Below are 138,644 nucleotides of genomic sequence, written 5' to 3' on the forward strand. Positions count from 1 at the left end.
TCCCCGGAGCTCTTCCTCCCGACTGCTGCAGGCCCTGCTGCAGGCCCAGGCTGGGGTCGGGGTGCAAGGCTGGCTTGGGGTGTGAGCCAGCCCAGGGATGCAGGCCTCTGCCCCTCCGTCGTCCGGGCCGCGGGGGCCTCGGGGTGGGTATCCAGGGCCAGTCCACTCAGGAGGATGGAGGCAGACCAGGGGGCCAAGGAGAATACCAGACACTGGTCGGTGGGAGGAAGGCCCCTGCAGAGCATCTTGGGGCCCTGGCCTACCGTGCCCCCATCCTCTCCTGGCTCACGTGAAAGCAGAGAGTCCCACGTTTGCCAGCAAGAGGCAGTTCTCGCCTTGGGTGCTCAGCCGACGGAAGCGCTGGGCCAAACCCCGCTAAACCAAATAGAATTCTAGAGCCAGAAAAAGGAAGTTCTGCGCTTGGGCACAAAAACTCGCAGGCCAGGGGGGTGGGCACGGGAGCGGGGACCGCGCGGCCGCTCCCATGCACGCTCACCAGCGCAGCCGTGCGGCAGCCAGCTTGCACGCCTCCCTCGCTCATGCACCCACTGCCGCTCGCTCAGGGACGTTCTGAGCCGCTCGTTCAACACGGGCATCCCAGAGGTCCCGGCCTTCCCGGGCCCGGCAGAGGCGGGCGGCCTGTGATGGGGGCTGCCGGTGAGGCCGGGGGCTAGCAGGCTCTCCCGCTCGCTCTCTGTGCAAACTCGACAGGCCTCTTCCCTCGTTTCCCTCCTTGGGCCTCAGTTTCTCCATCTGTAAAATGGCCGTGGTTTCCGTGACACAGGGGAACTTTGAGGATTCAGCGAGATGATGGATGTAAGGACGACTCCTTTTGTGGGGAGTCAGCCGTGCTCAGAGTTCTGGATCGGGCACCGCAGAGGCCCCCCGAGAACACTGCACTGCGTAGATGGTGAAGCAGAGGGCCCCAAGCTCACGTGGCTGACCTAGAACTCAGACCCCAGTCGCCGAAATTCCCCATCCAGCATCGTCGTCCCACCCAGGCCCTGGGGAGAAAACCAGCAAATTCGTTTGCACCTGCGTCCAGACGGGGCGCATCCAGACCAGCTTCAGGTGCCTGGGAGGAAGCCCTGCCGTGTGTGGACAGGGTGGAGCACAGGGTTCGGTGCTCCTGCCGTGGCCTGTGTGGCCCGTGGAGGGTCGGCGGCGGCTAGGCCATATTCCCGGGCTCTCCCAGGAGGGAGGGAAAGGTCCGCCTGCCCCCCGGGAAGCAGCTGGTTCCGCTTGCCGCGGGCTGGCCGTGCACTTTGTGGACACAGGCCGGGGTGGGGTGTTGGGGGAGCGGACGAGCCTTTGGCCGTGAGGCTGGAGCTCTGGCCCGGTCAGGGCCCCGGCCAACGGAGACGGTGGGACTCTGGGGTACCTCCTGCCCTGGGACTGGGGGGCCTCTTCCTCATGGGATGGGGGAGCTCGTTGCCTCGTCTTGTCTGGTCTTCACGATCGCCCGGGGGCCTACCGATGAGGAGGCTGAGCTCAGCGAGGTAGGACGCGTCCGGGTAGGACTTGCGGGTGGCTCTGGGCCTCGCCAACCCCTGAGACCTGGGTCCGCGCGGCCGTCGTGGGTGCTGTGTGCACCTGCGTGTGCGGGTGAGGGGTGCCTGGACGGGGCGGGCGGACGCCTGGGGCCACGGGCGAGGGGAGGCCCCGTTGCCTCGCAGGCCCTGCTCCGGGGGGCAGGGTAGGAGCAGGCCGGCGCAGGGTCCGTGCCCACTATATATAGCCGCTCAGACGCGCACGCCCAGCTATTTCTGTGTCCCTCCTCCTACTGAGGCAGGGGGAGGGGAGAGAAAGTAGTCCATCTAAAAATATAACCCGGGGAAAATATCACAGCTCCTGAGCCCGAGCCGCGGAGATCTGTCTCGTTCTCTCGCCTTCCACCCCCGCGCCCCAACTTTACCTCACAGCCGCCTCGGCTCCGCTTGGAACCTTCGGAACGTCGCCTCCTCCGCGGCCCGTGCCACCTTCCTCCGGGCCCGCGGCTGGGTCGCTGCCCCGTGTCGCGCGGAGGAGCCGAGGCCCGCGGAGGGCTTGCTGCGGGGCCCTGCGGGGCGTCGGGCCGGCTCTGACCTCCGCCTGCTCGGCCAGCAGGTGCAAGTGCAGGTGCAGGTGCAGGTGCAGGCCGGGCCGCGCTTACGGGTGTGGCAAAGGGCACGGCCATCCAGCGGTCCTTGTCGGCATCACCACACCTGCAGCAGGCACGCGTGTCCCCCCCTCCCCGTCCGCAGGGGCCCGGGTCTGCTGGGCCGGGTTTCCTGTGGCCTCACAGGGGCCGTGCCACTTAGAGGATGTCCCGGGGGCTCCCGGGGGTGGGGGGCTCCCAGGGCCGAGGGAGGCGTGTGCCCAGGTGTGATGAGGCACCTGCCACGGGCCTGCCGGGTGGGAGGCCCTTCGGAGAGGAAGCCCTGGCCCCGGGCGCCCCTGCCTGGCCCCGCGTGGAGTCTGCAGCAGGCTTCCCCGGGGGGCTCGGCCCGACGCTTCCTGCTGGTGCTTCTTGCCCCGCGGGGCCGGCTCCGAGCGCCCCCCCCAGAGGCTTCTGCAGCCCGGGCCTCACGCGGGCCGCGTGGTGCTTCCGTGTGGAGACGGCAGCCCACGCGGGAGTGGGGACAGGCTGCCGGACCTCATGCTCCCACCAGCAGGCGTCGGCTCGTGACCAGACTTGTTTCTTCTGTGCCCGCCCACTCCCCACCACCACTGGGCTATTTTGACATCGTAAAATTTTATCCATTAACGTTTCGGTGTTGTACGGCCCTAAAAGGAAAGGACCCTTTAAAAGATGTGACCGTGATGCCATCGCCACACCATAAAACCCAAATGTTACCTGGCATGGGTGTCTGTTACCCGACTCATCCCTCCCAGTAGCCCTGGGGGAAGTCGCATTTGCTGTTTTATAGATGAGGAAAGTGGGGGCGCAGACAGGCGTGGGCACTTGGCCTGGGGTCGCACGGCCGATAAATGGCTAAGGAGGGATTTGCACTCGAGGCGCTTGGCTACAAGACCCGCGCTCGTTCCCCTTTCCCCCGTCACCCCCAAGGTTGCTGAGTCTCGGGGCGCCCGGGGGGCTCCAGGCACGTCTCGCCGGGCAGTGTCTAGCTGCTGGGCCCAGGCTGTGGGGCTGTCCGGCCGCGGCGGGGCCAGGAGCGAGCTGTCTCCGGCCAGCGCTGAGCTTTACGGGGCATTAACGAGCCATTTAAAAAGCGCTGACAACACACTTTGTGGCTCCTATTTAAGATGTACTAAAAAATAAGCACCTTTTCAGGGAGGAAGCTGCAGGATGTCGGGCTAAAATATGTCCGTGGTGTCACCTACGCACATGTCACCCTGCAGGTGCCTGTGGGGGAGCATCCAGCACTCAGCTTCACCCCTCGGTGGGTTTGCAGGGTGGCGGTTTCTTGATGAGCGGGTTCATTTGTCAGCAACTCCAGCTCTGCAGGGGGAAGGGGAGGGAGGTCTGAAGCGTTGGGGGTGTTAGGTGGAGTGGGGGTGGGAGGGGAGGGCAGACGAAATTACCTGCTCCAGGCAGCCCACTTTGCAGATGGAAACGCTGAGGCCCAGAGCAGAGAAGGAAAGGTCCAAGGTCACCCGCCCTGAGAGTTGCCCCCAGCAGCTCTCAGCACCCCCAGACCCGGGGAGGGGGGCACCGCACCCAGAGAGCATCCTCCAATATCTCCCTCCTCATTGCATGTCGAAGAGACATTCTCAGGACGTGGGGCGGGCCTGGGCTCTGCGTGGGGTCTCTGTGACCTCCGGTGCACCCTGCCTCTCTCTGGGGCCGTATCTGTAAAATGGGTAGCGCGGTGATGCCCAGATGGGACGAGGGACGAGGGGCGTGGGGAGCTTCCCAGCTTGGCGGGGCCCCCTCACGGGGCTTAGGACAGTCTCCTGGAGAGCTCCCTGGAGTGGGGGGGGGGCTCCTGCTCCTCCCTCCTCCCTCCTCCTCCTCCCTGCTCTTCCTTCTTCTTTTCCACGAGTATTTCTTAAGTGCTTGTCACGAGCCAGGCACTGTGACGGGCGCCGGGGTACAGCAGCGACCGGACAGTGTCATCAAACACACGCACACACACAAGGACGGAGTCTCCAGCCACTTCACGGAGCTAGTAGTTGTGCGGACGAGGCCAAAGCTGGGTGTAAAACCACAGCAATGTCGTAAGGCTGCCACGTACCTCCTCCCATGGGGCGGACGTGCGGTGCCATGAGAGGGTTTAAGAGGGGTTGACCGGGCCGGGGAGGTTGAGGAGGGCTTCCCTGAGGAGGTGATGCCCGAGCCAAGTGCTGTGGGATGAGCGGAGAAGCCAAGAGGGGCAGGGGGCAGCAGGCAGAGGGAGTAGCATGTGCAAAGGCCCTGTGGTGGAAGCTCAAGAGGACGAGGAAGGGCCAGTGTGGCTGCTGTGGGGCGGGCTCTGGGCAGCGACCGACGGGGCTGGGCCAGGCCTCCTTGAGGCCCGGGATGGGGACAGCGATACACTTAGGATTGGGGCGTGGACGGATTTCTGGCTGTAGAGGAGTGGCCTGAACATGAGTCGAGGGTGGAGTGGGGAGGTGGATGGGGGTGAATGTGTGCATCCGGGCGTGGACCAGGGTGGTGGCCTCAGGGTGCCCGCTGTCACCCAGTACTCCCCGGAGGCAGGCTGACCCAGTGAAGTCCCGTGGGTGTTTGGGAGGGAGGCCCGGGGCCCTGGGACTGGCTATTCAGCAGGTGGGCGGTGGTCTGAGGACGCCCCTTCCTCCGCTGGGGGCCGGGGGGCCGTGCTGAGGCCAGGCACACGAGGCGCTGAAATGCAGCTCCAGGGGCCGCGGGGGTGTGCCCTGGGTTCCCGGACCCGGGGAGCACCGGGTGCCCCAGAGGGGAGGGGAGCGCGAAGGAACGAGTGGCTTGCCCTCCCTAGTTCTGACTGATGGTGACAGCTTGCATCTTTAGTCTGGGAAGTATCTATGGGATAAGGACCGCTTTCCTCAATCGGGATAATTATGTTAATTAAAATGCTTTCTTTATAGCGGTTCTGATTAATAAAAACAGTTCCACTGCTCTCTTTAAACACTCTAACCTTCTGTTGCACGGGGAAGGAGGTCCTTTCTCAGCAATTTACGGCTCTTCACGCAGATTCCAGGAGGCGACCGCCGCTGGGGTGGCCTGGTGGCGGGCACTTGGCTCACACACGTGTGGGGACGGATGCACACGCAGTGGCCGTCGCGGGCGGGGATGGCGCGGAGTCTGCTGGAGAGTAAAAAGACCACTAATTTCTCTAATTGCTGTTTATTTGCCTCGGAAAAGCACGGGGATAATTAACGAGCTCCCGGTTAAGAAAAAATCACGTGTGGGGTAAAGAGGGTGCCGGGGCTGGAAGTGGTTCTGGAGTTGAAGGGTGATGGTGGGGGAGCTCGGGGGGGGGGGGGCTGGGAGGAAGCAGAGGGGTGCCCTGGTGGTGGATGCTCTGGGCTGGGGGGTCGGGGAGGGGGTGCTGGAGGCAGGGAGGGCAGGTGGGAAGGGGGACGACGGGGTGTCTCCTGCCCCCGGAGAAGGTGGACACTGGGTTCCAGGGCCGGCCTCCTCTGACTCCCAGTCCCCCAGCTCTGACCCTTGATGCCGCCGCTCCACCCACGTCAGAGGGCCCGAACGGGGGCCCGGAGGTGGATCTGGCCCACAGACGTGTGTGAGCGCGAGCTCGGGGGAGAGCACGTGCGTGTGTGCAGGTGTGAGCACAGGTGCGGGTCTCGGTACGTGTATGTGGCCCAGCGTGTCCGTGTGAGAGCGTGAGAGGCGCCCGTGTGCCTGTGGGCTCAGTGTGCACGTGTGCGTGAGAATATGAGCGTACGTGTACGATAGGAGCGTCCGGGTGCGTGCGTGTGTCCATTCGCGGCAGGATTCGTAGTCCTTAGATTTCGGAAAGGTTGGGAGGCGTGCCACGAAAACCAGGCGCCGTGCACCTCTTGGAAAGTCAGAAGCCCGGACCCCGCGCCCCGCGAGGAGCTCCGGGTGGACACGGGCAGCGGCAGCTCCCGCTGGTCTCGCCTTCACGCCCCCTCCCCGTTTATATTACAGTCTGACTCGGGATGGGGGGCAGAGGGAGTAGCATGTGCAAAGGCCCTGTGGTGAGTTTTCAACCCCTGGTCTCGGGGAGGCACCCCGTGACTCCGTCAGGGCTGGCAGGATGGTCTTGTATGGAGAAGGGGGTTTAGGCCCCAGAGAAGGCGGGGGATGTCTCAGGTGACCACTGTCCCCTTCTCCTGAAAGGACTGAGCACACGTGGGGTCACGGAGGCCCCGAGTCGGGGTGCCCTAGGTGCTGGAAGGAGACTGTGGGGTTCCCCAGTATGTTCGCAGCCCCGAGGGGCTCAGACAAGGCGGCGGGGGTGGGGCGCGACTCTCCCAACAAGGCAGAGAGGAGGGGCCGTAGGAGACGCTGCAGCAACCCATCCCTGTACCCGAAGCCCCGGCTCTCTGCTGGACGCCCGTCCCCAGGTCTTTGTCGCTGCCGCCCTCTTGGCCATGCTCCTCGTGATGAGGGTGGCTAAGGCCCCGGGGCTGAAACTGGAGGGTCCCCACCACCCACCAGAGGAAGCCACGCTGCTGGCTCCCTAGACCCCTGGCCCTTCCTCATGGGAACGCCGCGGACCAGCCCCTGGCTTGCCTGAAGCCCGATGTCGGGGCCCAGAGGCTCCCGTTGCATACGTGGGTGGGCGCTCACACATGTGCATCCCACGTCTACGTGTGTGCAGGCGTCGACAGGACCTGTGTGTCTGCACGTGTGGGTGCTCCTGCGTGCACGCGGCCCTGCTCACGGCAGGTGCGTGTGTGCGCCTCGGGTGCAGCTCCCGGCAGCCCCGCTCCTACATCGTCGCACGGGGGTGTCTCCCCACGTGGGTCTGTGTGTGCAGCTGGCGGATGTGGCAAGGCCCATCCTTCGGCCCCGGAAGAGGGTGGCTCTCTAAGCAGGTGCTGACCAGGTGGAGGCTTGAGCTCTGGCGCACGTGGGGACCATCTCTGGGTGCCGGGAGTGTCCCGTTGGCTTCTGGGTGGGCCTGGATCCCCGCCCCGGGCTCCTGGGCCCCAAGCCCTGGCAGGCAGAGAGTGTGAGCTGCACAGACCTCAAGACCCCACTGCCCAGGTGTGCTGGCACAGGTCTCCGCACCGCCTCCGGCCGTGGCCAGGGGCAAGCCCTTCCCTGCGTGGCCGAAGCAAACCCAGGTGTGCTCTGGGGACGGGGCTGTGTTGACAAGGACCTGCCCCCCCCCGCCCCCCCGTCCGTGCCTCCAGCAGCCCGGGTCCTCGCCCCCGCCCAGGCACACTGACGAAGGTGGAAGTCACCTAAGCTCTCCGGGCGCCTGCCTCCCGTCCCCATCCCTCCGCCCGCCGTTGTCTGACCGGCCCAGGGCTGGGCTGTGGCCGTCTCCCAGGAGGGCCAGACAGGGCCAGTCTGACCCCTCAGACGCCGTGACCTACTGGGAGTGACGCTGGGGGCACCCCCCTCGCCTCGGGAGGGGACCTGCCTGCCACTCCCACCTCGGCCCGCCCAGGGTCCCCCCCTCCCGCCTCCACTGTATTTACGTGTCTGTTTTATGATTTCAATTTTTAATGCCTCTGCTCTTTGAAGACGCTTAATGCTTTCGAGTGGAACATTTCCTTCCAGGACCCGAGCGCAGATTGAGGACAGAGCAATAAATCAACTAATAACTGGAACCTCATTTTCTGCTCCGCGGCGGAGAGTTAACCCCCGCCTCCCTGCACTCCTCTCCAGGCGGCTGCGCGGCCACAGGGGGGAGCGGGGGTGCCGGGCGTCCCTGCACCCGCTCCTCCTGGGCCTCTCCCCTCCTTGCCTTTCTTGCTACTCTGTCTCTTCGTCTCTGTTTGCTTCTGTCCTGCTCCAAGCAGGTCGGAAGAGAGGGGGTGTCTGCAATTGGGGATCATGGGGGGGCCCCCAGGTGGCGTGAGAAGGCGTTTGTCAGGACCTGGACTTGCTGCACGAGCTCAGGGGTGTCCAGCCCTTCCCGTGCCACCGGGTTAACAGCTGTGCAAGGGGATCTGAGCACCCGGACGGGCCCGCGGAGGACGGCAGCGCTCGAGAGCCTTCCAGGCCCTGCCCAGGGGACACGCTCAGGCCGCAGGACCAGGAGACATGGCTCTTGGCTCCTCTTATGCGCACAGTCTGCATGTGTCCTGCCTGCCTGGGCGTGCACGTGTGTGTGTCTCACGTGCTCATGCGTTTGGGCCTCCAGGGCCAGGAAGCATCAGCGCCGTCCTCCTAGGGTGACTCCTGACCCCCCGTGGGACGTGCGGAAGGGCCCACGGTGCACAGCCGTGTCCGAGTCGACAGCCCGGGTGCGCGGGTCCAGATTAGGAGCCCTGACTCTGAGACTGCGCTGCCTCGGTGCACATCCGGCTTCGCCACTTACAGCTGCGTGTCCCTGGGTAAGCCACTTAACCTCTCTGGGCCTCAGTTTCCCCATCTGCAAACCAGAGATATCAATAGAGCCTCCCTGGGGTTCCTGGAGGGCACAGTTGGTTAAGCATCCGACCCTCGGCTTCCACTCAGGTGGTGATCTCAGGGTCGTGAGTTCGAGCCCACGTCGGGCTCTGTGCTCAGGGTGGAGTCCTGAAGACTCTCTCTTCCTCTCCCCCGGCCGCCCCCCACCCCGTAAAATAAATAAATAAATCTTAAAAAAAATTGTGCCTCTCTCATTACTTTTTGGTGTAGGTTAAATGAGTTAGTTCCTTGTAAGGCGCTGGGTATGCATAAGTGCTTGCGGTCATTTTTGTAAGACGCGCACACAGAGCACGCCCCCCCCCCCGAGCTACTGACCACAGGAGACCAGAGGTGCAGTAGTCACAGGTGCCCACACCCACTAGGCTCCCTCGCCTCGTGTGCACCACAGCCTGCGATGAAGAAGAGGACGGTGTTTAGCAGAGCAGCCGGGGTGGCTTCCTGGAGGAGGTGGCACCGGCACCAGGCCTCGGGTAAATAGAGGGGAGCACCTCCGTAAATTGCCCCCGGCACCTGTTGGGGAAGGGCAGGAAGGGTATCTGGAGAGCGCCAAGGCCCAGAGGGAGGCGTCTGGCTGGCTCTGGGGGGAGGCAGGAAGGGGACAGGCCACGTTCACTGGGCGCCCGTGTATATTTTGCGACGCGTACAAGATGCAGACTCTGTGGCACGTTGACGCCGTGGAGCCGAGGAAGCTGCATCTGAGCCCCAGCACGCGGCTTGCCCAGGGTCCCCCCCGCCGCCAGGGGCAGCGGCGAGAGCTAGACGTGTGCCTGGCTCCGCGCAAACCCCTGCTCGTCCTGCCCGTGGATGATGGGGGGCCTGGTGATGGGGGCTCTCTACCTTTCAGGACGGCTCAGGCCGTGTTCCTGCGGCTCCACTCCTCCCGGGGCCGTGCCCTGCGGGTCCCGGCGCCGCCAATGGGCCGCCCCCCACGCGTGGCGGGAATGGAGGGCGCCCCGTGCTGAGCTCCTGCCGTGTGCCGGCACGACGCGTGGCCCTGCTGCATCCACACGAGCCTCGCTCTCCGCGCGGAGGAGGTGAGCCAAGCTCCGGTGCCCGCCCGGGGGGTCGCGCATCCCGCATCCCGGACGGCCAGGCCCCCCAGCGGCGCCCGGGCAATCGAGAAACACGCTCGGCCCCGGGAACTCGGTCTCCAGAGTATGAAGCAGAGGACTCCGCTGGGTTATAATTCTAGCACATCACGGCTGACGTCTTCTTGGGGCCATAAAACGGCAGACCCTCACGGCGGGAAGCCGCCCCATCATGTCGTCGAGCCATCCGGGGATCGGTCACTGCCTGGGGAGCGTGGGGCGTGCCGGCCTTTACAGACGTGTGCGCCCTCCCCTGTGCACAGGCGAACCAGCCTCCACCAGCTGCCGGGGAGGCCGGGGAGCTCGCGTCCGTGCGGGCGACACCTCTCGTGCGAGCACCTACCGGGTGCCACGTGCGGACTGTTCAGGCTCCCTCGGGCTGGTGGGTAAAGCAGACGCCAGTAAAGGCAAACGGGGAATTTGAGATTAATGGTGCAGTGGCGGGATGGACGGGGTCGCCTGCGAGATGAGGCCCAGGCCTCCGAGGTGACGGGGAGCCCGAGGGAGGGTGCTGAGTGAGGACGAGGAGCCTGCATGGTGGGGGAGGGGGCAAGTGAGGGCACCCGCAGGGCACTCGGGCTGTGGGGGGAGCAGAGGTGTTTCCAAGGGGCGGCGACCAACTGCTGAGGGGTTCCAGGTGGTGGACCTGGAATGCCGGGGTGGCCGCCCGCATTCATGCCTTTAAAAGACCCCTGTGGCTGCTGCAGGAGGGGCCGAGGGGGGAAGCAGGGTAAGGTAGCCGTGATGGAGGCCGGGGCCGAAATGGTGACCCTGGTGATACAGGCACGTCGGAGCGGGGTGCCCGAGCCCCCGGCGTAGCTTCGGGTGACCACGCGGCGGCCCCGTGCTGCACACACCCCTCTGCCCCACCCCGCCCCTCCCCGAGCACCTGCTCCTTGCTCCTCCATCTCCGGGGCTCCGCTGCCTCCTGGGTGGTGCAGGAACGGGATCGCGCGGCGTGGAGCCTTCTGAGACGCAAGTTCCTAAAACTCAGCACAATGAGTGAGGGGGTTTTTAAAGGATGGGAGACTCCGAACCATGATGCTGATGGGGAGGATGATGGATCCACCAGGGGAGGCGAGGCGGATGGCGCCTAAGGAAATCATAGTGACGGGAGCCACCTTCCTGGGACCAGAGGCGACGGGTTCAGAGCCCCAGGGGACAACTCAGCTTTGAGGGGCAGCACGGCCCGTCCCCAGGCAGGGACAGGGCATGTGGGCCAGAGCAGGTGGGCTTCCGGAGCCTGCAGTGGGCCGATGAGCGAGTTCACATCCGCTGGCTCCTGCTTTCTCAGTGAGGACGGGTGGACGTGTCCATTGGGAGTGGCCAGTCGGGTGGAGACGGGAGAGGTGAGGCCAGTGTTGCAGGGGTGACAGCGCCACCTCGGAGAGCAGGGACGCGAGTGGCCCAGGGCTCGAGGTCTGAGATCCCAGCTCGTGAAGGGCACAGCTCCGTGGTGGGCTCATTCTAGCCGCAGGTGCCAAGAGGGTGCCAGTTGGGTCCATCCAGATCAGGATGGGAGCACTGCTGGGGGGCAGAGAGGACGGTGCGTTTGGAGGGTGCAGTGGCACACGGGAGCCCAAGCGAGGCAGGGGGAGCGGGGACGGAAGAGCAGGGATGAGACGCGGGAGGCGTGGTGGTCCCAGTGCCCTGAAGGAGGTGGGGGGAGAGGGCCGGCGGGGGGCAGTGGTGGCCCGGGGGGTGAGGTGCCTGACCAAGAGCCATGGTGGACACGAGGCCCAGGCTGTGGCCCAGGGTGACGGCTGCAGGGGACGGAGGCCAGAGGTCCCTGGAGACCAGAGGACCAGAGGTTGGGAACTGTGAGCCCCGGCGCCGGCCATCCCTGGTGTGGATCGCAAGGCTTGGAGCTCAGAGGGAGACGGGACCTTGCTGTGGGTGAGGAGCAGGGGCCAGAAGGTTGGAGGGAAGAGATTGGGGGTGCGGGCCCCATAGTCTGATGGGGCAGGCATCGAAGGGACAGGAAAGTTTGGAGCTGGGGTCTGGAAGGGGCCTAGCAGAGGTCGCCTACAAAGCCTTGCTCGGCGCCCAGTCCTCAGATGGGGAAACAGAGGCCCAGGGAGGTTACACACGCTTCAGAGGTGGCGGGAGCCTAGCCAGGGCCTGCTTGGAGGTCAGCGGAGTGGGGAAGAAGGCGGATTCTGGACTGGCGTGTCGCCCGGGCTTAAGTCCTGCTGCTTCCACCCGTAGCTGTTTTTAAGGTCTTTCCAGGCCTTTCTGAAATGAGGCTCTGACCAGTCTGTCCTGCAGAGGTGGCCTCGAGGATCGAATGAGTTCATGCATCCCGCTTGTGCACCGCGGGGCCAGCCTCTTACACGTAGGGAACTGGAGCCCCCGAGAGAGGAATTGGCTTGTCCAAGCCCCGGTGGCCCCCAGCCTCCCTGCTGGGGCCATGCCCTGCCCCAGGGTCACCCCCCCCCCACTGCATGGACCCCGTTCCCCCCAGAACATGTGGTCTGTTCAGGTCATCCTGGGTGCTCCAACAGCCCCACGCAGGAAGCAGGACGAGGGCCTCACTCCCATTTGACAGATGGGGAAACTGAGGGCGAGACGGCGTCTTCACCCCCGTGTCTCCCAGCGGAGGCTGGAGTCTTTATTAGCAGCCAGTCCTCACTGCGGGGAACACAGACGCGACACACATGCTGTTCTTGTCCCTGTGCCACCGTCACACAGGGGAGACGGGACGAAATAGCGAGTAGAGGTAGAGCCATTAGACAGTGGAAGGAGCCGGAGTTGAGGCCCGGAGGATCGCGGAGAGGGGAAGGGAAGGCTGTGGCGGCCGTGGAGGAGCTGGGATGTGCAGGGTAGGGAGCTGGCGGGAGCGGAGGGCGCGGGGCGGGGAGGGAGCTGTGTGAGCAAAGGCCCCGCGCGGGGCTGGGGGCGGGACAAGGGGTCCTGCTTGAGCACAGAGGCGGGCGGGTGGGCCCTGGGGGCTGGCGCCTCCCTGCGGCCTCAGTCTTCTCCAGGGACGCGTGAGCCAGATGCCCCAGGGCTCGCGGACCGATGCCAGGGGTGGGAAAGGGGCCATCAGATCACCCGTGGCCCCCCACGCGTGCAGCCGCCAAGCAGGGGACGCAGGGGGACCGGCGCCAGGGTGCCACTGGCCAGGTGCCCGGGACCCCGAGCCAGCCGCTCTGCACACAGGTGGTCGTGGCGCCCGGCTCCGTCGCGGGGGCTGGACGCAGCTGCGGGCTTGGGGCTCCCTGCCAGGGCCACCCGACAGAAAGCAGGGCTCCGGGGGAACCTTTGACTTTGGGGGGTTTTGGCGTCAAGCGGGGAGGGAGCAGAGGCAGCCCCGCGCACTGACACCGGGCTGGCGCCTCGTGCATCGGCTGCCTCGGCGTTCAAAGCCGCACCTAATTAGAAGGGGCCCGACTCTGTGCCGGCCGGTGGCCCATCGTCCGCTGGACAGGTCGCAGCAGGTGGCTTCAGAGCTCCCATGCGTCCCCGCCGGGCAGTGCCCATCACAGCGTTGGGAGCTGCGCTGCCCTGGCCGGCGAGTGTGCCTGCGCCAGGGCCTCCACTCGCCTCCCAGCTCCGGCCAGACACGGGTGGGGGCGCGGGGCCCAGAGGCCTGGAAGGAGCCAGAGGAGACGCAGGAGCCACTGCCGTCCCTCGGCCACGCTCCCTCCCTCCCTTCCCCTGCCAGGCAGGGGCCTAGGACGGGGCCTAGGATGCAAGCCCGAGGTCACACTTGGCCTGGGGTCACCCCCGGGGGCTCGCTGGCTGGTCTGAGCTGCGTGGACCCTGGGTCCCCAAGGAGATACAGGGTCCTGCCTTCCCCTGATTTTGATGTGCACCCCCCACGCCCCGTGCCCGGGCTTTGCACACAGCAGGCGCTCAGTCAGGGTCTATCAGCCCGTGTGGCGCTCGCCTCGCCCGGTGACTGCACCCGACACGCACGTCGGAGGCCATGGGCCGCGAGGCTCCCTCGGAAGCGTCCGGTTGGAGTTGGGCTTTCGGCATTGAGGGCACATCCGCTCTGGGACAGCGGGGGACAGGGAACCTGGACTTTTCTCGGCCGTCCAGGACGGTGAGCGAACTGCCCCTGGGAAGGCAGGAGGTAGACTCGGGGCGGCGAGCCCGAAAGGGCCCCAGGCTGGCAGCCAAGATGCCAGGATTCCGGGCCGGGGTGGCCACCGGGCGCCGGCTCTCTGCCTTCCGTGGGCCTCAGTTGCCAAATCTGTGGGCTGGGAATGGCCACTCTGTCTTGGCCGGTTTCTTGGACGTCTCGCGGGGGAGTCAGCGCCAACCTGCCCTGGCAGCTGTTGAGAGTGGTGGGGGGACGAGAGCCACCCCTGGCTTTGCTTGCACGCCCCGGGGCTGCTGAAACGAATTCCCACAGACCTGCTGCCTCAGCACGGGGCTGCACTCGTGGTTCGCGTCCGCAGTGGGGGAGTTGGCGGGGTCACGCTCCCCCCGAGGGCCCTGCAGGAGGGACCCCTGGCCTCTCCCAGCTCCCCGGGGCTGCTGGCAGTCTTCGGCGTTCCTTGGCTCGCGGAGGCATCACGCCAATCTCTGCCTTCGTCTTCACGTGACGTTCTCCTGTGTGTGCGTCTGTGTCCAAATTTACCTCTTTTTATAAAGACACCAGTTGTTAGATTAGAATCCACGCTAACCCAGGATGACGTCACCTCAGCTGCTTACCTCCGCGGTTACAAATACCTGTTTCCAAATAAAGTCAGTCTGAGGTCCCAGGCGACGCGGCGGAGGGGGCGGGCGGGGGCCGGGGGCCGCGGCTCAAGCCAGTCCACTCGCTCTCCTTCCTTCCCCTGAGCCCAGACTTCGTCTCCTGTGACTTCACGCCCGCGGGTCCCCCACTGCCCTCGCCCAGCCCCACGCCTCGACAGGGCCCCAGCACGCCTTCGAGGCTCCCCTCGGCCTTCGGGGACACTGGGCGCGCCGCCGCTTCTCTGGCAGAGGCCCTGTCTGACCTCCCAGGCCTTGGGGTGTCTCCGGTTCTTCTCACCTTTCGGGTTGGGGACTCCACGGCTGCGCTCCGGGACTCAGCCCCGGTCCCGCCAATTACCAGCCGCCTTGATGTGGAGCACCGTAAACCCCGTCACCTCATTATAAGGAATTTCTTTTGAATGGCCTTTAAAACCCGTCTCATTACACAGGAGGGACTGTAATTACCTTGCTCAGGACGGGGGTTCTGGACAGGCGGTTGCCTGGCGCCGCCGAAATCGCGGGACGGCGTTCACGACCGGCTGGCTTGGCCACTACAGCCGAGCCCCTGCCCCCTCCCCGGCCCCTTGTCCCCCGGGGTCTGGGCCCCTCGTCCCTCTTGGAGGCCCCAGGAAGTCAGAGCCTCCCAGAGAAAGAGCAGAGCTGCAGAGGCCTGGGTTGGGGACATCGGTGCTCACGTTGCGATGCTCGGAGCCCCCCCCCCACTTTCACTGGGGACCGTCCAGCCTCTCTCCGAGCCCACCCGCCCGGAGCCCGGTGGAGCTTGCCTGCTGGTCCCAACAGGCCCAGCCCCTGCCCTCGGCCGCTTGCCCAGCCGTCCCCGGCACCCCTGAGGAGGGACCCCGGCCCAGCTCCCTGGGATCATCTTCCCCAGAATCAGGGCTTCTGTCCAAGCTGTGCGGGGAGTAGCTGCTGCCGCCCCACTGCGGCCCCGATCCCGGCTGTGTGACCTTGGGCAAGGCCGTGGCCTCCCTGAGCTTGTTTCCCCGAGTGCAGGATGATCAGGATTGTCTCTCCCTCAAGGGCTGTGGTGAGCAGGGGCTGTGGCCACGGGTGTGGGATGCCCGGTGTGGGGCTCGCGGGGGCAAGTGGACCCACACTGCGGCCCTTGCCCCGAGGGGGCCGAGAACGGCTCGGGGTCCCTCGGTAGCCCTGCCCTCCCCTGTGCCCCGTCCCTGCTCCCGTGTCCTGGGCGGTGGCTTCCCTTTCCCATGACCCCACCCCATCCTGCCCACTTCCCAAGCCTCCCCCGCACCCGCCCCAGCGAGGGTGCCGGCATGTGTCAGGGGAGCTGTAGGGGGAGAAATGAGGGCCGTGGGGTGCCCCTCGCTGGATATACCCCCATGGGGCTTTTTTTTTTTTTTTTTTTTTTTTGCTGTCCTGACCTTTCCGGGGTTTGGCACTGTGATAGGTTGTGGTGACCACTTTGGTCCCCACTGACGAGTGAGCCGGGCCCCTGGGAGGGGCTGGCAGCTTGTGGAAATGTCAGTGACGCTGCGGAGCCTGGACCCCTCTCCCAAGGGAGCCGCTGTGCCCGAGATGGGACGGCTCCGGAGAGAGGCCTGGCTCCCGGGCGTCAGCCTGGTGGGCGGGAGCTGGAGTGGGCTGGGGGGCAGGGGGAGTTGGTACCCGCCTGCCCCACGCCCGCCCCGGCCTCCTGAGCACACTGTCCGCGCAGACCCTTCCTAGGGCACGTCTGGCACCAGGATCCCCTCCCCTGTCCCGGTCCCCCCCGCCCCTCCCCGGCTTGCACTGCTGCCGCAGGCTGTGCTCCCGTCTCCTGTTCACCCCTCGGCACAGGCGGGCCCGAAGGTGCTTTCGTTGGTATGGTCGCCTCGCCCAGTCATGGTCACTCAGGAGCCGGGCGAGGCTTGTTCAGCCCACACCCCCAGGGCCCGAGCCTGGCACACATTTATGCTGTGATTGAATGATGGGAGGCTTAGGCCTCTGGCTCTGTGTCCCAGGGGACCGTACGGTCCACCCGCCTCCGGGACCATCTCAGGTAGCCTGGGTCCCCTCCCCGAAGCCCGTCGCGCGGGCCTGCCCGGGGCCGGAGCAGGAGGTGCCAGGCGCTCACCGCACACCTGGCCACGGTTGGCTGCAGGCCCTGCCCTGCCCCGAGCTGCACTGACTCCTCCGGGGGCTCTGCACGGCGTCCTGGCACAGCCACAGCCATGGGCACTGGCCAAGGAGGCAGAGCCGGGCCGATTCGAGTGTCTGGGCCCGCCGACTCCTCTTCTGGGACTCCAGAGGTGGCTTCTGGGGCTGCCTGGCAAAGCAGCGAGGGCACACTGTCCCGACTGCTCCCGAGCGATGAACCTCAGGGGAGGATTCCCGTTTGTTGAGCAAGGAGGGGCCAAGAACATCCGTGCCTGGAGGAGCCTTGGCGCTTGAGGAGCTAGAAGGAAGGTCATGGAATGGGAGGATGAGAGCCAAAGGAGGTGGGGGCTGGGTGGGCGGCAGGGCTGGGCCCGGCACAGCACGTGGACCACGGTAAGGAGGGCGGGTGCGTTTTGTCCTAAGAGGAAGCTGTTGGATTTTTTTTTTTTTTTTAAGATTTTATTCATTTATTCATGAGAGACATAGAGAGAGAGAGGCAGAGACACAGGCCGAGGGAGAAGCAGGCTCCACGCAGGGAGCCCAACGCAGGATTCAATCCCGGGTCTCCAGGATCTGGCCCTGGGCTGAAGGCGGCGCTAACCCTCTGAGCCACCCGGGCTGCCCTGATGGATGGTTTTGAGCAAGGAAGGGACCTCGTCTAACTTAGGGCTCAGCGATCCTGCCCTGGTCACTGTGGGGACGCAGAGGCAGAAGGAAGACGGGTGCATCCAGCGGGTGGCGGTGGGCCTGGCGGGGGAGGAGGTGCAGAGCAGGTTGGAGATACACTCAGGACCGTGCTGGGCTGCAGGAAGGGGGTTGGGAAGGGGTCCCAGGGGCTCCCCGGCTTCTGGCGTGTGCAGCGGGGCCAGTGGGGACATTCGCAGAGACAGGGATGCTGGCAGAGGGCGAGGGCCTCGGGGAGGACGGGGAGGAGGTGTGGGGGGGCTGTCCCTGGGGGACGGGACAGGGACGTCAGGGTTTTCGTGGGAACAATCAGGCAGCTGACGTATTCTTATCCCCGTTTCGCGGATGATGGCTCTGCAGCTCAGGAAGGCCACCCAGCTGAGTGTCTCCCCAGCCAGGACATGGACCCAGAGCCGTGGCCTCTCGAGGTGACCCCCCACCCTCATCCAGGCTTACAGTTGAGAAGAGCAATGCACGAGCTGTGAACGGTGGGATTTTAGGTGGGTGGCATCTCCCAGTGTCGCCGGCTTGGTCTTCACTCAGGGCCGCATCTGGGTTCAGTTCCGGACCCTCCCCTTGTGCTGCACTTGCGGTGCTCTTGGTCCGGGGGCCTCGGCCACCCTGGGATGGTGGGAGGCAGCTCAGCTCTGCAGCCCATAATGCCAGGAAGGATCTAGAAAAGTCTTTCAATCGTTCAGCCTGAGAAGCGTCTAAAGTCAGCCTTGAGTGGAGGCAGAGGAGCCCCGGACGGGCTGGCTCCCTGGGGCTCTGCTACCTCCTACCCCCTTGCTGGACATGGGAGGGGGCTTAGGACTTGCGGGGACTTGTCTACGGGGGCCCCTCCTCTGCTGGCTGGCTGGGGCGGACAGAGGTAGCAAAAGCACCGGGCCAGGACGGGAGTCTTGGGGCTCCCATTCACCCCCAGTGACCTCAGGGTCCCCGCCTGGACAGACAGCCCAGGAAATGAATGAGGCCTGAGGCTTCTTCCCTCAGGCATTCCAAGCTCTCCATCTTCTGAGGTCCGAGAGGAAAAACATACCAAAGGCCGCGACGGCAGGCTTGTGGTCAGGGGACAGAACTGGTTGGGGTGCCTAGGAAACATGGCCAGGGTGATGGGTGTGGAGCTGGGGGCGGGGGGGGGCGCCTTCCCGGAAGGTACGGGGAGGGTGTGAACAGGAGGCACAAGGGACCAGGGGGCACACAGGAATGGGCTGGTTCATGTGAAAATTAACCCAGCAGGTTTTCCACGAGAGGATGGGAACCCAGCAGCCCTCCTCGGGGCCGGCTATGACATTGGCCTCTGGTGTGGACTGGACGCAGTAGCTGGTGACTGGGGCGGGGCTCGGTGTGTGACCAGGGCCGGGGCTCATGGAGGGCAGGATCAGGGGTCAGTAGGTGAGCAGGATGGGGGCTCGGTGTGTGGGTAGGATCAGGGCTCAGTGTATGGGTAGGATCAGGGCTCAGTGTGTGGGTAGGATCAGGGGTCAGTAGGTGAGCAGGATGGGGGCTCAGTGTGTGGGTAGGATCAGGGCTCAGTGTATGGGTAGGATCAGGGCTCAGTGTATGGGTAGGATCAGGGGTCAGTAGGTGAGCAGGATGGGGGCTCGGTATGTGGGTAGGATCAGGGCTCAGTGTGTGGGTAGGATCAGGGCTCATGGGAGAGTAGGATCAGGGGTCAGTAGGTGAGCAGGATGGGGGCTCAGTGTGTGGGTAGGATCAGGGCTCAGTGTATGGGTAGGATCAGGGCTCAGTGTATGGGTAGGATCAGGGGTCAGTAGGTGAGCAGGATGGGGGCTTGGTATGTGGGTAGGATCAGGGCTCAGTGTGTGGGTAGGATCAGGGCTCATGGGAGAGTAGGATCAGGGGTCAGTAGGTGAGCAGGATGGGGGCTCGGTGTGTGGGTAGGATCAGGGCTCAGTGTGTGGGTAGGATCAGGGGTCAGTAGGTGAGCAGGATGGGGGCTCAGTGTGTGGGTAGGATCAGGGCTCAGTGTATGGGTAGGATCAGGGGTCAGTAGGTGAGCAGGATGGGGGCTCGGTATGTGGGTAGGATCAGGGCTCAGTGTGTGGGTAGGATCAGGGCTCATGGGAGAGTAGGATCAGGGGTCAGTAGGTGAGCAGGATGGGGGCTCAGTGTGTGGGTAGGATCAGGGCTCAGTGTATGGGTAGGATCAGGGCTCAGTGTATGGGTAGGATCAGGGGTCAGTAGGTGAGCAGGATGGGGGCTTGGTATGTGGGTAGGATCAGGGCTCAGTGTGTGGGTAGGATCAGGGCTCATGGGAGAGTAGGATCAGGGGTCAGTAGGTGAGCAGGATGGGGGCTCGGTGTGTGGGTAGGATCAGGGCTCAGTGTGTGGGTAGGATCAGGGCTCAGTGTATGGGTAGGATCAGGGGTCAGTAGGTGAGCAGGATGGGGGCTCAGTGTGTGGGTAGGATCAGGGCTCAGTGTGTGGGTAGGATCAGGGCTCAGTAGGTGAGCAGGATGGGGGCTCGGTGTGTGGGTAGGATCAGGGCTCATGGGAGGGCAGGATCAGATGAGCAGGATGGGGGCTCAGTGCGTGACCAGGGCCAGGGCTCAGGCTCTCTGGTGGAGGCCCCTGGGGCCGGCCCCACACCCTCCACGGCCACGCTCCCTCTGGGCTCCCAGGGCTCCCCTCCCCCAAGGGGCTTATTACTTAAGTGCCCAAGGCCGACATCGCTTACTCTGGGCCTTGACGTGCGAAAGCCAAAGCGCTGGCCAGGAATCTGGTCACCGTGTCGGTGGCTTGTCCAGAATTGCCATGTGCCGGCCCCTCTGGGTGCGTTTTATTCTTGGAGACCAGGAGACTGGGACTCACAGAGGCAGAGTGACTCAGGTCAGGCAGCTCGTCCCGCGGTGGGGCTGGGAGCAGGGTCTCTGTCCCTCCCCCCTTCCCGGGCTCCCTGAGCACCCCCGGGGCAGCGAGCTCTCAGCAGAGCCCTGCACACTCAGGCCCACTTGCTCCCTTTCCCGTGTGCACGGGGTGGGGGTGGGGGTGGGGGGGCTGTTAGTTCAGCCTCCCTCGGGCTGGGGCTCCCGGGGGAGGCCGGCTGGGCCTGAGGACGGACTAGGGATCCTCCTGGGCCAGGTCCTGTCCTCACGGGGCTAGGACTGGGGGGGGGGCGGGGGGGCTTGCCGGTGGGACCCCATCAAGCCCGGCAGTTTGGCTTTGCCCCTTTGTTGGAAGGGAAGGGAGGCGATAGTCCGAGTGGAGGCGCTGGGCTGCCGTGGTCCTGAGTTCGAGAGCTTTGGAGGGTCCTTCCCACCGCGCTGGCATCACCCTACAAGCATTTTCCTGTTTTGCCTCCTTTAGGAAATAGTGTGAAGAGGGCCACCCTGCCTCGTGGAGGCCCGGACACCTCATCTACGGAGCGGGTGGCGGAGGCCAAGAGAGGAAGACGCTTGCGCCACGACGCTGGGTAGGTCCTCAGAGAGGAGGGGCCGGAGCCCCAGGGCCCTGTCACCTGCTGCCAGTGTTCCTAGATGTCCCCTCTCCCGGGCTCCTCACCCTGGTGGAAACCGGACACTCACGAGCCCACAGAGGAATCACATTCTAATAATGGGATTCTGAGCCCCGGGCCAGTTCTCTGGGGGCTTCCTGGCCCTTCTGTTGGCCTCAGGCATCTCGGTGATGAGTCTGCCCGTTTGTAGGCCATTCGGACAATCTGATGGGGAGACGCGGTGCAGGATTTGGGTGAGGTCCCTGGAGGGCGGGGTGGACGGAGGGTCAGCAGCCTCCCCCCGCCCCCCCGGCTTACGGGCGCTGTTCTGGAAACCCCGGCGGGCCTGTGAGGCGGATGGGAGCGGCTCTGTCCACGCTGGGGCACCTGAAGCTCGGTGGGGTGGCGGAGGGGACGGTGACGGTCCTGCAGTTGTCCCCCCGGTTCTCACGCACCCCTGCCGGCTCCCAGGCCAGTCCGTCCGTGTCCCAGGCTGGGGCCTAGAAAGGAGAGGGAGACAGCTCCCGCCGCTCAAGGAGCTGCTGAGAGGAGGAGCACGAGCCGATGATGCTGTGTGCTCTGGTCAGGGCCGTGCCAGGAGCACAGGTGGGACGGGGGCACCTGGGCAGGGGTGAAGTCTAGAAGGAGGAGGGCTTGGCCATGGATGGAGCTGCGGCTGCGCGGGGAGTGGGGGGGTGCAGGTGGAAGCCTGGAGCCACGGCCAGTGCTGGACGAGCTGCGCTCCAGGGGCCTTGTCTGCGCCTCTTCCTGGACCCCTGGGAGGGGCCCTTCTCACGCCGGAGCCTCGGGGTGCTCTCCTAGCAAATGGGGTGCTGCTGCTGATTGCATCAAGGCCTTGTTGAGAGGCTAAGGGAAGGCCTGGAGGATGGCGCCGGGCTCACGGCCCGCAGTCAGCTCAGGCGTGGGGAGGGGTGGCGTGTTGGGGGCCCCACCAGCCCCGTCAGGTGTGCGCCAGCCTCTGCAGACGGGGCACCTGGGGACCAGAGAGGGGATGACACTTGTGCCAAGAAGCATAGTGTGTTAGTAGCGGAAGGGGCCACCCTCAGGGCCCTCTCTCCCCCGGCCGATATTCCCGGGTGGTGCCTCGCCCAGGCTCAGCATTCTGGAAACTGCACATTTCTGAGGACTCAAAGGGATGATGCTGCGCCTGCGGGGGTCCGGGCACTGCAACCCCTTCTCCTAGGCCTTCCCGGTGCTCCTTGTCCCTGGGCCGCAGGTGGCCTTGTCGTAGCTCTGGGCGGAGTTTCATCTCCCTTTAACCACACCCCCAGCCACGTGCAAGGGCCTCCTAGGTGCCCCACCCACCAGGGAGCTGGGATGCTTTGGGGCAGGGGTGAGTGGGGCAGAGGGCTGCTGGAAGCCAGAGGAGAGACCTCTCTCACCCTCTCCTGCCTCATCTTCTCAAACTGCCCCATCCACCCCCCACCTGCCCCGCCGCCACCAGCCGTGGGTACGGGACGACCTGCAGCCACTGGGAAGGGTGTCAGGAAGAGTTTGCCCCTAAAGACCCGTCCTGGGCCTGCTGACTGCTTGACACGCCCTCCACCTTCAGCCCCGCGAGCCCTCTTGGCCTCTGGCATCCACCTCCGGGTCCATTCAACAGACAGTTGTAGGTGTGAGTCCCGGTTGTGACCTCGGGCAAGGGGCACTACCCCCGGGAGCTTGCTCCCTCATTAAGTGGGAGTAGTCCCACCCTCCGGGCTACTGTGCAATTCCCGCGTAGACACACACACGGCGCGGGCCACAGCTGCTTGTCTCCTCTTCCCTCCTTCTCCCTCCACCCCTGCCTGCTTCGAGCCCAAGGACTTCTGGAACCTGGCATGTGGGTGAGGTTGGTCCTGGGAGGGCAGGATGGGGGAAGCGCAGGTGCAGGCCCCACTCAGCACCGCAGCAAGGGCCGGGTTGAGGCGCCGCCACCGCAGCCCTGCGCAGCCCCGACCTGGCTCTGGAAGCCTCCCTGCCCCTGCAGCCCCGCCCCCACTCCACTTACTCAGCTCCCGAGGCTGGAAGCACCTGGCGCTCTTCCACCTCGGCCACCAGCCACTCCCACCTTGCCTGCCACCCAACACCAGCAGAAGGGGGTCTAGGAGTGTGCCAGGCTTCGCCTCTTCCCTGCCTCCATCTCTGGGCACCAGGTGCTCACACAGGGCCTAGCGCAGACTGAGCGCTGCACGTGCTTCAGCTGTCGTCATTGGGAGGAGGGGGGGAGGGGGAGGAGGAGGGGGAGGAGGAGGGGAGGAGGAGGAAGATGGGAGGAGGAGGAGGAAGAGGGGGAGGAGGAGGAAGAGGGGGAGGAGGGGGAGGAGGGGGAGGAGGAAGAGGGGGAGGAGGATAGCAGTCCCATTTCGTGGAAGAGCAAGGTGAGGCCTGGAGCAGTTAAGAAGCCACCACCTCAAAAAAAAAAAAAAAAAAAAAAAAGAAGCCACCACCTCTGTGAAGCCTCCCAGGCTCCGCCCCTTCTCCCAGGAGTGGATCCTCCCTTTTGCCTTCTGTCGATTCCTCCCAGGGCTGTAGCTGGGGCAGGGCCAGGCACGCGCCGGGTGGGGTGGGCGAGGGGCAGTTGGGGGAGCAGCTCGCAAGGCTGTGCGTGCTCTTAGGGGGCCCGTGGCCGTGAGGCCCTCCCCCTGGGCGCACCCCAGCCCCCTTCTCACCCCCCTCCACCTGGCAGCTCGCCTGATTGTTGAGGAACCCTACAGTGTGGCGAGAACCGGGCCCCCCACGGCCGCAGCCCCCACCTCTTCTGCATCCCCCCACTTCCTGGGCCCCCCGCGTGGCCGCCCTCCCGGCCACTCCCCAGCTGCTGGGCACTTAAACTCGGGTCAGTAGAAGTCAAGGGAGCAGAGGCGTCGCGAGGCCCCCGGAGTCTGCGGGGACTGGCCCCCGCGTGGCCGAGGGGCTCTCGGGCCGGGCCGTGGCAGCAGCCCTGCTTGCCCGCCCGCCCCGTGCCTCCGGGGAACCTCCTGGGCAGCTCTCCTGGCTCTCGGCACCCCCCCCCCCCGGGACACAGTGGGCGCTGCACAGATGCCTGTTGCGCTAGTGAACCCAGTCACGAAGCCCCGGCGCACCTGCTCACCTGAACGTGTGCGATCCGAGCAGCTGCTGGATTTGAAAAAGACTCGAGCACGTTGACGGCGCCGTCTGGGCTGGTGGCCCTCGTGCTGGCGGGGCCGGTGCTCCCGACCCACCACGTCGCCGCCGCCTTCGCCTTCGCTCTGCAGGCTTGGCCTCCCAGGCGCTCTTGCGCCCGCCCCTCCTCCGCACCCTTTGCCTGCCCTGGGCCCCACCTTCCCTCCCGACTCCCCGCTCCCTGTCTCCTCCTGTGTAGTCCGTCCTCACTGGGCCCTGTCACTACCCACTTAGAACCAACCCTTCAGGCTGCCCGAGGCTCTCCAGGTTAGAGCTAAGGCCCTGCCTCTGCACCCAGGGCCCTCCCCGAGGGAGAGGAGCGGTCTCCCCCTCCGCCCGCCGTCCATGCCCCCGGGCATTGGCACAGGCTGCCCCTCTGCCTGCAGACCTCGCTCCACTGCTTTTAAAGCCAGTTCCTGGGCAGCCCTGGTGGCTCAACAGTTTAGCGCCGCCTTCAGCCCAGGGCGTGACCCCAGGGTCCTGGGATCGAGTCCTGCGTCGGGCTCCCTGCATGGAGCCTGCTTCTCCCTCGGCCTGTGTCTCTGCCTTTCTCTCTGTCTCTCATTAATAAATAAATAAAATATTTTTTAAAAAACTAAAATAAATAAACCCAGTTCCTTTTCCCCTAAGGCCTTTCTTCAAGGACCCTTCCCCTGGAAGCCCTCCTGGATTGGAGGCCTCCTGCCGTTTCCCCAGCAAGCTGGGCTCACTCTGGTGCAGTCCCTGGATCGCTGGCCTTGTCTCCCTGGGGGCTCCATGTACGCACTTGTCCCATTAGGCTGTGAATGCCCTGATGCAGGACCTTGGGGGTGCTTGTACCTCTAGTTCACAGAAAGCATTAGAGAGCATTTGCTGACGGACTGACGGACTGAATGAATGAATGAGTTGCACCCCCGCCCCACCATGGGGACTCTGGGCTGGCCCTTCGGGTCTGCAGTGGGACGTGGGCAGCCCAGCAGCCCCAACCTACCCTGGGGGAGGCCTTCCCTCCTGGGGCCCCCTGGGCTGCAGTCACTTGTTCTGGAATCGCCCTCGCAGCGGCCTTCCTGGCCCAGCCGGCTGCGCAGGAGCAGCAGGTGTCTGCAGCAGAGGCTCCCCCGAGCCGCCCAGAGCTTTGCCGCAGACGACGGGCTGCGGAATCCCGAGGAGCGGGGTCTGCAGGGTCGCCCCCGGCTCCCCCCCCTACTGCCCTGCACCCCCCCCGCCCCCCCGGCTGGAGTCACTTGACCCGTGCCTCCTCTTGGGCCAGCCCTGCCCCTCTTGCCCCCTGGGACCTCCTGGCCCGAGCCTCCGGCTTGTCAGCACTGTGCGGGGAACCCAGCCGCAGCCCCGGCTCTGTGCTGCTCTGCCCTGCCCCGGCCCCGCCTCGTGCCCTGACGGTCCTGCAGGCGGTCTGGCCACCCCCTTGCTCTCACGCACTCCTGCTTCCCCGGGCGCTGACCGCCTTCCTCTGCCTGTTACCTTCCAGAGCACCCGGGCCCTGCCTCTGAGCCTGCAAACCTGGGCAGAGCTCTGGGTGCCCCGACCTGGAAGGGGGCTTGGGGGACACGGGGCGAAGGATGTGCCACCCGGGCCCAGGGACCTGGGAGGGCTCGCCCGGCGGGTCGGACGCTGCAGGAGATACTCACGAGCGGTTCCTGGAGTGCGTGTGTCCTGGAGGAGGGGCTGCAGGGGCGGTGCGCTCCAGTGGGCAGAGCAGAGCCAGGCTGTCCTGGGCGCCTCCCCGCTGGGCCGGTGCCAGCCTCCTCCCCTGCCCGGCGCCGCCGCCCGGTGGGTGGCTGTTACAGCTCCGTCCAGAAGATGGGGGAGCAGGTTCAGAGAGGCTCGGAGGCCCCCCGCGGGGTCACCGGCCGTCCCCCCGCGCTGTCAGGCCTCCACCCGGGCTCTGGCACCTTCTCCGGCTCCAGAGTGGAGGCAGGGAGGCAGAGTCTGAGGAGGAGGGGGAGGGAGGCTGGCGCCCGCCAGAAGCACCCAACAGCTGCTGACTGTGACTTTCCGGGGAGGGGGTGTGGGTGGGGGGTGGCTTTCTGAGTTGGTCCTGTTCCTCCCTGCCTCCCCCCTCCCGTGGGAGAACCCTCACGACGAGAGGTTCCCGCCGCGCCCCCTCCCTGCAGAGGCCGGCGGTTTGCCTTTTCGGAGGATAATTCCCCATTAGACAGAGATATTTAGCCTAATAGAAGGCGACAGATCACTCAGGGCAGTGATGTCCTCCGGCTCGAGCGTCTAGATGCCGCGGCCTGAGCTCAGATTAAAGGCTCCTTGCCCGCGCCCCGCAACCACGGGCCTGTGACCTTGACTGCGGCGACGGTAGGTTTCTCCCGCCTGCTTTCCCTCCTCCTCCCCGCGGCTCCCTCCTCCCTCCCTGCCTCTCTCTCTCTCTCTCTCTTTCTTGGAAAAAAAAAAAAAGGTATTTTCCTTCTTCAGGATTCAGCAGAGAGGCTGTGGCTCCAACCCCGCACGCTCCGGGGACAGCGGAGGGGCTCGGCGGCCGGCGGGGCGCGGGGACGCCCGGCCCTGCCCCCTCCCTCTGCCCGCCGCCCCCCTGCCCCGGGCTTGCACCCCCGCGACGGGCAACTCCCCAGGCGGGAGGCTTCACGTGCCGCTCAGGCCCGGACACCCGGGGAAGGATCTGGGGACGCCCGGGGCTGGACTGGAGGGCAGATGGCAGCAAAGTGGCACTTGGTGGCTTTCCATTGATCAAAAGGGTGACTTCTGGGCTGTCCCAGCCCGGCCCCTGCGGGAGCCACTTGTCAGTTCACCCGTCCCTGCCGCCCAGAGTCTTGCCCTTGTCCTGCCTTCTCGCCCCCGTCATCTGCTCACCAGGCTGCCTTCGGAGCTGCCTCGTACTCCTGTGCCAGCAACGCGGGGCGTGTTTGGCCTCAGCCGGTCCTGGGTTCGAATTCTGACTCCCGGCCTTACAAGCTGTTTCTGTTCAATTTAGTAGTTTGAATTTGGACGGGTTCCCTAATCTCTCTGAGGCTTCATTCCCTCACCTGGAGAGGAAGAGCATCCTGAGGGCTCAGGCTGTGGTGTGTGGGGGGGGTGGCACTAGAGGTGGCTGCCCTGAGAGACGCCCCCTCCGGAGGCTCCCACCTGCCCTGCCCGATGCCCTCTGGATAGGAGAAGGGCAAGTGGTCGGGGGGTGCCTGGCAGGGACGGTTCTGGTTCCCCCGCCCACGAGCCGCCCACGTAGGTGCGAGGAGAAGAATGAGGCCAAGGTGGAGGGGCCCGTCTCCTTGAGTCCACTTCCTGGGCAAAGCCTAGTGCCTGATTTGAAGGAAGCCACGTCGGGGCAGTGGCTGGACTCAGGGGAAGGAGTGGGGAGGATGGAAGACCGGGGCCCCGGCAGCCTGGGAGGACGGACCTCCCGGGCTGGGACTCCCCTCCCAGGGCACAGGGGGCCGAGCACAAAGAACCTCGAAGCGTCAGGAACGAAGGGTCTCGGCAACTGGATGAAACCCCAGGTGGCGGAGAGATTTCTGCTCCTTCCGGGGCAGGGGCGGTGGGGTCACCATGAGGGGTGCAGGCGGGGAAGGCCTCTGGTGTGGGGCCGTCAGCCCAGAATCTGGGGCTGATATGCTGTGGGACCTTCGGCTGGTCCCATTTCCTGTCTGGGCCTCAGTTGCCTCATCCTATAAATGGGTTAGTCACCCTGCCCTGTGTACCTCGCGGGATGAGCAGAAGATCCGGGTCAGAGAATATTTGGGAACGTTCAGTGATTTATTCTGGCCACTCGCTTGCTTTCCCTTCACTCTCTGTGGCTCCCACTTTGATCCAGGCAACCTAATCCTGCCTGACGCCTATGCTGCTAGAATTCAACACGCGGCTGAAAGCAACCTCTGCATTTAGTGCAAAATTCCTGCCCAACATACCATGTTGCCAGACCTCTGCTTGCATGCCCCCAGGGACAGGGAGCTCACTACCCCTCATGATGGACAGGCATCTGTCCCCCCTAGAATCTCTTATTCCCTGGGCTTAGCTCCACTCTCTGGGCATGCAAACGCTGCGTGTCTTTGTCAGGGACCTAAAATCATGACCAGGCCTTTTGAGGCTTCCCCGGGGAACATGGGTGCTAGGCCCGCCTCTTCCTGTCAGGGTCTCCGTGGGCAGATTTCATGTTATCACAGACCTTCTCGCCGGGACCTAGATGCCCGGGCATGGCTTTCTGGAAGTGGCTGCGCTGGCTCCAGAGCTGAAGCAGCTGGTTCACGCAGCCTCTGTGTCTGCTGCTTGCAGCTGCCCGGAGGCCCTGGCCCCTGTGCGTAGTGGCCCTTGGAGCTCCCACGGAGCTTCCCCAGGCTCTGGTAACGCCTGGATACTGTGGCCCATTCCTGGGGCACGTGGAGGGCTTGGTCGGGGGACCCTGCCTCCCTAATCGGCCCCTTTCGGGCTGGACCTACCTCCAAGCTTCCATCCTAGTCCCTGCCAGAAAAAGAAAAAAAAAAAAAAAGAAAGAAAAATTGTCGCCAGCAGAGCCAAGGGCCAGCCCTGCCAGTGCGGCGGCAAATCCTCCCCCGGAGCCAGCGTGACCTGGGCCCCCAGTCGTAGCTGACCCCCGAGGCAGCCAGCCCACAGCTGGGGCCTCCTCTGCGAGGGGCCGGAGGGCCTCGTCCCTGGCCGGCCGGAGCGCACGGGGGAGGACTTGCAGTTAGGCTGCAGGATGCTTCGGGAGGTGAACTCAAGGGTGCTGCTGTCTTGCCTGGGCTCTGCGCAGCCCTTCTGGAGTTTCTATCACACTGGATGGAAGCTGCCCCTCTAAGCCCAAACTGGCTTTTTTTAAAAAATATTTTTTTAAATTTTTATTTATTTATGATAGTCACAGAGAGAGAGAGAGAGAGAGAGAGGCAGAGACACAGGCAGAGGGAGAAGCAGGCTCCATGCACTGGGAGCCCGATGTCGGATTCGATCCCGGGTCTCCAGGATCACGCCCTGGGCCAAAGGCAGGCGCCAAACCACTGCGCCACCCAGGGATCCCCCCAAACTGGCTTTTTTAACCCGTCGTTTTAAAACAAAAGGGGAAGGATGCTAATATTTATAAAAATGCCACTTCTTGACATATCTCATTTCACCGACTCTTCATCACCGCCTTGTGTGGGGGAGGAGGGCGAGCGAGCCGAGCCTGGGGAAGCAGAAGGTCCTGGGGGTCCGGGTGGAGCCAGGACGCAGAAGTGGGCCTGCCCGGGCTCTGGCTCCAGCTCGGCTCCGGCTCCCATCCCGGGCGGGGCCTGCTCTGGGCCAGCCCCCTGGCGCCCTCTCCCGTCCAGCCCTGTCCTGTCTTTTGGGACAGTCTCGCCAGCATCTCCGCTCCTGCTCCTCCCACGCCGTGTACAGGCCCCAGGAGGGAGCAGGGGCTCTGGAATCAGAGGCGGCAGGGGCAGGGGCGTGGGAGGCCGGGATGGCCCGTGCTGGGTGCTGGGTGTGGGGCGGTGGTGAAGGAAGGACACGTGTGTGCTAGAAGACGGGAGTCCCCCCTGCCTCCTCTCCTTACCCCACTGTCGCACCTGCCACCCGCCCAGGAGCCGGCTCTCACGTCCCCAGCGGCCCGCCTCGCCACCCGTGGGGCGCTGGGCCCTCCCGGCTGCTCCTGTAAGGCCAGTCTCCACCCGGCAGCCCGGGAACTTTGCACCCCGAGGAGGCCGGCCCCCCACCTCCCTGGCGACCTTTCATCACCCGGGCCCTGGCCTCCGCGGAGGCCCCGCTCCCCTCGCAGCCACATCTCCCATAGTTGTGCCCACGCCCCCCGCCGGGCCCCCCTCCTGCCTGCTGCTCCCCGAGCACCGGCCTCCCGCCCACCTCTGCCCTGCTCCTGCTGCTGCTCAAGGAGAGCCTGGCTCCCTACCCTCTAGGTGTGAGTTCAGGTGCGGCGTCCGCCCAGGTAGGATGGTCCCCAGCCCCGCCCCAGGGCCCCGCCCTCACGTCCCTGGTTTGATGATCTTAGTTGTACCTGCTGCTCTTTGCGGTCGGTCGCCTGCCTTGCTTGTCTGCTTGTCCTCTGTGCCCCTCCCGTGGGCGCGTCAGACCTGTCTGCTTTGTAGCCCAGAGCCCTCCGCGCCTGGCGTGCGGCCTGCACACAGTACGTGCTCAATAAGTCGGGGAGAGAAAATGGAAACTCGGGATCACGTGAAGGAGAAATAGCAGATGATACAGTTGTGGGTATCGCAGCAGCTCGGGGTGGAACATTCGTGTGCGCGTGAGTGTGTGCGGGTGGCTGGGGGTCATCTGCTCCTCTAACGAGAGGGCCGGGCCCAGCCCGGAGCGCCGCGTGCATGGGGGCACACGCACGCAGACGTGCTTCGCTGCCCGGGAGCCCTGTAACCTCGTGCCCGCCCGGCCCAGTCGCCTCCCCTGAGGGCCAGGGCCGCTGGATGCCCTGCGGAGGGACCCACGGGCAGCGTGCCCGCCCCGCCGGCCTGCCGCACCGCCTGGAAGGTGATTGTTGCAGTCCCCTCCGCCCGGGGCTGCTTCCCGCTGACCTCGGAGGCGCGGGTCTCGCCCAGCGGGGGGGGGGGGGGGGGGGGGGCGGGTCAGGGCGCCGGAAACGGGCAGGAAAGCCTGGAGACACGAGCTTTGCTGCTGGGAGCTGGATTATGTTCACGTAATCGGTTGCTCGGATGCCTCAGGAGCTTGACCTTGCAAGGTGTTCATTTTTGTGCGTGTGCTTGTTTTTGAAAGAAGAATTTTGAGACATGCATTTCTTGAAACGTTTTCTTTCGAATCGAAAGAATTTTTGTGAAATTTAAAACGGAAAACACACACACACACACAGACTTGTATTTGCAACAACCCAAGGCAACAAGTCTTCCCTGTCTGCCTCCTTGCCCTTTGCCTGCAACCTTGGAGAACATGTGGGGGGTACAGGGGGCTCTGGACCTCAGGCGAGCGGCTTCCTCTATGCCTCGGTCTCCTCATCCAAAAGTAGTAACAACAACAAGGGCATCACGCTCGCTCCCTCCCCGGTTCCCGTGCAGATTGCACGAGGCCGCGTTCCCCACGCACTGCGGGCGCTTAGGAGGAGTTTGTTAAATCAGAGGAGTAAATAAATAGGAAGGAAGGGGCTCCCAGGAGGCCCCACGGCACGGAGAGGCAGCAGTGGAAGCCTGTCCTTCGGGTCAGGACTCCAGAGCTCACGCCCCGACTGCCCTCGCTGCCCGTGTCCCAGGAGCACGTGTGGCTTCTCTGCCTCAGCTCCTCCATCCACAAGATGGTTTTGTCATCTGCCGCCGGCGACGCCGCAGGTGTGCGTGGGCTCCGTGAGCACAGGGCCCCGGACGCTGCTGTCGCCCAGGCCCCACCCTCCCCCATCTTCTCCGCTTTCTTGCTCAGCATCATTATAACTCGGGACGCCCGGGTGGCTCGGCAGTTGAGCGTCTGCCTTAGGCTCGGGGCGTGATCCCAGGTCCCGGGATCGAGTCCTGCATCGGGCTCGCTGCGTGGAGCCTGCTTCTCCCTCTGCTTGGGTCTCTGCCTCCCTCTCTCTGCATTTCATGAATAAACAAATAAGATCTTTAAAAAAATGCATCATTGTAGCTCCGTGTTGCTACCAGTCTCATGTTTGTCATTTTTAACGGCCGCGTAATATTCCATCGGGCAGAGGTGTCCTGATGCGCTTCCTCATCTCTGATGCGGGGTGGGTGGTGATTTCCCCAGGCAACCTCATGGATACCGACCGAGGCTGCTTTCTGGGTGGGGGCCGAGGGCCGGGCCAGCGGCAGTGGCCGGGAGGGTGGCCTGTAGCCTACTCCAGGAGCGGCAGCAGGGCTAGTGGGGCAGCGACACGGCCAGTGTGACGGCACTGAGCATGGTGGGAAAAGCAGCACATCGGGTGTGAGGGTGACAAGCGTCCGGCCTGGACAACCTAGGCCACATGGGCGGCGGGCAGGAGCTCCACCGGGAGCCGGAGCAGCAAGGCTCTGGTCTTGCCTTTGTGTCTCTGTCACTCGCCCACACGCCCTGCATGACCTTGAGCAAATCCCTTCCTCTCCGTGGACCCAGGGGCTGGGCTGGGGCTGTGCTGTCTCCTCTGGCGGCTACTAAGCCACCTGTGGCTGTTTTGATTTAAATAGAAATTAATTAAGATTTTCAGATCACTTTCGTAGTCACGGTGTCCACGGTTCAGAATCCAGTCATGGCTGGTGGCTGCCACGCTGGGCATTATGGGTATAGAACATTCCTGTTGCTGCAGAAGGCCCTACTGGACTGTGCTAGTCAAGAGACGTTTCCAGAAACCCCGTCAGCCCTCATGTGCTATGGTTCAGGATCTCATGTCATCATGCCAAGAAGGGCCAGCAGCCCAGAGCTCAGAGGACTCATTAGGAGCCTAACAAGGCTTAGTGACCTTGCACAGGCCAGGACCTCTGGTAGCCTCCAGAGTCTGAAATACCCACCCCTGTTTCTCTCTCCAGAGGTCCCAGCGTGGCCTCCGAGAGAAGCTGGGTGAGAGTCCGGGTTCTGGAAGGGTAGCCCCAGCCAAGGTCGGCGCCCAGGGGAGGCTGGCATAGGGACAGGGTAGGGGTCTCCCGCCTGGGGGCAGCCTAAGGCGTCACCGGTTCCCTCGGGGTGCCTTGTCTTCTCTAGGACTCCTTTGGGGGGTGTGGCCTAGAGAGCAGAAGGACGGCCACCTCGCTCGCCTTGCGCTGCTCTGGCTGCCTCCAGCCCTAGGCCGGCGCCGGGCACTTGCTGGGAGAGGAGCCCGCAGCACGAGGGTGAAGCTGCGTCTCCCCAGCAGCAGGTGCACGTGCTCTGGCGACCCAGGGTTCTGACCACGCCTGCCCCCGTTTCTCCCTCCCTGTTGGAGGAGCCCCCCCGTAGTTGCTTTTCTGCAGCCTGGAGGTGCGGCAGGGGGAGGAGAGATGCCTGGGCTGGGGTGCAGTGAACAGGGGGAAGCAGAGGCGGGATGTGAGGGTGTGCAGAGGAGCTCGGCTGGCTTTGGTCTCACCTTTGCCAAAGTAGCTGCCTTCACCCTGCCCCTGTGCCCACGGGCTCCTCTGTCCCGCTACGAGCCCTACTGCTCACCCTTGTCTCTCCTGTTTTCCAGGGATCCCATGGCCATGTCCTGGCTGCCTTGAGCCTGTGAGGCCACCCAGCCTCCCACCTGCATCTACAGGGCTCTGCCCCCATCCAGTCCCTGGACCAGCTTCCAAGCCTACCCCTCACCCCAGCCTGGGGGCTCTGCAAGCTTCAGGACTCCGAGGGGCTCAGTAGCAGTCACGGTAGGTGGCATCCTCACTCTGCTCACTCCCTGGCTCCTGGGGATACTCAGCTGGGCTTTCGTGGTCTCTGGAATAAGAAGGAAACCTTTCTGAACTTGGTCTCTGTCAGAATTCCCTTGGTTGCAATGGCAAAAAAAAAAAAAAAAAAAAACCATTTGGATAAAATAAAATTAGCAGCTCACATAACTGAAGGGTTCAGAGGTAGGTTGGGCTTCAGGCAGGGCTTGATCCAGTGGCTCGAACAATGTGACCAGGACCTGTTTCCTGTCTGTATTTCTCTGCTTCTCGTCCTGGGTGATGGCTCTGCTCTTGGGAGCCGTGGCACATGACACGGTCACAGGATGTCCGCCAAGAGTTTCTGAGGCAACATGCTCCCAGGTTAAAATCTGGGGTCAGGGCTGGAGATGAATTCTGCTTTCTTGATGGAACAAACAGAAGTCCTGGGGTTGATCTCTTGGGCCCGATTGGATCCCTGTTTGGATCGTCCTGACCCTTTAACGGGGTCCACAGGTCCTGGAAACCTAAAGGGACTGGGGGTCAGGGCCTGTCCCTCCCCAGCCGTGTGACCAGGAGCGAAGGGAGGGTGTTCCCCAAAGGAAGCTTGGAGTCTAGCTGCAGAAGGAGTCACCCCCGATTGAGGGAAGCAAGTGACAAATGAGCGGTAGAGTTTGTCCGGCTTGGACAGCTGGACGCCAGTCCCAGGTAGATGCCGATGTGCTGCGCGTCCTTGGGCAAATCCCTGCGCCTCCCTGAGCCTCGGTTTCCTGATCTGATGATGACCCCACCGGGCAGGGATGCTTCGAGAGCTACTCGAAATGATCTGTGCGAAGCGCTGGCGTCTGGCAGGTGCTCCGTAAATCCTTGTCCTCGTCTCCTTCCTTTTCCGGGGAGCTGGGAACATCCTATCCTCTTCAAACTTGGAAGGAGCCAGTATTGCCAGTCGGGATCCCCGGAAGGGGGAAGAGCAGGAATGGGGTAGGAATGAGCCCGTGAGTGAGGTCGTGGTCTCAGGGAGCGTAGCCTCGGGCTGGTCCCCGGGTTCACACCACAGAACCTCCCGCCCCGCAGACAAGGTGGCCCCGAGCTGGGCTGCCCAGCCTGGGGTCTGCTGACGGGGTGGACCGTTGTCCCCTCCTCTCCAGAAGCTTTTCCCGCCCCGCCCCAGGCCTCCTCGTCCTCCCTCTGCTCCCCGCCTCTCCCCCTCTGCCTTCAGCCTCAGCCATGTGGTCCTCCCGCCTCCTGTGCCCCTTCTTGCTCTCTGCATCCTCCTTCAGGGCCTGTGTGGGTCCCTCCCTTTCCGGGAGGCCTCTGCTCACTGCCCCGGCCACTGTCTGTCTCCTTGAGTCCTTCCTCGGCTGCACCCTTCCGACAGACGGGGAGGCACGTCCCCGTGAACGCTCTGTGGGTTCCAGCAGCGGTGCCGAAGCGTGTTGCTCTCTTTGCCTTGGCTGCCAGGAAGCAGGTGGCTGGTTTGTGGCCCACGTCTCGTTAGGGCTCAGAGTGCTGCCACGTGGTGGCTCAGTAGCCTTACCTCTGGCCTCCTCTGTCTCATTTTCTCCTTCTGATTTCTTAATTTTCAGCTTGTGCTGTTCTTAGTAGCCTCAGACTCTTTTCGGGGAAGGTGGGGTCTAAATTACAAATAAGCAAGAGTGGCCTGGGTTAAAGCTCTCAGCCGGACGCCGGGCTTTGCCCTTCCCGAAGGCGGCTGGGGTGGGAGTGTCTCCCCCAGAGCCCGGGCTGAGCCTGTCCCCAGGGAGACACGGAGGCCTGACCGTGGCAACCCGGGGGGAAGTGCCCACCCTGCCCTCTGCGGGTCACGAATGACATTGTTCTGCTTCCCGCCCAGCTCCCTCCCCGCTTCTCATCTTATCAGAAGCTAATGAAAGAGGCTGGGAAACCCAATCCTCTGGTAATTAAATTTACTTAACGGGTATTCAAGTGGAGTAATGAGAAGTTTAATGCAGTGATTAGATTTTTCTTTAATTAATTAAAATGAGAACCATGTGTCTTGCCAGCAAACCAACTTGACCCTCTGCTTGAGAGTAGCGGGCAGAGAGGGTAGGGGGCTTGGCGTTGTGGGTGGGGGCGGAGGGGTGGCCGCAGCCCCCTGCCCTGGCGGTCTTGGGAGGAAGCCTAGCTCTGGTGCCCACCCAGGGCGGCCTCGGATGCAGCTCCCCTGAGCTCGGACTAGGCCCGAGTCACCCAGGACTGAGGGATCCAACAGTCCCTGCACCCAGACAGCTGAAAACTGACCCACAACTGGGTTTCAGAGGGGGTTGGGCAAGGGTGGCTGAGAGCAAGGAGCACAAAGCAGGGGTTTCAGGCACTGCGACAGGTGGGGGCATTTGGGGTGTCACGTCTTGTTGCATGCACGGGCCAGTGGACACCTTACCTGCATGCTGAGCCAGACCTGGGTTTAGGGCCGTTGGTGGTCTCTGGGCTAAGGGAGTGAGGGCAGCGGGGTGGAGAATTGAGAAATCAGGGACAATCCGCAAACCCCTTCTCCTGGCCGTGGGGATGCATCCGTGCCAGGACGGCCGTCCTGGCTGTGTTTCTGAAGGCCAGTTAGGGATGCAGGGAGGTGCTTGCTGCCTCGGGCCACTTCTGCTGGGCTGGGGTTGGGGGCCGGGGAAACGGGAATATGGGAATCCCAGCAGAGCTGTGGAGGGTGCAGCATAGGACGGGCCCTGCCAGGGTGCGGGGTGCGCATAACGAGGACCGGAAGGCAGGCCCCTGCCTCTCGAGAGCAGAAGATGTGGTTTGCAAGCGGTGGGCGAGGCTGGGGAGAGTCCCGAGGCAGAAAACCTCCTGTATGGAGCTCTGACCTACCCCACCCCGAGCCCTGATCCCAGTCCTAGACTGAGCCCTGATCCCAGCCTCACTCAGCCCAGCATCGTCAGGGGCTTGCGGGCGGAGTAACAGGGGCTGGGGTGGGCAGGGCAGGAGACCCTACTTGTCCGTCCTCAGCGCCAGCCCTCCTGCTTATCGGCAGGACTGCCCTGCGAGGCCCGCACCAGTCTCTGAAATGGCCAAGATGAGTCACACACGGTCCCTGCCCGCAGGGCTGGCGGGGGGAGTGACAAGCACGCGGGCACTGAGGTCGGAGCTGAGGTGGGGAGGCTGGGGGGGCTGGAGGGGCTGACGCTGGTCGCCACGGAGGAGGATGGTGCGGGGCTGGTGTGGGGGCCGGGTCGCTGGAACCCCCCCGGGTGAGTGACTCTCCTGCAGGAACTGGCTGGCACGACTCGCGTGGGGAGGGCTGGTAGGGCGCCGGCCGGTAGTGTTACCTTACAAGGGAGGCATTTTTATCCCTTGCATCCAGGAGCTCACAGGTGTGCAGGGACCCGCCCGACATTGCCCAGTGGGGGCAGTTCCCGGAGCTCGCGGCCTGCGCACCGCCCTTCAGGGAATGCCCGGGCCCTGGGGGGCAGGAGTCGTCCCCTTCCAACTCCTCCCCCCTCACCTGGCTGGAGCCTGAGGCCTGCGGGGAGCAGAGGGTCCCGGCTGCGTAGGGGACCAGCCCCCGAAGGAAGTCTGCTGCTTTCCCATCCCGCTTGTCCCCTCTCCTGGTTCCACTAGGTTCCTCTTCCCCCCCTCTTCTTGCCTCCCTGAGAAAGCCGGCCCAGAGAACCCACGCAGCCGGCCGCCCACCACTGTCGTGGGCAAAGTGAGGCCGGGACCCTCCCAGATCAGGGGGCTGTGCCTCTCATCCGTCCTTAAGGTTAAAGGGTCTGAATCACGTTACCCCGAACGCAAGCACAGGACTGCGTGGGATGCAAGTCCACACCCCGCAGGCGGCGGCCCCCGGCCCCGGCAGGCCCCCCAGGCGTGTTGACCTCCCCTCTGCAGGTTCCCAGTGCTGGAAGCGCCTTCTCCTTTAAACCCCTCAGCAGTCTGGGGAGGTGTTTATCCAGGTGGCTGGGCCTGGGCCAGAGTCCCCCCGAGAGCCACCCGCTGCGTGCAGAGGCGGAGGGAGCTTGCCTGACACCCTCCTACCCTGGGCCCAGCCACCCCTCCGCCTCAGGCCAGCCTGGCCTCGCCTCTGCTGCTGTCCACCCCCCCCCACGCCCCTCCTCGTCCACTGCCGCCTTCTGGAGCCACAACCGTGACTCTCCCCCGGCCGCCCCGCACTTTCCGCCCCCCACACTACACTAGGCCCTGTTCAAGCTGATTCAGCCCCCGGAGTTCTCCTCCCTATCGCCATCTGCCCAAAACCCCTTCATGTCTCTAGGCTGGGCCCAGACGCCACTTCCTTCATGGAGCCACCCGTGGGCTCACTCTCCAGGCAGAAGTCACCCGCGCTCCCTGCACCATCCCACAGGTGCTCTCCGCCCTGCCCCCTAGGCTCCTGGCCCTCCTGGGTCTGACCTCGAGGCTCCTGGAAGGCAGGGCCGGTGGCCCCCAGGGCCTGGCACACAGTAGGGGTACAAGAGATAGTGGGGGGCGGGCTTCCTTGGGAGGGGTCACACCTCCACAAACCCGTCCCTTTCCTCAGCAGTCCCGGGTCCCTTAGCCCCCTGAGGACACCGGCCCGCAGCCTGCCAGATGCTCTGTAGCAGCCGTGCCTGCTGGGGATGGAGGGCTGCCTTGAGGCCCCAGCAGACCTCCCCGGGCCCAGGTTCGGGGAGCAGGGCAGGAACAAGGCAAGGCCCACCACTGGGGCTCGCAGGAGAGTCTACGGGCCCCAGCGCAGGCCCCTCTGCATGGGCACCCTCGATGGCTCTGCTGATTCCTGGTGGTGTGGCTGAGCCAGTCGTGGAATCTCGCCGTGCCTCAGTTTCCTCCTCTGGTAGATGAGGTGCTGACAAGCCCCTCTGGGGTTGCTCTGAACACAGTGTGAAGCCCATGGCGCAGCCCTGACGTAGACCCACAGCGACTGTGCGCTGTCACCGTGACTCTGGGAGGGGCCTGAAGGTACAGTGTTGAGGGAGTTTCCAGAAGGTGGTGACACATGATGAGGCCCAGAGGCAGAGAAGGACGTGCCCAGAAGAGGGAACCATAGACGAAGATCCAGAGGCAGTTTGGGGACATGCAAGGGATCTGGCTCTGTCTAGACTTAAGAATGGGTCAAGGAGGGGCGTCTGGGGGGCTCAGTCGGCTAAGTGTCTGCCTTCAGCTCAGGTCATGACCTCAGGGTCCTGGGGGCCAGCCCTGAGTCGGGCTCCCTGCTCAGCGGGGAGTCTGCTCCTCCCTCTGCCTCCGCCCCTCCTCATGCTCATGCTGTCTCACCTTGCTCTCTCAAATAAGTAAATAAATCTTTAAAAAAAAAAGGGGGGTCAAGGGGAGGTCCCAGGGCTGTGTCCTGAGGGACCTTGGATGCCACATGGGGGAGTGTAGCCCTATAGCCCGTGAGGGGCCATGGGATGGGGTCTTTTTTTTCTCTTTCTTCTTTTTTAACATTTGCTCATGCAAAGACATTGAAACAGTATAGACGTGTGTCTATACACATGGAAGTTCCCTCTTTGCCCTTAAATCTTGTGCTGCCAAGGCCTCACCATCGTGGGTCTGAGGTGCCTCCTTCCAGAGCTTTTTGCTGCGTTTTACAAACATATGTATTATATATCACTTTTTCTTTAAAGGTTTTAGTTCTTTTTTTTTTAAAAAAAAAAAAAAGGTTTTATTTATTTATTCGCGAGAGACACAGAGACACAGGCCGGGGGAGAGGCAGGCTCCCTGCAGGGAGCCCGATGCGGGACTCGATCCCAGGACCCGGGGATCACGACCTGAGCCAGAGGCAGACACTCAACCCCTGAGCCACCTGGGCGCCCCCTAAAGGTTTTAGTTCTGAGTAATCTCTACACCCAACATGGGGCTTGAACTCACAACCCCGAGATCAAGAGTCACGTGCTCTACCGACTGAGCCACCCGGGTGCCCCGTATATCACTATCTATTTATTTTAAAGATTGTATTTATTTATTCATGAGACACAGAGAGAGAGGCAGAGACACAGGCAGAGGGAGAAGCAGGGGGAGCCCGATGCGGGACTCGATCCCAGGACCCTGGGGTCACGACCTGAGCTGAAAGCAGAGCTTAACCGCTGAGCCCCCCACACGTCCCCTGTATCTCACTTTTTAAAAAAAAAAAAAAGACATGGATTCGTGTCCAGCACATGCGGCTCCCCCTTTCCTTTTCTGGCGTGGGGTGCGCATCTGTCAGGGGCCCCGCACACAGGTCTGTGGTGTCCATTTTATTTTTTTATTTTTTTTAAATTTTTATTTATTTATGATAGTCACACAGAAAGAGAGAGAGAGAGAGAGAGAGAGAGGCAGAGACATAGGCAGAGGGAGAAGCAGGCTCCATGCACCGGGAGCCCGATGTTGGATTCGATCCCGGGACTCCAGGATCGCGCCCTGGGCCAAAGGCAGGCGCCAAACCGCTGCGCCACCCAGGGATCCCTGTGGTGTCCATTTTAATGGTTGCCTAATAGTCCCTTGTTTGGCCAAAGGGTGGTGTGGGTAACGAGTCCTGGGTTGACGGATACTTAGGTCATCTTCAGTTTTTCACTCTTCCGAATAAGGCGCCAGCGGCCGCCCTCGAGTAGACATCTTGCTGACACGCGTGAGCATCTAGGATGGATTTGTAGAGGTGGGGTTGCCTGGCCAAAGGGCATGTTTATCACATTTTGGTAGGTGGCCGCGGCGCTCTTGCAGAAGGTTGGGCCGCCCGCGGAATCTGTGGCTGGCCACGTCCCCCACACCGTCCTCCGCACCCAACTGACCAAGCTTTTTAACTTGAGCTAAGAATCCAGGAGAGCGTCTTGCTGCGGTTTCAACACTCACTTTCCTTCTCCCCAGCGGAGCTGAGCATCTTGTTCGTGGACCATTTGTACTTCCTCCTCCGTGAATTGACTGTTCATATCCTTTGCCCATTTTTCTTTCTTTTCCTTTTTTCCTTATTTCTTGTTGCTACAAAGGAGCTTTTAGTATATTAGGGATTTTCAGACTTCTTTGTCTGTTGGGTGCATTGCACATCTTTTCCCTAGTCTGCTGTTTGTCTTTTTTAACTTGGTTTATGGTCTCTTTGGCCCTAGAGAAGCTTTAGATCTTTATTTAGTCAAATCTGTCAGACTTTTTCTTAGTTTCTGAGTTTCACATCCTGCTTGGCCGGGCTTCCTAGAAGGGTTCTAAGTGGAGGTCAGATGGGTGACTGGGAAAGGTGGCTCTGATGGCCGCTGTGTGCAGGGCGGGCGGAGGGGGACAGCGAGCCGGAGGACGGGGAGCAGCTGAGACCTTTGTCCTGGGTGGGGTTGGGGCAAGACTGGGGAGAAGGTGAGTTTGGGAAATACTCAACGATTGGCTGCCCATAGTGATGGGATGTGACGATGGAAGAGGGAGAGGGAAAGGACTTTGGAGCAATGCCGGGGTGTGCGGCTGGGGGTCTGCAAGGCTCGTGCCACCACCACTGTGAGGTGGGGACAGATTAGGAGGGAAATGCATGCAGGTGCATGCAGGTGCTCCCCCGCGCGGGGACGCGGCATCTGTGAACATATCTATGCACACGGGTACCAGCGGGGTCTGGGGTTGGCCATCTGTACCCGGGGTCTGGGGTTGGCCTTCTGTACCGTGGCTGCACGGAGGGGCCGCGGCACGGACTCTCATCTTCGTGGAGCGTCTGTTCTCCGCCAGGTAGTGTCCGCGGCTCGGCGCACGCGCACTCGGTGACCTCTCCCACCGTAGGAGGTTGTCTTACGGACAAGGACCCAGGCTCTGGTTAAGTAAGTGGCTCAAGGAGGCAGAGCGGTACGAGACAGAAAGGGGATTTTTTTCGACAACTTAGATCTGACCACCCAACAGTATTTTTTAAAAAAATATTTTATTTATTTATTCATGAGAGACACACAGAGAGAGGCAGAGACCCAGGCAGAGGGAGAAGCAGGCTCCTTGCAGGGAGCCCGACGTGGGACTCGATCCCGGGACCCTGAGGTCACAGCCCGGGCGGGAGGCAGACGCTCCACGGCTGAGCCCCCGCCGTCCCTCCCGCCAACACTGTTAGGAGCCTTGCCCTCGCCTCTAACTGACCAACCCCGTTTCGTCGGGGACTCTGAGCGCGAGTGCCGGGACCTTACAAGGCAAGTTACGGCCCCTCTCCGTGCCTCAGTGTCCCCATTCTGAAAACGTAGACGATCCCGGTGCCCACCTCGCAGGGTGCTGGCGGCACTGAAGTGTTAGCGCCCGCGACGCGCTCCGCCCGGGAGGCCGATGGCGACGGCCCAAGGCGACGCCTTCACCTCGGTCTCTGCTCCGTCCTGCCTCCTTCCTCTCGTCTTCTCTTCACCTGTCACTTCGCCCCGTGCCAGCTCTTCCTCTGGTCCCCGCGGGGCCTTCTTTCACCCTGTGCCTGTGAACCTCTGTCCTCGGCGTCAGCCCCCAAGGCCTCGGCAGACCGTGAATTGAAGCGCAGCTGGTGGCAAAGGGCGTCCAGGGATGGGGCAGCCTCCGTGCACCCCCCGCGGATCCGGATCCGGTGTCTGGAACACCCCTTGCTCCCTGGGTGGAGACGGGTGTGCTCTGGGGCCGAGGGCCCAGCTGACCCAGCCCGACCGGCCCCCGGGCCGCAGCCATCGCTGGAGCCCTGAGCCCCGGCCAGCAGCCCGACCCACAGGAAACAAAAGCCGAAAGCCCTGCAAATCCCGGCACGGTTTCCTCCCACGAGCAGATCAGAGCAGATCCTGTGGCTGCGAAGGGTGAGAGCAAGGTGTTCACACTGGGCTCGAACCTCAGGTCTACACCCAGGTAAAGGTTTCCCACCGAAATCATCAGACTCACCACTGCGGATTTCTCGTCGCCGGAACGAGCCGCCGGGTAAATAAATGCTCGTGGTGAAGGATGGAGCCGCCAGCGCTTGTAGGGTTTTGTTCTCAGTTGCCCGGCATCAGGCACACCTGCTTATTAACCCGAAGGACAAGAGAGCCGCCTGAGCCTGCCTGGGGGGCTGGGGGGGGTTACACCCGGGACAGCAGAACCCTGGCCTGTAGGAGACAGGGTCCTTGTGACGGCTTCAGGGAGGCTGGCTCTGTCCCGGGGCTCCTGCACCATCTCTGCCTGCTTCCAGCCCAGCCCCGCCTCCACTCACCCCGCACCCCTGCAGGGCGCCCCTAGGACTCCCAGCCAACCTGGCCGACCAAGGCCAGGTGAGCCTTTGGGCACTGGGGGCGGCCTAGCCACGTCAGCACTCCTCCTCCTCCTCCTCCGACAACGAGGACCACGACCCTCCCCAAGCTCGCCCACGTCCTGCGGGCCTCAAGGACGCTGCACGGCACCCTTTAAGGTTCTCCCCAACGTGGGTACAAGGGAGGCAGTATAACCCACTACTGCCGAACCATCGCTCTCGGAAAAAGTGAGGAACCCCGGGGGCGTTAATAGACACGAGGCCCTCCCCGCAGGTCGCTGCCAGAGCCGGTTGGTGCCTCCAGGGGCTCCCTCTTCTCCCTGTGGTCCCGGGTTGTCCCACAGGAGCGCAGAGCATTGAAGGGGATAATTGCCAAAGTAAAGTGCCCATAATTTCAAAATACAAAGGTGAATTAAGCTTGTGGCCGCTGTCATGGTGGCTCAAGGGCCCTGCTGGACCTCCCTGCCCCAGCTGTCATCCAGGGAGACAAGGAGGGGCCCCGGGCCGAGCGGGGCTAAAGCTCTGAGGGCGCCCTAGCCTTTGTTCAAAGTTCAACTCCAAGCCCTTGAATGTAGGCCGAGGCGCCCGCTGTCCTGGAGGTGTTACCGCTTGCCTCTGCTCGCGCCTCCCTTCTGCAGGGGGGATCATCCTGCTGGCGGATCCTACTACAGGGCTGGAAACTTCCCCCTTTTACTTGTGGATGGAGAACCTGTGAAATTGGGGATTGATGCATTTGTGTCCCCCACTGAAGTGCTAGTGATTTAGGGGCTTCCAAATGGAGCTTAGTTCTCTCCCTCAGAACGTCATGCAAACATGCTCTCCAAGCAAATACAGCAAGGTCATGTGCCCCAGGTGGCCCATGGGGATGCCGGGGGGTGTGCAGGGCCGTGCTGCTCGAACCGGTGCTCTGGGAACTACCGGTGACCTACGGCAGCAAAGGCTCTGTTATTCTTTCTTCCTCTATGGACAGTCTGACCTCGTATTCCGTGTCCAGTGAGGGAAGTGGGGACGGGGGCGGACTCTGGTCCGTACAGTCACGCAGGGACCCAGGCTGGCCGGAACCCCACCATCCTGTAGCCGCCCCACCTGGAACGCGGGGCCTCCTCCAGTCACCGTGGCAAAGAAGAGAAAAAGATGGAATCACACTCTGCTCTTAAATGCCTCGGCCCGGCAATGACACACATCACTTTTGTTCCCAACCCATTGGCCAGAACTTCTCATGCAGCCTCAACTGACTATAAGGGGGACGAGGAGAGGGGACATCCTGCTAGGACAGGAGGGCGTGGAGGAAATGCACCCAGATGTTCAGCGACCAGTAAAATCTTCTCTACAAGGGGTGTTACAGGACCACTGTCAGAGCCAGGGCTTCAGAAGCGCCAAGGCCACGACCTGCTGTCATTCTCTCCACTGGGGTTGGGGAAGCCAGAGTGTCTGGGAGGGCTTGATGAGAGAAGCTTTGGGGAAGAGTCCCTATGGATGAATAAGCCCCATGGCAGGCCCAGGTCCAGGCCTCCACTCACCAAGCTCTAGGTTTGACTCAGCCTCTCCCCTCTTACCCCAATGACTGCTTCGAATACCAAGACCATCCCATAAAATGAGTTTCTCAAGAGGAGAAGCAGGAACGGGAGTGAAGACAAGTTCAGCTTTGGCGGGAGAAAATCCAAGAGAAGACATCAGAAGCTATGTCTTAAGTCCATTTGGGCTGCTCTAACAAAATCCCACAGACTGGGTGGCCAGTAAACAGCAGAGGGTTATTGTCTCCCGGTTCTGGAGGCTGGGAAGTCCAAGACCAAGACGCCGGCAGATTTGGTGTCTAGTGAGGGCCCGTTTCCTAGGTCATCGATGCCATCTTTTCATGGTGTCATCCTATGGCACGAGGGACGGGTCTCTTTGGTAAAGGTGCTAATCTCATTCATGAGATTCATGAGACCTTCATGACCTAAACCCCTCCCCCAAAGCCTCACCTCCAAATACCATTACCTTGGACTTCAGTTTCAACACAGGAATTTGGGGGTGTGGACGGGACATAGACACTCAGTCTATGGCATGTTGGGTATGATGGCCTCCAGCCCAGGAGCATACCCTCACCGTGAGAGAGAGCTAGAAGATCCTGCCTTTCATCCAGGCTTTCATTCCTTCAGCAAATGTGGGTCATGGAATGTACTGATGACTACTGTGGGGTCTGATTCCAGAACAGCTGGGATGGAAGCATGGCTTGGCCCCTTATCAGCGAGGTGACCTAGGGCCAGGTACTTCCCTCTGCCTCAGCTTTCTTCTCTTAACATGAGGGTATTGATAGCATGTATCTGTCTTAGGGGAAGGGTGAGCATTAAATGGGTTAGTATTTGTAAAGTCCTCAGAACAGCGCTGGGCACATGATAAGTACTCTATAAATATTAACTCTCAACACTGCAGCTGCCGTCACCACCACCACCACCACCACCACCACCACCACCACCATCACTCCCATCACCACCACCATCACCACTATCACCACCACCATCATCACCGTCATCACCACCACCCCCACCCCCATCACCACCACCACCACCATCACCACCACCACCACCATCATCTAGTACCAGATGCTGTGCTAGGTATTGGGGGAGTAGACGTCAAGGTCTCTGCTCTCATGGATGATGGGGGAAATGGAAAAAAAGAAAGATGTAAATAATTAAATTAAGATGATAATTGCAAATAGAGATGGTACGAAAACAGTAAATCAGGTACATGAAAAATTAAAACCAGTGAGATACCACCGTGTGTCTCTTGCATTGACGTCTACCAAATTGGCAATATCAAGTGTCGGTAAGGATACGGAACAACGGGGACTCTCCCGTGTTGCTGGTGGGAATGCAAAATGGTACAGCCACTTTAGAAAACAGTTTGGCCAAAAAAAACCAAAAAAACAAAAAAACCACGTTTGGCAGTTTCTTATAAAGTTAAAAATATGTTTACCATAGAACCCAGCAATCCTGCCACTAAGTATTTACCCAAGGGAAGTAACAACTTATGTTCACGTAGAAACCTGTATGTGAATATTTATAGTGGCTTTATTCATAGTCGCCACAAGCTGGAAACAGCCCAAATGCCCTTGAGCCGGTAAACGGATGAACAATTGAATACTACTCAGCAATAAAAAAAGAATGAAACTAGGAACAAAGAAACAACAAAGGTAAATCGCAAATGCATTATATGCTAAGTGAATAAAGCCAGACTCAAAAGGCTACATGGAGATGATTCCCTTCGTCTGACGTTCTGGAAAATGCAAACCTACAGAGACAGGAAATAGATGAGTGGTTGTTAGGGGCTGGGGTGCAGGAAGTTGGCTACAAAGGGACGGCGCGGGGAGACTTTTGATAGAATTGTTCTGTCTTGACTGTGGTCGCGGTTCCACGGCTGCGTGCAGCTGTCAAAACGCACGGAACTGTGTGCTAGAAAGGGTAAATTTTACTCTAGGTAAATTATAGCTCAATTAACCTGCCTGGAAAAAAAGCTCTCGGTGAGATTGTTGAGACAGGGAAATCCGGATGACAGGTAGGTCATTCGGGGTAGTGCGACACGGGGAAGGAGGGCCTCGCGCACACGGAGGGCAGGGGAGGCTTTCCGAGGAGGAGAAGGAGCCTGGCCCGGAGGAGCGGCAGCGTGGCCGCGTGGCCGGGCTTCCACTCTGGGCATACACAGGGCCAGGCAGCCGGGGAGGACGGGGGACAGGGCACAGCAGCTTGTGACCACGTGTAGGAGGAGGACCATGGATGGAGGGGTCAGGGAGCCTCCTACGGGAGGAGTGGTCAGCCAGCCCGCGGGCGCCGATGGTGCAGGGGACCTTCTGGACCTTGCTGGGGCTCTTGCGGCCCGTGGGGAGGGCTCAGACGTCCCGGGTAGGGTAGCCGAGGCCCATCTCACCTGCACTAACCCTCCTGCTCTTCCACTGCAGTGCATGCTGGGACCGCGACCGAGAGGCTGCTGCTCCCCGGGCCCCCAGAGGCAGATCTGTTGGCCTCCCGGCGCCGTCTGACCCAGGTAGGGGGAGAGCAGGGGCTCCCGCCGCCTCCTGCCTCTGCTCAGGGGGGAGGGCTCGGGCAGTGAGGAGCGGATGGGCTGCGGGCGACGGTGTGGGACACAGGTGGCTGTGAAGGCTCCGACCACAGCAGGGCCTCCTGGGGCGCCTGGGGGCACCGAGAGGCCCCAGGACATACAAGGCTGCCACCCCGATCGTCCTGTGGTCTGTTCAGCATCCTTTCCCTAAGCCCTGTGGCTCTGGGAGCTTCTGCATCCATGGGGCTCCCGGTGCCATCACTCCAGCCTTTCTCTGCCGGAGTCGCCGAGCTAGGCTTGCGTGTGTGCTTCCACGAGGGACGGCTCTTACTCCGGAAGGCCCCAGACCCCTGCAGGACTCCCCCAGGGCACAGGTGCTCTTCTGGGCACCAGGACCAGCCCCGCTCACTTTGGATCTACTTGGCATTTCTCTGCTGCTTCGGGGCACCCCGAAGGGTGGAGGCTTTCTGCTCAGGGCCAACAGCCCCCCAGGTGGGATGGACTGTGGGATTGCAGAAAAAATACCGGATGTCCAGTTAAATTAGAGCTCCAGACAGGTAACAATTTTTTTTAGCATAAGTGTATCCCCGATCTTGCATTGGATACAATTTTTGCTAAATCTGACAACTCTAGTGGGACTGAAGCTCCGGTCCCCTCTTTACTTCTGGCAAGTCTCCCTGCTGGGCCCGCCTTGGCCCCCTTGGACCAGCTGGCTCCAGTGCCTGTGATGACTGTCCTGGTGGCCCAGCCTGCTCAGGTCGGAATCAGTGGACATTTCCTGACTCCCCCAGGTCCCACAGGCCAACCCTGGGGCAGAGACCTGGGGGCTCCCTCTGGAGGCTGTTGACAGTGCCCTCAGGGTCCTCCCCCTATGTGGCTCTCTGACAGCAGGGTCATGGGGTGTGGCCAGCTGAGCCTCTGTGCCGTGAACAGAACTGTGAGACAGGTCTGGAGCCGTGAAAAGAACCAAGAATAGAAAATTGTTTCATGAGGTTGGAACCCAGAGTGCTTGGGGTGTGGGGATGGAGGTGGGGGGTAACAGGAATGAGGCAGGGCCAGACAATGGATGGCTTGGGATGCCCTATTTCTGCATCTTTCAAAACTGGGGAGACCAGGGAAGTGTTTTCATGGCAAATGGAATCCTTTTTCTGATCAGTTAGGTAATATGTTCTCCGTATGTCATCTGTCTATATATCTATGTATCTATCAAACAATCCAAAGTATTTGAAGCATGCACTTTGAGTCCTTCCCCTAATCTTTTCCTCCCCAGGACTAAGCGCTGCTAACTAGTTCAGTGTATCTCCCTCCAGACTCTTTTTCTATGCACTTATAAAAATATATTTTTTAAGATTTATTTATTTATTTATGAGAGAGAGAGAGAGAGAGAGAGGCAGAGACACAGGAGGAGGGAGAAGCAGGCTCCATGCACTGAGAGCCGGATGTGGGACTCGATCCCAGGACTCCAGGATCATGCCCTGGGCCAAAGGCAGGTGCTAAACCGCCAAACCACCCAGGGATCCCATAAAAATATTTTAAAAGCAAACACAGGGGCTCATCCTGGTTACACTGCTCTGTCACTTGAGTTTTCACCCGACAACACGTAGTATAGAGCATTGTAGAGCTCTTAGCTGTCCTCTCCTGCCCGTGGCTTGGGGGGCCTTTAAATTAGGCATCCTAAAAAAATAAATAAATAAAAATAAAAAAATTATGCATCCTCGTCAGCCCTGCTGGTGGCCCGTTAGAGCGTTTGGCCGTCCATAAACCTCCCCCAGGGAACCTCCCAGTTGGTGGTCTGTGTGCATGTGTGGTGGGTCCTTCAGGAGTGTTTCTGAAAGTGGGCCGCCTGGGTCGGAGGGTGCACATCTTCCAAGGTGTGATCCGTACGGCCAGGGCAACCTCAACAAGGTAGTGCCCACTTACCACGTGCACGAGGCCTCGTCCCCTCCTCCTTGCCAGCCGTGGGCATTAGCAGTAACGGAAATCTCTGCTGATGAGTTAGGGGAAAATGGCTTTTCTTTTGCATTTCTTTGATTGTGAATGAGGTCGGGCACGACTGGGTATGTTTGTTGGCCACTTCCATTTCTTCGTTTGCGAATTGCCTGTTGACGTCATGTCCTCAGCTCATTGTGCTACTCATCTGTCCATGCATTCAGCAGGCGTTTATTGAGCACTTATTATGTGTCAAGCACCCTTTTGGTCGGGGACCTAACAGTGAGCAAAACTGAGAAAAAGACCTGCTCCTTGGAACTAACGCGCTAGCGGAGGAGAGATGGCCAAGAAAAACAGATAAATGAGTGAAATTTGGTGTGTGCATTGAGTGTTAAGTTTAAAGGAGGAAAAAATACAGCAGGGCAGGGATGGGAGCGGCTGGGACATGGGGAGTGAGAGAGGGTGGGAGGTACGGCCAGAGGGGGATCCAGAGCAGATCACACGGCCGCCCCGAAGACTTGGCTTTTACTCAGGACGAAGCAGGGAGCCGTGGAAGGTTCTGAATATGACATGATGTGATCTGAATTTCATTTGAATCCGATCCCTCTGGCTGCTGTGAAGGGGGCCAGGGAAGCAGGGAGATCAGTCAGGAGGCTGTTGTAACGATCTAGGGAAGAGACAGTGGGGGCCGGGAGTGGGGGGGCTTGATGGAGGTGGGGGAGGCGGATGGAGTCTGGGTGCGTGCTCATGGTAGAGCCAGTGGGACTTGCTGACAGATTGGGTGAGGCGGAGTGTGCGTGTGAGACGGAGAGGGAGCCAAGGATTACTGCCTTAGTCATCTCGGGCGGCCATAACCAAACACCATGGGCTTGGGGGCTTGAACAACACACGTGTATTCCTCACACTTCTGGAGACCGAGAAGTCTAAGATCAAGGTGCTGACAGACTCAGCTCTTGGGGACGACCCCCCACTTGGCTTGCAGACCAAGCCACCGTCTCACCTGGGCTCCCATGACCTCTTCCTTAGTCTGCCTGCCTGCAGAGAACCCAGAAGTCTTCCTCTTCTTTGAAGGACACTAATCCCATCAAGAGGCCCTACTCGACCTCATCTAATCCTATTTACCTCCCAAAGGCCCCACCTCCAAGTACCACATTAGAGGTTAGGGCTTCAGCTTATGAATTTTGAGGGGCACAAACATTCAGTCTGTAACAATGACTCCAAGGGTTTGGGCCCAAGTCGCTGCCATCAACGGAGACTGGACAGAGGAGTGAGTTTGGTGGTGCAGGGAAGGAGAAGGCTTCATCTGTGGGCGGCAGGCCTGCCGACCTAATGTGTGGGGCCCGGAGCAAAGTGAAAATGGGTGACACTTTGTTTATTTTTATTTTTTTTAAAGATTTTATTTATTTATTCATGAGAGACACAGAGAGAGAGGCAGAGACACAGGCAGAGGGAGAAGCAGGCTCCATGCAGGGACCCCGACGTGGGACTCGATCCCGGGTCTCCAGGGTCAGGCCTTGGACGGAAGGTAGCGCTAAACCGCTGAGCCACCCGGGCCTCCCGACACACTTTGTTTAAAAAAATCATTAAGAATTGCAAAGTGGGAACAGTAGAGCATTAAACCAAAAGCATTAGACGACACTCAGGGGCCTTGTGTGACTGCCCAGGTGGCACACCTGTGAGCAGGCCCTGGCTGGGCACATGCCAAGCGTGACATGCCAGTAGACGTCCAAGAAGTGTGGAGGGACAGTTGGATGTGTGAGGCTGGAGTCTGGGGGAGAGGTCTGGGCTGGAGATACAAGCCCAGGATTATCAGCCTAAAGGTAGTAGTTTAAGCCTTGAGATTGATTGAGAGCATCAAGGGAGTGAATATACGTAGAAAAGAAGCACCAGAGGCTTGTCCCTGGGGCCTCCCCAGTTAGGAGTTGGGAGCTGAGGAGGAACAGGAAAGGTGAGTAAGAAAGAGCAACCAGGAGGCCGAGGAAAACCAGGCAGGTGTGAGGTCCTGGAAGCCAAGGGCAAGACCTGCTTCAGGCCTGAGGTGGGATGAGAGGCGGAGGGAACATTGATCTTGCATTAGCTGCGGGAGATCGCAGATGACCTTGGTTTCAGGGGTGGGGGCGGAGCGGATGTGTGAAATGCAACTCATTGACTTGCAAGAACAAACTGATTTATGAGAGGTTAAGGGGTTTAACCCTTTATCTGTCATATGTGGCAAATAGCTTTTCACGTTTTTTTTTTTTTTTTTTTTTTTTTTTTTGTCATTCACACTTACAGAGCTTTTCTTAACCTCCTTAAATGTTCAAAACTGTCCCGCGGTCAGGTTTGCCACTCTTGTCCTTTACGGTTTCTGGCCTTTCCCAACTGCAAAGTATTGAAAATGTTGTCTTGCGTTACTTTCTGGTTGTTTATGATATTTTAAAACATGTAGCTCTGTAGTTCATTTGGAACGTTGTTACGTATGTGGCTTGAGGTGGGGATCAAAGTAGTTTTCCCCAGACGACCGGCCAGTTGCTTTGATGCTTCACGGAGTAAACTTTCCTCCCTGCTCTGCAGCTCCGTCCGTCCGTCCGTCCGTTGCCATCGTTTGATCCCACTGATCTGTGCCTGGGGAGACGTTTGGGAAGTGGAGAGAATGGAGGCTCAGTCGTCGACGGGGGTGGAGTGTGTGTGTGGGGGGGGTTGGAGTGGAGGCTGACACAGATGCCTTCGGGGGTAGCGGGGAGAGGCAGAGGGAAGTCAGGGAGGACGGGGCTCTCCAGTCCCGAGGGCCTCCTGTGTGCCCTCGCGGTCCTGCGGGGGTGGTACTCTGTATATCCATTTGCAGATGCGGAAACTGAGGCCCTGAGAGTTGTCGTCACATGTCCAAAGGCATCAGCTCTTAGGAGGTGGAGCTGAGACCGGGAGGCAGCGGGCTCCCTGCAGCCATGCCTGCGCTCTGTCCACGCAGGTGAAAGGAGAGGCGGAGGGGAGCGGCTTCCAGGGAGGCTGGAAGGGCTCCAGGCATAAAATACACCCCTCCACCCCGCTCTGCTTCCCTGTCTGCCATTTGGCTGGGTCTTGAAGGTTTTCCCATTTTGAAGAGGAACCTGTTAAAACCAGAATACTCCTGGCAGGGAATCACACGTTAAGTTTACAGCTAACATCTTAATTATCAGTTAACACCTCTGCAGGGATTAGCTGACAGCCAGCTGAGGACACGGAATGGGGGCCGGGTGTGATGTGTATCTGGGCTGGGAAAGGCCAGGCAGGGGGAAGGGTGACAGAGGAGGAGGCAGGTACCTAGCAATTCACAGCTTTCTTCGGGGCCCTGGGAAAGAGAGCGGGGTGGAGCTGGAGCCAGGTTTAGGGGGGCGCGGGTGGGGGGTGGGGGCAGCTCCTCTGTGGATGCCTGGCTCGAGGGGGAGCTGACATCTATTAGATACTTGTTGTGTCCTGGGATCAGAGGAGGCTTGTCACATTCTCAGCCCTGGCCTCGAGGTCAGGAAATCAGCCACCCATTAGCTGCCACACCAGTTGCCAGCAGGCACTCAAGGCTGGAACTTGTCTCTGACACCCACAGACCGAATCTGTCACCTAGCCCTGAGGAGTAGTGGTAGGAGAGAGGCTGAGGTGTTTGGAGTCTCTTCTAGCTTTTTGAGGGCCAGTCTACCCTGCCAGGGTCAGGGCTATGTGTGTGACCAGGGTCAGTGCTCAGGATGTGACAAGGCTCAGGGCTCAGAGGGTGAACAAGGTCAGTCTCAGAGTGTGAGCAGGGTCAGGACTCTGTTGAGTGACCAGGATCAGGGCTCAGTGTATGGCCAGGCTCGGGGCTCAGTGTGTGTCCAGGGTCGGGGCTCAGTGTGTGATCAGGGTCGGGGCTCAGTGTGTGATCAGGGTCGGGGCTCAGTGTGTGATCAGGGTCGGGGCTCAGTGTGTGTCCAGGGTCGGGGCTCAGTGTGTGACCAGGGTCGGGGCTCAGTGTGTGACCAGGGTCGGGGCTCAGTGTGTGATCAGGCTCGGGGCTCAGTGTGTGACCAGGGTCGGGGCTCAGTGTGTGATCAGGCTCGGGGCTCAGTGTGTGACCAGGGTCGGGGCTCAGTGTGTGATCAGGCTCGGGGCTCAGTGTGTGACCAGGCTCGGGGCTCAGTGTGTGACCAGGGTCGGGGCTCAGTGTGTGATCAGGGTCGGGGCTCAGTGTGTGACCAGGGTCGGGGCTCAGTGTGTGATCAGGGTCGGGGCTCAGTGTGTGTCCAGGGTCGGGGCTCAGTGTGTGATCAGGGTCGGGGCTCAGTGTGTGATCAGGGTCGGGGCTCAGTGTGTGACCAGGGTCGGGGCTCAGTGTGTGACCAGGGTCGGGGCTCAGTGTGTGATCAGGGTCGGGGCTCAGTGTGTGATCAGGGTCGGGGCTCAGTGTGTGATCAGGGTCGGGGCTCAGTGTGTGACCAGGGTCGGGGCTCAGTGTGTGACCAGGGTCGGGGCTCAGTGTGTGTCCAGGGTCGGGGCTAAGCGTGTGTCCAGGGTCGGGGCTAAGCGTGTGTCCAGGCTCGGGGCTCAGTGTGTGACCAGGGTCGGGGCTCAGTGTGTGACCAGGCTCGGGGCTCAGTGTGTGACCAGGCTCAGGGCTCAGTATGTGATCAGGGTCGGGGCTCAGTGTGTGATCAGGGTCGGGGCTCAGTGTGTGACCAGTGTCGGGGCTCAGTGTGTGATCAGGCTCGGGGCTCAGTGTGTGTCCAGGGTCGGGGCTCAGTGTGTGACCAGGGTCGGGGCTCAGTGTGTGACCAGGGTCGGGGCTAAGCGTGTGTCCAGGGTCGGGGCTCAGTGTGTGTCCAGGCTCAGGGCTCAGTGTGTGATCAGGCTCGGGGCTCAGTGTGTGATCAGGGTCGGGGCTCAGTGTGTCCAGGCTCAGGGCTCAGTGTGTGACCAGGCTCAGGGCTCAGTGTGTGATCAGGCTCGGGGCTCAGTGTGTGTCCAGGGTCAGGGCTCAGTGTGTGTCCAGGCTCAGGGCTCAGTGTGTGTCCAGGCTCAGGGCTCAGTGTGTGACCAGGCTCAGGGCTCAGTATGTGATCAGGGTCGGGGCTCAGTGTGTGATCAGGGTCGGGGCTCAGTGTGTCCAGGCTCAGGGCTCAGTGTGTGACCAGGCTCGGGGCTCAGTGTGTGATCAGGGTCGGGGCTCAGTGTGTGACCAGGATCGGGGCTCAGTGTGTGTCCAGTGTTGGGGCTCAGTGTGTGACCAGGATCAGGGCTCAGTGAGTAGCCAGGATCGGGGCTCAGTATGTGACCAGGATCAGGGCTCAGTGTGTGTCCAGGGTCGGGGCTCAGTGAGTAGCCAGGATCGGGGCTCAGCGTGTGTCCAGGGTCGGGGCTCAGCGTGTGTCCAGGGTCGGGGCTCAGTGTGTGACCAGGCTCAGGGCTCAGTGTGTGATCAGGGTCGGGGCTCAGTGTGTGACCAGGATCGGGGCTCAGTATGTGTCCAGGGTCGGGGCTAAGCGTGTGTCCAGGGTCGGGGCTCAGTGTGTGTCCAGGCTCAGGGCTCAGTGTGTGACCAGGCTCAGGGCTCAGTGTGTGATCAGGGTCGGGGCTCAGTGTGTGACCAGGATCGGGGCTCAGTGTGTGTCCAGTGTTGGGGCTCAGTGTGTGACCAGGATCAGGGCTCAGTGAGTAGCCAGGATCTGGGCTCAGTGTGTGACCAGGATCAGGGCTCAGTGTGTGTCCAGGGTCGGGGCTCAGTGAGTAGCCAGGATCGGGGCTAAGCGTGTGTCCAGGGTCGGGGCTCAGCGTGTGTCCAGGGTCGGGGCTCAGTGTGTGACCAGGAGGGGTCAGATGGAGGAGGCCTCCTGGGCCGCACAGAGACCTCAGAATTTATTCCCAAGCGGTCATTTCCGCTTGTTTAGTCCTCGGCCGTGCAGAGCCATCGCAGGGAAGCGTGTTCGTCGAGCACGAGTTCCTGGGCACCTGGTCTTCTGGACCCAGAGCCGTGGCTGTGAACCAAATAGAAAACCACCCCCTGCTTCCGGCGGCTGATGGGAACCAAGGGGCCGGCTCTGGTGCCCCTTCCCCAGGCCATCTCCGCAGACACAGGGGCTCATGGGGCAGGTTCTGGAAACCTGCTGTCCTTATGGGGCCCGAAGGAGCTGCTGACGGAAGGTTCTGGGAGGGAGGATGGCTGAGTCCAAGAGGAGGCGAGCAGAAGAGACCTCTCAGGAGAGGAGACCCCACCCCCTGAGGCCCACCCTCCAGGGCAGAGAAGGGGGTTAGGCCCTCGCAGGTGTGGTGGCCGGCCGTCCCGTTCTGCTCAGGACTGTCCCACCGTAGCTGTGTCAGCCCCCGGATGGCCCGTCACGCCCCCCGAAGGCCCCTCTGTCCCCGAACCCCGGACTCTGCCCCTGGCCGGCCCGGAGCGGCCGGTCGCTTGGACGGGGTCTAGGCCTTGGTGCCGGCCGCGCCTGGGCTCTGGGAAGCAGCTGTGGGCCGGCTGGGGTGCTGCTGGAGGGGCGAGGGGCGAGGGGCGAGGCGTCCGTGCCGTGGCTGCCCGAGGCGGGAGGCCAGATCCAGCAGGCGGACTCGGGTCTGGGGCACCCGGCCGGGCCGTGCTGGCGAGGGAGTGGCCACCGGCTGCCCCGGGCGGGAGGCCTGGCTCCTCTGCTGATCGGCCTGCAGCTCGCTGTGTGGCCCCGGGGACAGGCGGCCCCGAAACTGGACCTTCGCGGCTTCCGCTGAGACTCGGCTGGGACTCGGGCCAGAGCCCCTGAGGGGGGTTTGGAAAGCACAAAACGTGGCACAAAAGGGGGGTCAGCGTGCTGCTTTGGGCACAGCGGTGGCTCTAGGGCCTGCCCACGGGTGCCGGCTCTGGGCCTGCAGAGGGGCCTCGGGGCGGCCACCTCTCGGTTCTCGGGGGAGTCACCCATGTGTCAGCTGCGGGACAGGAATTGGAGGCCGCGGCCGGGGATGTGGCCTGTGGATGTGTTGGTTCCATTTCAAACACGCTGGTTCCTTAACACCGAGATCTAATTCTCGTACCCTGAGACCCACCACTTTAAAGTGTGCAGCTCAGTCCTTTTTTAGCACATTCACAGGAGTGTACGATGGTCGCTGTTCTAATTTCAGAGCGTTTCCAGCCCTCGGAGACGGAGCCCTGTGCCCATCTCCGCTCTCCAGCCCCCAGGCCCCGCAGCCACGGCTCCCGCTCCGCTCCCTGTGTCTGGGCTGGCCTCGTCCGCGTTTCTTAGCCTTGGAGTCCCGCGCCACGTAGCCTGCTGGGCCTGGCCACCCAAGGGGACGTTTGCAGAGCTCATCCGCGTTGTGACGGGCCCCGCAGTCCTTCTCGTGGCCCAACCGTATCCGTGCTACGGAGAGACCGCGTTTTCTGTTACGCGTTCATTTGCGGGCATTGGGATTCTCTCCTCTTTTTGGCGATTAGGAATGACGCGTTTGTGCGACGGTCCTTGTGGGAACGTGCGTCCTGTCGTCTTGCATCTACCCCGGGGCTGGGACGGCTGGGCTGTGAGGTGTCTGCGTCTCTGCCTCACTCAGGGCCTGTGCCCTCCACTTCCCAGGTCCTGCCACTCCTGATGGCGTCACGGCGCCCCTCCGGTCCCTGTCATCTCCTCTCTGGCCCCTGTAGACCTCCTAAGTATTCAGCCTTTGATTACAGAACAGTGGTGGAGGGAAATGTCGGGGCTGTAGGAGACTGAGAAGCCTCCTGACCCGGGGAGGCGTCCTGGAGGGCTTCCTGGAGGAGATGCCACCTGCCTTACTTAGGCCCAGTGGACATTTTTTAGGGCAGAAAGAGTGAGGGAGGGTCTTTCCCGGCCTGGTGGGCAGGCGCTGGGAGGCCAGGGGGGGCTCCAGGGCCCAGCCGAGGTGTCCTCTGTCCCGTCCTCTGGTGCTCACCTTCCCTCCACCTTCAGCCTTGGTCTCTGCCATTTGTTCAGGGAACTTCAGGCAGCTTGAGAGAAGGGGAAGATGAGGGAGTGAGGGCAGCCGACGGCCTCTGCAGAGAGACCCCAAGCAGGGTGGGCCCAAGGATGGGGGCTTGGGTGCTGGGGGCACAGTCCGAGGACCTAGGGCAGAGGGCACCATGGGCCAAGCCACCTCACGTCCCCAAATGGCATCTGCTTGTCCCTCCTCCGGGGCCAGTGAGAGGCGGGATGGGCTGGACCAGGCCCGCACAGAGGCAGGGCAAGGGCCCGCACCCGGAGCCGCGCGTCCTCCCGGGCTTCTGCTCCGCTACCTAATGGGTAATTATACCCTGACGTGCACGGAGGCAAAGAAGGGATTTTCTCTGAAGCAAATTCTCCCGTGAAATATTCAGGCCACGCTGGGCTTCACTTCCCAGCCGCCTAATCGCTGCTGCTTGGCTTGGCCGCAGCGTGAGAGGCCACATGTGCCTGGAAGGCCACATGGGGCTTTTTATTTCCTTCTCAACAGGGAGAGGTTTCCACGGGCTGGAAGAGCCTTGGCTTTGGGCCTGAGATGCTGCACGCGTGTGCGCGCGCGTGCTGGGGGGTGCTTGCTGCTTCTAGCCTGTGCACACTGCTGTATGAACTTGGCCGCGTGTGCACGTGGTGCTGCGTGTGCCGATGCCCCGGCACCTACAGGCCAGTTCGCAGCCCCCCGGCTTGTCTCTGAAGGGCCTTCCCCGCTCCGCCCCGCGTCTGTGATTCTGGGCGGCAGGGCCGTGCGACACCCTCTCGGGCGTGAGTCCTGCCCGTGACCGCACGGCACGCGGGCTTCTGGAGGCCTGGGGGTCCTCACAGGCTCGGGCTCAGGGACGCACATGGCCCTGGCCCGCCGTGCACTGGACTCAGGCTCTGCCTCTCTTCTGACGTGAGGGTTCGTTTGTTTGCCGGCAAGTCTTAAGGACTTGATGTGGGGCTGGGAGGGCGGGACGATGTCTGGCCCTGTCGGTGCCCCCAGCCCCTGGCTACCCCACTGGTCTCGTGCAGCCCAGAAGAGCCTGGCCTCTGCACAGAGGGTGTGAGGGTGTTGCCACTGGATCGTGCTTTTGCAGTCGGTTGCCTCTTCCACGCTGCGCGGTAGGCAGGGCTGGAGCTGTCGTACCCGTCCGGCCGAGGAGGAAACTGAGGTCCAGAGAGGCAGAGGCCTGCTGAGGTCTCTGGGTGAAGCAGGCTGTGAGCGGGAGCGCCGGCTCCGCCTCCCCTGGCGGGGGGCCCTGCCCCTGGGAGAGGTGGCCCCAGCGCCCCTGTCCTCTCCGCAGCAGCACCGGGGGTGCCGGAGGCGGTGGGCGTGATGCCCGTCGCTGGTATTTCCTCCCGTGGCGGTAATTAGCAGCTGCCCAGGCGGAGGTCCGGGCACACTTCGCAGTGTCGGCCTGTTACCGTCACCCTGACAAGGCCGACGGGGGACTGGCCTTAGGGGAGAAGGAGAGGCGGACGCCGAGCCCAAGGCCCGCAGCTCTGCCCCGCTCCCCTGGGACGTGCCCTTGAGCGTGGCCCTCTAGAGCGGCCCCTTGGCCCGTGTCCCCCTGGGGGCTCGCTTCCCCCTCGGCTCCCCGGCCCCTCGGCCCTCCGCTCGGCTCCGCTGGCTTCCACTGGAGAGCGGCCTCCGCAGCCCCGGGAGCCTCGGGCCCTGTCCCAGCCGGACCTGCGTACCCCTGGGGGCCCAGGCGGCACCTCATCCGTGAGCTCTTTCAAACAGGGGGGCCAAGAGGAGCCCTGGAGACCCCTGGAGTCTCCTTGTCCACCCCTTCGGGCCTCCCCTCCTCCCTCCCCTCCACCTCCCTCCCCTAGATCTCTTTAGATCCTTTGGCTCCTTGAGCAGCAGAAGCCAAGCCGGCTGTCATCCGGGGACTTCCCCGCCCTTGCCATCTCCCCAGCTCCCTCGCTGCCAGCCCGCCAGGCTGCAGGCCTCACCTAACGGGAAAACAGGCGACGGCGCTAAAGCGGCCGCTCTTGTTTCTCGAGTGTTTATCCTGTGGTAGGTTCTGTTAAAAGCCTCTTAACAGCAATCCGGTCCTCAAAACAACCCTACGTGGTAAATACACGGATCATCCCCATTCTCCAGGTGAGGAACTGAGGTGCAAGGAAGCTGAGTGCACCCAGCCCCGCTGTCGCCCGCCAAGCCATTGCCTCCACCTGCCTCCCTCCCCCTGGGCTCCCAGGACAGGTGGGGGTCACGCCTTGCCTGACCCCCCGCCCAGTGCCCGGCCCACAGCGGGCGCCCGATGGGCCAGCGAGGGTAGTGGCAGCGACAGCAGATGACTCCCCTCCCTGGAGCTGCGTGCACCGCGGCGGGGGTCTCGCGCCCCACATCCTGCAGGAGGCCCCGCTCTGCCTGTGAGCGCCCCGACGCGCCGAGAGGCCGCGCTGCCTGCCGGGCCGCACTCCCCCGGGCCCGGCCGCCGCAGGGGTGATCGGAGCTGGGTCTCAGCTCTTCCCGGGACTTGGCGAGGGTCCCCACACATTCCCATCACTTCCTCTTCTGTTGGACGGGCCCTGGCGGCTGCTGCGCGCTCGGTGCCCGGCCCCGCGGAGGGCCTTCGGCTCGCTGAGGTGACCAGGCCACCGGGCACGCGGCCTAGGTGGCACGGGAGCAGCGGGCGGGGTAACACTCGCCCGGGGACAAGTACCAGGGCAGCGTGTGGGGCTGGGCAGGGTGGGGGAGGAAGGCGGGAAGGGGAGGAGCGATTTTCAGGCTGAGGGAGAGGGAAGGGCATCACACGCAGAGGGAACAGCCTGTGCAAAGCTCAGAGTCTGAGGGAGCACGTCGGGCTTGGGACGGGGCGAGTTCAGTGACAAAATACGCGGTGGGTGGGCCTGCTTGAGGCGGGGCGGGCTGGCTGGGGCCGTTGGGCGGATGTGCACCCCCCCCCCAGAGGGGCCCGTGAGGACCATTCAGCGCATCTTCCCTGCCCCATGTAGGGGGACGTGTGCGAGGCCAGTGTCCGCGGTCGGGTGGCGGTGCTGGTCCCCAGCCTGCTCACTGAGCCAGCCGCGGAGAGGCCCGTGCGAGGACCAAGGGTGCCCTGACCACGCTCGCTGGAGGCATCTTGGGCTCGGGAGCCAGACACACCTGGACCGGGGCTGCACGCATCTGTGCCTCGCCTCCCGGCCGTCAGAGCTCCCAGCCCCTCCGTGAGCCCCTCCGACGGGGTCACCCCAGTAGGAGCGGGGAGACCAAGTCCCCAGAGTGGTGGGGTCCCGCACGGGCTCACGCACAAGCAGCGGGTGAGGCGGGCTGCTTCCCGCCCTTCGGAGGGGTTTTGGGGTCGTCGGCAGGGATGAGACCCTAGCTCTCGGGGTCTGGAGCAGGGAGCTATGGAGAAGTGCAGGGCTCAGCGAGGGCAGAGGTCAGGCGAGGAGCCTGGAAGGTGTCCGAGGAGGCGGCTTCCTTTTGGAGACCTACCACCGCCCAGAAGGGTTTCCAGAATTTAACTTGAGCACCGAGTGGCCTGTCTCTGGGGGTATTTCTTCTCTCGTAGCTCGTGGGGCCCCGAGGTCCGGCCTCCCCGGGGCAGACACTGGGGGTGGAGGTGGGCACCCAGGGGACAGCCGAGCGGGTGCCCTCCACCCATCCCTACGTGCCCCTCCCCTGCCATGACGGGGAGCTCAGGGCCTCCCAGAGCAGCACCCAGGTGCCCAGAAAGGAGAGGTTGGGAGAGTCGGAGGGTAGGGTCGCGGCTCAGCTGGGGCGTGGGCTCCTGGCAGTGAGGTCGGGCCTGGGGATTCAGGGCCTTTTACCTTGTTGTCAAGAGCATATTTTAGCTATTAGTGACAGCAGCGAGGGATTTGGGGAGGATTTCTCTCTCATTTCCCAGAGCTTTCAGCAAGCCTCCTCCCTTCCCACCCTTCCGCCTGCCAGGGCTGAGAATATACACACACACATGCACACAGGCACGCACACACACGCTCGGTGTTCCTGTGTGGCTGAGAGAGGGAGAGAAATCTGGGTCAGTCTCCCAGAGAAGGCTCTTGGCGTCTCCCCACCTTCCCCAGCAGATGCTCCGTGTGGCAAACTTGGGCCGTGGTCTGACAGCCAGGGCCCTGCCTCGGGCCTGCCCGGCACGGGGACCCCTCCCTGGGCCCCCCTGCCCGGGCGACCTCACACGGCGGCCTCCGTGTCTCCCCGCAGCCAGACACCAGGGCTCACACGGGGCGGGGGGGGCGGGGGCTGGGTGCACTCAGCTTCCTTGCACCTCAGTTCCTCACCTGGAGAATGGGGGTGAGCCGTGCTGTGCTCTGCTGTTGGCCATGTTGAGGGCAACGCAGGCTTTCCCGTCCCCTGCTGGACCCTCCGGCTTCAGCCCCTGGTTTGGGGGAAGACCGTCCCTGGAGCTGGGGACACGTGGTAGGAACCCTGTGCACAGAATGCCTGACCCGAGGCAGGCCCCCTACTGCTGGAATTCCATGCAGTAGGCAAGGGCCAGGGTCCGGGTTGGGTGCCTCAGGGGTGGGTTTCTGAAGAAGGTGGACAGACAAACAGCTGAAGAGGTCACTTCCATTTCAGGATGGAGCTAGAGCCCCGAGGGGGCAAGTGGGTGCCCGAGACAGGCCCAAAGGATGTGGCTGGTCCGGTCAGAAAGGAAAAGGGATGGGGCTGGCTGGGGTCCCGGAGGGGCAGGCACCCCGAGGGCCACGCGGGATCCTCAGCTGGAAAGACGGCAGGGCGGGCTGTGGTGTGGGCAGTGTCCTAGGCAGGGATGGCCCGTGAAGATTGGGACAGTCTGAGATCATCTGCCCCCAGCACTGGCCCTTGGGGGGGTCTGTAAGACCCTCTGGTTTGGCACAGCTGCAGACAGGGAAACTGAGGCCTAGTGAATGTAGAGGGCTCACCTCTGGCTGTGTATGGTGAGGGCCACCCTGCCCCAGCTTGCTCGGCCCCTCCGAGAGGGCAGGAGGCGAGAAGGAGCAGAGGGCAGCAAAGTCAGGAAAACAGGATGCAAGGTGTAGGGTGGTGTGAGGATGTGACCAGCTGTTCCCCCAGCAGATGTTGGCCGGAGAAGGGCTTGTCCCAGCCCTGCCCTCCGCAGAGGTGGCCTAGCTGAGCATGGACAGCGACCTGCACTGGGTCCCCTTTGCAGTCTCACGTGGGCTGGCGAGGTAGGTGCTAGCATCCCCGTTTCATAGATGCGCACACTGAGGCCCAAAGGAGGCCTTCCCCGGGCACATGGATGGGTAGGGGCAGCGCCTGCCCGAAGGGGACACAGCCCTGCTCCTGGCAGGGGGGGGTCTTCCACAGCTGAACACTCTCAGCAAGGCGTTCCTCGCTGCCCTGAGGCAGGGCTGGGCCCAGCTCCTCTGGGAGGATGCACGCTTGTCTTTAGGACGCTATACGTCCCGTTTTGTTCCCTGCGCTCACCAAGAATTTCTTCTGTGAGTCTGACCAGGGTCCCTCACGCTTTACCTTGATCCCACCATTCTTGTGGGGTCTGGTCAATCCAAAGGCCCCAGCTTCTTCTCCTCTGTTCCTCTGTCTTCTTGGTTGTGGGTGGGCCCCACAGCCTGGCCAGCCCCTGGGGGCCAGGAGCCAGACTGACCACGCGGCCCTCCGCAGCGCCCTCCGCAGCAAGCCGGTTGAGAATAGCTCGCCTTTGCCTAGTGTTGCCGTCCCCATCACCGCCTCCGCCCATCTCGTTTCTGCTGAACTTTGCCATCTAAAGGGCCTTATTTTCCACCCTTTTTGCCCATTCCTCTCTCCCAGTGTGTGTCCGCAGAGCCCAGCACAGCACTGAGCAGCCAGCCAGGCTCAGGCAGGCTCAGAGCCCTTCCTCCCCGCTCCGGCCTGTCTGGGGATTTCCCAGCTCCCAAACCAGGCTTGTGGTTTGGTTGAGATCTAGGGGCAGGCTCTCAAGCCCTTCTTTTAAAAAAATATTTTATTTCTTTATTCATGAGAGACACAGAGAGAGAGAGAGAGAGAGAGAGAGAGAGAGAGGCAGAGACTGGGCAGAGGGAGAAGCAGGCTCCATGCAGGGAGCCCGACGTAGGACTCGATCCCAGGACCCTGGGGTCACACCCTGGGCTGCAGGCAGGTGCTCAACCAGTGAGCCACCCGGGCGTCCCTCTCAAGCCCTTGAAGGCTGTTCTCCACTCTCTCTCCACCTTATCCACCCAGGCTGGGAAGACCTAGGGTTCACCCTGAAATCTGATGCTAAGAGGCCCAGACCTTGCTTACTGTGCCCTGCCCCCTACAACAAGCCCCCGATTTGCCTCCATCCAGAGAGAAGCTGACCTTAGATCAGGGGGAGCAGGGAAGCAAGGTGGCTTTTAACTAATTCATACTAAGGTGGCAGTGACTGATAGCCATTTATCCTACCTATGGTATTTGGATTTGAACAGAGGAGCGTTATAGCAATGATATTAATAATAACAGTAACAAACTACTAACTCAGCTTTTGCTGCGTCGGATACTGTTGTTGACACCGTACACGTATTACATCGTTTAATTGATCCACTAACTCTGATGAATTTCTAATTGGCGGGAAGATGAGGAAAGTATTTTGAGGGGCGGGAGGAGAATGAGGAGGCGGGGACAGACCACTCTCCTCCAAACCTCCATCCCAGCTCCCACTTGCTATAGAAAGGAGTCCAGGGGTTTGCACTGCGAACCGTGTCCGACATTTGCTTGAGGTCACCTTGGGAGGGCGGGGAGGCTCTGCTTCTCCCTGGGGCTCACAGGTCTCCCAGAGACGCCTGGGAGGGTGGCACCCAGTCTAGGCAGCCTGCCCCCTCCATCTGGGATCTCTGAGCGCCCTTTAGAAAGTCCCTTGCTGCTGCTAAGGGTCATAACACAGCCGCCTCCCCCCACCCACCGGGAGGCAAAGGCAGTGTCCTCCATGGTCCCTGAGCCCCTCCAGGTGTCCTGTGGCTGAACAGCCGTCTGGCCTTATGACCATACCGTTGACTCGGCGCCAGGCTGGACATGCCCCAGAGCCTATTAGTGTGGTTTAACACAAGCCTCAAGTAAACCCTACAGAGTGAGTGGAGCAGGGACAAGCATCCCCATCTTGCAGATGGGGAGACCGAGGCTCAAAGAGAAATAACTGTGCTGAATCTTCTTCTCCGGAAGGATGGCCTAATGGACTCCTCCTGAAGTGAGGGGTGAGAAGGCTGATTGATTGCACCCAGACAGGGACGCTCGCCCCTTGGAACAAAGGAGCATGAGGTAGTGGTGGCCTTTGAGGCCCCATCGCTCTGCATCTCCACCACCCTGTCGCCTGGATCCTGCAGGCAGCCCCCGTTGGAGGAGCCTGAGCACTGCTCCTAGGTGGCCACCTACCAGACCAGCTCAGCCTCTCCTGCCTGCCAGCGCTCGAGGCCAGGCGGCCTGGAAATTCAGTCATTGATCTGGAGACTTCCCTTGGAAATCTCCCCGCGTAGCTGGCTTTTCCCATACGGCCAGCCCCACAGCCCATTCCTCGCAGCTGCCCTGACGGTGACCGGTCATCCATGCCCCCGTGGGAAGGTAGCTGGCCATTCCCTGTTCCCCCACCCCACACTCCCAAGGGCACGGCCCCGGGGGCTCTGAGCCCAGACGTGGTTCTGGGTAATGCGGTTCCGAACTGACCTCAACCACCAACTGCTGTGTGGTCTCCAGCAAACCACTTCCCTTCTCTGAGCCTTTGTGTCCACACCCAGGACACGGATGGAGGTCAGATGGCCTTGAGGGTGCAGTGTGATCGAGTGAGGGAGCTGGCAGGGTGGCCGCCGTGATGAGGGCTCCCAAGGGACCCGTCCTTGGAGGTCCTCGGGCTGGGGGAGGCCAGCGTCGGGCGCGATGACACCTGCCTGTCAGCAAGTCAGGGAGGACTTCTCAGAGGAAGTGGCACTTGGGCTGGCCCTGAAGGACCATCAGACCGGGCGATGGTGTTCTCCGTGGCTAGAAGGGCCCCACGGGGGCTTGGCCCACCTGCGGCCTGGGAGTTTCTGACTTGCGGTTCCTACTTGTTGACCATGTAGGCCGCGGCGCATACCCTTCAGCGGCTCCCGACGCCCGGGGCCAGAGTCCCTCAGAGGCCGGCAATGCCTGGTCCCGGCCCGCTTCGGGCACCCAGGCCTCCGGCCGCGCCCAACTTCTTTCTCATTCTGTCCGAGCTGGGACCTTTGCACAAGCTGCTCCCTGACCTGACGCTGTGACCACAGTAACGCCTGACTCTGTGGTCAGATGACCCCCATTCCCTTCCAGGGCCCACCAGGCCCTCTGGGATCCGCCTCCCACTCCCCCCCAGAACCCAAACCCCCTCTCCATGTCCCAGGCCCCAGTGTCGCAGCCTCCTGTTTGGGGCTCGGCTCCAGTAGCCACCGGGTGACATCCTGGTTTGCCTGCGACTAGGGCTTTTCCGGAAAACTTCTAATGCTGAAACCAGGACAGTCCCCGACACATGGGCGTGGTTGGGCACCCTGATTTCCCTCCAGCCCCTACTGCCAAGCCTGCCTCTCTTCTTGTCCTCACCACTCTTCTGCTAGAAGACCAGCCTGTCCCGGTGTTTTTCCTCCTCCGTCAGTTGTCCCTGCCACTGGCCTTGAGCTGCCAGAGAGCAGAGCAGTCCTGCGTGTCCGTCCAGCCCCAAACCCCCCGGGCCCAGAAGGATGCCGGCGCCGGCGCGCGCTCAGTCGGTTTGTTGAATGAATGAGTGAGGGGCGTGGACTTGGACCCGAGCAAGTCTCTTTTCCTCTTTGGCCTGAGTTCCCTTCCTGGAGCCGGAGAGTGGGCTCCGGGTGCCTCGGGGACGGCTCTGGGCCCAGGGCCCCCCCATGCAGCAAGCGGGAGACGGGGGCAGAGCCGGCGGCGGGGGCAGCGGGGCCGGGAGGGAGCCAAGGCTCAGAGCCCTCACCTGCCCACGTGTCCCACCATCACCTGAGGGCCATTTCTGGGCCAGGCTCCTGGTCCAGACCCAGGGCTGGGGGTGTCCAGAGCAATGGCGCAGCTGCCAAGCCCCGCTCCCCGCCACCCCCGAGAAACAGATGGCCCGAGCTTGGGCGGGTGGCAGAGACGAGGACTGGCATTTGTGTATGTGTGTGGTTTTTAAAAAATCTGACACATTTTTGTCACGTCTTGGTGCATCAGAACAGTAAAGGAGGCGGGAGTGTGAGAATGTTTTAACTCGCAACTTTGTAACAGCTCCAGCTTCTCCGGGCCTCCTCCGGCTCCCCCAGGCCCCCGCGGCGGAGCCTCGAGCCCATCTGTTCCCGAATCCCCGCACCCCCACACCCTGCCGTCGCTCCAGCCGTCCGTCCATCCATCCTTCCTGTCGGCTGAGGGGAAGCAAGGAGTAGGGAGCGGCTTGAGACTCCCAGAGGGCCCCGGGCACGGAGGCGGGGGACCTGTTTTGGGGCGTCGGCCTGACCCCGTACTTGCTGTGGGACCTTGTGCAGTTCCTGACCCTCTAGCCCCGGCCCCGCCCCGTGTTCCTAAGGGGTCAGGCCCATCCCCATCGGATTCCGTGACTCTGACACTCCGGGAGAATGAAGAAAGGGAAGTTTGGGATTCAGAGCACCCAGAGATCGTGGCCCCCACGTGGTAGTGAGAACCACATTCCCGACCCCAGACTCAGTGTGTCCCAACCTGCACTCCCCTCAGGCCTGCGGCTGGGATTCGTCACAACCTAATCCCCACTCCACCCAGTCCACCCCGGGTGGTGCTTGGAGGGTGACCAGGTCGGATTGGCTGCTCCAGGGAGGAAATGGGGCGGGGCGGGGCGGGGGGGAAGGAGCCAGGTGGTCGTACCAGGGACCCAGACGTCTTTCCACTGCCCCACTGTGCTCCTCTGTCCTGCAGGAAAGGAAGCAGGGCGGGCACTAGGTCCTCAAAGACTTGCTTCTCGGCCCTGAGCCTGTCTGGCTCTGGCTTCCATTTCATTAGTCATGGAAATGCCAACTGGCCTGGAAAACCAGGAGTACACACGGCAGGCTGGTAGGAGATGCCCTGGGCTTTGGGAACTGCTCGGAGTGAGAAGGGGCCGTGCCCTGGGACAGCTCAGTCATGGCGAGGGGCCGAGCCTCACGTCCTCTTTCCGCGGCTCAGACACCTAGGCTGCTGGGCACCTGTGCCATGGCTTGCGATGGCGTGGGGGCAGGTGGCTGGCGTGCCACGGCCAGGGGCAAAGAAACCAGCCCCGCTCTGTCCTGTGCCCTGTGTCCCTGTGCACCTAACACACCTGAACTTCCAAGTCCAGGGCAGGTGTCAGGGAGCAAAGGCAGAGGGAACAGGAGGCAGAGGGAGTTGTCTTCTTCTGTCCCGTGGCCCCCCGTCCCCTCGTCCCCCTTGTCTCCATCAGAGGCTGCACCAGATCACTGTCAGGGCTCGGGGAGCTCTGTGCTCCTTGGGCAGGGCCTGGGCCAGCAGGACAGCACCACCTCCAGCCCTGACCCTGCCCTGCCCCCGCCCCGCCAATCACAAGAGTCCCTGCAGGAGATGGGCTCGCTTGCTGGGGACGGTAGGCCCTGACCAGGGCAGCCAGCAGCCAAGTAGACCAGCAGCACCCCATTGCGGCCCAGGCCCCGGACCCCAGGGCCCAGCTGAGTCAGTGCCATTTGAAGCTCACCATATGGGCGCTGGGTGGGTGCAGGGGGAGGAGCTGGGGTTGCCATGAGAACCCGCACGCTGGCATTTCCTCTTTTGGGGAAGCTGAACCATACTTCGCAGGCGGTGTAGGCTTCTGAATCCCATTTCTCTGTGTTTTTTAGGAAGGGAAAAAGGGCAGGGAAAGGGGGTGGAAAAGATAAGGAGGGAGAGACATGGAGTGAGGCACAGGGAGCCACGGGGGCTGTGTCCTTTCCGGAGCTCTGTGGGGTTGATCAGGGGCCTTTGTTCGCAGGAGCGGAGCCCAGGGCCAGAGTGGGGCTTGGTGTCCCCTCTGACCCCTTACCCAGGCCTTGTAAACCTTTTCCTTTCAACACACAAACCCCACGCCCTGCCTGAGTTGGAAGCCAAGGCTTTGGCCCCTTCCTGGGTTCTCATCCTCCCTCCTGTCCCTGAGTGCCCAGCCTGTGCGCAGTGGCCCTGGGGCAAGGAGGTCAGGGGCAGGCGTCTGTTCTGACCCGAGCGCATCACAGCCTCCACGGCTTCGGTAGCTGGGCGGTGGGGTTCCACGTGGCGGGTGGACAGACGTGGAAGGCTGCCTGGAGAACGGGGAATCGTGCAGGGCTGGGGAGCTGAGAGGAGAGGGCTGTTTCCACCATCCATCTGGTAAGGGATGGGGGAGGTGGATATGCTAAGAATACAGGCTTTGGGGGCAGACAGATCCGGGTGTGAATCTGGCGCTGTCTCTTCATACCTGTGGCACCTCTGGCAGATGAGCCTCCTCTAGCCTCCTTCTCCCCATTCTGTGAAATGGGGTGATGGCACCTGCTGCGGGCTTCCTGCAGTGCTTACCACCTGGGGGGGGTGGACCTTGTTAAGTGGCATCTGCCCCTGGTGGTGTCACTCAGGACGTGGGCCCTGGCATTGGGTGGGGGCCCAGGGAAAGCGGATGTGGCCCTGGGCCTGGAGGGGGGGTGCCCGCCCTGAGCAAAGGTGTGGCGGTGGGAGCACAGTCCCCTAGCACAGCCGCGTTCTGGGGAGGCGACATTGGAGAGGAGCTGCCCTGACGGGGAGGAGGAGAGGGACGGCAGGAAGGAGGCAGTGATGGGGCAGTAGCATTATTCCCACTTGACACCTGAGAAGACCAAGGATCAGAGGAGGAGAGTAGTTGCCCCCATACCCCGTCCCCAGCTAGGGTAGCAGCACCGGGATTAGAGCCCCGGTCGGCCCTGGAGCGCTGCCCACGATCCTTCTGGGCCTCTCTCCTCCAGCCCTCCCACACCAAGGCCCCAGCCTGGCCTCCCCGATGGGCCACAGGGCGAGGCTGGCTGCGAGGATGCTGCACTCAGCAAAGACAGAGAAACCAGGAGGCACGGGTGCTCCCTGCCGGCCGGAGTGGGACCGTAGAGCCAGCCTGGGGCGCCTCGGGACCCCGGCTTCGGAGGAGCACAGTCCCGGCACCGGGGATCTTGAGGCCGATTCTGAACTTGGCCGCCGATTCCCCGTGGTTCCCCGGCAAGTGAGCTGACCTCTGCGCCTCCCTTTGCTCACCCAGCAAACGGGAGCCGAGCGGCCTCCGTCCGCCAGACTCGGTGGCTTTTGCTGCAATAATGACCTCAAACATCTCAGAGGGTCCACACAACTCTGGGGCATTTTCTTGCTCTGATTACAATCGGGGCAGGGTCGGGCTGTTCTCGTTGTCCCTTCAGACCCCAGGCTGAAGGAGCTGCCCCCCCAGCGCCGGCCTGTACCCCAGAAATATGGCAGCAGGAAGAGGGGCCCTTAGGGAACATTCCTCCTTGATGACTGCAGGCACCTGCCCCCCAGGGAGGAATGGGGGCTGTGGCACACAGAAGGTGCCAAATAAAGGCTCAGCTCTCCTCCCCTTCGCTCACAGGTCCTAGGAATGTACACCCTGTTTTCTTTCCTGGGGGGCTCCCTGAATGGGTCACCAGGGTCGCTGGACCGTGCCTGCCTTGCGGTGGGAGACCTTTGCTTCTGGGACATAGGGGGGGGGTGTGTTTCCCAGGGGGACATGGCATATGGCAGCGGAGCCACGATGGGCAGGACTCCCTCACCCTGCCCCCCTCCCAGCATTGCTTTTAACAAATGAAAAAAAAAAGCAGCAGATGCCAGTAATACCTTGACTTTATTAAGGGCTTCATAAGACCCAGATCCAATTACACCTCCTGCAATCGAACAGTAAATTGTAAACTCAATTCTGTTCAGCGAATGTTCTGTTCTACACCAGGAGGGCCCGGGGTGGTCTGGGCGGACCCCCGGGCTGGGACCCCGCCTGCCACTCGGCACCTCCGCTCAGTCCTCAGGAAGATGCATCCTCCCCGGCTGGAAGCCAGAGTTCAAGATGAGCCCAAGGTGCTTAGCAAGGCCTGGGGAGGTGGAGAGGGTAAGGGACAGTGGGACGGACTTGGAGCTCGGGTCACTTGAGTCCACAGCCACACAAGGCTGTGTGTCCGTGGCCAAGTCCCTCTCCCTCTTCGGATTTCAGTCTCCGCAGCTGAAACACAGGCCTAGGTCCGCGTCTCCATCCTAACGTCAGGGCTCTGAGATCTTCTTTACCAGCCAGTGTTTCCTGTTCCCAAAGTGAGGGGAGAGGGCCTGTGCACCCCCCACCCCTCACTCTGCGCTCGGTGGGCCTGTGAGACCCCGCCACGCTCCCCTGCCATAGCTCATGGTCAGAGGAGCGACGGGTATCAGGCCAAGACGGGGCCGTGTGACCGAGGAACACTCCCCCCGAGGAGGCTCACTGGTTAGCAGCCATGGCACCAACCAGACAGGCCGCAGCTTGAGCTCAGTCTCCTGCCTCTCCCCTCTGGCCCCCCCATTGACCACCGCGGAGCTGGAGAAATCCAGGAGGACTCCCTGGTGAGGGAGGAACCACGTCGCTGGGTCAGAGGTTGGAGCAGGCTGCAGCTGGAGGACGGCAGGAGCGATGGCTCGGAGGCGGGTGTGTCTGGGGTGGGAGTGAGTGACCCACGTGACCCGGAGGATACAGTGACACGGGGACAGGTGACTTCCGTGTTCTAGTGGCACAACACGCACACGCGCACACACCTTTCTCCAGCTGCAGCCGCAGGCAAGAGATGTTGAGATTGTTCAGGACAGAAGCGCTGTCACCTGGATTTCATAATGTGGAGAAAGGTCCGGAGAGGCTTCCGAGCCCCCCGTGTGCCCCGGGGACCTTCTCCCCGGCGAATCGGTGACAGCAGGAGCAGTAGGCACCCTTCCTCGCACTTTACCATCCGTGAAGCACTTTGGTTACGTGGTTTTATTCGATCCTCCCCGTGACCCCGTGAGGGCTGCTCTGCCCCGCGGGTTCCCTGATTCACGGCCAGATGTGCCCAGAGCTGCTGGGTCCGTGCCGTAGGTTCACACCACGTGACCCCGCGGCGTATCCGTGCCTGCTTTTTAGGAGCCACGTGGGCTTCATCAAGGGGACGTCTCCTTGGCAGGTAGGGTGCTGGCCTGAGAAGCTGGGTCTCGGTTTCCCGCTCGGTGGATTTCCTTGCCTCCTCGGGTTCCAGACGTGTCCCAGGGCCACCCTTGCTCGGCCTTCACCCAGGCTCCCCGAGGGCCTGAGCAAACCCGGAGCCGCGGAGACCCCAAGCCCCCACGCTGCAGGGCGTCTCCCCCTAGGAAGGCAGAGTGGCAGCCACAGGGCGTGGGGTCGGCCACGACCCTGCCCCGCAGTCCGTGGACCCTCCCGCTGGCGTTGCTCGTCCATCAGGGCCCCTGGAGGGTGCGGTGCTCGCTCTTCACCTGCAGTTGTCTAGAAAGTGTCGCCTGTGGCTGGGAGGCCAGCGCCTGCTTCAGAACCGCCACTTACTAAGTCGGAGCACGGCCGAGATCTAGAGCCCTGGGTGCAACGTGGGACCTTCTGGGTGGAAATTGACTGTCACCGCGGACTCCTCGGTACAGCTTTGGGTTTTGATCATTTGGCCTCAGGAAGGCACCGTTAGCTCATTTTGCAGATGCACCTGTGGGAGCTCCGGGCGCGCCTTGGCCCCCGCGGTGTGGGGGTTGCTGTGGCTTCTGGCCACCAGCCCATCTGCATTTTTAGGTCAGTCTGGTTTCTCTCTCTCTCTCTTTTTTTTAAATTTTTTTAAGTGTATCTTTTTTTTTTTTAAAGATTTCTTAAATTTACTTATTCATGATAGACATAGAGACAGAGAGAGACACAGGAGGAGGGAGAAGCAGGCTCCATGCAGGGAGCCCGGCGTGGGACTCCATCCCAGGACTCCAGGATCGCGCCCCGGGCCGAAGGCAGGCGCTGAACCGCCGAGCCACCCAGGGGTCCCCCTTTAGTGTATCTTTTAAGTAATCTCTACCCCTAACGTGGGACTCAGGCCCACGACGCCGAGACCGAGAGTCACGGGCTCCACGGCGTGAGCCAGGCAGGTGCTCCCGTGGGTTTGGCCTCCTTCGCGGCTCAGCTCCTTGGACGCCAGCCTGCAAACGACGGGAGGGGGCGCCTCCTTAGAGCTCCGGGGAGCCTTCTAAACGCCCCCATTCAGTCTCTGTCGTCCATTCGTTTCCTCAGGTGTGTCTGAGCGGCAGGGACCAGGGTCCTACAGTGCAAGAGGGGCGAGCCCCAGCATTCTCCGGCCAGGGTGCCTCCGCCAGCTCCCAGCCGCGGCCGACCCACACTCCTCTCCCGTGGGCATCTGTCCCCTCACGTGCCCGTCCGGCCCCGGCCTTCGAGGCCCCGGTGAGGCCAGATCCCGGGGAGTCCCCGTCCTGAGATGTCCCCGGCCCGTCCTTGCCCGCCTGCCAGCCGTCCCCGTCCCACCAGGGCCCAGGCTTGCCTTGCTGACCCGGGGTCTCTCCCTGTGTGGACACCGTTGCAAAATAACAGCGAAGCCCGTCCTAGTCTGTGTCCCACCCGGGAGCCTTTTAAGCCTCCCGACTCCTTTAGACGCGTAATAATTTTTTTCACTTTTGAGGTTATCCTGAAGCCTCACTCCCCCCTGGCTTCCGTCCTCCGTGGCAGTCGCCGAGGGCCTCGGGGCTTCTGACACATGCCCGTGCTGTGCCCGTGCTGACATGCCGTGTAGACGTCAACTTGGCCTCCCTGTGATTGTCACTTGGCAGCCAGGCCCCAAGGGCCAGGAGCTCTGGACCCCTCGTCTCAGGGATCGAGGTCGGGGTCAGGACCAGGCCATCCTGTGTGTACAACTGCTACTTAACCTTCCCCCTGCGACAGGGATCGACCTGGGAGTGGCGCTCAGCCTTGGGATGGGAGTGTGGACCAACGCGGGTTTGAGGCTCATTTCTCCCACTACCAGCCGGCTGCAGAGGGTGGGGTGCGGTGGTTGCAGAACGGCCACCCCCTAGCTGCATGGCTAGCTCTGCTGGCCCGGGCGTGTGGCCAGACGCTCCTGACCTCCCTTCTGAGCCCCGATTTCCCTTCCATAAAACAAGGCCGACGATGTATCGGCCTCAGAGGGTCCGTTGCGCGTGAAGTGTCCAGCACAGTGCCTGGCACAGAGCGAGCGCTCCTTGAATGCTAGCTCCGTGGCTGACGTCAACACGATAAGGACGGTTGCGCCTGGGCCATCTCGGGGCTCAGTCTCCTCATCTGTAAAATGGGGTTGGTGATGCTGCTGGGGGCCCCAGCTGCCACCTGATGCCAAAGGCGTCCCGGCTCCCGACACCCACTCTCCGTGTCTGCTGCCGTTGGCCCCGTCCTTCCTAGATGCCCTAGAACAGAGAGGGGGAGGGAGGAAGGACGCAGGGAAGGGGATCGCTCACTGTCCGTCCGTCAGTTAGCAAGGGTGGTGTCAGTTTTCATAGAGAAGGGGAATCTGCAAAGTAGTCAAAAAAATATTTCCTCTGTGACTCCAGCAGCCCAGCTGTTCCCTTTCAGGAAAAGTGCTGAGGGCTGAAAATAAAATAAAGGAACAATAATAGGAAGATACAAGGAAAGAAGGGCGGGGCGCAGGGAGGGACGAGGCAGGTGCGGGAGCCCAGATGACCCCCAGGCTTTGGCAGGGCCGCCCCGAGCCACCGGGACCCCGTGCCGGCCGGAGCCGGGCTGTGCTGGGGGGCGGCCGTGAGAGCTCACCTTGGGTGTGCTTGTGAGTCGGCCTGCCTCACCTCGGGGAGCATCGGGGGCATCCCGGCGAGGCGTAAGACGGCCACGGCGTGGGGCGGGAGGCCCTAGAGAGGCATTTCCAGGCCCCCAGCGGGCCGCTCGCATACCCCGACTCTGAGCCCCTGCTGGGCAGCTGTGGCCGCTCCGCGGGCCTGGTGCAGACCCCGCTCTGTGCAGCCTCTGCACCTCGTACCTCTGTTCCTTCCCATTAGATGTTCCCTTCTCTGCATGCCAGGATTTGACCGCTCCTGCAGGACACTCGAGGCAGACCCTGGGGCTCCCACGCCCCAGTTCACCGCTCTTCCCCTCCTGCTCTGAGGACCACCCGCCCGTGTCAGACCCTCTCGTAGACTGGGCCTCCCTCTCCACGGGCCTGTGCTCTGCGGTCGGGGCCAGGACGGCCAAAGGTCCAGAGCAAGAGCCTGGTCTGAGGACCTCCATGTCCCTAGACTCCCAGCAGGGAAGCCACCGGGGAAACTGCCCCCAGCTTCAGCATCAGCACCTGTGAAGTAGGCGGCCGGACCACGGAAGTTCTAAGTCCCCCACCACACACCAGCCAGCCGGGGCCCTCCCCGCGCCCCTGCGCTCTTCGGCTAGAATGTACCCGTCGTGCCAGTCCAGCTTTACCACCCACTTCCCTGAGCCCTTGGGGGAGTCCCTGTGCCTCTCTGTGGCCCGGTTCCCTCCCTGGGAGACACCGGCACTAGCAGAGCTTTTTCCCCTTTGCTCTTGAGACTGTGGGAGAAGTTACTGTGGAGAACACGGGAGGACCCTGGCGCCTGGTGCAGGGGAGACGCGTGGGGAGAGCCCGGCCCCGTTTAGGGGAACACACCCTCCCTGGCTGGTCGGCTAATTCCAGGCCAGGCACTGAAGGCTGGCCCACTTCCCACCCTCCTTGGGGTGACTCGGGACAGAGCCGGCTCAGGGGCCCCGTGGAGCAAATCCTCCAGGCTGTGTGGAAGGAGATGGGAGACGTCCGGGCCTCCAGGTCCTGGCCCGGATGTGAGTTTATACCCTGCTCCATCCGCTCCCAGGAGGGAGGGCTGGACGGCCCCTGGTAGCCCTCTGGAAGAATTGTGAGCCACAGCCGGTCCCCTCCTCGCCCGTCCACACCCCCTCTGCTCCGCGCTCTCGGTTGCCATGACCGCGGGGCACTGGGGACAGACTCCCGTATGGGGACAGAACCACGGTGTGCCAGCGTGTGTGCCCGGGGTGGGCGGGGCCCTCCTGCAGCTGGTGTGCGGTGGGGCCGTACGTCCCTTCCAGGCCACACGCTCTTCCCTGACGTGCAGCGAGAGCACACGAGGAGCCGGCGGTGCCTCTGCCGTTGGGGGTCCGCCCTGTGACACCGCCACCGGGCTCGTGCACGACGCAGGCAGCCACACAGCGCTGTCCCCCGACGGAGAGGGGCAGACGGAGGGCTGCTCGCGCACTCGCTCGTTCCCTGGTCCCCTGGGCAGCGGGGGAACGAGAGCGGCTTCGGGGACCTCGTTTCCTGGGCGGCCTCTCCGTCCACACCCGAGTAAGGCTGCCTCACGTCCACCACAAGGGGAGAGTCCCCAGCAACGTGCTGAACTTTGCTTCTCTTTATTCTTCAGCCTCCAGAGCTAACCTCTGGCTTAAGGAAAGGCCACCAGCCTTTCTCAAGTAGGGCCCGGAGCCAGCTGTCTCGTGGGACCCGTGAGTCATGTGCGGGCACGAAGTGATGCAGCCGCGGGGCTGCGGGCTCACCTGGGCGGCAGCCGTGCCGTGGGCGGGGCCAGGCAGCCTGGGGGCGGGCGGGGGGGCCGGGCGGGTGATGCTCTCCGCACCTGAGGCGCCATCGGGGTTCATCCTCAGCCGCCGTCCGCGCAGGTGCGTGCCTCCCCCACCCGCCAGCATGTTGACTGAATGGGAAGGCGCTCCTGCCACGCTCAAGAGTGGAGGGAGAGCTGGGCGGGCGGTGGGGGCACGACGGGCCGGCGAGGGGGAGCCAGGCACAGGGTCGGCCCTCACTCCACGCCGTCCTGCCCGCCGCACCGTGTGCCCGGGGCCCCCGCTGGCCTGGCTTCCTGGGCTGTGAGCTGCCTGGCCAGGGCTGCTTCCTTCCAGACCCCTCCGGCCCCTGATTTGGGGAGTGGGTGGGGGTCTTCTCCGCCCCGCGCTCTTTTGCGGGGTGGGGGGCGGCTAGAGGCCCCCTGGCAAGTGGGTTCTGGGGGTGTATGAGTGGGGGAGCAGCGTCTGGGTGTGCAGAGGGACGGCTACAAGTGTGTGAGTCACTGGGAAATTTCCTGAGGGCACACCGGGCCTCTGTCCCCACTTGTCTGGTGAGCCACCACGACAGTGCAGGTATTTATGGCTGGTTTTCACGCCCCAGCAGGTGGTGTGAACACACTGCCTGGATGTCTGTGTTTTGGTTTGGGAGTGTGGGGGCTCTCCCATTGTCTGCCTTCCAGATCTCCCCACCTCGGCCTGCCAGCCTGAGCCGCACGTCACTTCCCCCACGGAGAGGACTCCACACGAGGGTCCTCCTCCTGCCCCCAGACCTCTGTGACTGTCACCAGGGTCAGGCCTGCCTGCTGGTTGTGGCTTCAGTGGGGTGAGTCACCTCACCTTCCTGAGCCTCAGTTTTCACATCTGTGAGATGGGCACAGTGGCTCCTTCTGCCCGTGTTGCTGGAGGGATTGGGGCAGCCGGTGCTGTGCCCATCGGCTGCAGGAATGGCCAGTGAGGAGTTGCCCAGGGCTCAGCCTGCTGCTAGCTCAGCCCTGTTCTGGAGCCCATTCCCCATCAGCTCAGGGCGCATGTGCTGGCTTCTCTCTTGCCCTCCTGGCGTCATTCACACTTCTAATGTCAACCCCATTTCCTAGGAAACAGAAATGCCACAAGCAGGTGGGCCCAGAAGGAGCAGACTGTTGCTCAGGCTGCCCCGGGGACCCCAGGAACCAGGGTGCCCCTCACCAACCCGACATCCTGGGCTGCTAAACAACCTGGGCAGAGGAGGGACAGAGAGGGAGGGCACTGCCCAAATGCAGAGCCCAGTTGCTGCTCCAGCACAGCTGGGAAGCCCTGAAGGAGGCCCTGGGTTTTCCATTCTAGAAGCTTCTCTCATGTACCACACTCACTCCTTTCCCTGTCCTCAGATACTAGAGGGGGATGAAGTAGGAGGGCAGAAACCTGGGTATCCTGCCTGGGGGCGGCAGCAGACTCTCAGGAAGGACGCCCCTGTCTCCCGAGTCCCTGCCTGAGGCTCCCCCATGGCTCGTTGCCTCTGGGCCAGTGCCGTGGCTGCTCACGGGGCTCAAACCCTACAAGCCCTAGAGCATGGCGCGTGGGGGAGCAGCGTCAGTACTGCCCCGCTGCCCCCTGCACTAGGACTGGCCGGGTGGCGCACCCAAGGATGGCGGGAGAGGCAGTGCAGGCCCACGTGGCCAGGAGAGGCCCCGCAGGAGCCCCAGGGACCTGAGGCCTCGGGGTTTTCCTCCCTGCGTCCCCCCCGCCGTCCACACGCCCCCTGGGAGCCGCTCACCCCTCGCTGTAAGTCACCACTGCCGACGGTTCCAGCCGTCGAGCCACGATCTGACCCAGATGAGGGGGGAGAGAGGGCCCTTCCCGCCTCTGAGGTAGTCCTACCCCCAGGATCTTGGATCGCTCCCCCGAGCCCCCGGGAAGCCCTGCTCTCCCACCTGGTCCAGGGCAGGCAGGCGTCCTGCTCCCCATTTCTCGTCAGCTTCCAGCACCGTCCCGGGGGCCTGGTCAGGGCCACCTGTTACCTGCCCAGGGCTCTGGCTTGCCTGCTCTCCCCTGACCCTCTGAGTGAAGGAGAGTAAGCCAGACAGACGGAGGGAGAGACAGAAAGGGGCCGACTTTCAAGGGGTCAGAGAGGGGTTGGTGCTGAATTCTGAGGTCACAAGGGGCTGTGGCCTGACCCGACCAGCGCAGCGCCAAAAGTACACCTGCTCGGGTCCTTGTAGCAGCCGGTAGTCTTATCCCTGCACCTTCTGCATGCTTCCCCCACCCCACCCCCATCCCCGGGTGATGGGCAGGCAGGTGCAATCGCTTTGGAGCAGACTTTGAAACTGGACAGACATGTTCCAGCTCCCCTCATATGACCTATGCAATCCTGGGTGAAAGACCTTCCCTCTCAGAGGAGGGAGGACTCCGGAGGGCTCAGACTGAGCACCTGGTCCCAAGAGCTGCCTCTAAGAGCCCCCATCCCCCTCTGCCCAGGCCATCTGGCTGCTACCACAGGCACCCGCCCCAGCTGCCCCGACCCCACCGGGCAGTTGATGGGCAGGCAGGTGCCAAGGACCAGGAATTCCTGGTCAGGAAGAGAGCTCCTGGGAATGCCACACCACAGCGGCTGTCAGAGCGCTTGTCCCGGTTGTCACAACATGACGCTGAGCATGGGCATGAGCGTGAGAATCTCCCCACCTCCTCCTGGGACTGAGTCCAACTCACGTGGGGAGAGGCAGGAGGCCGAGGCTGCAGGCTCAGCACTGACTTGCTGTGTGGCCTCTGGCAGCTGTGATGCTTCTCTGTCCACGTGCGAAACGGGTGCCATGGGACAGACCAAGGCTGTAAAGGCAGGAGGTACAGAGAGGACCCCCAGAGGGGAGGCCCAGCCCCAAGCGTCACTGGTGAGAACTCCTCTGGGAGAAGGAAACCCTCGTAGAACTAATATATCACTGGGGATAGTTTAGGACTAGAGAGAGGAGCCCGTTTGCTGCCCAAAGCCCAGCTGACGTGCCTCACCTGCTCCCTGCGTGGCCTCCAGCAGGTTCTGGGTGAACTGGCTGCCTCCTTCGGGCCAGGTCCGGGAGAGGGCTGCCTTCCCAGGCCTGCCTCCCCTTGTCCTGTGTGGCCCTCGGCAGAGCTGGGTGCACCGTGGGCACCCACACGCCCAGCTTGGGCTCCCTGGTCCCTGAAGGAAGTATCCCAGAGACTGGGGACGCTCGGCCCGAGAGACGGTGGGGTGCCATGCTCTTCGTCACCGAGGTTCCAAAATGCCAGCATTGCCATCCATCCCTCCCCCTCCTGCCCATGCCCCGTGAGGCCTCTCCCTGTTGGCAGCCCCGCCTCCGTCTTCCTCCTCTGTTCCCTGGAGCGTGGGGATGCCCCGTGTGTGGTGGAGCCTGGGGTGGGCCGAGCCCTGGCAGCTGGATGCCTTCCCCTCCTCAGCCTTCTTCCCCCTTCCTACTAATGTCCTGCACGCAGGCCTTAATGGAGTGGAAAGAGAGCCTAGCAGAGGGAAGCCTCATTAGACCTGATCTAATTAGGAGCTCCTGCGAGATTGGGAAGACGAGGGAGCACCCCGTGTACCAGGAATATCACACACAGATTCTCCTAGGACCTCCTCCTAATCGCCAGGGTAGGCACAACTGTCCCCAGGTGGCATGGATGGAAAGCGGCTCGGAGGGCGCAGGTGAGCTGCTCCAGGTCACAGGCCAGCAGGTGGCTTCCCTGGGATGACACCCTGTGGGCGTGGCCCCGACCTCGGGAGCTGGGCAGGCCCCTGTAGCACCGCCCCTGGAGGTTTGTCCGCAGCGAGGGAGCGCACAGTCTGCCTCTGGCTCCTGGTCTGTGGGCCTCCTCGGGGGTCTGGATGAGGGAGGGGCCGGGCAGCAGGGCCGGCCAGTCCCTTAGGCTCCCCCCACACCTGCTCGCATCCATCTCCCTCTGCGCTCCCGGGGTGTTGGGGACGCTGTGCGATGCCGGGCGCCCAGTGCCCCTTTGTTAGTCTTAGCTAACAAGCTGTTGATGGGTGCGACATGACACCTGCCTTCTTTTTTCTAACTTCAATAATTTATGGGCATATTAGTGGCCAGGCGGCCGCCCTGGGTCCCAGCCAGACAGGACCAGGCGATGCAGCCGGGTGCCTCTGCCGATGTTGACTCTCTCCCACCATCAATTATTAAGGAGCTGGCCTTCATTTTGCACATAATTACATGCACCGTGATGGTTCGAACGCTCCTGCTCCTAGTCCCTCTGGAGCAGGGCCCGGCCTGCCCAACAGGGCTGAGCTGACACGGGGGCCCAGCTGGCTGGAGGATGCGGCAGGCAGACCTGTACCTGCGAGACTGTGGCCGCCTCAGCTGCACACCCCCTCTCGGGGCAGCTGGAACCACCTGGGCCTTCCCGAGGGCCAGCTGTCTGTCCCCATTATCCCGGCGTCAGGCCTCTGCACCTGCCCTTCTCTCCGCTCGGGACACTGTCCCCCACCCTCCCTATGGCTGGTCGACTCGTGCTTAGCCTCCAGATTGCAGCTCAGCCACCACCACCTCCCGGTGACCCATTCTGACTCCCCTGTGTGTGCGTCTCCCGTCTCCACCTGCATCAAGTCTTGCACACTAGACCGTGGGCACTTTGGGGCTCGGAGAAAGCCGTATCGAATGTTGAGGGAAGGAGCGAATGGATGGGTGGATGGGTGGATGGGTGGATGGGTCCTCTATTCACACCTTCTCTTGTCCACATCTCTTTCCGTGGCCCCAGGCTCCGCTCATGGGAGCCCTGCAAACATCCTAGATAGATTAATCAAGACTCCCGCTGTCTCAGTCCACACCTGCGAAAGGGGAAGTGGACCAGTCTCTCCCATGCTCCAGAAGAGTAGACTGAGGCCAGGGAGGTGATGTGGCCTCCTCCAAATGGGCGGCAGAGTGAGGAGCCAAGCTCTGGCCTCAAAAGCTAGGAACGCCTCGTCTGAGACCCTGTGCCTCAGAGTCCTCCTTTATAAGAAGAGATAATAATAGGATAGACCCATGGGGACTGCCAAGAGGATAACCTGTGTCACTTAGAACCATCGGGAGCACCTACGTGTGGAGTTCAGGATGGGCCTGCCTCTACCACTTCCACCTTGTTGACGTTGACCATTTTTTTGCATATTTTTAGACTTTGCTTATATATGTAGGTATCCATACACGGTTTATAAGATCTGGGGCTTGCTTTTAAACCTTATGTAGGTGATACCATCTTGTACGTATCCTTGGGTTTCTTTCCTCCACCTGGTGTTTGTGAGGTCACCCACGTTGGTGCGTGGAGCCCGTCCATTTTCAAGGCTACGTGGCATCCCCTGTGCGATGACACACTGTTCTGGTCATGTTTTCTCCTAGTGATGGGCATGTAGGGTGTTTCCAGGTCTTCACTAGTACGAACATTTTGTACACTTGTGTCCTTGTCTCCTGTGAATGTTCCTGCGGGGCACATACCATAGAGTGTGCATCTTTTCAACTCTACTTGGTAACCGCCAAGTTGCTGTGCCATTTTTCACCCCGACCGGCAGTAGGCACTTTTGCCTGCATTATCTCAATGCCCCCGGCCGGCCACACTGGGAGAAAGTAATGTTTTGCTCATCTCACGGATGGAGTATGTATTAGTTAGTTGTCTATGGCTGCGTAACGAATCACCCCAACACCCAGTGGCTTGAAACAACAAATTTGTATTATCTTACAGGTTCTGTGGATTAGGAATCCAGGTGAGGCTTAGCTGGGGACCGCCAACTCCAGGTGTCTCACAAGGCTGCAGTCCAGGTGTTAGCCAGAGCATCAGTCATCTCAAGGCTCGAATTGGGCGGGGTCTGCTTCCACATTTGCTCGTGTGGGTATTGGAAGGCCTCAGGGCCTCACGGGGGTGTTGGTTAGAGACATTGGTTCCTTTCCATGTGGGCTCCTCACCAGGGCAGCTAATAATAGGGCATCTGTTACCTGTCCCAGTGAACAAGCCAGTGATGGAGAGAGGGTTCCCAAGATGACAGCTAGTCTCTTTGTAGCTTTGTACCCTGACCTCAGAAGGGCTAGGCCATCATATCCTCGTCATTAGAAGCGACTCCATTAGTCCAGCCCACACTCAGGGGGAGGGGATTGCACTCAGTGGGGGAAATGCCAGAAGGTAGGGACCACGGGGAGTCCTTGAGGGAGCTGCCGCCTGTCACAGGGCGACGGAGGCTCAGAGAGGTGAAGTGACTTTCCCGGGGTCACACAGCGGTTGGCGGTGGAGTCAGAACTGGAACTCAGGACTGCTCGGCTCTAAGGCTAGACACCTTCTGAGCCACCACCCGCTGCCTTTGACTTAATAACGGGTTCCGACTTAAGTTAATAAACAAGGCTGCTGCACAACGGAACTCAAGACAAGCGCTTAATGAATGGATTTGCTAATAGTGCTGCCTGTTTGCACACATTAGCTCAAGTGCCCCCTGACATGATCCATGGGGACAGCCGAGCCCAGGCTCTCAGGAGAAGCTGCTCTGCCAAGCCTGGAGCCCAGATTCCCAAAGAGCCAGGGAGTGGTCCCTTTTTACAGATTGCTTTTTATGTTTGCTTTTTTTTTTTTTTTTTTTTTTTTGCTCTCGATTTAATCATTTGGGTGTATCTGTGGGTTTTATTTGGGGGCGGGGGGAGGGTTTGGTTTTAGTGGCGTGTACACTTCCTTGCGTTCTCAGGAGAGCTAACTGCAAGGTCAGGAACATCAAGTGTTCCCGGGGAGGAACTTTGGGGTGGGCGGGGCTGACCAGCCCTCTCACTGGCCCCAGATGCATTTCCTGCTTCTCCGCTCTCCTGGATGCAGTGACCAGGCACCCCAGGAACCCCAGCAGGGCTGTGTGGCCAGGCTGAGTGAGGGCCAGTCCCCGGACCTTATGCGTCTGCACGGCTCCTACCCTGGGTCCTCCAGGAGCCAGTTCTCAGTGGGATTCCAAGTAGTGGAGGCTGCTGCCTACATTGCTGCTAGATGAGTGAATGTCATGGATGCTGGAACATTTCCAGTGGAGGCGTGGGTGACCAAGGCCCCGAGATGAGGGGAAGTGAGAGTTGAGGATCTGAGTGTCTCTGCCCCCATGCCCTGGCCCCCTCCGCCTCCAGGGGGAACCCACTAGTCCTTCCCGATGAGTGGATTTCAGCGGAGTTTAATTTGCACACATCATCGCCTCTGGAATCAGGGCTCTGGGCTCTCTGCAGAAAGTGGAAGAGACACAAGATCAATCCCTGCCTTCGGGGTGTTCCTGATTCTCAGAGGATGAACTCGGTCGAGGCTTCTCTTAGTGGGAACGTTGAAAGGTACCTCTGTCGTTATAGAGGAGGGGCTGGAGGGCCAGGGAACGGAGAGCAACCGTAGCAGCATAATAACCATTTATTAAGCACCTATTATATGCCTCCGTTTTTTAGGCACCTACCGTGTGCCAGGCCTCGCATCAAGTACTGGATATGTATTAAGTCATGAGACCCTCACGTCATTCCCCATGAAATGGGTTCTACTGATATTCCATCTTCCAGAAGAGGAAACGGAGGCCCAGAGAGGTACCCAAGGATACAGAGCAGGAGGCTGAGGTGCTCAGAGTAGGCTTCTGGAAGGAGGGGGCCACACAGAGCCCCGGATTGAAAGGGAAGAGGGGAACGTTTGGAAGAAATGGGTGGAGAGTCTGAGAAAGCTTCAGTGACAAGACATGGTGAGGTAGGGGGCTGCCGGGGAAGAGACACCGGGGAAGCGACGGCGGGCTTTCTGCACCTCTGCCCTTGGAGCCCTGGCCTCGGCCTCGGCCGCAGGGGGAATCCCTCCGTGGGGATCAGCACATCTCCACATGCGCTTTGTGCAAAGTCCCCTTGAGCTGAGCCCCAGTGCCCTTCCCGGGGCCGGCTGCCCCATGCAGGATGGGGGACAGGGACTGGGGAGCACCCGGAGGACTGTCTTTTCCCTCGCGGTTCCTGGGCGTGACCCTCCGCCACATGCCTGACTGGGCCCCTGGCATCCCTGAGTCGCTCTGGTTCATCGAGGCGCTTCAGAGGGCGTCAAGAAGGTCGTAACCCTGGCCACAGCTCCAGGCCCACCTCCAAGAGGGGCTTCCTTGCCAGCCCCTCGGAGGCCGCATCTCCATCCCCTCCATGGCTGCACCAGTGCGGGGCTCTGACCTATGGATTTTCTGCTACTTCCTGATCCACTTCACTGCAGCCTGAGTCCTTAGGACTTCATTATACCCGCGGCCTCAGCAACCCCAGCACGGAGGGCTGCGCGTGGGGCCCCTGCTGCCCCTGGAGGCTGCACTGCCCCCCCATTCCTGGGCTTCAGCCTTCTAGGAACTCAGAAGCCTTGAAGGAGCCCCCCCTGAGGTCACATCCCATTCACCCCACTCTCCAGGTGGGGCCACAGAGACAGCACCTTCCCACCCTGCCAACCCCCGTTGCCTAGCCAGCGAAGCTCTTACCCAGGGAGGGGCAGTGGCCTGTCAAGGTCGCAGAGCAAGTTATTAAAAGTGCTTGGAATCAAATTTGTGATATAAATTAGGACATTGAGGGGGGGGTTGTCCACTAGTTCCCCAGGGACCTCCTGCTGGCTCCCGCTCCAGCCTGCTCCCCAACCTGCTCCATGCCCTGTGCCGCCTGCCCAGCCCCCACCCCCTCCCCAGCTCCTGGTCTCCGTTTTTCTTGCTAATTAGAGGTCTCAGCAATGACTCCACTGTCCCAGCCATTTTAGAGCTGTCATTAATTTCAAGTGGCTTCAGAAATAATCATCATCGTAAAACCCCTCCAGCTGCCGGGCCCCACACAGGCAGCACCAGCACCGACAGAGCCGGCGCACAGGCGGGCCTGCGTGTGCCACCCATTCCTTCCTGGGCCCTGGGGAACTGGCCCCTCTTCCTGCATCGACGGCCTCGCAGAGTGGCGGAGCCCAGAGCTGGTGCTGTGACATCAGGCAGGCGCCGAGCTTCAAAGTCCAGCCCTGCTTCTATCAGACTGAACTTGGGCAAGATACCAGCCTCCCCAGAGCCTCAGTGTTTCATCTGTACAATAGGGGTGGTAATACCAGGGTTGAAGTGACAAGTACTCGAAGTTGTGGCTCTGAGCCTGGCTCACAGTAGGGGCTGAGCAAAGGTTCCAGGGCCCGGTCCCCTCCTCCCCAGTCCCCTGGCAAACCCGTTCCAGTTTCTCTACTTTGCTGTTCTCACTCAGGCCACTGCAGGCTGGCTGCTGCTTCCAGCCATCGGCTCCTGCTTGACTGAGGCTTGCCGAATATTCTCCCTGAAGCCAGGATCTGCCGTGTGCCCACCCGCGAGACAGGTAGGTCGAGGCCTGCTCTTGGGAGCTGCTAGTCTGAGGACAGAGAGGGAGGAGACTGCGGCCTGGCTTCCCAGGCCATTTGGTCTGGGGAGGGGAGACAGGAATGGAGACCACTAATAGAGATCTCAGTTTGGTCTTGAAGCCCAGGTGCGGGCAGGCCAGTGAGGCTGAGGCTTGCAAGTGTGGGGGCAACAGTCCGCAGCTGTAGGCCGGCAGGGTCCCCGGGTTAGGTTATGCCAAGGAGGCCTTGGGCCAGGCCGCCCCGATGTTCACATTGGTCCCCAGGGTGGGGCCCGGGAGGGGGCTCTGCGGGGTCCCCCCCACCGGCCAGAGCGCAGAGGCGCCTCATTCCCCATCTCGTGGGGACCCGGTGACAGGCCTCCCCGCCCTTCTGTGGGGTCTTTGCGCACGAGGCCCGGGCTGGACCCTCCCAAAGGCGCTTCCTTCCTCCGCCTGGTTGCCCCAGCTGCGCCCCACCCACCGCAGTGCACCCGGAGCGCTGGAGGGGGTCGGTCCTCTGCAGAGACGGCAAGGGGCAGGGCGGGGACCCGTGCCCGGTGGAGAAGCCAGGCCCAGGGCAGAGCCGCAGGCGGGGCTCTTGGGTGCGCGCAGGGGGCGACCCGGCGCGGGTCGTGGGGGCAGGGGCGCCCCCCCAGCTCCTCCGCCGTCACCGAGGCTGGCAGCAGGTGAGTCGGGGGCGGCGATGCCGTGGCCGCGCGGTGCCTGCGTCAGTCGCCGCACCAGGAATAGCCCCCGCCCCCGCCGCCGCCCCCCTGCGGGTCTGCGCCCGCCCCGCGCCCGCCGAGCCTTTACGCAGGAGCCCGAGAGCGTCTATTCCTGTCGGGCTGGTGGGAGGCGCGCGGGGGGCGGGAGCGCGGGGAGGGGCCGGGCCGGGGCGGGCTCCGTTAGGGGCGCGGACACCTGTGCCGCCTCCCCGCCCCCCGCCCCCCGCCCCCCTGCCCCCGGCCGGGCGCCCCCCCGCGGCGAGCCCGGGTCCGTCCTCCCGTCGCGGGGGCGCAGCGCCTCGGAGGGCGGCGGGGGCAGGAGCGGCGGCGCGCACCTGCCGGGGGCGCTCGGGCGGGGCCGGCGATGGACGCGGGGCGGCGGGGAGGCCGCGGAGCGCCCGGGATCCGCTCGGCTGGAGCAGGTTCGTGCGACTCTCCGGGTGCGCGCGTGGGGCTCGGCGGCCGGGGCGGGGCGGGGCGGGGCGGGGCGCGCTGTGGGGGCGCCGGGAGAGGCCCCCGAGGTCCCGGGCTTCCTTCGCCGCCGCCGCCGGAGCGCCCTGCCCCGGCCCCTGCCCCGACCCCCTGCCCCGACCCCGCTCGCCCTACCCGTACCCCTATCCGTACCCTAACCCCTACCCCGCCCTTACCCCGACCCCATACCCCTACCCCCTACCCGTACCGCTATCCCTACCCGTACTCTTACCCGTACTTCCTACCCCCTACCCGTACCCCCTACCCCGGCCCCATACTCCCTACTCCCCACCCCTACCCGTCCCTTACCCCGTACCCCTTACCCCTACCCCGTAGTCCCTACCCCCACCCCTATCCCTTACCCCGACCCCATACTCCCTACTCCCCACCCCTACCCGTCCCTTACCCCGACCCCGTACCCTACCCCTACCCCCTACCCCCTACCCGTACCCTTACCCCGGCCCCATAGTCCCTACTCCCCACCCCTACCCCTCCCTTACCCTCACCCCGTACCCTACCCCTACCCCCTACCCCCTACCCGTACCCCTCCCCCGCCCCCGCGGGCCGACCACCGCAGGGCGCCGTGCGCTAGACTGTCCGGAGTGGGGGGGCGGGGGCGGGGGGCGCCGTCATTGGTGGTTTTTCCGACCAAGTTAACTTAGTGCCGAAGGGCATCCGCTTCGGGGGGGCGGGGCGGGGCGGGAGGGGTGAGGCCCCAGGGTGCGAGTCCCGGTGCAGCCCACGGCGCCGGGGGTCGCGCGCGTCGGCCGGTCCCGGAGGATCCGCCGCCCGCGGAGACGGCCCCTCCCTGGGCCCCGAGCCCCGGATCAGCGGGAGGCGCGCACGTGGGGTCCGCCGTGCCCGCCCCGAGGCTGCGCGCTGCCCCCTGCCGGCCTGTGGGTGCAGCGCCCTGGGCCCGCTTGGGTCGCGGCGGCGGCTGCCCCCTGCGGGGCGGGGCGGGGCCAAGGGGGCGGGGCCGGGGCGCGGGCCGCAGGGGGCGGGGCCGGGGCCGGGGCGCGGGAGCCGCGGAGCCCGCGCCCTCCGCTGGGCGCCCCGGAGCTGCCCCCTGCGCCCTCGGGGCCCGGGGCCGGGGCGTGTGACCCGCAGGCGCCTCGGCCCGGGGACACGGGGACGGGCGCTCCGGGCCTGACCCCACGCCGTCCTCCAAGCATCCGCGGCCGGGGGAGCCTTGGCCGCTGTCGGGCGCGTGTCCGCCCCACGGCCGTGCGCACGGACCTGCTGGACACGTGCGGACACACTCACGTGCTCACGCGCACACGCATGTGGCCGCACGGGAGGGCGCGTTCACACGTCCACACCAGGGAAGCGCGCCCGGGCCTCGGAGGGCGCGGCCGCTGCCCCTCCCCGCCGCTCCCCGCCCCGCTCCCCGCCCCCGGGCTCCGGGCCCGCGGCCGCGCCTCCTCCCTCCCCTCCCCGCGGCCCCTCCTCCCTCCCGCTCGCTCGCTCCTCGCGCTCCCTCCCCGCGCCGCGGCAGAGCGCGCAGCCCGGGCGGGAGCCGGTGCGGGCGCAGGAGCGGGAGCGGGAGGGGAGCGGGAGCGGGAGGGGAGCGGGCGGGCGGGCGGCCCCGACCCCGACCCCGGCCCCGGCCCCGGCGCGTGCGGACCCCCCCCCCCCCGCCCTCTCCCGCCCGGGGTCGGGCAGCAGCATGCGCGCCCGCTGCCCGCCGGCCTCAGCCCCGGCCCCCGCCCCCGCCCCCGCCCCGCTGCGGAGCGCGCCCGGCCTCGACCCCGGCCCCGGCCCCGGCCCCCGCCCCGGCCCCAGCCCCGGCCCCGGCCTCGGCGGCTCAGGCGGCGGCGACCCCGGCCCGGCCCGGCGCGCGGAACCAGGCTCGGCCTGAGCGCCCCCGCCCGCCCCCGCCCTCCGCGCTTCATCCCGGCCCGGCCCGGCTCCCCCGCGCGCGGCGGACGGACGGACGGACGGACGGACAGACAGCGCCGCCGGGCGGAGGTGTGGGCCGAGGAGGAGGAGACGGGGAGGGGGCTGGGCCGGGGGAGCCGGCGGGGAGACATGCGGCTGGTGCCCGAGCCCAGCGGACGGACGGCGCGCCCGAGATGCAGGTGAGCGCGGGGCCCGATGCGGAGCCCCCAGGCCCCCGTGCGTCGCAGGCCCGACCCCCTCCGGCCTCAGACCTGAAGCTCCTTCCCCTGCCGCCGGGGTGTTGGCTGGCTGGGCGCGCAGCCCCGGAGGGCACCCCGCACCCCGCACCCCTGCCCCCGCCCGCCAGGCCAGCGCAGCCCGGCCCGGACGGTAAGCCCCTGCCCAGCGGGCGCCGCACCCCTCCTGGGTCCTGCCCGGGGTGGATGCCGGTCGGGGACCAGTGTTCTCCACGGGCTCCGGCCTGGGCACCGTCTTCCTCCCCCGACAAGGAGCAGCCCCTTTCCTGCCCTGGCCCACGGGGACGGAGGAGAGGGGAACCGGGGGGTGAGGAGGGTGCAGGGGACGGAGTTGAGGTTGTGGAGGACTCGGGAACCCTTCAGGGGCCTCCCTTTGTCTGTCTTCAGCCCCGCTTCTCACCTCCTCCTGTCCCACTTTTCATTCTGAGGCTGCCGGTGGGAGGTGGGAAGCAACCGAGAAAAGGGAGGTGAGAAGGGAGCATCCAGTTCCGCCTCCCCACCCTCTGTGAGGTGGCCCAGCAACCCCCCCCCAGGCCGTGTCCCTCCAGGTGGCTTCCACCGTGAGGAGGGGTGGGGCCAGGCCCGTGGGCAGTGCCCCCTGTTCCCACCCTGGGTCCCAGCCCAGCCCAGCCCCATCCAGCCCTGGCTCTGCTGAAGGCATCCCCTTTGTTCTCCGAGGTCCTGGGCTCAGGGTGGGGGAGAAGGGGCATGTGGGAGGTGCCCTGGGACTGCCGGAGGCCCTGAGGTGGGAGGCACCACCGTCTGGGCTGGCCCCTTCCCTTCCGGCCCAGCCCACCGTTGGTCCTCCTCTGCTTGGCTTGGGCAGCCGGCCGGCCAGAGGTGCACCTGCCCACGGTTCTGGGCTCAGCCCTGCTGGTCATTATGCCACCAACACTGCTGCCTCCCATGCCCGGGGAGCAATGAGCCAGGGCATCCGGGCGGCAAAGCACCCGGGGCTTCCCCACATCCAGCAAGGAGTGCAGGTGAGGGGAGAGAGGGTCACGGGTTCCCAAATCCTTTGTCCTTATGTGGGATCTGGTCTGCTGGGGGACAGCTTGCCTGCTTCCTCCTCATTGCCTGAGGCAGGAGAGAGAGGATAAAGTGACAGAGGGGAGAGGCCAGGAACTCCTAGGAACCCAGGTAGGGACTCCTGGCAGCACCCGCTTGCCTCAATGCCTGCCTGGAGGAGGGCTTAGCAAGGGTGAGGGCAGGCTCACCGAGATGTGCTTGCTGTCTCTGTCCCCTCCCCCGCCCCCTGCCAATTTAAGTGTGAGGTGGGCCTTGGGTAGGGCTTGGTCAAGGCTGCAGTGCTCCCCAGGGCCCAGAGTTACAGAAGGTCCTCAGTCCACCGGTCCAGATTTTGGGGGTCCAGATTCGTGCTCAAGGCCCAGGAACCTTGGCTTGTGGGGAGAGGACCCTGGGTGCCTAGAGGGAAGTGGAGAGGCTGCTCTGCCCCTTGCATAGTAGTCAGCTGCTCCATCCCCTGCCTCTGACCACCCATGTTTTCCTTGCCTAGATACTGTTTTCTAAAACTCAGAATTTCAGAGGGACACCAGGAAAAACCAAAACCAGAGAAGACCCAGAAACCTCTTGTGTGTGGGTCTTTGTTCAGCATAAAGCCAGACAGGATCCCTGGTACCAGTGATGGCTCATCTGCTGCTGTCTCCAGGTGCCCACCAGAGCAAAGGGCCGGAGGATCACAGCTGGGGCTGGAGGAGCGAGGCGGTGCGGGGTGATTTATGCAGGGTCCCATGGAGGCTCGAGGCAGTGTGTCCGATGTGGAGCTAGTGACAGCCAGGGCGGGGAGGCAGTGGACGATGGTGATTTCAAAGTCAGAGTCTTAGCCTGCTGGCCGGGGTCTCTCCGTCCTGCTGTCCTCTGCGTGGCACTCTGTGGAAAGATGGTGCCTTCCAGCTCCAGGGCCCCTCCCCCTCCTCCCAGTGGTCACCCAGTGATGGCTCTGTTTTCTTCCCACCAGTTCCCCTACCTTCCCACCAGTTCCTACCACCTGTCTTGGTCCAGCATCCCTACCCAGAGGCCCTCCCCCTCCTCTTCTCCCTGCCTCTGCTCAGGGAAGCCTTCCTGATTGCTCCAAGTTACTGACCCTCCTCCTCCAGGCACCCACAGTGAAGAGCCACACTGGTTTGGACCTAATATTGTGCCAATTATTCATGTGCTAATTCTACACATCCTGGACCAACTGTCTGTTCAGCTCCGGACTAGGCCGTTTTAGGGCTCCCATGGATTGCCTTGAATGTTCAGCCCTGGGGAATCACGTACCCACCCCTGGGGCTCCCCTGCTTGGCCCCCTGGATAGGGAAGGTGCTGGGAGGCACTGGGGAGCAGTAGTTGGCTGGTAGCAAGGACCACCTGGAGGGGACTCCATATCCTCAGCCTGTGTGGATGGACAGAGCCAGGTGACACCAAGGATGCCCCAGGTAGGGTACTTGGTAGCACACCCAGGCCCTCAGAGAAGGATTGGATTTGTTTGGGGAGGCTGAAGTAGTCAGAATTCTTCCAGAAAGAGAGAGAGAGACTTGCGGGTCCTGAGGTGGTAGCAGACTTTGCAGAGACACAGAAAACGGGATTCCAGAATTGGCGACAGTTCTTTGTAGAAACAATGTGTGGTGGCAAGGCACGTTCGCGTCCAAATGCATTTGAGGCATTGATACCTTTGTTTATGGAATGAATGAATGAATGAATGAATGTCCTTGGGTGCTGTGAGTCTGGGAGAGCCACATACTGACAACAGTGTCTCCCCCTATGTACTTGGTTCCTCTGATGTCACTCCACGGTGAACTTGTTGAGTGTGACCCCTGGAGCCGGATGCCTGGGTTCAGACCTTGCCTGGTTACTTAACCTCCCTGGGCCTCCGGCGGCTTCTTATCCATGAAGGGAGGATAGCAAGGTTGTTGACCTGTAGGCCCAGAGGGACAATTTAGTATGCAAATATATGCAAAACATTTAGAACAGGGCCTAGTACAGAGTAAGCTCTCAGGAAATGCTAGCTACTTGTAACTTTTTTTTTTTTTTAAGATTTTTATTTATTCATGAGAGACACAGGCAGAGGGAGAAGCAGGCTCCATGCAGGGAGCCCCATGTGGGACTCGATCCCCGGTCTCCAGGATCACACCTGAGCCCCCCCTCCACTCCCCGGGCTGCCCTAGCTACTCGTAACTTCTATCAGTGATGTGTTCTCAGTCTTCCCCCCGGAGCTGGTACAGAGATTTGATTTGATAGCTGAGAAATCTGAGAGAGCCCGACAGGTAGACTGACTCGCCCAAAGTCCCCAGCTCACACGCTCTGTCTAGAAGCCTTCCTCGGTCTCCTGGGGTTCAGAGCTCGCTCACCTGGGTGTGGCCTGGGAATTGATTCACGTATTTAGCATTAGTAGTAATAACAGTATTACAGAGGCAGCAGCGCCACTCCGCAGCCTGAATACTAGCGCTCCCATAGTGGTGCGCGCCTCCCGTGCGCTTCCCCTCACTTTATTCCTTGGTGGCTTTCTCTGAGGCAGCCACTATCCTAATTATCGGGTGAGCATGCCCTCGCCTTTCTAAAATCGTGTCTTTTAATATATGGAAATTGCTCAGTTTGGGTTACTTTTGAACTTTGTCAGAAGAACCTGAAACTGGCTGCAGCCCTCTAGAACTTGCTTTTTTTCCTCCTCCACCGTCATATTCCTAAGCTTTGTTGGTATTATGGCAAAGAACGGTAGATGTAGTCTGTTTTTGCGGGTATATAATGTTCTGCTTGGGTTTTTTTTTTTTTATGTTCTGTTTGAACAGTGTATTTATCATTCTTGTGTTGATGGACATGTGGGTTGCTCCCTCCAAACCATGCTGCCGTGAACCTTCTTGCCCCGTCGCCTGAGGTGATGTGCGGAGTGGCTCTGGGGCATCTGGCTAGGAGCGGAATTGCTGGGCCGCAGGGCATGTTCATATTCACCTTTACTAAAAGTGTTTTCCAAATGAGTCAGACCATTTATGCTTCCTGAGCAGGGGAGTGGTGTCCCCAGTGCTCCCCCCGCCCTTGCCAATGCTCGGTGTGGTCAGCCTTCTGGGTTTTACCAATTGATTGAGTGTGAAATGGTGGTACATTCTGGTCTTGATTTGCATTTCCGGGATTCAGGGTTTCTGATGTAGGAAATGGGGATTGAGATGGGCAACAGCCAACGTGTAACAGATGCTTAGGAAGCAGTTGTCCTTTCTGTACCTCAGCATCCCCCGTTAGTGGGGGTGCTGTCTCGACAAGCCCTGAGCTCAGGGATAGGCAAGAGCAGTCAGGAGGACCCCTCAGGGATGGGGGGTGAAGGAAGAGGAAAGAGAGATAAAGTCCTGCACAGTTGGAGCCAAAGAAACCCCAGTGGTTCTGCCTTCACCCCCAGGATGGGCAGGGGCGGTGCTCGCTTGGGAGAGGGAGCGAGCTTGTGCTTCATTGTCTTAATAACGCATGGCCTCCTGAAAACCCTGTCTCCACACCCTGGGGTCTGGTGTGGGGCTTGGCCTGGGGAGTCCTTAATCAGAGTTTGGTGAGCTGGGGAATGAATACTGGATGAGACAAATGTATTCCCACCTCCTTGGGGAGTCCTCCCTGACTGCTCTTGCCCGTTGAGTGGGTGAGGGCTGGCTGAGCAAGGTGGCTCCCGGGCGTTAGCAGAGTCCTCCCGGGAGGCCTCAGGACCCTGCGTGCCCCCAGAGGCCGAGAAGCTCGGGGCTGGCAAGGTAATTTGGAGCCACTCTCTCTGCCAGCTGGTGCACCAACGATTGATTCCAGGCCGCTTTCCCCGCCCGGACCTGGGCCCCTGGAGCTAGTTAGAGACGAGCGACAGGGCTGGCGGAATAATTATGCCTATTTCATGTGACACCCAAATTGATTGCCGCCAGGGTGACATTACCAGGGCATTGTTCCTTGTCTCCAACCTCTTATTACATGTTATTAGGGTGTGTGGTGTGTGTGTGTTTTTCTATTTTTTCCCCTTTCAGGGAATTAATCTCTCTCTGCCACCTCCTCTGCTTCCCTCTGCAGAGAACCTGCTCGTGTCTCTGTGAGGGGGTGGGGGCCCGGCCAGCATGCTTCCTCTGCCTGGCCCAGGGGGGGAGCCCAGTCCTAGTAGGGCTCTCGGGAGGGCCGGCCCGGCCGTCTCCAGTCCCTCTACTTAGGTGTGCGGTGGAGGGGTCTCAGAGCTGAGAGGGGCCACCGAGGTGTGGTCCTAGCAGAGGGGTTCCCCTCCGGCGTCAGTGATCTGCTCTGCTCTGCTTGCATTCCTCTCGTGGCAGGCCACTCGCCCACTACTACTAGGGCAGATCTTCCATCCTGAACCGTGTGGTCTTCCACTTGGTTTCTCGCACTGAGCTGAGTGGGCCTCCCCCAGGACTCCGCCCGTGGGCTTTGACTCCACCCTCTCTAGCCAGCATCGGGCTCTTTGCACTCTCTGCCTTGGGACACCCCTAGAGATTTGCAGAGAGGCCACCCCAAGCCTGGGCTGCTCATGAACAGGCAGCTGGGTAAAGGCATCGATTGTGCCTGAGAAGAACATAGCACTCACCCACGTCTAACCAGAGGGCTTCGCCACCTTGACTCTGATCTCCGTGTACGGGTTGGATAAATGGGTTTCGGCAAGGGGTTGGCCAAGATCCACTTGAGCAGAGAGGGCTTTGACTAGTCCGTGGCAGTGGAAGGGCAAGTGTTTTTATTTATGGTTTCCCCATCCATGTTATAAAAAACTCGCTGGACCTTGATTTGGGATAAATCTGGGGGTTGCTCTTATATCTCGTCTTTTTGAGGCAGAAATAACTCAAACCTTCACTTGTCCCTGATCTAGCCCCAGCACGGGATCCTGGCGGCACGCTGCGGAGAGAAGGTTCTGGCTGCAGCCAAGAGGCTGGGCTTCCTCTCAGGCCCTGGCCCTGAGATGCTGTGGGACCCAGGGACGAGGCCCTGATGTTCTTGGGCCTTCCGTCACCTGTGTGATGGTCTCTAGGGTTACCCAGCCTCTGGAGTCAGGCAAGCTTAGGGACCTCGGGCAGGTGAACTAATGGCTTGGAGCCTCAGTTTCCCCATCCACGAAGTGGGGTATGTGGTGAGGGTGGGTGAGGTCCTTCTGCAAAGCACTCAGTGTGTTTCCTTCCTTCTCTTGACCTCTCTGCCCCCAGCTGCGAGAGGGCAGCGAGAGGTCTGTCCTCCCCTTTTCTGGAGGGGGAGTTTCGAGCCCCAGACATGAAGCGGCGTGCCCGCCACCCTACAGCTTAGCAGGCCCTTGAACCTGCCTCAGAGAAAGGCTCGATGCAGGTCGGGACAGCCGGGCTCCAACCGCCCCGGCCCAGCCCCAGCTCCGCCCTTTGTTGCTGCGGGACTCGGGGCCGCTGCCCCTCCTCTGTGCATCCGTCGCCAACCCTCGAATCTGTAAAACGGGGAGAATGATACCACCCTAATGAGATTGTCGCGAAGGTGAAACAAGCTCATGTTTGCAGTCACACCCTGCGAGCTGTGTGACCTTGAGCAAGTTACGGGACCTCTTTGTGACCTTGAGCAAGTTGGAGAACCTGTTCGTGCTTCTGTTTTTTACCATCTGCAAAACGGGGGTAAATAGCACGTCCTACCTCGACCAGTCATGTTGGGAGAAGTGAATTCTGTACGTAAAGTGCTTAGAATGATGCCGCACGCGAAAGGCCGTCATTATCCTCGCGATGCTCCGTCTCTGGCCTTCCCCTGCGTGGCTGCGTGGCTGCTGGAGTGGGGGGGCGGCGCCCTGGCGGGCGGGGGGCGGGGGCTGGCTGGTTTCCAGGCCTCCAAAGCCTGAGATGGGCGACCTGAGCTGTCCTCAAGGTAGAGGAGCCCTGAGGACTGGGGGAGGCGGGAAGGTGAGAGGAGGTCTCCAGGCACCTCCCACGCTGGCCCAGGTGAGGGCTGGCGGGTACCTTCTTGCCCCTTTGAGCCTAGGTTGGCCTTTTAGACCTGGGCAGAGGTGGGAAGGGAGCTGTAGCGGCCCAGACCCGTGTTTTCCTTGCGCATCCTCAGGCTACCACATGGGCACCTGCCCCCCCGCCCCCGGTTCTGGGACACCTGCCCCTGAGCACCTGCCCCCCCCTCGTCAGTCTGGGACACCTACCCTCCTGGGCACCTGCCCCCTCCTCCTCGGTCTGGGACACCTGCCCCTGGGCACCTGCCCCCCCCTCGGTGCTGGGACACCTGCCCCTGGGCACTTGCCCCCCCCCCCTCAGTCTGGGACACCTGCCCACCCCTCCTCGGTCTGGGACACCTACCCCTGGACACTTGCCCACCCCTCCTCGGTTCTGGGACACCTGCCCCTGGGCACCTGCCCCCTCCCTCCTCAGTCTGTGGCACCTGCCCACCCCTCCTCGGTTCTGGGACACCTGCCCCTGGGCACCTGCCCACCCCTCCTCGGTTCTGGGACAGCTGCCATCCAAGGAGGCGTGCTGTGCACTCAGGTGGGCTCAGCACAGACAGTACGGAAGCTTCCTAGAACCAGTGCTCCCTCCCACCTCCCTTAGGACAGCTCCTAGCCTCCTAGCTGGACTCCTAACCTCAGAGCCAGCCTGGGAAGGGCAGCCAGGGCCCAGAGTGGTCCAGGACTCACCCGTGCTCAGAGAGCAGGGCGGATGCGCAGGGTGCCCGGACTGGACTGCGGACATGGGACCTGTGGGCCCAGTGCCCTCCGCCCACCCAGAACTGGCTCTTCTCCGCCCCACCAGGCCGGCTGCTCCTGGAGGCCAGAGCCTATATATAGAAGCCTTTAAACACTAAGATGCTTTGACAATTAAAATTCATAATTTATCCCGAAGACGGCCTGGAGCTGTGGGCTGGCCGGAAGGCTGGCCGCTCCTGAGGTCAGCTGTCCCAGTGGGGTGGGCGGTGGGGCGGGTGCCTGCCCAGGGCCACGCAAGCAGTGCAAGCAGCAAGCGGCCCCACTGCGCCCAGGCGGCACCCTCCGACCTGGCTGCCGCTGAGGGGCCGGGCGAGCACCCTGGGGAGAGGCTGGAGTTGCCCAGCACAGCTGAGAGCCGGGCTGGTGGCACTGGGCCCGGCACTGGGCCAGGCGGGAGGAGGCAGCAGGCAGGCACGCCCACACAGCCCCCCACCGCACGCACAGGCACACCCATGTGGGCACAAGCACACCCTGGGGGTCCAGCAACTCTGCCGGAACCAAGAACAAGAGGAAAATAAAGAATCCTACACGACAAAGGACGTGACCTCAATTTTCTTCCAGGTTGATTTTTTCCTCCCTGTGGGGGCAGCAGCAGGGGGAGGAGGAGGGAGAGAGGGAGGATGGGCCAGGGCGGGTGGCCAGCCCAGGAGGACGGACACAGAGGCCCTCCTCTCAGGGCTCCCGGCCCTCCCACCCCTCTCCCACCCCCCCTGCGGGGGCAGCCCCTGCCCAGTTAGGCTGACCCGGCCAGTTCCCCCATTAGCAGCTCACTGCCAAGGGTTATCAGCCATTCACACCCCAGCAGGGAGCGGCTCTGGAAGGAGCCCAGGATGGTGGATTTGGGATCCGATTTGGGATCCGATTTGGGATCAGAGAGAGCAGTTAAGGGTCCCTGGATGCTCTCCAGCCCTGCGGAGCCTGGGCTCAAGTGAGCCGCAGCCTCCTCCAGGAAGCCCCTCGGGTAGAGCCTGGGCGAGGAGCAGCTGTGTCAGGAGCTGCCCCAGCACTTGTGGGACAGGCCCTGCGCTGGGAGACACGGGGCGGGGGGGGTGGCGCAGAAACTCCCGCGGGGAGAAGGGAGACAGGTGCAGAGTCCTCAGACCCCGCAGATGCGGGAGGCTCTGGGCGGTGATCCCTTCTTAGCTGGATTCCGCAAGCTGAGTGGTCAGTCCTGGGCTCGTGGCTCGTGATGGGCAGCCCCCCACCCCTGCAGGACGGAGGCCCTACCTGGGTGACCGTGGAGGGCTTCCTAGGCAGGCTTCACCCCCACCCCATCGAGCCCGTTGCCTGCTCCCAGCGGCCTGCTTCCCACTAACACCTCGTCAGTCTCAGGAAGCGGATGCAGGGGACCACGCTCTGGCCTCAGGCTGGTGGGGACTCGGGGACAGGGCAAGTCTGAGGACTGTGTCGGGGCTTTGGTCACCCTGCAGGGGTCCCTTCCCCTTTGGAGTCGGACCATCAGGCCTACCTCGTGGGGCGGTGCTGATGCTGAGGACTCGGGCCTGCCGAGTGCTTGGGGCCTGGTGGTTGAGTGTGGGCCAGCCTCGCCCGTCCTCCCCCACCCTTGCCACTGCTCCCCTTCCTTCCTCCTGGGCCCCCCTCCCTCCTGCGCTTCTGCTCATCTCTGGGTGGCAGCCTGGGCAGGGCTGAGCGGTCCCTGCTCCCTCCCTCCTGCTGCAGCCCCGGGGTAGACACGAAGCTTGGCAGGACAGGACCAGGACCTCGTGGTGCGTGGTGCACGCCTGCCTCATTTCCATGGGGGGCGACAGCCCGCCACGGGCGCTCAGGTCACACACCCGGGCTGCCACCCGAGGCCCTGGGCCCAGCGGTGGCAGCGGGCGCCTCCGTGCAGGGACCCCCCGCCCGCGTGTGCTGGGGAGCCCCGTGCTCCCTGGGGAGCGCCGAGTGGGAGCACCATGACACGCTGATACTATAAACCGAAAATAACTAAACCTCCCGTCCTGCGTCCTGCGCTGCAGCCGACCCCAAATCAGGTGCGAGCCCGGCGGAGGCGGCGGCGGGCACCGGGGACATCATCCAGTGTGTTCAACACTCACGGTTGAGGAAGGGCTTTTGTGGGGCCTGGGGGCAGGGCGCTCACACCTCCCAAGGCCTGGGGCCGGCTCTGGCCCAGCACCTCCAGGCCCGTTGTGCCCGCCCCTCCCCGTGGGTCCAGAACTCAAAGCCCTCGGACTTGGTGCCTAGGCCTGAGGGCGAATGAATTCCATTTGGGAAGCCCTAAAAAGTGGTTTAAAGACACGTTTTTTGAACGCGGCCTGGGGAGGCGCAGTGCCCCCTGGCCTCCCTCCCCAAGCCCACTCGCAGGTGGCCCCAGGCCCCTCCTGTCCCCCCCCCCCCCCCCGCAGTCACCCGCCCCATCCTGAGCCCCTCAGGGGACGGTCCCACAGTGAGGCCTTTCCCCTAGATCCTTCCAGCCCCGGTGGAACTCCTCGCCAGCCCGACCAGGTTTGAGAATCTTGGCTTTCTAGCTGGGGAAAGTCCGTTTCTGTCGTGGGCTCCCTCGGGGAGCCTGGAGTCCTCCCCTTGCCACAGAGTGCGGGGAGTAGACCGGGGAGGCCCGGCCTCGCTGAGGTCACACGGTGGGGTGGCCGGGAACCATGTGGGGCCAGTGTGGGGAGCCCCGGGTCCTGCCCCGGGACCACTGTGGGGCCAGGGGCTCTCCGGCTGTGCCGGGGTCCGAACACCGTGCCCGGGCCTGGCTCCTCCGCTGGCTGCCCACCTGCCTGCCTTGGACGTTTATTCCCTTTGTATTTATTGGTCCAATTTTTAAACTCCTGCCCTTGTGGGAAGCCCTTCAGGGGGCAGGGATCCTAACTAAAATGCTGATTAAAATGCATAAAACACTTCTCCTTTGCAAGCACAGGGCTAACCAGCAGGACCCGCGGCGCCGGGAGCGCAGGAGCAGCACGTTGCCCGCTCAGCAGTTGGGGTGACCCTGCAGACGCGGCCCCGTCCGCCCCGAGACGGCAGCGACCCCGTAGGGCTGCTAGAGGGGAGGCTCGCCGTGTGCTGTGTAGCTGCTGCGCCGGCTGGGGCAGGCATCCTGACCGCTCCCGGCCTCAGTGTACCCCCGGAGGGACAGTCGCATGAACAGGGTGAGGGATGAGGACGTGCCCTCCGGGCGGTCTTGGTCCTGCGCAGCGGGACCTGTTCTGAGGGTCTGACTGCCAGGTTGCGGGGGGGGACGGCGGCCACGCAAGGCAACGCCAGTCAGCTTTTCCATCAGTATTTGAATTCTCACCACCCACTCAGGGGCCTCGGCCCTGCAAAAACTCTAGTGGACACCCTGTGGGGTTTTTAAAGATTTTATTTATTTATTCATGAGACACAGAGAGAGAGAGAGAGAGGCAGAGACACAGGCAGAGGGAGAAGCAGGCTCCATGCAGGGAGCCCGACGCGGGACTCGATCCCAGGACCCTGGGGTCACGCCCTGGGCCGAAGGGAGGTGCTCAACCCCTGAGCCACCCGGGTGTCCCTACACCCTGTCTTTCAAAGAACATCCCAGGGGCTGTTCTGTGAGACAGAAGCACCCACGGCTGACCCAGGATTATACGTGGAGGCGCAGCGCCAAGTGCAGAGGCTTGCGAGCGTATTTCCTTCTTTGTTCTGGTTGCCAGGAAGCTCACCCCTCCACCATTACGCAAGACGTCGTGGCATTCTCTCCTCGCGGGCTTCCTTTATCTTTTTATCATCTTGTGGCATAACATCTTCTGTCAATGGGCCCAAGTTATTTTTAGAAGGAGGGATGTGCTCGATAGCAGTTCTGTGATGTCGCTAAGGAGCGTAAGGAGCCTCCGTGTTATAGGAAGGGGAAGATTTCTGACTGCGTGGGCTACAGACGGCTTCACTAAGAAGGTGGCCTTTGGGAAAGGAGGTCACGAAGGCCGCTGGGCCTAGAGGCCGGGAGGGTTCTCCAAAAGGAGGTGGTGCAGAGCCAGGAGCAGCTGAGGACACCTGGGCAGCCTCACGGGGCAGACTGGTGGGAGGCAAGGCGGTGGCGGGCTGAGTGCCTTATTCAGCCCCTGGTGTGTGCGGGGCTTCCCCACATCTCCGGTGGCCGGTGCCCCCCACCCCAGCCTCCTGCAGCCCCCGCTACGCCCACCGGCCCGGCCCTGAGCTGGACGCTGGGAGCCCCACCTACGTCTCCCGCCCCCCACCCCACCCCGAGCCAGCCCAGCTGCCGGCCCAATTACTTATTGATCGCCTGTCAGGATGTTTGCTTTCCTGGTGGCTCACTGGAGCGTGTGTGACTGTTGAAAATGGCCTGGTTGGGGGGCGGGGGGAGGCTGAACCACGGAGCCTGGAGAGGATGAGAGGGGCCCAGGGCAGGGGGGCCAGACAGAGCCACTGGGGATGACAGGACCTTGCAGATGCCAGAACATGTCAGTGACACCCAGAGCCCTCTCTGGTTAATCAGTCACCTAGTCGATCAACTGGAGAGCACCTGTCAGTCCTGGGAGACTGCTGGAGCCCCAGTGGCCAGAGCTCTGGTCCCAGGTCCACCCCCTTCTACAGGCTGGGTGTCCTTGGGCAGCCCCGATGGCCGGGGGTAGAGCTGTGGGGCCCCCCTTCCTGCGGTGAGCCCCCCCTTGGCACCATGGGTGTGGGTGTGTGTTCCAACTATAGTCCGGCCTCTGGAGACCATGTGACCCAGGCCCTGCAGCGTGGGGGAGTCCAGACCAGCCCTGCTGCCCCCTGCACACCCTGCTGGGCCCGTTCTCCGTAGGACGGAGCAGAGGCAGGGATGGGGGGCAGAGCAGCCTCTGAGCCCAGCTGGCAGAGGGTCATGGGGGCGGCCCCCGCACACCCCTTGCTTACCCACCCGCAGCCTGTACCTGCAGTATCGCCCTTGTCACCGCCACCCAAGCCCCGCGTCACCTCACAGTCCAACCCCAGCGCCTCGTGGGCCGGACCGGCTGTGGGGGGCCGTGGGATGCTCCAGACGAGCAGCAGCCCGGGGCCGGGGCTCTGGGAGGAGCGTGACCCGAACCCCAAGAGACAGATGAAGGCTGGTGGTCCTCGGAGAGGAGCGCGCTTCCCGCCGAGGGTCAGAAAAACCTTCTGGGAGCGCTGGATGCTGGGGTCTCGGCAGCAGGCGCAGGGGCGCTCCGGGAGGAGGGGCCGCGGGGGCCGAGGCCTGAGCTCCGGGGCCTGGGCGGGTCATGCTGGACCCAGAGGAAGGGAGAGGTCGGGGGACTCCGCAGGGAGGCACCAGGTGCCCGGCTTCCTGGCCGGGGTGCCCTCCGCTGACCCGGAAAGCCCACCAGGGAGCAGATTCGTGGCCACGGACAGGTGCCACCGGGTCGGCTGATAGCCTGGGGCTCCCGGGTGGGGGCTCGGGCGGGGCTGGCGAGGAGAGGGCCGTGGTGTCTGTGCCCGGGGAAGCGGAGGCTGACGGGGTGGCCCCAGCAGCTCAGGGGCCCCGGCCTGGCAGGTGGGGGACCAGACCTGCTCCTCCTTAGGCTCTTCTCGGAGGCTTCAGCCTTTGAGCCCCTCTGATCCCCTCTGTGAGCCCCGAGGGCAACTCAGCAGGTCTGGCTTCATCCCTGTGAGCGCCGGGGGAAGCTGAGGTTCAGAGGGTGGGTGGGGTGGGGTGCATTCAGAGGGGGTGCGTGCATGGATCACGTCGCCAGGAAATCATAAACCATGAAGGAGGTGCTGAGGCCAGGCTCCTCCGAGATGCCCCTGCAGCGAACCCCTCAATCCCGGGGATGCTGGGGAAGTCCTTTTGGGGGGGCTCCGGGCAGGGTAAGGAGCATGGGGGAAGCAGCACGGCAGGGCAGGAGGCCTTGCGGCCTGGGCATCCGGGCCTCACCGCGGGGTCGCAGCCGGTGCCCTGAGCCACTGTGGAGCGGCAGCTCTGTAGTGTGCCAGGGACATCCTGACGGGGTGGGGGGCCCGGGTGGGGCCAGCCAAGCACCGTCCTCTAACCACCCCGTGTCCTGTGCTTGCTCCCGGCTGCAGGTGAGCGAGAGGATGCTGGCGGGGGGCGCGAGGAGCATGCCCAGCCCCCTCCTGGCCTGCTGGCAGCCCATCCTCCTGCTGGTGCTGGGCTCGGTGCTGTCAGGCTCGGCCACCGGCTGCCCGCCCCGCTGCGAGTGCTCCGCCCAGGACCGCGCGGTGCTGTGCCACCGCAAGCGCTTCGTGGCGGTTCCCGAGGGCATCCCCACCGAGACCCGCCTGCTGGACCTGGGCAAGAACCGCATCAAGACGCTCAACCAGGACGAGTTTGCCAGCTTCCCACACCTGGAGGAGCTGGAGCTCAACGAGAACATCGTGAGCGCCGTGGAGCCCGGCGCCTTCAACAATCTCTTCAGCCTGCGGACTCTGGGGCTGCGTAGCAACCGGCTGAAGCTCATCCCCCTGGGTGTCTTCACGGGCCTCAGCAACCTGACCAAGCTGGACATCAGCGAGAACAAGATCGTCATCCTGCTGGACTACATGTTCCAGGACCTGTACAACCTCAAGTCGCTGGAGGTGGGCGACAATGACCTCGTCTACATCTCGCACCGGGCCTTCAGCGGCCTCAACAGCCTGGAGCAGCTGACCCTGGAGAAGTGCAACCTGACCTCCATCCCCACCGAGGCGCTGTCCCACCTGCACAGCCTCATCGTCCTGAGGCTCCGGCACCTCAACATCAACGCCATCCGGGACTACTCCTTCAAGAGGTTGTATCGGCTCAAGGTCTTGGAGATCTCCCACTGGCCCTACCTGGACACCATGACGCCCAACTGCCTCTACGGCCTCAACCTGACATCCCTGTCCATCACTCACTGCAACCTGACCGCCGTGCCCTACCTGGCCGTGCGCCACCTGGTCTATCTCCGCTTCCTCAACCTCTCCTACAACCCCATCGGCACCATCGAGGGCTCCATGTTGCATGAGCTGCTCCGGCTGCAGGAGATCCAGCTGGTGGGCGGGCAGCTGGCCGTGGTGGAGCCCTACGCCTTCCGCGGCCTCAACTACCTGCGCGTGCTCAACGTGTCCGGCAACCAGCTGACCACGCTGGAGGAGTCCGCCTTCCACTCCGTGGGCAACCTGGAGACGCTCATCCTGGACTCCAACCCGCTGGCCTGCGACTGTCGGCTCCTGTGGGTGTTCCGGCGCCGCTGGCGGCTCAACTTCAACCGGCAGCAGCCCACGTGTGCCACACCCGAGTTCGTCCAGGGCAAGGAGTTCAAAGACTTCCCGGACGTGCTCCTGCCCAACTACTTCACCTGCCGCCGCGCCCGCATCCGGGACCGCAAGGCCCAGCAAGTGTTTGTGGATGAGGGTCACACGGTGCAGTTCGTGTGCCGGGCGGACGGCGACCCGCCGCCCGCCATCCTCTGGCTCTCGCCCCGCAAGCACCTGGTTTCGGCCAAGAGCAACGGGCGGCTCACAGTCTTCCCCGACGGCACGCTGGAGGTGCGCTACGCCCAGGTGCAGGACAATGGCACGTACCTGTGCATCGCGGCCAACGCGGGGGGCAACGACTCCATGCCGGCCCACCTGCACGTGCGCAGCTACTCACCCGACTGGCCCCATCAGCCCAACAAGACCTTCGCTTTCATCTCCAACCAGCCGGGCGAGGGAGAGGCCAACAGCACCCGAGCCACCGTGCCTTTCCCCTTCGACATCAAGACCCTCATCATTGCCACCACCATGGGCTTCATCTCTTTCCTGGGCGTCGTCCTCTTCTGCCTGGTGCTGCTCTTTCTCTGGAGCCGGGGCAAGGGCAACACGAAGCACAACATCGAGATCGAGTACGTGCCCCGCAAGTCGGACGCAGGCGTCAGCGCCGCCGACGCGCCCCGCAAGTTCAACATGAAGATGATCTGAGGACGGGGCAGGGGGGCAGGGGAAGGGGCCTGGTCCTCAGTCCTTGCCGCCTCCTCCCTCCGCACACGCTCCGTCCCTCCCGCCCTCCCTCCCCCGCCCTTGCCCCCTCCCCACCCGCCCTCCTTCCACCAGGACCTCAGCCGCCCAGGCCCGGGGACCCCGCTGCACAGGGGCACGCATTGACAGACTGGAGGCGGAAGCTGACAGGCCGACACGCACAGTCAGTAATTCAATAAAAAAAAGTTACGAACTTCCTCTGTAACTTGGGTTTCAATAATTATGGATTTTTATGAAAACTTGAAATAATAAAAAGAGAAAAAAAAAAACTATTTCCTATAGCTAGTCGGAATGCAAACTTTTGACGTCCTGATTGCTCCAGGGCCCTCTTCCAACTCAGCTTCTGGTTTTTCTCTTCCTCCCCCTCCCCCCCTCCTCCTCCTTCTCTTCCTCCTTTCTCTTCTCTTCCCCTATGGGGAGGGATCACTCAGGAAAACAGGAAAGGAGGTTCCAGCCCCACCTGCCCGGGCAGCTGACACTAGCGGGCAGGGGGCGGGGGCGGGCCCAGCCCCAGGCTGGCTGTTTGCAGGGAGCAGGTGAAGGACACAGGGCTGCCTGATGGGGTGGGGGCCCTCGGCCAAGCTGCCAGGAAGCACCGCTGCCGGGGACTGGGGGCCTGGCTCGGGTGTGGCTGAGACTCTGGACAGGGGCCGGGGTCCTCCTGGAGGACGGCACAGTCGGTGGAGAGAGCCAGGGGCTGGAGGCAGGACCCGGGCCTAACTTCTGGTCCCCGCTTTGCCGCTGACTTACTGTGTGGTTTCAGACAGGTCGCTGACCCTCTCTGGGCCTCAGTCTCCACATCTGTACAAATGGAAACGTGACTCCCTGCCCTGCCTACCTCACAGGGCTGTTGTGAGGCATTGATGAGATGATGTATGTGAAACACTTTGTAACCTGTAAAGCGCTGTGCACATGTGTGGGTGACTGCTCTCATTATGGTCATTATTCTCTCACCGTGGGGAGTGGGGCTCAGGGTTGGGGACATCCCGGGGGAGGGCCGCTCTGGGGTCTTTCCGAGGCCCGTCTCAGAGCAGCGCCCCAGCCTGGGGTCGGGAGAGTCGGTTTGGGAGCGGGATCCGCAGCACTAGAGCGGACCCAGCGGGTCAGAAGCCGCCCTGCTTGTTCGCTCCAAATCGAGCCGCTGCGAACTCAGCCCTGGGAAGGGCTGCCCCGGGTGACACGGTGCGAAGGGCCAGCTCGGTCACCTTGTAGCTTCCCTGGATCTGTGGGCCCGGCTCGAGAAGCTGGGGCCCTAGCTCGGCCGGCACTTGGGGCGCTCGCCGCCATCTCCAGAGGCCGGGAGAGCCCCGCAGGCCTGGCTTCTTCCCTCCACCCTTCCTCTTGTCCTCGGGGTCTCCGTGGATGCAGCCCCACGGCGGGCTGAGTCTGCCGCCTGGTGGTCGTCAGGTTCGGGGGGATCCAGCCGCGCAGGGTCGGAGCGGCACACAGCGAGCTGAACGAGGAGGGGAAGCGGTCGGGAAGCCAGCCCTCCGCAGTGAGGCTTCAGAATGCAGCTCCTCCGGTCGGGGCTCGTCCGGGGCACACGTGCCCAGCCTGAGCCGGCATGGCCCGGGCAGCTGCATGCCTAGCGTATTCTGAAGCAAGCGTGCCACCCTGGTGAGGCGGCACGGTGAGCGGGTCTGGCACGGAGCTGGCCCTCGTCACCCACTCACTCATCATCTGATCCCCACAGGCCCCGAGAGCCAGCTCTGCCCCGGGCTCCCAGCTGATGCGGCCACACCACCCTGGCTCCCACGTCCCAGCAACCACCCCACGGTGGTCCCGGGCTCCAAGGAAGCCTCAAGCCCTTGGAACTGTGGTTTTATCCCCTGGAACAAACGGGAGCGTCTGCCGTTAGGATTCCGGAGCGTTGCTGTGGAAAAGGTTGATGGTCCTTGGGGAGCAGCCTAGACTAAGTGGTCTAGGCTCCGGGGATTGCGGTCGGATCTGGGTTCCAGGTCCTCTCCGGCACTTGCTGGCTGCTCGGGATTGTTACTTGACCCAACTGAGCCTCAGTCTGCTGATCTGTCACGTAAAGATGATCTTCCTACTTTTGGCCATCGGGATGTCACAGGAAGGCGCGCAGGTGCCCGTTGATGCCGTGGTACCTGGCTCCCAGTCAGCCCTCTGCGGTGCTGTGGATCGCTGTCCGGGCCAGTCTGGTGCAGATGCGGACTGAGGACCGGAGAGGGCGGTAGCTTATCCAGAGCCACACAGCTTCCCAGGGCCAGGACCAGGGCGTGGGAGTTCCGGGCTCCCGGAGCCACAGACTCCTAAACCCGGCTTCTCTGGCTCAGGCGTGGGGACCCCCACCTGGGAGGAGAACGCTCTGGGGAGCACAGGAGCAGGGACGGGAGTCCTTGGGCTCATACTGAGCAAGAGGCCAGTGGCATCACGTGAGGCTCCGTGACCCTGACAGGCCTGCTCAGCTCCAGAGGGGCAGGTGCACAGGCTGCCCGCGGCCCCAGCCCACGTCCGCGGGGGCACCGTTCTCCTCGGGGGCCTGCCCGTGGGACTGTTGCTTGACCTCTGGGAGGCCTGGGGCTTCACTGGCTTCCGGTAAGAGCAGGAGGTGCAAGGGGCCAATTAATTCTTGGCTGCTGCGGGCAAGAACCGGACCTCAGGAAATTCAAGGACACGAGAGAATCGTGAGGTGGTTTTCAGACAGGACAGAGTCCCTTGGGGGAAGGCGAGTGCCCAGGCGGGGGCTGCGGGACGGGGCCTCCGCCTGTTCAAGACAGCAGTGAACTCCGGTGTTGAGGGCCCCGCCAGCCGGAGGGGGAAGGGCCTGGCAAGTCGGGCTGGAGAGGCTCTGTCCTGGCCTGGCAGCCGGACGGGCAAAGGCGAGCGGCGGCAGTCTCTGCCCCGACTGTGTGGGGCCTGCACCCAGCAGGCGCCAGAGCCGAGCCGGGTGGCCGCGGCCCACGCCAGTGGTGCAGGCGCCTCGGCCCGTGGGCGGCGGCGGGAGGCCGGGCTCCACGCTCCTGGGGAGAAGGCGGAATACTGAGCCCTGGAGTGCGGCCTGCTTCCCGGACCCCGACACCAGGGGCGGGAGCCCCAGGCCCGCTCCTGCACGTGAGGCATGCACGCTCAGAGAGGGGGTGACAAGACGGGGAGCCGACCCCCGACGAGCAAGTGGGCGCGGGTGGGGCCGGCCCCCAGCAGGCTGATGGCTGCCAGCACCTGGGCACCGCCGACGCCTCCCATCCCCGGGGCAACCCCCACGGGGGAGAACCTGGGGCTCAGAGACGGGAAGTAACCCACCCAGAGCCCACAGCAGAGTGATGCTGGGGCGTGGGCTTGGAGTCAGGCGGATGTCGGTTCCAGTTCTCCCTGGGGGTGGGCGACAGCTGTTTGGGGGCCCTGATTACCACCGCTGGCAGCCTGGCATCCCTACGGACGAGCAGGGCAGGAGCGGTCGAACCCAGGACTGGGAAGGAAGGAGCCGTGTGGGCGGCAGTGGGGAACAAAGGAGCTGGAACCACAAACGAGATTGGGGTAGAAGCCAAGCCTGGTGATGGCCTCTGATTTGCCCTTGAAGGCCTAGGGGCTCCTGTGGAGGGTGGGAGCTGACCCCAGGCCATCACCGCTGATGGCGGGACGGAGAGCGGCCATGCCCGGGCCCTGAGGACAAGGCTGCACGTGCGCGTGTTGGCAGGGGTGGAGGTCACAGGGAGCAGGGGTGAGGGGTCGGAGGAGCAGCAGCGTAGACCCTGGCTGGTGGGAGGAGTCTGGGGAGACTTGAGCCTTTTAAGGCCTGAAGTCGAGGTTCATGAGGTATAAGGAGCAGGGGGCAGCACAGGCCATCTGGAATGAAGTGATTTATTGGGGCCCCCACAGAACCCGGTTCTACGGTCCATCACCTTTCCTGCCTCTCCCCGGTTTGAGGCCCTCTGATAACACAGCGTTAAAAGTCACCCCAGCTCCAGCCTCCTTCGGGGACTGGCTCACTAGGATCTCTGAGCCCTTCATTCACGCTCCCTGGAGGAAAAAATCTGATTGGCCACCTGCCGGCCAGTGGCTCGTCTGCCCTAAGTCAGGTGCTCGTCCCCTTATCCAATTGGCTGAGCCCAAGGAGCTCACCCGCCCGAAGCCAAGTTTGGGTGAAGATGTCGTGGAAAGAGCTAAGGGATCGTATCGGTTATTTACAGCTACACGACAACCACCCCAAAACCTAGTGGTTCAAAATAACAACAACCATGTGTTTGTTCCAATCTGCAACCTGGAGAGAGGCAGCTCATCCTGCCGCACGCGGCGCTGATGCCGGAGGCTTGGACGCCCAGCCTCGGCGGGGGAGGCCGCAAGGGCCGGGGGCCACTCTGCCTCTTGACTTCGCGCGACGTCTCCAGCAGGCTGGCTGGGCTCTTTCACGGTCGCTCAGCTCTTCAGGACGGCCACACCGAAGGCCTCTCGAAGCCTTGGCCAGGAATCAGGGCGAGTCGCAGGCCCTCCTCGAGTCGAGGGGCCGGAGGACAGCCCCCGGCTCTTGCTGGGAAGAGCTGCAAAGTCACAGGACACAGGGACATGCAGGATGCGAGGGTTATTGCAGCCACTTGTGGAGCCTCCACAGGGACCTCAGACGTGCCTTTGTTCTCTTAGGAGCCACGCACTGGCGCAGGGGCCCCTACAGTTGACCCAGGAGGAGGGAATCAGTGAGCAATGCCGACTGCCCTCCAGATGGACGGCCAGCTGGTAAGAGCCGGGACGTGAACCAGGCTTGCTGCCCCGGGCCAGAATCCTTTGGAGCAGAAGCAGGAGGCAGGGCCCCCGGGGGGAATACGGCAATAGTGATCATAATTACTGTTTGCAGGCCAGACGCTTCCCCTACATTGCCCCCCCCCCCTTTTTTTAAAGTAGGCTCCACACTGGGTGTGATGCCCAACACGGGGCTGGAGCCAGGACCCTGAGATCAAGACCTGAGCTGAGGTCAAGAGTCGGATGCTCAGTGGGCTGAGCCATCCAGGCGCCCCTCACCTATATGGTCTCCTTGAATCCCACCAGAGGAGGTTCTAACATGCTCCTGTTTCAGGTTCAGGGAGAAGTTACTGCCCGGGACCCACCACCCGCTGGGTGATGAAGCCCGGATTCGTACTCAGGGCGCCAGGACCTTGCAGCAGAAAAAGTACCAGCCTGGACCCCTCACGGCGAACCACCCCCGACTGCGGCTTCTCATCACAGGAGGTGGCACCACCACACATCCCCTCCTGTGGCCGCCTTCCTCTGTGGGCCGGGATGAGTCAGGAGCGGACCGTGTGCCGTGGCGCAGGGGGGTGAGTGCAAGGGCCCTGGGTACCAGTCAGTACCCCCGCCCGCCCACCAGCCCCCCGTACACCGGGCATCTCTGTGGGACCTGGAGGCCCAGCAGCCTGTTCTGAAGACCTGCAGTCTGGCCCTGGCACCTCCCTGGTGGGGGCCTAAGGAGGGCAGCCATGCAGCATGGCCCAGCGGGGTCAGGGCCTTCCCCTGGGTGCTCCAGCTCTGACTGCTGAAGGAGTTGATTCTCAGCCTGTAAAGGGATTTACAACCTCCCCATAAACCTATTATGGCTCATCCTGTGTCCCCGGGGCCCTGTCATCACGCCGGTGGACTGCTGGTGTCTGGGAAGGCTGGGAGGCCGCGGAGAGCACACCCCGGTGTCTCAGCCCCAGTCCCCCTTCTCTGCCAGCTCCATCGTGCCCCAGCCCTCATGCCAACCCTGCCCACCGGGTCCTGGCTCCCTCCCTGGGGTCTTCCTCTGCCCCTCCAACTATGTCCCCATCCCTTCATCCTTGGTTTGGGCTGTGACACACTGCCCCAGAGAAGGCTAATCCTGGGGATGGCGCGGCAGGATGTTCTGGAGGAACAGAGGAGGAGGAAGCTGATTGCAGAGGAAGGGAAAAGCCGGGCAGGGGAGGGGATGGGAGGGATGGCCACCACCCCCGGTTCCCAGCCCGAATGCGCTCAGCCTGAATGCAGTGACTAACATGACTGTCTCTCTGTTTTGATGATGAGAAACATGAGTCTCAGAGAGGCTGAGCTGCTGCCCAAGGTTGCTAAGCTAAGCAGTAGCATCTTGGAAAGCACACGCGCACGTGCACACACACACACACACACACACACAATGTTCACTGTGCTCCCATTTTGCAGATAAGGAACTGAGATTCAGAAGGGGGAAGTGACAGACCCAAGGTCACAAAACGAACGAGTCAGTCTTATGGGGGCGGCGACAGGGAGGCAAGCGCTGCGGCATCCAGAAAGCTTTCCCCTGGGAGACACAAGGTTGGGCGGGCCCCGGGGGGCACCGGCCCCAGAGGCGCGGAGCAGCGAGAGGCAATAGCTCATTAAGGAATATGGCATCGTAAAGGGGAGAGAGGCGGGCACAGCAAACCCTCCTCTCCTTTGTCTCCTGCCAGCCCCAGAGCCTCTGCAGGACACTCCAAGGGCACAGGCAGGGGACCTGGGGGGCAGCACCCCAAGCTGGGTGGAGGGGGTCTCTTTCCAGGGCTCTGTGCAGAGCCCGGGGCTGCGAGGTGAGACTCTGCACTGTGTGACCTTGCCCGACTCCCTGAGCACCTTGAGGCCGACCCTTCCCAAGGGCCTGAGACAAGCCCGTAGCAACGGGACTCCCCCCCGCCCCGTGGCTTCAGGGTTCACCCCAGACCTCAGTGGTGTCCCTCATCCCACTTCCCTGCCCCCACGCTGCTGCAGAGGAGTTACAGCCTCTCCAGCAGCACGACATTCACTGCCCGGCCCTGAGCCGAGCCCATAAATCGCCCTCACCATGCCTGGCACCGACCATGCAGTCACCTGAACAGAGGCCGGCGCGGCCTCCCAGCCCAGCGCCCTCCCAGGGCGGAGGCCATCTCTTGCCCCCTCCTTCCAGCCTCCTTCTGGCGCTTCCCACTGTGGAGCCAGGACCGCTGAAGGCCCCAGAGGCCGGCCAGCCCCGCAGCCCCGCTCTACGAACACACCTGGCTGCCACCTTTCTGGGGTTCGCCTAGGAGCCCCTCAGGGCCCCCGCCGGTCTGTGGAAGCCAAGGCAGGCCTTCTGTAGAGCACCGGCTGGGCCGTGGGGAGCTATGACGGGCACTGAGCGGGAGAGGGACGCTTCTCAGAGTCTACGGAGGAGAGATCTGAGGTGTGGGCACAGCGGAAGCGCAGGCCCAGAACGCACACCTGAGTGGGCACATCTGTGCTCACATACACTCACGCAGGCGCACACCTGCAGCAGGTGCATGTGCAAACGGGTGTATACAACCTCACCCGTGCTCCCCCCCAAACACGTAGCGACCTGCATGTCCGCACAGAAGCCCTGCACACACCTGAGCAAGCAACACCCTCAGTGCACGCACGGGTGCAGGTAATACCTGCGGACGCTGGGGCGCCTGCTCGCCCCTCTCACCCGAGCATCCGCACAGGCCCCCAGGGCAGCCCCTGGGCCCGCGCCCTGCCCTGATGGGGGCTGATGGGGGCTCGCTCACCCAGCCACCCCCACGGGAGCCTGAGAGGCAGGTGCACACGCAGCTTCGCCCCGCCCCCGAGCTGCGGCTGGCCAATGAGAGCTCGCGGGGAGCCGTTTCCTAGGCAACCAGAGGGTCGGGAAGGGAGGGGGCGTGGCCCCGGGGACCCCTTTGCCCCAGGCCCTCACTCTTCCCCGAGGTGGGGAGGGACCACAGAGATGTCTGGGGCAGGTGTCGAGCCCCACATGAACCCCAATGACGCTGGTCCCCAGGAGGGGCCGGGGCAGGTGAGCATCCTGGCCAAGATGCCTGTGTGGCCAACCCCAGGGGTCTATGGGAGGACCTGGCTTTGAAGGCTGGGGTGGGGGGCAACCCACCCCTGCCACCTCTCTCTAGAAGAATCTGGAGAGCCTGCACTGGCCTCCTTTCTTTTCCTCAAGTGCCCAAGCTCTTGCCCCTGGGGACCTCCCCGCGTGGTCTCTGTCCGCCTGGCTGCCCCTCCTCACCCCTTCCTGCACCAGGCCCGCTCGCACACTTCTTTTCTTCCGGCAGCCTTCAGCTCGTGGTAGAGGTCACTTCTCCAAATAGTCCTTTCCCCACCACCACCGTCCCTGCCCCCCCACCCCCACACCCCATTCGAAATCAATCCCCTGCGTTAGAGCCTCGGGGCTGCATCACCAGGACCAGGTGCACCTTGAGCATCTGAGTCACATCGAAACACAGGGGATCCCGAGAGATGGAGGCTGGTCCGAGGGGCTGAGCATAGGGATGGATGGGATCCGGAGCCAGACAACCTGGCTCCATCCGTGTGGGACGTTGGGCAAGTTGCCTGCAGAACTTGTGACGATTAAATTAGATCGTGCCTGCAAAGCACTCAGAACAGTGTCTGGTACAGAGCACCTGGCCAGTAGATGCTTCTAGTATTCTTCTTCTCACGGACTCCCCATTATGCATGAGGCCACCTTCCCCACACAGCTTCCCCCACCTTCCCCACAGGCCCCGGCCTCATTCAGAGCCACGATCAGGAGACTCAAGGGTGGTGAGCGAGGGAGGGGGCCCCGGACACACAGCCAGACCTGTTGTAACACTGGGTGCCCTGAGCAAGAGGGAAATTTGTTCCACTGGGGCAGAAATTAAGAGTCCATGGTGACAAGCAATTAAATAGTCTTTTATCCTATTGAATGGACAAGTTGATCCTTGATCCTCTCTCTCCCTCTTCCCTCCCTCCCAGTGTTAAAAGCCAGCATGATTTCCAACAGGCCCGAGGGAGGTTCTGGGGACCTCCTTTCACATTCTCCAGCTCACGGGAAGCTCCTGCTCACCCTGGGATGGCCTGTGGTTCTCGGCCTTGGAGAGAGCTGCTGCTGCTCATGGCACCTGCTCCGGTCCGAAGGGGAGGCTATTCCCTGCCAGAGAGAGAGAGAGGTCTCAGTCACAGGGAGGCCTTTGCTCAGAGCCTTCTCGGCACTTTCTCATCCCACCATCAATTTGTACTTATTCATTTCCCCAGGATTATTTATGCCTAAAGCTTCACTTCTGGTTTGTCTTCTTGGGCCTCGCTCCTTACCCCGGGTCATGACCCAGCCCAGCTCGTCTGTTATCATGCCTGGCCCTGGCCCGTTGGTTTCCCTTCCCTGGGTTTCATTTTCCCCCTTTTGAAGATGGAACCATCGTTCTTGCTTTTATTTTTTTTTTAATTTTTTAAATTTATTTTTGATAGTCACACACAGAGAGAGGCAGAGACACAGGCAGAGGGAGAAGCAGACTCCATGCACCGGGAGCCCGACGTGGGATTCGATCCCGGGTCTCCAGGATCACGCCCTGGGCCAAAGGCAGGTGCTAAACCGCTGCGCCACCCAGGGATCCCTCGTTCTTGCTTTTGAGCACCCCCTCTGCTCCTCTCTCTCTCTCTCCTTCCCACATATTCTTCAGCACCTACTCTCACCAGAAGCTGCGCCAGGCCCTGGGGATATAATGAGGAGCAAGACTGGGAAAGTTTTTGCCCTTGAGGAGCTTAGCGTCTGGTGGGGTATATGGACTCCAACCAGCCGGTCCCTCATATAATACATAGTTTAAAATCGCAATCAGTTAACTATACTGGAATTGAAATCAAATAAAAATTGTAATCAGAGGTGTCAGAACCGTGCCTTACAGGAAATCACACAGAATGGGGGTCGGGAGGAGTGGTTCACGGAGCACCCTAGAGCCTGCGTGACAGCCACAGTGATTTGGAGAGGTGCCCCACCTCCGAGCAAGCCCTGTGTGCGGGCCTTGCCTCTGCTTCTCCTGCAGTCTCACTCGGGGCTGGGGCCAAGTGGTGTTTTTTTCAACCCCTTGTGCCCTATCCCCACGCTGGGGGGTAGGTTGGCAGCAGCCCCCCCTCTCCCCTATCGCAGCAGGATCTCCACTCTGCACTGCTTTGCATAATTGGCTTCCGGTGAGATCCATCGGAAGCGATTTGGCACACCCAGGTTTACGTCTGTGCTCCACGCTAATCAGCCAGGCGCCCTGGAGCATAATGCTGCGCTTCTCCCTAAAAACGGGATAATCGTTCCCACCTTACAGTTTGTTAGGAAGCTTGGCCCCAATTCCCATGGAGAATACCTGGCTTGCGGGATGGGCCCAGTAGGTGCCAGCTGTAGTCCTTTTCTGGGCCCTCCCGGACCATGGGGCTCCAGGCTGGGGTACATTTTAGATTTCAGTGCTGTCTGTATCCAAAATGATTTGACTACAATGAGCAGAAACTCACTTAAAGGTGTACTCTCGCAAGGGATTTTCTGTAAGCAGATGGTCCCAGGGAAGCCCATCACAGCCAGCGTCCCCTCTGTCCTGGTGACTCAGCTTCTGACTGCACAGTCTCAGGTCCCCTGTCTGTCTCTGCAGAGATGACCAAGGGATGTCTGACTGAGTACAGCTACCCTAGGAGGGCAGCCTCCGCTCCCCATAGCCTCTGTGCTCAATTCCAAGTTCCTAAGAGAAACCTCGATGGGCCAGGACGAGGTCAAGTGTCCACCCTTTGTCCAGTCAGCTGAGGCAGGGACTGGAAGGTAGGGAAGGCCATCTTTTCTAGGTTTTAGGAGGAGTGGGGTCTTTAAGTAGGAGTGTGAGCGGAGTGGAAATGGTGGCTTTCCCTAGACCAGTGGTTCGCAAAGCTGGCTGCACGCTAGAATCACCAGGGGAGGTTTAAAAAATACTGCTACCTAACTCCCACTCCCAGAGAATCTGATTTCATTGGCCTGGGGTGATGCCGGGGTAATAAAATTTTCCAAGAGTTCCCTAGGTGATTTTAAAGTGCAGCCAAGGTATAGACCATCACGTTCAAGACGTATGGGCTGGCTGGGTCCACACTGCCGGTGTCATCCGTCCCTCTAGGTTGGTCTTCCTTCAAGCCAGATGAGAGGTTCATCCTCTGTGGCCTGAGTCAGTGATTCCCAAGCCATCCCCCAGACAAGAGAAGGTCAGAATCCTAACTGGGCGGTCCGGTGCATCCCTACCGAATCTGAATATTTGGAGAGGAGCTCTGCTGATTCTCGTCACCTAGCAGGGTGAGGACATGGAGCTAAATGGTGACTTTATCCACTATCCACGCAACGGACATGCAGCCATTGTTCTGTCTGCCTTGCGTGAGTGCCTGCCCCCCACGCGTGGTGAGACGCAGAACTGCTGTCTTCTAATGGAACCCTCTGCCCTGCTCATGGCTCCATCTAGGAGAGGGTACCCAACCCATGTGAGCCAAACCATATGCACGTCTCCTTGTTGGAGTGAGTAGACAAGGAAACCCCCGGCACCCACCCCAAGTGTAGCCAAATCAGAAGCCTTCCCTAGGCTATTTGAACCTGGAGCCGGAGAATTCCAATACTGGTTCTTCTCTGGAGCACAGACCGGGACAGGCCAACCTTGGAGCTCCCAGAGCCAAGCTTCTGGAGAAGCGGCGGCAGGCTGCGGGGAGAGCCCCTGCTTCTGCCTTTCTCTGTGGTGCCCTGAGCCTGGCTCTTGAGGGGCCCGGGGTCTGAGTCCCAACAACTGCAGGCACAGCGTAATTGGCGGCTTTGCTCGCGCTGACTACCCCCTTCCTGGCTAACTCCACATTTCCTCTGAGAGTCTGTTTCTTATCAGGTGAGTCCTAGGCTCAGTCTCTGTTTTAAGGCCAGTTTCAGTGGATTTATTTCCTTTTTCCAGAAAAAAAAAATGCCCTTTGAACGTAAGGTTACAGAGAAATTTAAAGAAACCCGGTGCACAATGAGCTGCCAGGTTTTTCTGCCTCAAAACTGAGAACCATCTGTCTGTGGAGCTGGAAGTTCCCTCACCTCGGCTCTTCTGTCTTACCCGCTCCATCCTCCTCTCCATCTCTGACAACAAGCTCTTCTACTTTCCAGCGTGCACTTAGCTGAGCTTGACCACCCAACACGGAGCCCCTGCCCAGAGCCCCTGCAGCTGCCCTAACAGTTGTGCCCTGATGTTAAATTCCCAGAAGGCGCACTCTGCTTGGCCCAGGTGCCCTCAGCTGGGGACGGGGGCGGGCTGCCGTGGAGAGCAAGGACCCACCCTTGTTCACCTGCTCTTGGACACCGTCCTTGGAACTCTGGGACAGGAGGGAGATCACTTTTGGATGGAGTTCAACGAAGCCACACTTGCTGCAGGAGAGCTTGCTCTTCCGCAAGAGGAGGGGGAGGTCTTAACCCGGGGGTCGGCTGATTCTGCTCGCGGGGCCTGGTGGCTGGCAAAGAGGCGGGCGGGAGTGACCCTCGCCCTTACCCCGAGGCAGCCGCCGCGGGCCTGCTTTGCATCCTGTCCAGATATCTCCAGTAAATAAACATTGACGCTTTTGGTATCATGTTAATTTCACAGGCGGCTGCCGGGCTGACAGGCTCCACGGTCCGCCAGCGCCGCTTGTCAGTTTACAGTCGCAGGCGGACGCCGCGGTGCTCGCAGGCCGCCCAACACGCGGACATAAAGCCAATGGCTGGGAAAGCTCCGGCCAAAGGGCCGCAAGCGCTCTGCGGCCCAGGCGGCCCTGTCCGCGGTGCTGAAGTCGACCTGCCCGGGGCCCAGGTGGCCCAGGTGACCCAGGCGGCCCTGTCCGCGGTGCTAAAGTCGACCTGCCCGGGGCCCAGGTGGCTCAGGTGACCCAGGTGGCCCAGGCGGCCCAGATGACCCAGGCGGCCCTGTCCGCGGTGCTAAAGTCGACCTGCCCGGGGCCCAGGTGGCTCAGGTGGCCCAGGTGGCCCAGGTGGCCCAGGCGGCCCAGATGACCCAGGCGGCCCTGTCCGTGGTGCTGAAGTCGACCTGCCCGGGACCCAGGTGGCCCAGGTGGCCCAGGCAGCCCTGTCCACGGTGCTGAAGTCGACCTGCCCAGGGCCCAGGTGGCTCAGGTGGCCCAGGTGGCCCAGGCGGCCCAGATGACCCAGGCGGCCCTGTCCGCGGTGCTAAAGTCGACCTGCCCGGGGCCCAGGTGGCTCAGGTGGCCCAGGTGGCCCTGTCCGTGGTGCTGAAGTCGACCTTCCCGGGGCCCAGGTGGCCCAGATGACCCAGGCGGCCCTGTCCGTGGTGCTGAAGTCGACCTGTCCGGGACCCAGGTGGCCCGGGTGGCCCAGGCGCCCCTGTCCGTGGTGCTGAAGTCGACCTGCCCGGGGGACCCAGGCCTCCCGCCTGAGGATCCACCCGTGTAACCGTGGTCAAGTCTCTCTGTCTTTCTGGGCCATCGTTTTCTTTTTTTTTTTTTTTTTATTTATTTTTTTGGGCCATCGTTTTCAAGGAGTTAATTGTGCAGCCCTGCTTCTTTGGGACCTTCATCGCGAGTCCCGGGCAACCCCTGACTCTAAAGGACTCTTCTTGAACTTCCCCGGGGGGAGGGGGGATCCAATCCAAGTGATAGCTATTGCCTGGTTTGACCTTCAGCACAATCCCCAGAGGCATTGGAACAGAAACCTATCCCGGTTTTGCAGATGGGGTAGCTGAGGCCCAATGCAGGGTAGTAATCTTCCCTGTGCCAAAGCAGGAGACAGGAGCAGAACCAAGGCAGGAACTGAAGAGGCTCTGGCTCCAGCTCCAGCTGCTTTGACAGCTGTCAGCCACCTAAGTTGGAGTCCTAGAGCCACAGGGATGGTGGGGCCAGAGACACCTGCCTTGTCCGACGCTCAGCTCAGCCAGCCCCTTGGGGCATTTAGGCTTCTTCTGGACATGCATAGTCATGAGGTCTCATGCATATGTATGATTTATTCCTATTCTGAGCTGAGCTAAGGCAGGGCTTTCCAGCAAGGGTCCTTCTGCGCTCTAGGACCCTTCTGTCAGCCCTATGTTTCTAGGTTTCCTTCGGGGAGCTCACCCAGAGGCCCACCTGACTCCACACCAACACACACGGGGAGCTGAAGGGGGAAGCTGATCAGGGAGCTCCTCAGGGTGCGGGGATGCTTTCCTTCTTCCTCTGGCTGCTACTCTGGTGCTTCTGCACCTTCCACCTGGTGGGAAGGAACACTTGCATCAGCCCCACACATCCCATCACCTCCCCGAGGCCTCAGTTGGACCCCAAGAGGGAGGAGGCTAAGGCTAGGTCATAAGCGACTGAAGGGATGGCCCATCTCCTTGTCTGCCATCTACTTCCTCAATAAAGGCTTCACTAGCCTAGGGGGACGTGTGGGGGCACCGCAGCCCAGGGGTGGTGACAGGGACCAGGAGGAGATACCTTGGCTTCCCAGATGGCTGCCCAGGGTGACCCAGGTGTACATCTTCTCTGGGGGCAGGGCTCTGGAGCGCCCACAGGCAGCTCACACCCACTCACTACTGGCGCCTGCTTCTGCTCAATGGAGACTCGTTAATGGACTTAAGTGAATTAGAGTCATTAACACTGTTATCAGAGGCCAGCAGAGGTTGGCGCCTGCCTTCTAGGCCCAGCCCACAGTCTGGGGGAACTCAGGCAAGGCCTTCACATCTCAGAGCCCTCACCTATAAACTGAGGCAAAAATGCCCCTTGCTCCACACCACCCCCCCCACACACACACACCGTAACACCATGACTTCCATCACATACAGGCCAAGATTTTTTTTTAAGATTATTTATTTAAGAGGGGGAAGGAGAGACAGAAACTCCAGCAGAGTCCCCGCTGGGTGCAGAGCCTGACAACGTGGGGCTCGATCTTATGACCCTAACATCATGATCTAAGCCGAAATCAAGAGTCTGATGGATGCCACCCAGGCCCGCCTAGACCAAGGTTTCTAAGCTCCTAAGGCCAGTATTCAGGCCACCTGGCCTGGCTCTTTCCACCTCTCTAGTTACTCCCCCACCGTCCTCTGCACCCCAACCCCGTCCTAAACAGATTTGTGCTTTGCACATGCTATTTCCTCTGACTAGAAATTCAGCTCTGCTTTATCCCTAGCCCTGCCCCAGACTGCTAAACTCCTGAGCAGCCTTCAAAACCCTGTGTCAATGTTACCTCCTCTAGGAAGGCTTCCCTGACCACCCCCCACCCCAGGCTGAGTTGTGTAATCACTCTCTCTGGGGCCACCTAAGGGAACCACTCAAGGTAACGTCTTAGACAAATTTTAAAGAAACCTCACTTTTTCCATGAGGAATTGCCCCCAAAGGGCTTGTTCCTAAGCAAGTCAAGAAGAAAGCAAAAGGTCAGAACAAGGCCCCTGCTTCCCTCTGTCATCTGCAATGTGGTTGTCTATTTAGGTGTCTGTCTCCATGTACTTGAGAGACCAGAGCCCAGGTCCGTCTCACCCAGCTCTTGGCACACAGAGGTGCACTCTTCGGATTTCCAGAAGAAGCAAGGAGGGAATAGTTCTAGGAGCTTCCTCAGTACCTTTTCTCCAAAGCGCCCTTGGCAAGAAAGAAGGATGTAGCCTCTCTCCACTCCCTCCCAAGTCCCTGCTCAGCACCTTCAGAATCACTTATGTTTTACAGATTTTTCCTCCTTAATTACAGCTCACGAAACAAATAACAAATAAACAAGAGAGGGAGAGAGGGGGAAGGAGGGCGCAGATAATGCCAGCCTCTTGCTGTAGCATCCTGGGAGCTCAGAGCCAGGACAAAGGTGGTGGGAGGGAGGCTTTCAGATTGGAGAATGGTCCTCACACTGGTACCTCCTGGTCATCTCTGGCCCCAAGACGAGCTATGCTGCCTCCAGCCAGAGAGCTTCTTGGCTACACCAAGCAGGTGGGAGCTATCTAGACTTCTTATCTGGCCCGTGGGGAGGGAATTGTCTCCGAAATGACGATAATCCATTACAACTGTCATCTATTGAGAGAAGAACTGACCCTGAAGAAGAAATAACCCAAACCCAGCTGCCCAGGCCAAAGCTGATTCCCTCTCTCTGTCTAGAGATTTGTCCCTTACAGGGATCTGGATTTCTCTGATTTAAAGGGTGGATGAATTCTGCTCACCTCCCCCCCCCCAACTCCCCAAGCAGGGATGATGGAACAGCAGCAATAATGGAGCTGACTTGGGCCTCTGAAGGGGTGGGAGGAAGCAGCACACCACCCCGAGTATATTGTTCCTGCCCCCGCCCCAACGCACGGGGGTACATGGGGAAAGGGCAGCCAGACAGTTGGTGCGGCAGCGTCCAGGATAGAAATGATTCATCCCTTCATTCCTCGAGTGTTAATTCAACACCTACCGTGTGCCAGGCAGTGCTTTGCTGGCTGTCGATACTGGGGACTCAGTGAAAAACAAAACCGAGAACAGCTCCTGCCTTTGTCAATCTTAGAGTCTAGTGTAAACATTTTACGTAAAGGCTGGAAGTAAATATTTTATGCTTCATGGGCCACATACAGCCTTTGTTGCACATTCGTCTTTATTTGTTTTCTTACAACCCTTTAAGAATGCACCGACGATTCTTAGTTCATGGGCCGCACGAAAACAGACTGCTGGCTGAGTTTGGCCCATGGGCCCTAGTTTGTCAATCCTTGTTCTAGTGCAACGGATCCAATAGATGAATAATGTGAGTCACATGGGTAATTTAAAATTTTTAGTAGCTTCATTAAAAAAGTGAAACGAAACAGGTGAAATTAATTTTAATAATGTGGTTTATTTAAGCCAATATAACCATAATATTTTCATGTTAAGATTCTTGGGTGGCTCCCCACTGCTCTTAACGTGAAGCCCGAAGCCCTTCCGGTGGTCTACGGGGATATATGTCAGGATGGTTTTTGCTGCAAGTAACAAAATGTGGAACTAGTGGTGCCTTAAACCATGAAGAGAGGTAATGGCTCACAGAACATGAAGTCGAAGTAGGTGGGCCTCCTCTCACTTCCCGTTGGCCAGAATTGGGTCATCCCTGAGCCCATCATTCACCGGTAAAGTAGAGAATGGCCACTGCACTCCCCTGAGTTGAGGTCAATTCCCCGACTGCACTGGGGAAGGGTCCTCCACAGCCCTCCTGTGATGGGTTCAGCTCATGCCTCCAGCTTACCCCTGCCACACCCTGCCTCCCACTTTTTTAGCCTCCTCTGACCCGCTAAAGTCTCCCCTTTGCCTTTAAGGCTTTGTACATGCTGTTCCTTCTTGGAATGCTGTTCCCATTCTTGGAAGTCTGTCCTCCCCTTTGCCTGGCTACTTTCTCTTGTCCTCTAAGCTTCGGGCCAGATGCCATCTCCATAGGAAGGCGACATCAGATCGAGGACCCCATGAGGGACAGAGACCACAGCAGACTCACTGCCCAGGGCCTGGCACAGAACCTACAAAGAGGAGGTGCTTAATAAATACTTGCTGAATAGGAGCATCTTCGGGCACTTCTCTCTGCGGAGTTGTGCTGAGGTTGGCAGACAGAGTAGGTCCCCTGGCCACCAGGCCCTTCTAGGGAGTAGTGCCCTGCACAGGGAGAGGCCAGGTCAGGAGACCCAAGGTCAAGTGCCACATCTCCCTCTGACCTTGGGTGTGTCCTTGGGCAGGACCTCTCTGGGCTGGACCAGGCCTTGGGGTTGGTGGGCAGATGGGAATGTTGGGAGCCAAGGCAGGGAGGTGAGCCCAGCGCTGTGTGGCCAAGGGCCACATGCTGCGCCTCTGTTCACAGGGGGCCTGTGATGCCCGCAGAGCTCGTGGAGAGCCAGGTCTCCTCGGTGGGGAGAGCTCCAAGGCTCTAAGAGAGAAAGGCAGGGAAAAAGCAGAATTGAAATTCCATCAGGCACTCACTGAGCCTGCTCCTTGGAGCCTCTGTGCCTTTGTTCCATTTAATCAATATGTAATTAAACTGAAATCCCAGCTTAAGACTATCCAGTGGTGTTAAGATCAGGCTTTCCAAGGGGCTGGCTGAGTCGAGGCTCCTGGGTCCTCCAGCTATTAGCCCTTCGCCAGCCTGGTCTGCCCCCCACCCCACCCGCCTCAAGGTCACCTTCCCCCGCTGGCCAGGTCAGCGTGGGACTCTAGTCTTCCCCGCAGGCTTCCTGGGGGAGATGGTGGGGCACCTCAGGGGCAAGAGGAGAGGGGGAGAGTGGGTGCTCACGGGGCCACCGTCTCCACCCCGGGCTCTCGGGGTTCTGATGGCCCTCGTGGGACAGGGAGGAAACTGAGGACACGGAGGCCATGGCAGAAATAACCATGCAGCTGCCCTGCCCCATCCCCCCAATTCCTGTCTCCTCTCCCCTCAGAGTGGCCCAGGCTGGGGCTCCGACGCCGCTGGCTGCTGCATGCTCAGCACTCGCCGTGGACTGTATGCTCTTCTGACCCTCTATGTGCATTAACCCATTTAATCCTGTAAACAGCCTGTGAGAGAGGTATTCATCTTTTTTTTTTTTTGAGGTATTCATCTTAAAGTCGAAGAAACTGAGGCACGCAGTGCAGCCATCTCGGGTTTAAACCCAGCAGAGCCCTTAAATGCTAAGGGCCTGGCCTTAAGGCCTCCCTGCCAAGGGCTGCCCTGGAGGGCAGAGTCTGCGACCTCCGGCACCGGAGCCAGTAAAGACCTCAGTCCCCGTCCCACCGGCCCCACACCTGCCACAAGAGCTCCTCACAAACCCAGAACTGGCTGTCAGGTGAGAGGTGAAAAGCCCTCCGGAACTCACGCCGTCAGCACCTCCGTGTCGCCTGGGCTCTCCTGCATGGACAGCTCTGGGTCCGGGGTGTCTGAAAGCCCTAAACCAACGCTGGCCAGCTGAGATACAAGGGCCGCCAGTGCAAGGCACACACAAAACTGAAGATCGCTAGTGACCACATTCAAAGAGAACAAGAAACAGGTGTCATGAATTTAAGTGTATATTTAACCCCATGTGTCCAAAATATCATTTCTACATAGAATCAGTATTAAAATTCTTTTATAGGTGTCGGCCCCTGAAAGCTGGTGTGCACTTTCCACTTCCAGCACATCTCGACTCAGATGAACCACATCCCAAGTGCATCAGTTGCTGCATGTTGGGCGGCTCGCAGCCCTGGGCGGCCACACTCTGCGTCCCATTAAAACACCACGACGAGGTAAGGAAGCTATATATCTAATAATTATAGGGGTGTGATTAAAAAACACACACACACACACACATATCCACCATTTGCAGGTTTCCAGCCCAAAGAAATGCGCTCACAGGCTGGAACAATGAATCCAGAACAAGAACCAGGTACATTTGCAATTATGTATTAAATTGATTTAATGTGATATAGTAAAGTTTGCTCTTTTATTTTATTTTTTTAAGTTTTTTTTTTAAGTTTGCTCTTTTATATTTTGTATATAAATGAGACTGCCCTCCTCTGGGTGATTAAATATCTCTTACGATAATTAAGCAGATTCTAATTATGTCCATTTTCTTTTTTTTTTTTTTTAGAACTTTTATTTATTCATGCATGAGAGACATAGAGAGAGAGGCAGAGACACAGGCAGAGGGAGAAGCAGGCTCCACGCAGGGAGCCCGACGGGGGACTCGATCCCGGGTCTCCAGGATCCCACCCTGGGCTGAAGGTGGTGCTAACCTGCTGAGCCACCCGGGCTGCCCTAATTATGTCCATTTTCAAGTAAAAGAAAGAAAAAGAGAAAGAGAAGGAAATCCAGTATGTTACTGATGTCAGGGTTAATTCTTGGCCATCATGGTTAAGACATACTTTTCAAGACCAACTTTAATCATGTATTATTCAAATACAATACACTCACGTGTGCAGTTCAATTCCTGCCAAGTGCATATACCTTTAACCACCATTCCGAACAAAAAGCAGACGATATCCATTATCCTCAAAGTCCCCATGTTTGCTTCCAGTCACACAACCGCTCAGACTTGCTCATATGTTTTCTATCACTATAGTATAGATTGGTTTTTATAGCATTTGTATGAATAAAATCATATAATACGCAAAAAAAAAAAAAAAAAAAAAAAACACTACGACAAGGGAGGTGAAGTGCCTACTTCCGAGTCCGCTCAAGCAGAGGCCTGGAGGGGGAAAACCACAGGGAGGACTATCAGGGAACAGGTGCATCCCCCACCTCCTGGGGAGAGAGGAGGGGAGGAGCCCGAGCCTGGGAGATTGTTCCTTGGGGTCTAGGCAGGTGAGAGGCCTGCAAGAACATGACCGGACAAGAGAGGCCAGACTCCAGCTCCAACCCCATCCTTTGCTCACTCTTCTCCCTCCGCACCTAGCCGCCGCTGCTCTGAACTTGGGGGTGTCCTGGGGGGCAGAGAAGAGCGAGCCAAACCAGAGGCTGCCCATCTGCCCATCGGGAAGGTAGGCTCTCCCCAGAGGCAAGCCCCTTCCCTTTCACTGGATCCGTGAGCGGAGCGGTCCTCCTTCCTCCTGGCGAGCCCCCTGCTGCCATCATGCTGGGAGCTCCCTTAGACGCAGCGCCCCGCGGCAGGCTCCCCAGCAGGCCCGGCCCAGCCCAGTGAAGAAGGAAAATGACCTCGTCCCTTGCAAAAGCAAAGGCTGCACTGTCCAGACCAACCAGTGCCTGGCCTTCACAGACCTCGGACGCTCAGAGCCAACAGCACAGACGTCTTACGGTGGCTCCCCACCTTTCTCTCAAGCCCACGGAGGACGGAGGACAGGCCCCAGGTGTATGCCAGCAAGGTAGGGACACTGGGGCCTCAAGTCGGGAAGGCTGGGCAGCCCCGGTGGTGCAGTGGTTTGGCGCCACCTGCAACCCAGATTGTGACCCCAGGGTCCTGGGATCAAGTCCCACGTCGGGCTCCCTGCATGGAGCCTGCTTCTCCCTCTGCCTGTGTCTTTGTCTCTCTCTCTCTCTTTCTGTGTCTTTCATGAATAAATAAATAAAATCTTAAAAAAAAAAAAAAAGAGTCGGGAAGGCTCAAGGCCATGCTGTGGACTCTTGGAGACCTTCACTCAGGGTTGTCATCACATCTTAGATGCTTCCAGTGTGGGTGCGGCCAAGACGCCTGGATGGAAGGACCTTGGTCCCTTGGAAGCGTCTCGTGTGAAGCCTTGTTAACTGCCTGGCCCCCCGCCCTCCCCACTGCCCCTGCTCTGGGTAAACATGGTCTGAACTGATTTGCCTGACCCGAGGCCATCCCAGGATTTTCCTCCCAGATGCACCACCTTTGGGGCCTATTTGCTTTGCATGCCCTTGTCATACACTACTGGGTATGTCTAAACCCTTGACCCAGGGATTTGGAATGTTCTGGTAAAATTCTGCTGTTGCTCATGGCCTAGCCCTCACACCTTCTTCTTCTCAGGCTTCCTGTGTTGTCCTCCCACCACCATCCCATAACCACACCGCCCACCCTCTCGACCTTTGGTCCCATATCCTTGGTGCACTCTAAATCCTTAGGACAGGAAGGCCCCTGGGAATTCTCTTTGTCATGCCTGGTGTCCAGGCAGGGCTGCTGCAGAACACCCTAGAAAGCTGACAGTGCATCTTCTGGTTATTCCACAGGAGGGCCCGAAAGCAGTGGGGCCCTTCAGTCAGAGATGCCAAACAGCCTTGGAATCCTGGAAGAGTCTTTCAGAAGGGGTGATATTTATGGAAGCACCCAGAATCTTGCTTGGGGTGCAGGAGGTCCTCGGTATGCTTGCTCTGAATTCAAATCTATAGGCCATAGGGAGCCAGTGCATGGGCAGGAGCGTGGCAGGAACAGGAGCCGAGGGGCGCTGTGTGCAGAATGGATGGTGGGACAATGGGGTCAGAGGCTGCGACCCTGACGTGGCTCAAAATGATCCCCCCCAGGCTCAGCTGGCCTGGCCCGGACCACACTCGTCAGGGCAGGGCAAGAGGCCCCCAGCCAGCCTCGAGGCCGCCGGGTGGTGGCCGTCCAGGCCCGTCCTTCCTGAACCGAGCCTCTAAACGGCTGCCCTGGGGCCCAAACAATCCCCTTTCCCAGGGCTCTCCCCAGGCTCTCCCCTCCCTGCCTCCGTCCCCTGTGGTTGGTGCCAGCCTTCCAGGTACGCACAGGCTGTAGTGGGGCAGGGGTAGGGGCTGGTTGAGGCTGAAGAGGAGGCCAAGACACCGTGACAGTGGTTCAGCTCCCGCGGGACTGGTGGGACAGGAGGCTGGTCGGGCCGGGACAGTCCTGTGACTGAAGTCCTCCCCAGCTTCCTCCCCACTCCACTGCCTTCTCCCCCTAGTCTTAGGGATGTTCCCTTGGCAGGCGGCTGAGGCTACTGTCGTCTCTTGCTGAGGGGCAGCGGGAGGAGCCAGTGTCGGTTGGCTGAGCCAGCCCTCCCCTGCGCGGCGCCCTCGCTCCCGCTCTCAACCCGGGCCCGGCCCACCCGCCCGCGGGCCCTCTCCAGAGCAGGCCGGACGAGGGGCAGAGAGAGCAGGCTGGGTCCCTGGGTCCCGGCAGGCACTTGGCGGGATTGGGCGGCTGGGCGAGGCCTGGGCATCACCGGGACGTGCAAAGTGTTGCTCAGGGCCACAGGGCCTTGGCACATCCCTGTCTGTCCCGCGTCCGGGGAAGCACAGACGTAGTGAGCTGTGGAAACAGGCTCCCCACCTCCTGTGGGAGCCTCCCAAGGTGCAGGCTTCCTTGCACAACTTCTGCTGAACCTTTATACTATGCGTATGCTTTTTCTAACGCTCTTTAGGCTAACCTCCTTTTCTCTTGGATAAATTTATTTTTAATTAATTTATTTATTTATTCATTTGAGAGAGAGACAAAGAGAGAGCTGGGGGGAGGGGGGGAGAGGAAGAGAATCTTTTTTTTTTTTTTTTTTTTGAGAGGAAGAGAATCTTAAGCAGACTCCACACTCGCAGAGCCCAACGTGGGCTCCATGTGGGATTTCACCTGGGGCTCCATCTCACACCCTGAGATCACGACCTGAGCCCCAGAAAGGTTCCTTTTAAGATCTATTTTCCCAGGGGCGCCTGGGTGCCACAGTCAGGTAAGCCTCTGACTCTCAGTGTCTGCTCAGGTCATCATCTCAGAGTCCTGAGATCCGGCCCTGAGGTGGGCTCACAGCGTGGCCTGGAGTCTGCTTCTGAGTCTCCCCCTCCCTCTGCCCCTCCTGCTCCTGCTCCCTCTCTCTCAAACACATACATAAATTAAAAAACAAAAAACAAAAAACAACCTTTCTACTAATAACTTCAGAGAAGATCTAGTCTCGATTTTCATAAATGGAAGGGACGTGTAAACCCAAATATGACGGCAGCGATAAAGATGGAGCCCCATCCTGAGATGCTAACTAGTGGCGGAAGGCGGGGGTCCTGGAGTCTGGGGCCTGTCATTCTGGTCGTGTTTGCTTAAGGGGAGATTTCCGAGAGTTAGAGGTGCTGATGCTGAGCCAGCGGAGACTTTCTCTGTGTTTCCGGAAGGCTTTTGTCACCAGCTGCAGGCAGAATGACGTTCCCGTCAAGTGACAGTGTAAGGACATGACGACGAGCCCGTCCTTCACGTCCAGTGCCCCCGCCCCCCCGCCCCGGGCATCGCCAGGCCCCCTCGTCAGGGCCACCGGGCCGTGGGCCGTCAGGGGGGCCGCCCGCCGCCTCCCTCCTCCCGCCCCGCCTCGGCGTCCCCCGGTGCCCAGGTGCTTTGTCATGTCAGGTGCTGTCGTCCTCCCCGGAGAGCAGGAGCAGAGGCCACGGAGGCCCAGCTCCTCGCCCTGCCCTCGCCCCGCCCGCCTGCCGCCCCTCGGCCCTGCTCTCGCTGCCCCCGTCTGTCCCCTCCAGGACCCCCGCGACTCTCCCCTTGCCTCCTGCAGAAGCTGCTCCGACGAGGCCTCCTCCGCGCGGCCCCCCCGGCCCCCAAGACGGCAGCGCCTCCACGACGCCAACCGGGCCCCCTGCCAGGGTCCTCCCAGCGCGGACACCTGGCCATCCTGCGGCCTGGCAGCGGCTGCCTGGGTCCCCGGCCTCCCGGCGGCGTGGCCCCTGGCACGCGGGCTCCGGGGGAACAAGGCACCTGCCCCCCGGCCCGCGTGCAGCGCAGGCGTCGCTCTCGGGCTCCAGGTGCGAAAGCTGCACTCACGAGTCAGCGGGCAGCGGGGATCTGGGGGCGCACCTCTGCCTGCCTCTTCCCAGGTGGCATCTTCTTCAGGCCCTGGTGTGGGAGCGACAGTGCGCAGGGCCCTGCCCGGGGTCCCTCCAGCCCCAGGGACGGGACAGGCCCGGGTGGGGGGGGCCCTGAGGTTCCAGTTCTACTCCTGGAAGGAGTCACAGACTCGGTGGGGGGCCGCCTCCTGGGGGAAGGGCCCCGAGGCCCCCACTACTCGCCCGCACCCCTCGGCGGCTCCTTCCGGCGCCCGGCTTTCCCTGCGGCCCTCCCCGCGGCCTGCACACAGGCCCCGGCCCACGTCGGAACCAGGACGCTGCCCTCGGGCGCAGGGTCCCTGCAGGTGCGCAGGGGCGGCCGGGCGGCTCCGCAGGCCCCTAGAGGAATCCTCGCCCGCTCGCGGCCCAGGGCGGCGCCTCCTCGGCCGGAACCGTCGCCAGGCCCTCCTGGAGGGGACCGAACCCCTGAGGCCCGGCCGGCGGCCTCCTGCGCTCACCCGGCCTGCCAAGTCTGTGGGCGCCACGCAGGTGCAGCTCCGCCCGGCCCGCCCCACGGCTGCAGGCTCGGGGAGCGCGGGGGCCCCAGGAGCACGGACGGTGCCCCGGGACCTGGGCGCCCTCGGGTCGGGAGGAGCTCGGAACTCCAGTGTCGCTCCGTGGGATGGCCAGGCTCCCCTGCGCCCTAGGGATCCAGTCCCAGCTGGCACTCGCCCCGCACACCCACACTCACACCCACACCCACACTCACACCCATACTCACACCCACACTGACACCCGCCCACACTCACACTCGCACACACGACTGTCTCAGGCTGGATTTCCCAGAAGCGGGCATGGAAACAAGGATTCGAATGCAAGAGTTTAATCAGGAGGGGGATTAGGAGGCACCGGGAGGGCAGAGGGGAGGAAGCCAGCGCGGGCGCCCGGTGGGCAGCCAGGGCCTCCTCCGCCCAGAGAACTCTGGGGGCCCTCAGGGTTGTGCTGTTGTGGGGGGAGGCCTGGAGGAGTTACCCCTTCCACCCCAGCCCTGCCCCTTGGTTGAGGCGCTCCTCGGAAGGCTAGCACCTGACACTGGGGGGTCCCCCACCCCCAGGCTGAGCCGGCTCCTGGGCTAGAGGAAGCTCTTAGCCAAGACCTGTAAACGTCTGCCCGGAAGCAGGGGCCGTGTGAGGGATGAAGGGGCCGTGCGCGGGGCCCAGGCGCACCCGCCACACGGTGCATTTTGGAAAGTCATGTGACTTCTGAGCCTTGATCTGCTCTAACATGGGAATAGTTTTTTGGACTTTAAATGACATAATAGTAGCTCAGCTCCTGTCACGTAGTAGACACTCGGCAGAGCTTTCCTTCCCTCTTTGGCAGCATCGTTGATTATCCTACCGCATTGTCCTGACGGTGGGGTCACTCATGACTGCCCGGGGCCTAGCCCATGGCCGCAGACAGAAGCACGAGTAACTGATTCTTCTTCAGATGGGCAAAGCCACTAGAAGGCCCTTGGGTACAGCTAAGGACATCCCGGGGCGTCAGCTGCCTACAGCTCTCTGCACCCGGTGTGAGGTGAGGGAGGGAGGGAGGGAGGCCTGCAGGGACTGCCGGGGGCCTGGGGATTCACAGAGAGCAAGCCCTGCCCCCTTCATCCCAGACCCTGATGCTCGGGGAGGCCACAGGGCCAGGGCTGGGAAGGCCAGGGAGGAAGGGGAAGGGCTGGCGTAGGACACTGAGCAATCTCAGGCCCCATTACTCTAGTGAGGAGCTGAAGAGATGGGCCCCGGGGCCAAGGCCTCTTCATCCTGGGGGGCGGTGGAGGGGTCCTGGGGGAAGCTGAGGAGGGAGAAGAGAGGCTCTGTGCCTGCCGGGGAGCCTCCCCAGTCCTCCTGGCTCTGTTTTACTTCCCCTCACTCATCCCTCCACTCCTGCCAGCCTTGGGGAGGGCAGGGGCTCTAGATGCTTGCCCCCCGCCCCCAGACACCGTCAGGCCGAGCAGCTTCCCGACCGCGCCCTCAAGACTGCCCTGCGGATGGGGCGCCCGGGTGGCTCCGTGGTGAGGCCTCTGCCTTCGGCTCAGGTCATGATCCCAGGGCCCTGGGGCCGAGCCCCACGTGAGGCTCCCTGCTCAGTGGGGAGCTGATTCTCCCTCGCCCTCTGCTCCTCCCCTTGCTCGTGCTCTCTCTGTCTCTCTCTCTCTCTCAAATAAATAAATAAAATATTAAAAAAAGGGGATCCCTGGGTGGCTCAGCGGTTTGACGCCTGCTTTTGGCCCAGGGCGCGATCCTGGAGTCCCAGGATCGAGTCCCATGTCAGGCTCCCTGCATGGAGCCTGCTTCTCCCTCTGCCTGTGTCTCTGCTTCTCTCTGTGTTTCTCATGAATAAATAAATAAAATCTTTTAAAAAAAAATCTTAAAAAAAAAAAAACAACAGACTGCCCCGCTGGCCCAGATGGAAGCTCAGGTGTTACCTGGAAGGAGAGGACAGGCAGGGACTTGTGAATGTCAGAAGGGGAGGTAGAGGCAGGGGTATAGAAGGGGTGGTCTCCTCTGTCCCTGCCCTATCCACATCAGAGATGCAGCCCCCGTAACTGCCCCAGGAACCCAGAGTGGCCAGGATCACTGCTCCATGCTATGAACAGGGAAATGAATCAGAGGGAGGCTGTCCTCCCTTGTCTGCATTCAGGACCCTGCACCTTGCAGTGGGGCAGTGGGCACCAGTGGGCACCAGTGGGCACCAGTGGGTTAATACAAACGTCTTCCAGGATCACAGGCACGAAGCGTTTCTGGCAGCCTGGAGATCCCTGGAGCAGGGCTCCTAAAGTGCCCACACAACACCCTCCGGGGCAGTGACGGCTCCTCCCACGTGCACATCTGCCCTGACCAACGGCTCCAGAACACGAGGGCCCGGCTGCTCATCGCTCTCCGCGGGTGTCCTCACGGCCGGCTTCCGCCCACATCCCCGAGTGGGGAGGCTCGCCACCAGGGCAGATGCGGAGACACCTCCTATCCTCTCCGGTTCATGCCCGTGTGGCCAGAGTCGCCCGGGCGTGCACCCCTTAAATGCCATATGCCAGCCACGGAGGGAGCACCAGAGACAAGTGTGGGAAAGAGTGGCCTAAGGGCAGCCTGCTGAGCCGACCCCATAGGCCTGGGCAGGGCCCTAAACCCTAAACCCAGGTAAGTGGGCTCCTGCCCCGAGCCCTGCACTCTAGACACCCTGCTCTGGCCCTGGAACCCTTCCATGGGGCCTCCTCCCTGGGACGCCTCTGCTGTCACACTCAGGGCTTGTGTTCATGGGGTGGGGACAGAGCATGGCCCTTGCAGGGTGGGACAGAGCCAGGGTAGAGGGAAAAGACAGGGGGCAGATCAGGGCCCAGAGCTGGAGTCCAGGGACTGGCTCTTCTTGAGAATTCTATGTCTGAACCTGGCCTTTCAGGGCACTCTGAAGGTATATCTGTGAGAGTAGGAGCCCAGGACGTGCTTAACAATCTGTTAGCTTGATTTATGATTGATTGATTGATTGATTTTTAAAGATTTTATTTATTTATTCATGAAAGACACAGAGAGAGAGGCAGAGACACAGGCAGAGGGAGAAGCAGGCCCCATGCAGGGAGCCCAATGTGGGACTCGATCCCAGGACCCCAGGATCAGGCCCTGGGCTGAAGGTGGCGCTAAACCGCTGAGCCCCCCGGGCTGCCCCTTGATTTATGATGTAAATATCTAGACGTACAGCATATAGATTTCCATTTTTACCATTGCCCCAGACCCCACGAAGTTTAGGGGTGAGCCTGGGGAGGGGCCTGGGGCATAAGACTCAATTATCTATGCCTTGAGATGGTCGCTGTCGGCGGCGTGGGGCAAGACAGCCGCGTCCACGGGGCCATGTGACAATGGGCACCCCTGCGAGCCAGCACCAGCCTGCGGAGCCTCCCAGCTGGGAGGGGTTTGAAGTACAGCCCTGAACTCCCCATCGTACAGATGGCAAAACCGAGGCCTAGCGGGCTCCAGGGACTTGACACTGAGGTACACAAACCCCACGAGCACGCACACGTGTGTGCCAAGGCAGGGCGCCCCGTGCATCGGCAGGGGTGGGTGCACACACGGATGCCCTGATGGACAGGCGGGGGCAGGGGGCTGCCTCACATTTTTTCCGCCCCAGGGAAGATCCATCATTTCCTTTTCCTATAATGATGTTGACCAAATGAAAATTTTTATTGGATTTCACACAGTAATTTTATATACAGCATTACCTGGGGCCCCCGCTGGAGGAGGCAACGGTGGAGGATGGTGGGGAACGGGGACTGGGACTTGCAGGAGAAGAGAGCGACAAGTAGGTTCAGAAGGAGGTGGGCTGGGAAAACCGACCCTGCGCCGCACAGGTAGGCCGGCCCCACAGGATGTCACAGGCCTGGGCCCAGGCGGCCCCTGCAGGGGACAGAGTTGGGGTCCATCGCACGGAGGACAGGTGCCAGCTCCTCTCCCCCCCACCCCCCGCCGTCCCTGCGAGCCTGGGTCCCGCCACCGATGGCCGGTGGGGAATGTCGGGTGAGCAGGTACCTTGGGAGGCCCAGGCCACAGCCACGCAAGCCACGCCAAGCGCAGGCCTGGGCCCCTCCCGCAGAGGCCACCGCGCCTGGGTGCGTCCGGGCCCCGGTTCCTCCCGGCCTGGCTCAGCTGTCCACTGGCCGAGTGACCTCAGGGGCCACTTAAGCTCTTGAGGCTCAGTTTTCTCACCCCATGAGCCGGACGGAGTGGGCAGGACTCGCAGGGACAGGGGTGCAAAGGGCTGGCGTACGGGGCGGGTGCTCTTAGCACTGCGGTGACTTACTCGTTCGTTCGTGTGTTCCGGAAAGTCCATTCTGCGCACCCTCCACCAGCACCGCGGAGAGAGCAGCCACCAGGGCCTCACCTCCTGGGCTTTCATTCTAAGGGGACACCAGCACCAGACCAAGGAGGGACGCGAGGGATGTTATGTACGACCGCGATAGGTGCCGTGGAAGAAAACGAGTGGGAACCTGGGGGTTCTGTTTCCACAGATGGTCGGGAAAGGCCTCGCCGAGAAGGTGGCCCCTGAGAACAGGAGCGGGGGGCGGGGAGGGGGGCAGTGGTTCCCACGGGGCGGGGCAAACAGAATCAGAGATGAGGCAACAGGAGGTGCAAAGGCCCTGAGGTGCGAGTGTGGGGCGTGGTGGGGACCCTGGGAGAGGCTAGCAGGGGAGGGGCAGAGTGACTTGGCAGGGGGAGAGTGGAGCGGGGAGGCCCCAAACCACGTGGGCTACATGGGCTGCGGTGGGGGCCTTGGCTTTCTCCTCGGAGGGGAGGCTGAGCCTTCGTCCCATCAGATGCTTGGTGAGGGAGTGTCCTCCCCTCCCGTGCCCCCGTGCCCCTGCCAGCTGCGTGCTCCCCACAGACAGGGTGGTTAGGCCGCAGCCCCTGGAGACAGCCACAGCCCAGAACGGGAAAGGGAGGGCGGGGAGGAGGGGGCGGAGCAGTGGTTGGGGAAGAGGGACTGGGGGGGGGGGTGGGGAGGCTGGCCGGGCACCCGGAGAGCTCCGGGCTCACAGGACCCAGCGTGGGGCTCTGATGGGCCTTTGGGGGCCGCCAAAGGGGTGGTGCTGAATGGCGTGGAAAAGTGGGTGGGTGCCTGTGGGTGCTGAATGGCGGAGGAAAAGGTGGGAGTGGGGGCACAGCCCTGGAACCCCTGGGAGGAGGCACGTGGAGCTGGGGGGAGCATTGGGGGTGCTGCTGGCAGGGCTGAGAGGGGAGGCTCTGGGTCAGAGCAGATCTGACGGGGAGGGCCCGCCCTTCCACTTGCCAGAGGTTGGGGAGCCAGGCTAAACCCCAAGGCCCGGCTCCCTCTTTCCACTGCTGCAAGCCGCCTTCTCATCCATCCCCTCCTTGTCCCTGCCAGTCCCCCCAGCGATCCAGCCAAGTCCCTAAATACAAAGCCCTCAGACAAGGGGTCTGCAGGAAGGTTTTTGCCAAGTGGAGTTATTTTTACTTAGTCTCCAGATATTCAAAAAAATAGGCAGAGCCCACGGGGTTGCTTGACTCCCAGGGATGGGGGCACAGGCCGGCCTCCAGGCCCGGGGACCTACTGCGTTGCCGCGTGACCACCAGTGGCCCTGGGAGCCGGCGTCTGCGGGACTGAGGACGTGGAGGGAACTCAGGCAGCCCAGGACTCGGAATCAGACACAGTCGGAGAAGTCGGGCAGGGCCCCGGGGCCTCCTGCGTGGGCACTGGTCCTCCCGAAGCTGCCCCACCCCGGGAGGTGGAGGCGGAGATGGGACAGCGGCTTCCCAGGGAGCCCCACACTGCCAGCGGGGCCCCCTCGGGGCTCAGGGCTCAGGGCTGCTCCCCGCTCTGGGCCCCGACTGGCCTCTCTCCGCCCAGGCCCAGCCTCTCTCCCCGGCCCCGGCCTCTATCCCCAGCCCCAGCCTCCCTCCCCAGCCAGAGCCTCTCTCCCTAACCCCAGACTTTCTCCCCATTCCAGCCTCTCTCCCCCGCCCAGCCTCTCTGCTTGCCTGGCCTCTCCCCAGCCCCGGCCTGTCTCCCTTGCCCTGGACTCTCTTCGCCAGCCCCGGCCTCTCTCCCCATCCCGGCCTCTCTCCCACGCCCCAGCCTCTCCCCCACCCGGCCTCTCTCCCCGGCCCCGGCCTCTCTCCCTGGCCCCGGCCTCTCTCCCCATCCTGGCCTCTCTTCCACGGCCCAGCCTCTCTCTCAAGCCACCACCTCTCTCCCCTGCCCCGGCCTCTCTCCCCCGGCCCATCTTCTCTCCCCAGCTGTGGCCTCTCTCCCTTGCCCCAGCCTCTCTCCCCTGCTCCGGCCTCTCTTCCCCAGCCCTGGCCTCTCTCCTCAGCCTCGACCTCTCTCCCCAGCCTCAGCCTCTCTCCCCGCCCAGCCTCTCTCCCTGGCCCTGCTCTGGACTCCTGCCTCAGGCACGCACAAGGGCCTGAGGGCCCAGCTTCCGTCCAGGGACAGCCTGGGGCAGGGACGGCATCCACGGGAGACAGGGCTGCATAGTGGAGTTGGAGGGGCTCCGGGAGCGCACCCCCAGCTCCCATGGTCGGGCCCGGACGCTCCAGGGCCATCAGCTGTGAAGGATCCGGGGGGACGCTGGAGGCGAACCGGGATGACTTCACATGGAGGGCGACATCCAGTGCGGTGGCCCAGACCAGACAGCGTCCACCCTCTGCCTGCACATCCAGAGGAATGGGAAGCTCACCCCCTCAAGGTGCAGTTTGTCACCTTGGTGAGAGCAGCGACTGGTAGAAAGCTCCCGATCCTGGGCCTCTTCATCTGAAGCTCCCTCTGGGAGAAGACAGGGGCTCAAGGAGAGATTGCTGGTCACATGTAAGGCTGTGCTGACCCCAGATGGGCTCCCCTCCTGCCCTGGGGACCGCTGACACCTCCAAAGGAGGGCTCGGTGCCCAAACCCGGAAAGCAGTGTGACCCTGTACAGAAATAAGGCCCCCGTCCGTGTGCCCCAAACCATGGACAGCACGTGGGCAGGCGGGGAGCAGAGTCCACCTGTGGCGTGAACTCCAGCCCCTGCACCCAGCTCAGAGCCCCAGATCCAAGCTCCAGCCTCCATCCCAGCCGGACACACAGCCAGGGCAGCCCAGGGACCTGTGTGCAGGGCAAGTGCTGGGCTCCTGAGGCAGGAGGGAGCAGTCCTGGCCTCCGATGGGCTGGAGGGCCTGCAACTGATAGAGGAATGTGTTCAGATGGAAGCTTCTTGTGACTGTAATTACTCCCTTCTCTCTGCCTCCCTAGCTTTAGGGGCCAGGGCTTGGTCTGCATTTGATGGAAAGAAACCCAGGGTCTCCCTGTCCATCGTCCATCAGAGCTAAATGCACCTCCCCTGTTCCTTAGCCAGATGGTCGCTGCAGTCCCTTCGGCCCCGCAGTGCTCACGCTCTCTGTGTTGCAGAGGCCACGGGGCTCGGGCTCCGCAGTCCCTGGATACCACGGCCTCCCCGCCGAGAGCCCGGGTACCAGTGGGGCTGGGTCCAGAGCCTGTCCAAGTCCTGTCTTAGCTTACGAAGGAAGGAGAATTCAGGTCGCCAGGCACCCATCATGCACCCTCCCTCCAGGGTCTCCCAGAGCCCCCCTTGCCCGTCCCCAGCTCCCTGCACTTCAGGTTGGCATCCACATATCCTTGCACGGAAAGCACTGTGCGCCCGGTGTCGTCAGGAAAGGGTCCCCCTTCTCACTCTCAGTCCTGGTAGTAGGGCTGACTCTTTCCCAGCCGGTGGCCCTGTGACCTGCGCCTGGCCAGCAGGAGGGCCACGTGCTTCTGGTCACCATAATGCCTTCAGCTTTTGGGCTGCAACCCCCGCGAGACCCGTATGACTACACTCTAGACTCGAACTGCTGGGAAGAGGCTCTGATTCTTCTAGACTCGGAGCTAGCAGGATGTAACACGGGAGCTTCCAGGGCCGATGACAGCTTTAGCCAACACCAAGGGAAGCAGAGCACAGACACAATGTCCTCATGGTAGCCACTGAGCCTCTAGATCCAGCAACTGAGCCTCTAGATCCAGCTGTCCCTGGATTTCTCAGTTATATCAACCAATAAATGCCCCCTTCTCTCTTTTTTTTTTTATTTTCCTTAAGCCAGTTGGAATTGAGTTAGTGTCACCTGCACCCAGAGGAGTCTTGACTAATCCAAGAATAAAAATGTTGAAAGGGGGATCCCTGGGTGGCGCAGCGGTTTAGCTCCTGCCTTTGGCCCAGGGCGCGATCCTGGAGACCCGGGATCGAATCCCACGTCGGGCTCCCGGTGCATGGAGCCTGCTTCTCCCTCTGCCTGTGTCTCTGCCTCTCTCTCTCTCTCTCTGTGTGTGTGACTATCATAAATAAATTTAAAAAAAAATTTAAAAAAAATGTTGAAAGGGCAGGGACAGAGCCTGGCAGCACAGCCGTAAGGACACCTGTCTGGACCCTCAATAATCCATGAGTCGGTTCCCTTGGGGACAGCTGTTTGACCCGTCCATCCAAGCGCTCGCCCCATCACCGAGCCTCGGGGCACCGTCCTGGCCTTACCGACATCAGGTGCAAAGTCTCAAAGGAACCTAGACACAGTCTGCCCCTGAGAGCCCTGTCACTGACCTGCCCCATTCTTGGTGAACCACATGGAACTTTCTCAGCGTCTCCACACCGCCTTGTGAAGGCCTCTTGGAGGGGCGGGCTGGGGCCTACGTCAGGCTCGCCGCTGGCCACCCTCAGCAGCCCCCGAGGGCTCTCCCTCCGGGACCCGAGCCAGCCGGGAGGCCCAGCCGCCGGCCCGGGAGAGGCGGGAGAGGCAGTGGGAGCTGACAGGCCAGACTCAGGGAAGAGGGAGGAGGGGAGAGTGGGCAGAAGAGGCGCTGCTTCCAAGCTCATACAATCACAGTGAATTGGACTGCCCAGGATGAGCACCGGCTGCTTCCTAAATTATGCAGATTTGTGCAAATTTTATGCAAATTAGCCACGCAAAGGTGGCAGGGGGCACCTGCTGACAGCCTGGCTCTGGAGCCTTCTTGTCAGTCAGCCTCAGCCTGTTCAGGGCGTGGAGGAGCTGTCACCCGTGGGGCAGTCGGAAGGGAGGAACAGGGTCTGTCCTAGTCCAGCTTCCCGCCACCCCTCCCTCTGGGTGGGCCTCCCCGAGGTCAGATCTACTCCACCCTCCGCATCCCTCCTCTGACCCGGACCGCCAGCTCAGAGACAGCCACTGACAGCTGGGCCACCAGCTCCAGCCACCGCTTTCCCATTGGACAGATGAGGAAATAGCGGCCCAGAGCAGGAAAGGCACCTGCTCTGTCCCCCGAGAGCCTTTGACTGACTGACCGGCCCACCTGCTCCCTCCCAGGAGAGCTGACCCTGTGCACACAGTGGGTGGCCACCTACCTCCTTCCTACCCCACTGCCAGCCCCAAATACCTTCCCTAACCGTCACCGTACCTCGCCTCCACCCGTCACGAGCTGGATCTTTAGGGTGGGGACGGTCGTGGGGGTGAAAGCTGGCAAAGTTGGGTCCCCAGGTGGGGGGTGCTGGAGGCGCTAGATACTCCTGCTGCTTGTGAATAGGCGTTGGCCTCCCTCGTTCCCGGGTAGGTGGCGGCTCTGGGGTTATTCCAGCCTTGGGGCTCTTCCCCCCACAGTGGCAGCCACCTGGAGTGCACATGGCACCTTCACGTTTTCAGATTCTCTCCATCCTCGAACTACATTAATGAAAATAATCACGAAAATGACTCATCTTTGTCGAGCAGTTTCTTTGTGCCAGGCAGGCACCATCGTAAACGACTGGGATCCTCACGACGGCCCTCCGGGTTTAAACCGATTATGATTCCTGTTTTATAGACAAGGGCACTGGCGCGGGGAGGCAAAGCCAGCTCTCTGCTTCCCCCCGCTCTGACCTCAGGGCTGTGAACCGTCACCTCTGCTTTCACAACTTCCCGGCTGTCGCACATCCAGCGCATCCAGTGTGAGAGGGGGCAGGATTACCAGGTGTGTCCGGCACCAGGGCACACCCTAGGAGACCCGCTGGCTTGCAGTCTCCGTCCTCCTCCTCCAGGAAGCCGGTCTTGCTGGTGTGCTGCTAAATCCGTCTGCCAATGTGAAGACCTCATTCATTATTGGATCTGGGCCCTGGGCTGCCTCCTTCCCTGCACCCCTGCAGCCCGAGTCCAAACTCTGTGGCTTGGTTTGACATTTGTCCACCAGGCCTGGCCAGGGCTCTCTGATGGGGGGTGGATGGGGCTTCCTTCGTTTGTCCCCCACCGAAATGCTTCTTCACCGGGGACCAGCACGGAGCTGGACAGGCTGCCCTTGGGCTCAGCACTCGGCTTCTCCCCTGGAGGGACCAGGCCTTCTGCCCTTCCTACTGGGTGGGTTGGGGGGGGCTGTGGATCAGACACTTCCTCTCAGCTGGGGGCCCACATACCTGCAGCCTGAGGGGACCACTGGCCCAGCCCACGGGAGCGGGGTCCTCCGGGGTGTTCCCAGAACCTCTGCTGGTAACAGTGAAAAACCAGGAACAGCCTGAGTGCTCATCAGCAGAGAAATTGTTAAAAAGAACTAAGGTCCAGGACGCCCCGGTGGCTCAGTGCTTGAGCGTCTGCCTTCAGCTCAGGGCGTGACCCTGGGGTCCCGGGATCGAGTCCCGCGTCGGGCTCCCTGCATGGAGCCTGCTTCTCCCTCTGCCTGTGTCTCTGCCTCTCTCTGTGTGTGTCTCTCATGAATAAATAAATAAGATCTCTAAAAAAAAAAAAAGAACTAAGGTCCATGCTTTGTAAGAAACACCTGGGAGCTGCTAAAAAAAGGAAGGCAGATCTACACACAATAACGTGGGAAGAACCCCAAAGCTTTGGGGAAAAAACGTAAATTCCAAAACCGAAGATGTATCTAGCAGGATCCTATTTATGTCATTAAAGAACATTGTATCAGTGCACAGGCAGTTATCTTTTTTTATTTTTTATTTTATTTTATTTTTTTCCACAGGCAGTTATTTTGTATATAAATATAATATGTGGGGAGAAGTCTGCAAGCGACATCCCGAACTGTTAAGGATGGTAAACAGTGGAGGATACTCAGTAGGGAGAGGAAGCCTCCCGTGTGACACGCTTGTGCATTGTGGGGATAATGTATTCATGTATTCAGATTATGTGAGTATATGGTTAAATATTTTTAAGATCATAAGATCATAAAATTAAGTACAAACACACTTCAAAAGGCTGGGCAGGGGGATCCCTGGGTGGCTCAGCGGTTTAGCGCCTGCCTTTGGCCCAGGGTGTGATCCTGGAGTCCCAGGATCGAGTCCCGCGTCGGGCTCCCGGCATGGAGCCTGCTTCTCCCTCCTCCTGTGTCTCTGCCTCTTTCTCTCTCTCTCTCTCTCTCTCTCTATGTCTATCATAAATAAATAAATAAATCTTTAAAAAAAAAAGGCTGGGTGGGGTAAGGGGGCCCTGTGGAGCCCCTCTCGCCTCTCCCCCTGCACCCCCTCCCCAGGCCCCATCACAGCCAAGCTCCTTAGCTCTCTCTGCTTCCCCCTGCGCTGACCTCAGGCTTGTGAACCGTCAGGTCTGCCCTCACGACTTCCCATCAGCCGTGCTCTGTGACCGTCCTTCACCCCGATCAGACCCTGATCCCATCAGCTCAGCAACGGCGGCTCTCCCGGGCCAAGTGCAAAGGAGCCACAAGGTGGGCGCAAGCCCAGTGGTCCTGACCCCTTGGGTCACATGGACGTGCCCTCCTCTCAGAATACTGGAGACTTGACTGCTGTCCTAGGGGGGAGACGGTGTCCAAACCCGAGCTTTGCCCGACACCCAGGGATGCAGGGAGCAGACGAAGTCGGAAGAAGAGGCTGAGGCCTACACTCAGGGAGCCCCCAGACTGGGAGAGGCTTCCCTGTTAGCAGCAAACGGCGATGGAA

General features: G+C 61.7%; 1 protein-coding gene across 6 annotated transcripts; it reads left to right on the forward strand.

The window, feature by feature from the left end:
* Positions 1-32,753: 32,753 nt before the first annotated feature.
* LINGO1 (leucine rich repeat and Ig domain containing 1) lies at positions 32,754-103,380 on the forward strand. Of its 6 annotated transcripts, XM_077881981.1 has the most exons (4): positions 32,754-32,889; positions 45,936-46,021; positions 83,450-83,557; positions 100,543-103,380. In XM_077881981.1, the coding sequence occupies exon 4, from the start codon at positions 100,555-100,557 to the stop codon at positions 102,397-102,399; it is 1,845 nt and encodes a 614-aa protein (XP_077738107.1). In that variant the 5' UTR covers positions 32,754-32,889; positions 45,936-46,021; positions 83,450-83,557; positions 100,543-100,554; the 3' UTR covers positions 102,400-103,380. The 6 variants fall into 6 exon arrangements, with proteins under 6 accessions (XP_077738107.1, XP_077738108.1, XP_077738104.1 ...); XM_077881982.1 differs by lacking the exon at positions 45,936-46,021 and having other exon boundaries at positions 32,763-32,889; XM_077881979.1 differs by lacking the exons at positions 32,754-32,889; positions 45,936-46,021 and adding an exon at positions 81,545-81,562.
* The last annotated feature ends 35,264 nt before the right edge of the window (positions 103,381-138,644 follow it).

Source organism: Canis aureus, chromosome 32 (genome assembly GCF_053574225.1).
Source record: "Canis aureus isolate CA01 chromosome 32, VMU_Caureus_v.1.0, whole genome shotgun sequence".
Lineage (NCBI taxonomy): Eukaryota > Metazoa > Chordata > Mammalia > Carnivora > Canidae > Canis > Canis aureus.